This window comes from Pseudorasbora parva, chromosome 4 (assembly GCF_024679245.1).
Source record: "Pseudorasbora parva isolate DD20220531a chromosome 4, ASM2467924v1, whole genome shotgun sequence".
NCBI lineage: Eukaryota > Metazoa > Chordata > Actinopteri > Cypriniformes > Gobionidae > Pseudorasbora > Pseudorasbora parva.
This window is the reverse complement of record NC_090175.1, coordinates 27445223-27589401: the sequence shown is the minus strand read 5'-3', so window position 1 is coordinate 27589401 and position 144179 is coordinate 27445223. Positions and strand designations below refer to the sequence as shown.

General features: G+C 38.7%; 1 protein-coding gene across 1 annotated transcript; it reads left to right on the top strand.

The window, feature by feature from the left end:
- Window positions 1-54605: 54605 nt before the first annotated feature.
- pudp (pseudouridine 5'-phosphatase) lies at window positions 54606-105750 on the top strand. The gene is made up of 4 exons (XM_067442711.1): window positions 54606-54845; window positions 55151-55369; window positions 55859-56088; window positions 104025-105750. The coding sequence occupies exons 1-4, from the start codon at window positions 54791-54793 to the stop codon at window positions 104199-104201; spliced, it is 681 nt and encodes a 226-aa protein (XP_067298812.1). The 5' UTR covers window positions 54606-54790; the 3' UTR covers window positions 104202-105750.
- The last annotated feature ends 38429 nt before the right edge of the window (window positions 105751-144179 follow it).

Genomic DNA, 144179 nt, shown 5'->3' with positions numbered 1-144179 from the left:
CACAGACAGTACACAATAATTGAATTCTCTATCATGCTTGAACAAACTACACAATTATGCCAACTTGTCAGTTTTGTCAAGTATAATAGCAGTCTTAAATTACTTAGAGTCTTAAATTTATCTAAAGAGTCATGTTTAATATGAAATGCTGGGGGTGAAATGCTGTTTCATGCATTCTGAGCTTTTTACACTGTTAAAGACTTGGATTCCCATCCTAAACACAGACAAAGTTTTAAAAACTAATGTTGGACGTTTGATTTATGTGTCAAAAATACTCCTTCCGGTTTCTAATAAGTTTCGGAGAGTTTTTTTTCGAGTATGGGTCGGCTTGACGTCGACAGAGCAGAAGGTCCTTGTATGGGCCGAAAGGGCTCTTCTCCCAGAAGAGTGCGCACGTGAGTGACTAGAGGCGAGAGAGCAAATGCACGCCCATAAACACTCTCTCAGCTGCAGATCCACTCGTCCGTGAACACTTATGTCCTTATAGTCCGCGCCTCGCTCCACTTTATTCCTATGGGTGACATCAAGCGACTTCAACGCTTCATCACAGCATTCCGGGAAGGCAGCGCAGCATTTGAACCGATTTGAACGCAGAAATGACGGGAAGCTTCACAACATCGCGGATCTCCATGGTCACTGCTGTCACAGGACTTCACCAAATCATACCAAAGAAGTGTGTTTTTGACGGAGCGGTCCCAACGATAAAGGTTCAGTCCTGCTTTGGAAGCAGGCAGTGAGTAAAACTGCTTCAAATGTCTATGTTGTTGGCTATCGTCGCGTGAGTAAACATCAGTAAACGACACGATCGTGCATAGTTAATTTATCAATAGAGCATGCGATCTATGGTGTGTGTTTAAATACATTCTCCTGTTCAATTTATTTCAGCCTCTGAATCTGATTCTGGATCATATATGTATTAGTTGAATCTGATTTAGGGTAGAGTTTCCTTCTGCACGCTTGAGGACGTCACCGCTTTGTGTGCACTCGTCATTCTTTAGCTCCGTCCACACGATACGCCTCCAGCCGCTCGTTTTTTTCCGGAAAGACTCGGTACAGCCTATATTTCTTTTATAAATATAATAAAAATAAAGACTTTTCGGAGATATAAAGGATGCAATACTACTCTTTAGGTACTCAAGATTGACATGAGATTGACTGAACCTGTTTCACCCCCCCACACCCTTAAGTTCACTTAAATTAATAGTTGTTATATTTTTTGAAGCATAATAAATGTTAAAATATATATTGCTTTCAATTACACTGTAATGTTGAATGGCTTCAATTGATGTATACAATTGGAGAACAAATAGGTTCAATTAGCAGTATTAGTAACAGCGATACCGGCCTTTATCCATTAAAAGATGCCATGAAACAAGTATTTAAAATATACTGTCTTTGTGTTTTTTCTACATTCATTTGAAGATCTGACATTTTTACATTATAAAACATATTAAAAACATTTAAAAAAAATTAAGTGTGTGTTTAACCACAATTAATCATGATTAATTACAGATTTGAATCTAGTTTTTTTTTTCTTTCTAATGAATCAATTGACAGCACTATATAAACATTATATATCATGAAGAAATACAATAAAACAATTTAAAAAATTCTTCAAATAATTGCATCATGCATTGGATAATGAAGACTACAGCTCCAATTGACTTTCCCAAAGAAATGTGTGTGGTTTAATGATCAAAACCTTTTCTGTGAATGCAAATTAATGTCTATTGGAGGGACTTTAAAGGAGCTGAATATCCCTAGTTGCAAGGCACCCTGTTGCTTTTTGCATCCTTTTCAGGACACTTCAGTTCTCTGACTTAGCTGTTTATTAATGACAGACATGTTTATTTTTTGTGGTTATTGCCCCAAGTGTAAACTGAACAGAATTGTGGGTATATGTCCAGACTCATTAATGTGGGTCTTTTGAGTGCAAATCATTGAAATTTGAATACAGAATTAGTATTAGACAGGATATATTTATGAGTTAAAGCCAGAGAAGAAAATCTAGAACAAAAAAAAAAAAAAAAAAATGGAATTCCATACTTTAGGTTAAAAAATCAACTGAATTAAATAATAATAATACTATTTTATTTATAAATTATTATTATTATTATTATTATTATTATTATTATTATTTTATCATTTATAGTATGTACTAAAACACTTGATGATTCATGGAAGTTCACAATCATCATATCCTTTTTCCCATGTACTTTCATCAACAAAATGTCACTCTTCTCACAGTCCATTTAATTAAAAAGCATTACCCACATCCAATCCCACAAGACACCCCTCCATATACGACCACCATCAGAGCTCTGATGGAGAGCACATCCAAAGTCAATGCACACATGATCAATCAAATCCAGAGAACAAAGGCTAAAATTCATTGATCCACAGCACGGCATGTAGCATGGCATCTCCAACGAGCATAAATTAATTGGGCTTCATAAGTAAATGGAGCTCAAGTCAATTAATGTTATAGCTTCACTGAGGACTTACGCCGCTATAAAATGATGGGTTGGGGCCATAAGGTGACTTGTGATGCTGTTGCATTTCTGCTTTGATTCACATGTGTCTGGGAAGAGGGATAGTGATTATGGCAGCTTAAGATGTGCTTGTCAAAGCTAATCTGCAGTGACAAGTGTTATAGTGACACTGATGATACTTGGATTTCAGTGTGATTACGGAATAAGATCCTTCTTGTTACAATAAGAGATATTTATAAAATGTGGGAGTCTTTACTGTCAACTTTGATCAATTGAATGCATCTTTGCTGAATACGTCTTAGTTTCTTAATTTTGCGAGTATAAAAACAAATACACAACATCAAATAAATCAGTAATTTAAAAGAAAACCACAATCAAAACTTCCGTGTTATTCGCCATTGGATTGCCATCTATATAAAGTAAATCCACTTCTATTGTGGCTCCAGTGTGTCTATGTTTGTCAGTGACTGCCTCTGAGACCTCAAGTGACTGACCACCATTGAGACCATTATCTCATATGCAGTTCTGAAGCCTTATTCATATGCCTGGGTATGAGAGCATGTGTGTGTGCGTACCTGTAAGAGCATGAGGACTTAATTGGGCTGAGGCGAAAGCAACAGAGACCAATTACCCATACTCCTATGGTGCTCCAGAGGCCTGTCAAACCTTTTGTCTATCGTGTTTTACGGTTTGCTGAGGCCAGAGCTGCTCTTTTGTGCATTGTCACAATCTTCAGCCGAATGACTTTGCATTTAAATGAAGCCATCACTGAGCTCTACGCAAAAGTAATCTGGCTTGAGGTATCAGAGTGTGAAGGCTGTGTTATTAATCAGTTCAGTTTCACATGGAAGACAAAAATATTTTCTTACATGTATAACCAGCAGAGTAGATACAAGCAAATCTATTAGAGCGCATGGATGTGTAGAGCATTTGTTAATATGTATGTATGTGGGTGTAAATCTTGAATCTGTCAGTGAAGTGCTAAACTGTTACACTTCTAATGCACGTCTAATTAAAGACTAAAGATTTTAATTGGCAGTCAGAAGTTACATACAGGAATGCTAAAATTACCTGGACAGTTAACCCACAGTTAAAAACCTATTTAAAAAAAGAAAATATCAAATAAATGCACATGCACAGTTAAAAACGAAGAAAAATAAAGTAAAAACTTAATTGCCTAATTTTGGTTGTCAATAGTTAATGCGCTAAAGGGTGCTTGAGGGTGTCAGGTTGAGATGAAGGCAAGCGGAGACTCAAAGATGCAGAGTAATATGGGCTTGTATTATTCAAAAAAAAAAAAAAAAAAAAAAAACTGCCCCGTGGGGGAAAACAAACTGGCAAGGCAAAGCCAAAGCAAGGAAAAAGCAAAGGGCAAAGCTCATACAAATACATGTGTCGGGATCCTGTCACCGACATAAGAACAAGACCAATCAAGGTGGCAGGACCCTGACAAGGGGAAACTGGATTCATATACTCTACAAAAAATTGCTATATACAAGTGAAGTTAGTTCTGAGAAAAGATCTCGCATATAACTTGCCCTTGGCTTCATATAACTTGACCTTAAATGAATACTCTGTAGGCTGTCCAATATGTTTGGCTGTGTTATAGTGAAGTCTGACACCATAATGACTGCAACAAAAAAATGTGGCTCGTGCTGGGCACACAGTTTACTGTAACCTCTGTTGTGTCTCTGTTCCCTATTAAAGTCAATATGGAGGAAACCAGATCCTGTATGGTAAGTGAGCTCTCTTTCTCTCTCAAGGTTGATGGGCTTTTACAAACATTTAATGTGAAATGTATGCAATTCTATGGAGTGTGTATGGGTGTACGTTAACAAGAAAAAAAAGAATATAAGAGATAAAAATAAGAGATATGTGATTACATGATGTAATTACACAAATACTCATACTTTTATTTTTTCATCTTTTTTATTTTATTTACACATCTTTTCTCATGTTAAATTCCTGTTAAATTGTTATGAATTAAATTATTTTAAATTGTGTTTAACCCTTAAATGCATGACTGTTTCTCCAATCATTCGTACATATTTGCGTCTTTAGCAACTCGGATCTATCTCTAACATGCATAGATCTCTACCTGTCGTCATAATATAAAACTATCCTAAAATTGGTGTAACAATGACAGAAAATTTTTATTAAATATATTTTGTTACCTTTTGGAGCGTGGAAGGGTTCCGTTTGAGTAGCTGTTTTATACCATCATCACTGTCCTCGTCATAGCTCATTTCCCAGTACATTCAGCATCTGCCTCATATTTGCGATCTTAAACATTCTCAAAACGTCTCAGGTTACGTATGTAACCCTAGTTCCCTGAGGGAACGAGACGCTGCGTCGAAACGCTGTGAGAACGCCTCTGCGTTAATGCGTCGTGAAGCGCCTGTAGAACCATTCCATCGGAAAAAAGATCGATCGTCGACGTGATGACGTCATCGACCGGAAGCTATAAAGCGTCCGTGAAAACAAACAGGAACTAACTTCTGATAAAGCCTGAAGTAAGTGATCACGGACACGCCGGGAGTATGGCAGAGCGACGCAGCGTCTCGTTCCCTCAGGGAACTAGGGTTACATACGTAACCTGAGACGTTCCCTTTCGGGGAACTCGAGCTGCGTCGAAACGCTGTGAGAACGCTTATACCCACATCGCCATAGGACCAAGTGTCTCGTATGTGTGAAGCCGAAGCGCACACGGTTACGAGAGTACCTGTGCCCCAACTGTAGATGCCAGGTCTAGTTCATAGAACCTGACGAAGGTTAAAGGAGACGACCATCCGGCCGCGTTACAAATATCGTGGAGGGAAGCCCCCGACAAGAGTGCTTTTGAAGCAGCCATACCCCTGGTTGAATGCGCCCGGACAGCCAGTGGAGACGGCTGCCCGGCCGCTTCATAAGCAAGTGAGATGGCCTCGACCACCCACTTGCTCATCCTCTGCTTAGATACTGGGGCCCCTTTCTTAGGGGGCCCGAAACAGACAAACAGCTGATCAGTTTTTCTCCACAGGGCAGCTCTGTGGACATAAGTATCTAGCGCCCTGACAGGGCACAGCAGATTCAATCTTTCCTGGTCTGACGTCGTGAAAGGAGGAGGACAGAACGCCTGAAGAGTGATGGGGCCCCGTGGGCTCGTAGGAACCTTGGGGACATAACCCGGCCTGGGATGCAGAAATGCTTTCACCATCCCAGGCGCAAACTCTAAACATGAGGGCCCTACAGACAGGGACTGAATATCTCCTATTCTCTTTAGAGATGAAATAGCCAAAAGGAATACCGTCTTGAGGGTAAGGAACTTATCCGAAACCTCCTCCAAGGGTTCGAATGGAGGTTCGGACAAGCCCCGTAAAACAATGGCTAAGTCCCATGCTGGGACCCTCGAGTGCATCACAGGCCTCAACCTTAAAGTGCCACGGAGGAAACGTGTAATCAGAGGGTGTCTTCCCAAAGACACTCCACCCAAAGGGACGAGCCACGTACACCTTTATTGTGGAGGGGGTCAACCCTGCCGAGAACCTTGCCTGCAGAAACTCCAGCACTGTACCAACCGGGCAGTTAACTGGGTCCCACTGGCGTTCTCTGCACCATGCTGAGAAAAGTTTCCATTTCAGAGCGTACAGTTTCCTCGTGGACGGAGCTCTGGAGTGAAGGATGGTCTCTACGACCTCGGCCGAGAGACCTTCCTCTATGAGCCTAGCCCCCTCAGAGGACAGGCCCACAGTTTCCACATCTCTGGGCGTGGGTGCAGGAATCTCCCGCCCGCCTGAGAGAGTAGATCCCTCCTGGTCGGAATCTCCATCGGAGAGCCTTCCAGGAGAGATATTAGGTCCGAAAACCATACTCGGGTCGGCCAGTACGGAGCCACTAGAAGTACCTGGGCCCCGTCCCGGCGTACCCTCTCCAGAACTCCTGGAAGCAGGACAATCGGGGGGAAGGCGTACAGAGGTAGCCTCGGCCACTCCTGTACCATGGCATCCAACCCCAGCGGGGCTGGATGGGTCAGAGAAAACCACTGCGGGCAGTGGGAATTCTCTGCCGAAGCAAATAGGTCTATTTCCGCTTTCCCATAAACCTTCCATAGGAGCTCCACCACCTCTGGGTGGAGTCTCCATTCCCCGGGCCTCGGCCCCTGTCTCGACAGGCTGTCTGCTTCCTGATTTAGGACCCCGGGGATATATACTGCCCTGATTGACAGCAATTTCCCCTGGGCCCACAGGAGGATCCGATGTGCCAATTTGTCCAACGGACGAGACCTCAGACCCCCCTGATGATTTATGTAGGCGACCACCGATGTGTTGTCTGTCCTGACTAACACATGGTGGCCCCTGAGGTCCGGCAGGAACTGTTTCAATGCAAGAAACACTGCGAGCATCTCTAGCCGATTTATGTGCCAGTGCCGCTGATGTTCCTGCCATAGACCCTGGGACGAGCGACCACTCATGGTCGCCCCCCAGCCCGTGAGAGAGGCGTCTGTCGTTAGCGTTACGCGACGAACATGAGCCCCCAACACGGGACCCTGAGATAAAAACCCCGGGTTTTTCCACATGACCAGAGCACGTAGGCATCGCCGCGTGACTTTGATCGTGCGGAGCGGATTTCCCCTCGGGGAGAACCCTTTCGTTTTGAGCCACCACTGCAGTGGCCTCATGTACAGTAGGCCAAAAGGTATCATGTTGGACGCTGCTGCCATGAGACCTAACAGTTTCTGGAACTGTTTCACAGTGACGGCCCGGCCTAGCCTCTGTTCTTTGACGGCTGCCAGGACCGATGCTATGCGTGTTGGCGATAATTGCGCCCGCATAATTACCGAATCCCAGTTCACACCTAGAAAAGTGGTTCTCTGAGCCGGAGAAAGCACACTCTTCTTGGCGTTCAGCCTCAACCCCAGCTTCGACATGTGGGCGAGAACAGCATCTCGATGCTGAACCGCCATCTGCTCTGTATTCGCTAGAATCAGCCAGTCGTCGATATAGTTCAGAATGCGGATGCCCTGCAGACGCAGCGGCGCCAGAGCTGCATCCACACACTTGGTGAACGTGCGGGGTGACAGTGCTAGAACGAAGGGAAGTACACGATATTGGTATGCCTCTCCCCCGAAGGCAAACCTCAGGAACTTCCTGTGATGTGGAAGGATGGAGACATGAAAATACGCATCTTTGAGGTCTATGGTGACAAACCAATCCTCCGACTTGACCTGCGCTACAATCTGTCTGAGTGTAAGCATCTTGAATTTGAGCTTGGCCACCGAGCGATTCAATAGCCGCAGATCTAATATCGGGCGTAAGCCCCCATCCTTCTTCGGCACGATGAAGTAACGGCTGTAAAAGCCAGACTCCCTGCTGGGAGGGGGAACCCTCTCTATAGCCCCTTTTTGCAGGAGTGTCTCTACTTCCTGTGCCATTACCAGAGCCTGCTCCGGGCCCACCTCTGTAGGTAGGACACCGCAGAAAGGAGGTGGCCGACTTCTGAATTGAATGGCGTACCCCTTTTCTATTATCTGCAGGACCCAACGAGATATATTTGATAGACGTTTCCACTCGTCTAGAAAATCTACTAAGGGAACCAGCCTCTCGAGGCTGGCCTCTGGTGTATTTTGAGCAACAAGCACAGTGCCCTGAAGCGGCGGACCGGCAGGGAACGACTGACTTGACTGCTCGGGGGCCCCCCGAAGGAGGTGCGGACCACCCTCGGGTGGCCAGCGGAGACCGACTGCGCCCCGGCATTGCGGCGGGGTTGGCAGCACGGCCCCCCGAGGGTGCCGTAGGGAAACGGGTACCGTTGGCAGGGGTAAACACCGTTTCCCTACGGGGGGAACCACCCTCAGCGTCCTGACGCTTCTGGCGTCAGGAACGCTTCGACGAGGCCTTCTTGGCGATCAGGACTGTCCGCAGATCAGCCCTGCCCCTCGAAGGCCTCGCCTGAGAGCGCCGCCCCTCGTCCCCGCGCTGAGGGGGAGCTCGAGCGGCGACGCTCTGCTTCTGTTGCGCCCTGTGAGCGGAGCTCGTACTCGGCTTGGGCTGCCTGATGTCAGCGGCAGCCCCAGGGACCTGGTCCCGGAGAGGGAGAAACTGCTTTAGCGCCGCAGCTTGCTTCTTTGACTCCTGGAACCTCTCGGTGACAGTGTGTACTGCGTCACCGAAGAGGCCGCCAGGAGACAGCGGCGCGTCGAGCAGGAAGCTTTTCTCCCTCTCCTTGATTTCAGTGGGGTTGAGCCACAGATGCCTCTCCGTAGCCACCAAGGCTGCCATAGAGCGGCCAACACATCTGGCCGTCTCCTTGGTGGCCCGGAGAGCAAGATCAGCAGATGTTCTTAGCTCATTGATTATATCACCCCCCACTTCATCACGTCCATCTAGGTCCCTAAGCAGGTCAGCCTGATAAGCCTGCATTATTGCCATAGTATGCAGGCATGCAGCAGCCTGACCTGCCGCCGAGTACGCTTTGCCCACCAGTGCCGACGTTGTTTTTAATGGTCTGGTGGGCAAAGTCGGGGCCTTCAGGGACGATGCCGAGGAAGGCAAGAGATGGCTTGCGAGCGTCTCTTCTACCTTTGGCATCGCCCCATAACCGTAGTGCTTCAGCCCCATGATGTTGCTATAGACCGAAGTCTGAGGGCTGAACACACGGTATGATGCCGGTCTCCTCCATGACTTTGCCACCTCGGTGTGCAAATCATGGAAGAATGGCAGGCCCCGTCGCTGAGGTTCTGAAGCGCGAGCGGGCAGGAATCTTTCATCTAATTTACTAGACTTTCTTCTTCCTGCCTCAGATCTCTCTATGGGCCAGTCAATATTTAGTCTGGCCACAGCTCGCGTCAAAACCTCAACGAGCTCCTCACTCGCAGGGGACTGAAGTGGCGAATCTTCAGTCGCGATGCTCTCAACGTCCACCTCCTCGGAGCTGGATAGTTGGAGCACCGGCGACTCTCTCGGGGGGGAAGAAACCGCCATGCGTGCTTCCATGCCCCGAGAAGAGCCGCTGGATGGAGCAGGTGAGGGCAGAGATAAGGCAGCGCCCGTCTCTAACCCCTCTGCAACATCCAATTGTGATCCCCACGACTGCAGCCTTCGCTCCGCCTCGGCGGAAGCGGGACCAGAGCCGCGGGGAACACGAGCCGAGGCACCCTCCTCGAAGAGTGCCCGGCGGGAGCGCAGCGTTCTCAGTGGCATACGCTCACAGTGCTCGCAAGCAGCCCCCTCGAGGGCTGCCTGGGCATGCTGCGCTCCCAAGCAGGCTACAAAAAGAGAGTGTGTATCCCCGCTCGTGATGTAGCGTGGGCAGGGATGAACACACTTCTTAAAGATGCTTTCACTCGCCATTCTATCTATTTTATTTTCACTTTGTTGGTTAATACTGCAATATTTAACAAAAGGGTGGAAAATCTCTGGATATAGACAGACAAAAACACCAAATAGACAGACAGGTTCACACAGATCGCTTGCTGAAGGCTCAGAAGCTAGTTCCTGTTTGTTTTCACGGACGCTTTATAGCTTCCGGTCGATGACGTCATCACGCCGACGATCGATCTTTTTTCCGATGGAATGGTTCTACAGGCGCTTCACGACGCATTAACGCAGAGGCGTTCTCACAGCGTTTCGACGCAGCTCGAGTTCCCCGAAAGGGAACTATCATTTCCAACATCTTCAAAATCATGATTTTGATAGCTGAAAGCTTCTTCAGCAGATTCATCATCAAGTGACAGTGACAGTAATATTGGATGGTGTTCAGTACTTGCTGAGCCATTTCAAGTTTTGCAGATTATACTTATTATTGGTTAGTTTTCAGTCTGCAGTAACTATGAGAGAAACGTCCCTTCATCATTGTGTATCAGATATTGCTACCTGGAATAAAGGTTGAATTGCACTAATTAAAGATTCAATTATTGTTGTTCAAAAAAAAATAATATAATACACACACACACACACACACACACACACACACACACACACATGCACACACCTTGGGACGTTAGCGACCCTGTTTAACAAAACAAAACAAAAACAAAATAATTAAAAAACAGTCGTTCCTATATAATGGTATTATTTTTTTTCCCCTGTTATATTGTTTATAATTAAATGACTGAGGTGTGCTGAAGGTGTGGTGTAGTATCTTGCACCAAGATGTTAGAAGCAAATCCTTTTCTGGCCTCCATTTGTTTAGAACATCCCATAAATGCTTGATTGGATTGAGATCTTGGAGGCCAAGTCCAGAACTTAAGCTCGTTGTTGGGCTCCTCCAACCATTCCTGAACCACTTTTGCTTTGTGGCAGGGTGCATTATCTAGCTGAAAGAGGCCACAGCCACCAGGGAATACTGTTTCCATGAAAAGGTGTACATGGGCTGCAGAAATGCTTAGGTAGATGGTACATGTCAAAGTAACATCCACATGGATGGTAGGACCCAAGGTTTCCCAGCAAAACAATGCCCAAAGCATCACACTGCCTCCGCCAGCTTGTCCTCTTCCTATAGTGCATCCTGGTGCCATGTGTTCCCCAGGTAAGTAATATGCACACAATGTAAAAGAAAATGTGATTTATCAGACAAGGCCATCTTCTTCCATGGGGAGGAAGATGGATACATTAAATAAGCTATTCGTTATTCGAGGATGATTCGGATCGCCAATGTCACGTGATTTCAGCAGTTTGGATCACGTGACAAACTGCCAAACTGCTGAAATCACGTGACATTGGCGATCTGGATCATTGATCGATTCACTGATTCATGGCCGTTTGAATCTTTATTTTAGGTTTAACAAACACGGAAGAGAAGACTGATGCTGAATAAAATTGTAGTTTTTTTTATTTTTGGACCAAAATGTATTTTCGATGCTTCAAGAGATTGTAATCAACCAACTGATGTGACATATGGACTACTTTGATTATGTTTTTATTAGCTTTCTGGACATGGACAGTAAAGTGTGCATAGACTGCGTATGTTCTGGGACTAAAATATAAAATATCTTAAACTGTGTTCTGAAGATGAATAGAGGTCTTACGGGTGTGGGACGAAATTAGGGTGAGTCATAAATGACATCAATTTCATTTTTGGGTGAACTAACGGGGCCTTCTCGTTGCAGAACTAAACATCAGTAAACAACACGATCGTTTGTAGTTAATTTATCAATGAAGCATGCGATATATGGTGTGTGTTTAAATACATTTGTTTAGCTGACCAATATAGGTGTCAGTTTATTTATTGTAAATCTAACCCAAATATAAACCTAAACGTTCACACAAAGCGTGCTTCTTCATTCAAATGCTCTACTCCATTGTTGTTCTATGTATAACGTTACACTAGTCTGACGTGCAAAACTGTTTTGCTTGCTACTGCTAAGGTTTAGTCGTTCATGTCCTCATAAACCACGAGTAAACCAACACAAATGTTCACAGGCCACTAAATACAGTACACACCACAGAGACGGACGTCCTGCTGTTGCTGCTTCTCCTATTCAATTTATTTCAGCCTCCAGATCTGATTCTGGATTATATATGTATTAGTTGAATCTGATTGATAGCCATGGTTTATTAGGGTAATGTTTTCTTCTCCACGCTTGAGGATGTCACAGCTTTCAGATGCTCTCAATGCAATAGCTGCGCGCACCCGCAATTCTTTAGCTCCGCCCACACGATACGCCTCCATATGCTCGTTGTTGTTGTTTTTTTTCCGGAAAGACTCTGTACAGCCTATCTTACTTTTATAAATATAATAAAACTAAAGACTTTTCGGAGATATGAATGATGCAATACTACTCTATAAGTACTCAAGATTGACATGAGATTGACTGAAACTCAGTGTTTCACCCCCCTTTCACCCCCCTAAACTCAGTGTATCACCCCCCTTTAGTTTTTTTGCCTCAGCACATTCACGTTCGATTATTAACGTTACTGTAGTATGAAGCAGAGCAGCCCCGAGTGTTGTGGAGCTGAGCAAGGCTCCTGGAGTGATTATTACACAAACACATAGTTCTTGAGCAGCGGGACTTTTATTATGACGGGACACAGTCGCCGGCGCCATTTCCGCTTTTCCGGTCATGAGTATGAGGTACCGCAGCTCTGTTTATCATAGTAGATACATTTAAGTGTGTTTAAAATGTTATGACGTTACTCTCTGCATTTGCTCAGCGGCTGCTGTGACAATTGTTCACACTGTTAAGAGTTTCTGCCAAATAAAACCAGAAACCGAGGGTAACGCAGATATGATGCCATTGACAGGCAACTCCCTCAAACATCCCGATTCCTTGGTTAAAATGGCAATTTTCTCACAATTTACAAATAGTTGGAAACATTTAGGATACTGTTAAAACTCAATTGAACAAAATATATAACACTGGCCTGGTATTATTTTGATATTTTACTGTAAAAATCATACATAGTGCTAGCCTGGATGCCAGCCGAAGTCAGCCCCGCCCACAACATTTGAGCTCGGCAGTCTCGGGCAGTTCGGTCTGGACTTGATCCAATGAGGAGTAATTATGCCCAAACAGAAACTGTTCGGACCAATCAAATTGTCATGGCGGGCTTTAGGCGATGATGGACAGATGATAAACAATAACGTAATAATCCATGTCATCAAAGGTGCTTGGTTGAATTTGTTCAAATCCTAAACGGAGAGCTTGTTTGTATATTCATTCACCTTCACTATTTATCTCTGAAATGATGATCATGTTGGTAAGTAAATGTGTATCCTTAATTAATTTTTTTACAACACTGGCAAAGATTGTTTATTCCAGCGTGCGTGCAGACAGGGTTGCCCAACAAAATGCGGCAACTACAGCTCAAAACAATAGCTTCTCGGGAGGGTTCTCCGGAAAAAAAATGGTGTTCTGGAGGTAAAATGTGTGTTATTTTCGCATGGTTGCCTGCTAAAATTTGCATACCTGGGTCTATATATCACATAATTGAATGGAAAACAACCTGCGAAAAAAAAGGCAGACTTGGCAACACAGTGCAGTTACATTTACATTTAATCATTTAGCAGACGCTTTTATCCAAAGCGACTTACAAAAAAGGAATAGAAGCATATTATAGCAATAGCAATAGCAATAGAAGCAACGAAACAAACAAGGCCAACAACCTGTAAGAGCTGTAAGAAGTCTCAGTTTTTTTGTTTGTTTTTTTGGCACAAACAAACAAAAATTAATGGATAGTTAAATGCTATTCTTTATTGGTCACGTGCAATTGGAAGAGATGTGTCTTAAGATATTTTTTAAAAATGGCAACAGACTCATGGCTACACGCAGCACGAATTGAGATCGGCAGGTCATTCCACCAGGTGGGAATGGTCCAAGAAAATGTCTGTGAGAGCGATTTCATGCCTCTTTGGGATGGAACCACGAGGCGTTGCTCATTCGCAGAACTCAAGCTTCTGGAGGGTGTGTAAGTCTGTACAAGCGAGTTTAGGTATATTGGTGCAGAGCCAGTGGTTGTTATGTAGGTGAGAACTAGTGCCTTGAATTTGATGCGAGCAGCCATTGGCAACCAGTGCAGTCTGATGAAGAGAGGCTACATGAGCTCTCTTCGGCTCATTAAAGACCACTCTTGCCGCTGCATTCTGGATCGAAGAGAGAAGGATGGAAGCGTGTTCATGTTAGTTGTTAAGATGTGCGTGTCAGTTTGTGGTGAGGAGAACTGGTTGCTGATGAGAGATGGTTTGTTTGTGAAAAATGATGCAAAGTCATCAGCTGTAAGAGTTGATGAAGGAGGGGGAGGAGGAGGACAAAGGAGAGAGGAGAATGTTTTAAAGAGTGTGCGAGAGTCAGAGCAATTGTTGATTTTGTTGTGGTAGTATGTTGTTTTAGCAGTGGAGACATTTGTAGAGAAAGAAGAGAGAAGAGACTGATACAAGGTAAGGTCAGTATAGTTTTTAGATTTCCGCCATTTCCTCTCTGCCGCCCTGAGTCCAGAGCGATGTTCACGGAGAACATCAGACAGCCAGGGGGCAGATGGGGTGGGGCGGGCTGGTCCGGATGAAAGGGGGCAAAAACTGTCTAAGGAGGATGTTAGAGTGGAGCAAAGAGTGTCAGTAGCACTGTTAGTGTCCGGTGCTGAGAACTGAGCAGGTGGAGGGAGTGAAGATGAAACCATAGTGGATAGGCGAGAGGGAGAGAGTGAGCGTAGATTACGCCAAAAGCTAATCTGTGTAGGAGTTTGTGTTGTATCAGGAGTCAGAATAAAGTTAAGAGTGATGAAAAGGTGACCTGGAGAACGATAGACCACTACCACATGGATTTTAACAGGGTGAGCAATAGTGATTGAGTGTGATTCAAATGAACTGGCCGAAACCAGTACCCCCACCCCTCCCAATAGGCCGAGGGGTGTGTGAAAAAGTTAAATTGGTTGAGAGGGCTGCAGGAATGGCAGTGTCCTCTGGTTTGATCCAGGTCTCAGTTAGGGCCATGAGGCTGAGCTGAGAATGAGTCCCAATAGATGAAATAAAGTCTGCTTTGTTTACAGCAGACTGGCAATTCCAGAGACCAATTGGTGTAGACAGTAAAGTAGTAGAGGATTTTTGTAGACTGCGCAAATTATTAGCATTGCGGCGTCTCGCACGTACAGAGCGTGATTTACGAGTGCTAGTAGTAATAGTTGAGATTTGAAAGCACATGGTTAATACAGAGCAGAGAAAAGGCCAGTGTGATAAAGTTCGTTTGTGTAAGGAAGGAAGAGGACAAGGGGGTCGGTTTGACTGCTGACGCTTCTCTTTATTAGAACAAAAACTCAGTCTCTTCACACGGCTATTGCCCGTGTGTATTTCTCTCAGTCACTTCCGGGTTCCGGTTAAACGTTCCGCTTCCGGGTCAACGTGTCTCACAACTCAATGTCCGTGAGTGTGTGTGTGTGTCGCGTCAGCAGTCCCTCTCTCTCTCCTGGATCTCCGGTTCCACCTAGGTTTTATCCCCTCTCCGCGCTCATTACTGGAACGAGAGACAGGTGTTATTAATCTGCTTCCAACCCACTCACTTACCGCTCGTCCCGCGGCTCTCTCTCCCGCTGCAGACCTCGCTGAACCACGCCCCCCTTGCCACATACCCCCACCGCCCGACTCAGGCCGGGGAGCCGTCCGGCCTGCAGCCCCCCCCCCCCCCATTTCTGGAGAGGAAATCGGCCACAGCCATCTGAGCACCCGGCCTGTGGACCACCTTGAATTTAAACGGCTGAAGAGCTAGATACCAACGGGTGATCCGCGCGTTGGTATCCTTCATGCGGTGGAGCCATTGGAGAGGAGCGTGGTCCGAACAGAGGGTGAACTCCCGCCCCAGGAGGTAATAGCGGAGAGTGAGAACGGCCCATCTGATGGCCAAACACTCCTTCTCTATGGTGCTGTACTTAGCTTCCCTCTTGGAGAGCTTACGGCTAATGTACAGCACCGGCCGCTCTCCCCCCTCCACCTCCTGGGCCAGGACTGCGCCCAGCCCCCTGTCCGACGCGTCAGTCTGCAACAAGAAAGGGAGAGAAAAGTCAGGGGAGTGTAAAAGCGGCCCGCCACATAGAGCAGCCTTCACTTGGGTAAAAGCCTGTTGACACGGCTCCGTCCACTGGACCGTATCTGGTAGCCCCTTTCTAGTAAGATCAGTCAAAGGGCTGGTGAGGTCCGAATAATTTGGTATAAACCGTCTATAATATCCCGCCAGCCCCAAAAACTGTCTTACCTCCTTTTTGGTCTTGGGCCTCGGACAGGTTGCAATTGCGGCAGTCTTATCAATTTGGGGACGCACCTGACCATGACCCAAGTGGAAGCCCAGATACCTTACTTCCACCCGCCCAATCGCACACTTCTTTGGGTTGGCCGTGAGCCCCGCTCCCCTCAGCGACCTCAGGACCGCCCTCACATGCTGCATATGCCGCTGCCAATCGTGACTATAAATCACTATGTCATCCAGGTACGCAGCAGCATACGCAGCATGGGGGCGCAAAATCCTATCCATGAGTCGCTGGAAGGTTGCGGGCGCCCCGAACAAGCCGAAAGGAAGCGTGACAAATTGGTGTAATCCAAACGGCGTGGTGAAAGCTGTCTTTTCTTTGGACAATGGAGACAAGGGGATCTGCCAATAGCCCTTTGTTAAGTCCAGTGTCGAATAAAATCGAGCCGTGCCTAACCGATCAAGCAACTCGTCAACCCGCGGCATTGGATACGCGTCGAATTTCGACACAGCGTTCACCTTGCGGTAGTCCACACAGAACCTGACCGAGCCGTCTGTTTTGGGGACCAAAACTATCGGGCTCGCCCAGTCACTGTTGGACTCCTCGATTACTCCCATGTCGAGCATTGCGCCTAATTCTTCCTGAACTACTTTTTTGTTGTGTTCAGGCAAGCGATACGGCCGGCTGCGAACTACCACGCCCGGCTCGGTCTCGATATGGTGCTGAATCAAGTCGGTACGTCCCGGTAGGGGCGAGAACACGTCAGCGAACTCCGCCTGCAATTTTGATAAATCAGAGAGTTGTAACGGTGAGAGGTGATCTCCCCCAGGGGCCAGCGCGACTGATTGCGCTTTAATGCTCGCCTCTGGCCCGAGATCATCCTCTCCCCCGATCACCGTTGCCAACAACACTGATTCCACCTCATTCCATTTTTTTAGCAGGTTGAGGTGGTATATTTGACGTGCCCCGTTCCTATCGGATCGTATCACTTCATAATCGAGCTCTCCTATCTGTCGTGCGACCTCAAACGGCCCCTGCCACTTTGACATTAATTTTGAGCTCGACGTAGGGAGTAGAACGAGCACTTTCTCTCCCGGTGTGAACTTGCGTAGTTTTGTACCCCTGTTATATGACCGGCTCTGGCGGTCCTGGGCTTGCAACAAATTCTCCCTAGATAGCCGCCCCAAGGTGTGGAGTTTTGTTCGCAAGTCCATGACGTACTGAATTTCGTTTTTGGCCAAAGAAGGTCCCTCCTCCCAAGTTTCTCGTAGGACGTCCAGCACCCCCCGTGGCTGTCGTCCGTAGAGAAGCTCGAAGGGGGAAAACCCCGTGGAGGCTTGTGGAACCTCCCGCACGGCAAATAAGAGGGGTTCTAACCACCGATCCCAATTTTTGGCGTCTTCCTGTACGAACTTACGGATCATGGATTTAAGAGTGCGATTAAATCGTTCGACCAAGCCGTCCGTTTGTGGGTGATAGACGCTTGTTCGAATGGATTTAATGCCCAATAATCCGTAGAGTTCGCTCATCGTGCGTGACATAAACGCCGTGCCTTGATCAGTGAGGATTTCTTTCGGAATCCCCACTCGGGAGATCAGACGAAACAGTGCGTCCGCAACACTCTTCGCGGAGATGTTGCGGAGAGCCACTGCCTCCGGATATCGTGTTGCGTAGTCCACGATGACTAACGCAAAACGATGTCCGCGTGTGGATCGCTCCAATGGCCCGATGAGGTCCATCGCAATTCTCTCGAAGGGGACCTGCATTAATGGAAGGGGGCGCAATGGCGCTTTTGGGGCGGCCAGTGGATTCACCAACTGACATTCAGGGCAAGACGCGCACCACCTGCGCACATTGTCATGAATGCCTGGCCAAAAAAATCGGGTCATTAAGCGATTCAGTGTGGCCGCCTGCCCCAGGTGGCCCGCCATCGGGTTCGAGTGAGCCGCCTGGAAAAGCATTTCCCGGCGGCTCTTTGGTACTAATAACTGGGTTGTATCCACTTTTGTCTGAGTGTCTTGGGTCACTCGATACAACCGATCCTTAATTATGGCAAAATAAGGATACGTGACGGGCAACGCGGGTTGGAGAGACTGACCGTCGATAGAGCGGACCTGCTGAAATGCATGTTTTAGGGTCTCATCTTGAGACTGCTCCAGAGGGAAGTCATCGCGGTCCGAGAGAATCAGTCTCTCGACCCCGCTCGGTTCCTCTGAAGCTGTTCCCAAGGGTCCCGTATCAGTCTCGCCAACCTGCACTCGCACCGCCCCGTTCCTAGCCTTGTTTTCCCAAGCGGCATCCGCGCATAACGACCCCAATAATGCCGAAAAGGCGGGCCAATTCGTCCCCAGAATTAGCGGATGCCGGAGGTGGGGACTAACCGCCACCTCAACACTATGCTTTTTCCCCCTAAACTGTATCGTGACTGGGACAACCGGATATTCCACCACATCCCCGTGCACACACCGCACCTTAACCATGCGGCTTGTATCCAATGCCCCAGGCTGCATCAGGCTTTGATGGATCGAGGTTTGGTTACATCCTGAATCCACCAAGGCCTGATATGTACCCCCCTTGATACTTACAGGAATTTGGTACTCTCCTGCTTGATCGGGGGTGGTCCGCTGGACGTCCGGGATCCGGATCATTGTCCCGATGTCCATCCTCGGACATCGGTCCACAAAATGATCCGGATCACCGCACCGCCAGCAGGCCAGCCCAGGCTTACCCGCCACCCCTGCGGCGGGGAGTGGGTTGGAAAATGAGCGCGGGGAGGGTGTGCAACCGGAGCCATTGTCACCACCCGCCCCCAGCGGCCCCGCCCCCCTGGGCGGAGCCCGCGAACTCCCGGACGGTCCTGGGCCCATCCCACCCCGACCTCTGGGGGGAACGCGAGGAGGGCCTGGAGGACGGGACCTGGGGAGAGGGACAGGGCGAGAGGGAGAGACAGAGGGGGGAGAGAGAGAGTGAGAAGTTAGTGAGGGCTCGCCGACCCCCGGGCACGCCACCAGGTGGTCCTCCGCCAGCTGGATGGCCGTCTCCAGCGACGTGGGCCGGTGGCACTGGACCCACTCGGCGGTCTTTCTTGGGAGCCGAGTGATGAATTGCTCCAGCAGCACCAGATCGATGGTATGGTCCACGTCGCTTCCGCCGGCCAAGAGCCATCTGCGGCACGAGTCCCGGAGCTGTTGGGCCATAGCGAAGGGTCGGCCGGCCTCGCCCCATTCCAGGGAGCGGAACCTCTGGCGGTGTTGCTCCGGGGTCCGACCGACCCTCTGTAGGATGGCCCTTTTTAGATCCTCGTACTTCAGGAGGTTCGCTACCGGCAGATGTTGGGCGGCCGCCTGGGCTTCCCCTGTTAGTAATGGAATGAGGCGCACCGGCCACTGTGCCCGGGGCCAGCCGGAGGCCTCCGCGGTCTTCTGGAAGAGGTCTATGAAGGCCTCCGGATCGTCCTCTGGCCCCATCTTGTGGAGGGGCATGTGGACCGATGCGCTAGCCCGCCCGGCGGCTTCGGCGCGAACCTCCCGATCCATCCAGCTCCGGAACCGCTCGCGGTCCTCTTGCTGGCCGCGGACAATCGCCTCGAAGCGGCGCTCCTGGTCCGCCCGCAGGTCCAGCATTGCCTGATGTTGGTCTTGGTGGAGGACCGCGAGGGAGGTGATGATGTCCGCAAATGGCGAGGCGGAGGGCGTTGTCATGGCGGCGGCGCTGTCCTACTTCCTTCCCGGGTTTCGGCACCAGTGTGATAAAGTTCGTTTGTGTAAGGAAGGAAGAGGACAAGGGGGTCGGTTTGACTGCTGACGCTTCTCTTTATTAGAACAAAAACTCAGTCTCTTCACACGGCTATTGCCCGTGTGTATTTCTCTCAGTCACTTCCGGGTTCCGGTTAAACGTTCCGCTTCCGGGTCAACGTGTCTCACAACTCAATGTCCGTGAGTGTGTGTGTGTGTCGCGTCAGCAGTCCCTCTCTCTCTCCTGGATCTCCGGTTCCACCTAGGTTTTATCCCCTCTCCGCGCTCATTACTGGAACGAGAGACAGGTGTTATTAATCTGCTTCCAACCCACTCACTTACCGCTCGTCCCGCGGCTCTCTCTCCCGCTGCAGACCTCGCTGAACCACGCCCCCCTTGCCACAGCCAGATAGAATTAAGAAAACTGAAAAGGAAAATGATACTCAAGTGCCTTGTCAGGGTCCTTGCTCGGGAGGAGTTGCACAGGGAAGAGTTTTAAGTCTTTACACTCGTTGGTCTTGCACAGGGAAGAGTTGAAGTCTTTACACTCGTCTGTCTTCACACACGGAGGGCTTCACACTGCCACTTCCGCTGCCGCAGACTATCACGCTATTTACACTCACCTGAGTATCGTTATTAAAAGCAGCTGAGAAAACTTACAAACACTTATAGAGTTGTTGTCTATCAGTCAATTGATGCTTCACCTCTAGCCAAATGCTACAAAGACACAAGGCTTTTAATACCTCGCTGGCCACGCCCCCAACAAATGCTCACTCACAACGTGGCAATGACCAAACAAATGTTAACTCCTCCACACACACACCGCAAGAATACACCAAAATTAATAATACACACCACTGCACTACACAGACACACTTATCCAACAACAAATGAACAAACAATCAAATGAGAAAAGTTACAAATACATACAGAGTTGTTGTCTATCAGTCAATCGATGCTTCACCTCAGTTGAGTTCTGTTGACATTTGACAGCAAGCGTTATGCGTTGCTTAGTTGCTCTGATTGGTTGCAGGTCTATCCAATGTAGGTCTATCCAATTGAGGTCTTTCCTGGTTCGGTTGAAACAGGCCCCATAATCACAGCCCAGTGGAGCAGTATCAGACTCACATTCAGACTAGAATTGAGTATGACCACATCAGGCTAACATAGTGCACCTTTAACTAACATGATTATCAAAAATAAACCACTTAGCATTGAGCTGGTCATGCGATTTCAAAATGGTGGCTCCATGTAAAATTTTGATCCATGTAAAAATCAGCTTTTATTCATCTACTTGGATTCCATCTCATGATTAAAAAAAAATCAGGAGTACTAATGTTTTATGGGGATATTTTGTTTTTACTGTGGGGAAAAAGTGTACCTTTAAATCCTGTCACTTGTGTGCTTTTTTCTTCTAAAATCTAGGCAGTAATGTTAGTGCACTTGTTTTTATGTGAGTTCATGTCCTGTAACATGCCCTCCGAGATCCCAGAACCTTACACTCCTTCCCAGTGCTGTTTAACACAGCTCACACTTTGCCTTATTCCCCTCCATGTTGTTTAATCGGGAAGAGAGTCTGTAATTAAAAATCAAGAGAAGCCACAGTCAAGAGTCATAATCACCATTATTATCATTAGCGTAGAGTTGAAAGTACTCTTAAATTTCAAGTGCCGCAGACCTCCGTCTGTTCAATTAGTTTGAAGGAGTGTGTATGCATGTACATGAGGTTTGTGTATTCATGTGTGTTAGCAACATTTCTGGCATGTGTACGATTGAACAGACATACCTGTTAAAATCCAATCTCATCTTTGTAATCCGTGTGTTTATGGGATTCAGTGTCTATACGTTTGTGTGCACAAACTACGCAAAAACTGACATTTCCTGGAACATCTTACTGCATCTCTAATCTGTCGCAGTGAGAGATGACTGTTAAATGCACCAGCAATTTTTAATATGTGTAGGTCACGTGTCATTTGCCCTCTGTGTTCTCTCATATACTGAATTAAGGCCTAACTCCACACATCTTTATGATTTCACTCTCTTCTGGATGTGGTATGAGGCATATCTGACATGCCTGTGATTTCCCATGTGCCCAGTGCTGTTTGTTTCCTGTCACACTCCCTTTCTGCTTATCGGTCCGTGTGAAATGGTGGCTTCTTGAACAGCTGTATTACAAGCAAGAGGTTATGCATGTAAAAAAAAAAAAAAAAAAAAAAAATCTGATTATGACTATTTCATTTTCTCAAAATGAAATGTTCTGTCGGTGAATGAAACATCAAGTTATGACACATTTAAATTGTAAGTCGGTCTTACTTTTCTGTTTTCCCATATGCCGGGGAAATGTATGTCTTCATCCAGGGAAATGTCAGGTAAAATAGGCCAGATAAGGTTTGGAATGTCACATCACAGTTATTTACGATTCAATATCTAATCACGGGAAACTACTTTTAAAGGGAGTTTTAAGACACATTTTTAAGGTTGCTTTACTTTAAATTTCACGATAATATTAAAATAATATTAAAATAATTTTATTTTATTGTGTACACAAATGTTGAGGTCAGTAAAATGTTAGAAATAAATTAATGGATGCATTAAATGGATAAACAAAGTGACAGTAAAGATGTACGGTTATAGTAACACTTTCTATAATGCGTTATAAGTGTAATGCATTATAGATGGCAAATACATAAGACACCCTTCTCCGCTCCTCAAATGCATCAAATATTAGCCTTTACACATATTGTATTTTGAATAAAGAAAAACACTATTTAAAGTATCAGTTTTTATTAAGCCCTGCACTGCAAACAAGCAGAGTCCATTAAATGTGTGAAGCACATCATTCACGATTGAGGCGGATGAAGCTTCTTTATGAGGCTTTATGACAGCTTGAAAGAGAGTTACAAATGTAAGTCACAAGCTCATAGTATAAAGTTCAATGGTACAGCTTGAGTTTAATATATATATATATATATATATATATATATATATATATATATATATATATATATATATATATATATACATATATATAATAAAAAAAAAACTATTAACCCGTTTTTTTTTCTCAACGATAATAATGAATGATAATGTTACAGAAAGAACCCATGAACAGAAGCATTAAAATACTGATTATGCTCAGTAAACCGATGGATTTTTATTTATTTTTTCGTTTATACTGTAAGCCCTGCCAAAAATCTTACACACACAATTAAATACAATCATGTTATAAAATTTTACTTCTTTACTGATACAATTTATTATTATTATTTTATTTTTTTTCACTGAATTTGCTACACAAATTAAATGGGGCCCATTTTAGCATTGTTGACATGGAAGGAGACTTCTGATATCTTTTTTTTAAAGGTCCCGTTCTTCACAATTCCATCTTTCAAACTTTAGTTAGTGTGTAATGTTGCTGTTAGAGCATAAATAATACCTGTAAAACTATAAAGCTCAAAGTTAATTGCCAAGCGAGATATTTTATTTAACCGAAGTTCCATTTCAAAGCCTACAGCGAACTGCCGGTTTGGACTACAGCAGGAAGTGCAGGGATGTAATGACGTCACTAGAACCGTTTGTTGACTAACCCTCCGCCCACAAGAACACGCAAAAAAGGGGGCATGGTCTTGTTGCTCTCCCACCTGGAGAAGAGCGCGCATTCAGTGCTTGCATCTCCCCGTTATGGTAAGAGGCGGGACCTTTCCAGCCAAAGTGCGCTAAGCTGCTATCCAATCACAACACGGGAAGCGCTGGCCCAATCAGAACTCGTTACGTGTTTCTGAAGGAGGGACTTCATAGAACAAGGAAATCATCAGGCCGTTTTTAGGACAGAGAAAACAGCGGTGTACAGATAAGTAAATTGTGTGAAGAATACTGTTTTTTTACACGCGAAACATGAACTCATGTTATATTGCACACTGTAAACATAATCAAAGCTTCGAAAACACGCAAAGAACGGGACCTCCCATACGGAAATGTAATATATGTACATATATGTCCCTATATCCGAGTAGTGATGTCATATATGTTTCATATAAGGCAATACATTATTAGCACATATATCCATTCTCATGATATATGAAGATATAGGTTTATACCATGTATGAAATACCCATAGAAGAATTATTATATATACATATATTAAAATTATTTATATGTTGACTTTTTATATGGTACTGTATGTTAACGCCATATATGCAAACAATATATGTTGAATTTATATATATATAAGTTTATTTAAACATAATGTATGCAAACATTCAGTATGCTTGTATAGGATTTTATAAGGATTTATATAGTGGTGTTTGAATCCTGGCATTTCATTCTAATTTAGTTTTGGTTCAGGCTTCGGACATTAAAAGCTCCATGTGTGTTTTTCTCCCCGTGTACAGTTTGAGCATTCACTTGGTCTCGTGAGCATCTAGTTTTGCTTGGACAGTATATACTCTTTTGTCCATGTGTTTAGGGTTGTTTGTTTAGCATGCGGCTTGTGCTCATCATTAGCCATGGCGTGTACACTCATGACATTTTTCATCCTGTCCTCTAGAGGGCAACAAAGGGAGGAAGGGGTTTTAAGGTTACGAGTAGCATAGAGGAGAGGCATAGCAATGGAGCATGGGTGAAAATGCCTGGAATCACATTGTGTTTGAGAGTTAAGTGAATTGTACATTCTAATGCTTTACAATCTTATTCAAATGCACATTTTGATGTACCCATAAAAATGTTAATTCATAGTGTTTGGAAGTTTGCAGAGAAGCTAGCAGAGGACTCTGTTATGGGGCTTGAGTGCACTGATACCTACTTCTGACCTGTGTTGGATTGTGCCAGTGCCTAATCTAGGATTTAATATTGTATATCTTCATTGCCTGCTTGGACTGGGCCTTCTACAACACTCATATAAGAGACTTGCATTGCAGACTGTATATCCTTTTCCCTCTACGGCATTTTGAATTGTTTGGTACTGTTTTTTTTGTTTGTGTATCACTAGTATTTTGAGTTTGGAATTGATGTACTGTTGTTGTTTTTTTTACTTATAGTGTTAAGCTTCGATATTCACAATGCTGTCTTGGATTTCTGTCCATATGCTAATTGTTACTATGTTATCTAATTCAGTGGTTAAATAGATACAATTTATTTCCACTCCCACATTTAGAATCTTACAGTTAGTTTGAACACAAACTATTGGCAAAAGTGAATTCCCGTTTTTTTAGGCTTTCTTGTTGTATAAAAAACTAAGGAGAGCCAGTTACAAGCATGACAGGGTTTCTTTGTTTCGATTGTTTATTTTTGAAGTCTAATAAAAAGCCCATTAACCTCTGCACCCTTGAGTCCTTCATCTCTTGCCTCACCTGACAATAAGTAACATTATAAATATTTTATATTTTAAATGTCATTTGTTTTATACATAGTATATATTTTAAGACCCTACAACATTTGACATTGATAGTGATTTGTCACACATATAATTTAAACATATGTTGACTAAAGATATATGTCAATATATGGAATTTCTGATGCTGTGCATATATGTGCATTTATGTTTTTACTCTATATGAGCATATTAGGATATTTCATATATGAGACCTATATGTCAAAATATGTATTATACATTCATAAACATATATAATATATGGTATACATTTATATGTCAATATATGGAATTGTTCCAATTTCTAATATGTTTCATATATGTTTTTACTTTATATATCACATATATCACATATATTGATATTTCATATATACACATATATTGCATTTCCGTATGGGCTTTAATGGTGGGTATTTGCCTGTTTGTTTTGTTTTCCTGAACCAAGCCTGTTTCTGCACTCTGGACTGGTGGTGCATTCAAGTCATGTCTTAAAGATCGTATTTGCGAACAAATGAAGGCCACCACGAAGTTGTAAATAAAACTGGGAAGTTTGGGATTTTCTTTAATGCTGCCTTCACGTGCTATCGGAATTATCGTAAATACGAGTTTCCGAGGTAAAATTGCACATGAACGCTCTCTGATGTCGTGTTTACCACTGGGAAGTTCTGGAATAATTTTGATATCCAAGTTCCCGAGATAGGCGTGCCATAACCGTTAAAAATGGCGGATGGGAGACGAATTTCTTGTTTTATTAGATTTTTTTTGAAACAGTTTCATTGTCTTGTCTTGTCGTTAAAGTAGTACATATTTACATAAATTAACAATCATTTGAAGCATATTGTGTATTTGAAGCATATTGAAGCATGAAAATCACATACAGTTGACCATAATTCCAGAATCTAGATAGTGTGGTAAAAGTAGATATACACAATAGGATCATGTATGACGGAAAACCATTGCCATTTCAGTCTAAACGGCCACGGCTACGATTGGATAAGATTTGCATATTTAATGAGCTTAAGCTCCCCTGTCAGTTCACATGAGGGAGAGGAGAGATTAAGGGGAAAAGCGGCAACCGGAATAATTTTCTCGATCACAGGGCTCGTAAACGTCTTTATCAAACAAACACAATGATTTATTTCTCATCCACCCACGATTGATTGGACTATTATTTTTATATTACACATAGCCTGCACGATCGGTCGATATAAGCGCGAACCACACGCACACACACACACATGCGGGCGCCGCCCTTCAAATGTCAAGTCAAGAGAGAGAGAATAGCAGAACAAGAAAGGAATATTATGCGATTCTTTGGCCTGCTGATGGGCTTACACTTTGGTACCCCCGTCTGAGAAACACACAGCCCCGGGATGTTGGGCTTTGCGAGCACTGGCCCATACATGTCTGAGTCCAGCATGCTAAAGGTATGTTCTGTTAGACACATACGCATAAGCAAAATGATCTATAACAATGCAATACTATTACATATAAAAAAAATGTTTTACTCACATAATTGTGTTGTACCATTCCTGTCGGATCAAATAGAACAAACAACATTGTGTTTCATCGCGCGTTTACGTAAAGATGCGCACACAATCTGGGCCTGGTGTCTATAAAAGCTTTTCTTTGACTAACAAGGACATTTTCAGCTCTGAAACTTACAGGATATTTTTATATTACCATGACCTTTTGTATATCAAAAGCTCAAGGGAAAGTTGAATTCTCAATTCATCACCCCTATAAGATCCCAGGCCAGCCCTGGAGTGTCCATCCACTAGCTCTGCTTAGAACCTCCAGACCCATAACTCCCCCTCAGCCTTTCAAACAATTGGCTTCGCATTAGCTCCTCGCTCCCTTGGCTCCATCTGGGACCATCGTCCTTCTGGCTTTGCCTTGGTCAGTCATCGCTCTACCTGCGGCATGAAGTGTACATATGAAGTAGACTCGCTCACTCGGTCAAAATCGTGGGAGCAAGGATCTGTCCATACAAACTTCCCTTGTCCACTTCACGAAGTGGAACGGAATTCAAAATGGAGGCAGGGATTCCCCCAAGGGGAAGTGCTTAGGGAAGTTTGCAAGTGCGTGTCTTAAAGTGGAGTGAAACGCAGCACAGCTCAATCTTGGTAAGTCCTCCCCTGGTTCCAACTGCTAAGCCTCTAGCATGGCTCCTCCCCTCCCTTGACTCAGCTGTGGGCCTGCCTCCTGGCTCTCCTGATAAGGGTTCAGCCCTGACTCCTCCCGCCTTTGTCTTTGCCCTAGCCCTGCCTAGCCTGTGTTCCTGCTCTGCGTCCCCTGCTTAAGCTCCGTCCCACCCTTCTCTGTATCTATGTGTTCTTTGTCTGTTTGGGTGTGTTTTCAGTAGCTTAGTTCAGTTACCTGTGTTTTCATTTTCTTATCTTTTTTGTTTGTTTGTTTGTTTTTACTTGTCTGATTATTGTTTGCACCTGATGTTCACCTGGTTAGTTATTTAAGTTCTTTGTCAGTTCTCGCTGTATATACAGCTGTTGTTCTATTTAACTCTACTTGTGCTATAAAGGACACAGTGTCTTTCTTTAGTTGATCAAATTAGAGTAAGTTCTCTTTTCACCCTCTAGTCTGTATTTTTCAGTAGAGGTTGAGTACAAAAAAACAAACAAACAAAACAAAAACAATATGTAGTGTAATTTTATGTATTGTATTGACCCTGCTTTGTTAAATATTTTTGGCACAATCTGGGATTTGAATTTTAAGGATTTTTGCTGCCCAGATCTTGCCAATTAACAAAAAAGAAGACCTTTACAAACCTAGATCCTATAATTGAGAATCCTCTCAGTTCATTTCAATGCACTCGATGGGTATCAAAGTGTCTTATGCACTTCAGGCTTTTACATTTTTTACTGAGACTAATAGCAAAGACCCCTGATCAGGTATGTAACAGTTGTAGCAGTGATAAGACACTGTTGCATAAGACACAGTAAATCTGAACTTGTGGATCATCTGTTGAAAAAAAAAAAAAAGTTCTAATTTAAAGACTTGAGAGAAGTTTTATGAACTGCTTAACCTGCCTGGTCCAGTTTCGCACACTAGATTTTAGAGACTGTTCACAAAGATCTTTTTATAGTGTTTGTATACACACTCACACATGGATATCCCCTTCAAAAAGGACTCACTGGTATTTGCCATGTTTTTGCAAAGTCTCCTGACTTTGATTCTTTGTATTGATTGTGTCTGCTGAATTAGCATTTCCCCTCACTTTTTTCTCCACAGAGATTACGATTGCCAATACCTCTCAGAGGTCTAGAAACAACTGCTGAAGTAGCGATACAAATCAGCTTCTCAAATTAATGAGCACATTTGCATTATGCAAATAGTTCAGGTGTTAATTGCCTTCTGTTTTATGGAAATGTTATGCAAGGGAGAATATCTTCTCATTTTATAAAATCAGAAAGGAAATATATATATATATATATATATATATATATATATATATATATATATATATATATATATATATATATATATATATATATATATATATTACAATTATGTTCAGTTTTGTCTTCACCTGTGCTTGTTTGTCTCTGATTACTTCGCCACATCTCTACCTGTGGCTTATAAGTTCCCTCCTTCACCCTGTTTATTTATACTCCCTGTTCTGGAGAGTATTCTGGAAAGCAAGGTTAACTTACCGTCACATATATCCTGAACTTTTGGTTGATTAACCCAAACCTTGCATATGCTGGGTACACACCAAAATATTTTTGTACATCTTATAAGACTTTCAAAATGTGATAGACCACAAACATGAGGACAAATAATCCTGATGTAACTGTTTTGACATCACACCACACACGAACAGATTTTCAACCAGAATCCCGACTGTAAGCACAGGAAATCTTGCAAAATATTGCGAGACTTCAGGCCGGCGACACTGCAAGTGTGGTGTGAGCATCTCGGTTGTTAAAGCTTGCACATTGCCTGCGTAACACGCACATGCTATGAATAGAACCGACGGCTATTTATCACACGGCATGCAAGCGGGTTGGAAGCGTTTCCAGGCAAAATAGAATAGGAGATGTTTAGATTTTCAAATTTTGCATGTCAATACAGAACAAAATATTCTGCAGCCTATTTTGCCATCAATATCATGGATATGTATGGTCAATCCTGCCGAGTGCCGACGTTGTCTTTGCTGTATCAGTAGGCTATATATTTATGTTTAACATGAAGTATACATGAAGTATAGGCCTTCCCTGTGCTGTACGTCAACTAGCAGCAGCGGCACCGCGGCAGACACGCTCCTGGTGTGCAAAGGCATAGAAAACCATGGAAAACGTCACACAGCCGCCCTATGGCTGACACGCAACAGAAACGCCATGCTCACAGTGTGTGCCTCAGTGTTTAGCTCCGATAAAGCATGGCAGATGATATGCGGGAAGAAATTGCGATGATAGTGTTTTTTTAAATATATAGTTGTTGTTCTCAGAAATCATTTTCTGGAGGGAACCCAGAGGACAAACATGCTTACACTGACGTGAAACTAAATAATATCCAATCAGAAAGCAGGCTACGGTATCAACAATTATTTAAAGTGTATTTAATAAGGCAATTTCAAAGAGAATAATATGTATTTTCCAAGAGACACCTGAGAACAACAATTATAAAAAATAAAATAAAATAAAAAACATAGCTGTTAGCAATCGCACTCGCGATCAGAGGCATAATGGCCCTCATTTATCAATCTTGCGTAGAAACTGGTGTACATGTTGGCGTAAGATTATGCTTACACTCCTCTCATCGCCTGATTTATGAAGCTGTGCGCACCTATGCAATCCAGGTGTACACAAAACCTGCCCTTGATAAATGTGGCGGCTGAAAACGATCGTCATTAGAATAACACGCCCCTATATATTCAAGTCTCCGCCTCCCCCACGCCCTCATTTTACGCCATGGACAAACAGAAGACGGCAAAGAAGCGAAACTTCTCAGACGTGGAGATCGGGCGCGCTCAATCATCTCACTTGTCCACTAGTCAGGGCACTGATTAGGACATAAGTCAATGGGCTGACTCCCTGATCAGTGCTCTGACTACTGAACTAGTGAGATGATTGAGACGCGCCCAGCGAGACCATCACCAGGGAAGTGGAAAAACCCCCAAAATTGTTTTATTTGGGAGTTTAAAGAGTGGGATTAAAGACACCTACAAAAACAAAATATGGACCCAAATTACGAGTAGCTACTCTTAATAGAGTGGAGGTTGAGAAGCGCACCCCAGCAGTTTAAAGCTGTTTGGATGATAAATTACCATCACTGCATTATTTTACAGCACGTTTTGAAACAATTAGCATTTAATTTCGTATCATGGCACATGTATTGGGGTACAATAGTGATGATGATGGGATGTGGAGTAAGATTCATTCACATTAATAATTACATGACAATTTGTAAGATTCTTATTATTAGGGGCCAAGCACCGAAGGTGCGGAGGCACCTATTGAAATCGTTAGTGTTCCTATTATTATTATTCTGCTTCTTCTTCTTCTTCTTCTTCCGCCATAGGAGTCTCTGGCAGCCCATAGAACCGTATGGTAAAAAGTTGTGAAATTTGGCACACTCATAGAGGCCAGTCTGAGCTGTCACTATAGCAAATTTGGTGCCTCTAACTCAATCCCTCTAGCGCCACCACCTGTCCAAAGTTTCACTCATATTTATGCTTATAACTTTTGACCCCTAAGGGCTAGAAACAAAATTCTTTTTTCATCGGATTCCTTGGCTCAAGCCGATTCGATTTCACCCTATGATGTCATTTTCCGGTATGCAAATTTTCCCGCCATTTTGAATTTTCTGAAAAACCTACTTTTTCGAACTCCTCCTAGGCCGTTGCTCCGATTTTCACGAAAATTGAAACAGATCATCTTCAGAGCATGTTGACAAAAAGTTATGGAATTCAAGTTGATTCGTCCAATCGTTTTCAATAAACGCACAAACAAATTTTACGTGGAGGTTGCAAAAACACACTAAAGGCTATATCTCCGCAACGCTTTATCGTATTCAAACCAACCTTGGTACATGTCATCACAAGCATGACTTGAAGCAACATGCAGCGTTTCGGCGCAGCGCCACCTACCTGTCCGGAGATACGAAAAATGCCTATTTTGGCTTATAACTTCTGAACCGTTTATCCAAAAATCATAAAATTGGTCTCATTAGATTCAGGGCGTCATGCCGAGTCGACTGATATCCAATTTTACCATGTCGGCCATTTTGGATGTCGGCCATTTTGAATTATGTGCAAAAATGCTGTATTTTATGAACGCATGAACAGATTGTTATGAAACTTGGTATGGGTCATCACCACGATGCCCTGAAGTAGCCTGAGAAGTTTCGAAACAGCGCCACCTAGTGGAGAATTTTTTTTTTCAAACGCTTATAACTTTGGGTGTGGTTGACATATTTTGATGGGAGTGTGTTTTTTGGTCTCCTGAATCCTTGCCGACTCCAACGATACCAGACTTGCCAGGTTTCGGCATATGGTTTGCGCAGAGTTGTAATTTAGTGCTTAAAAAACATTTGCTGATATCTTCGAAACCGCTAGTCCGATCGAGACGAAACCAGCCTCAGAAGTTCGGAAACATAGGTCGATAGCTATACGCTAATGCCCAAATCTCAAAATATTGATAGTAAGGGGTAGTAAAATCCAATCAAAGTCAGGTGTCAGTCATTTTTTACGTGTTTTTTCATATAAATGTCTATAACTCCAAAACAAAATGAAATATTTTCACCAAACTTGACACACATATGTATGGGCTCACTACGAGGACACATAAAAAAATTGGTGGGATTGTGCCTCTTGGTGGCGCTATAATAAAACAAAACATGAAATTCCCATTGACTTCAATGCAGTATTACGGTTTAAAATGCTAATGCTATAATTTAAGAATGCACTAGTGTATCATTACAAAACTCGGTATGTGTCTTCCGCTCTATGTCCCGAAGATATTCAAAAAGTTTCGGGGCAGCGCCACCTTGTGGTCAAAAGTTGTAATAAAATGTACAAAAATGCTAATAACTTTTGATTAAATTAGCCTATTGTAATGAGACTGGTCATAATACATTCATTGGCTCATGCCGAGAAGATAGATACCAATTTTGCCATATTTTGCAAACATATCTGTGCTCCATCTTGTTATTTGTTAAAAATCTACTTTTTCAAACTCATCCTAGACCGTTTGTCCGATTTTCACCAAAATTGATCCGTATCGTCTTCAGACCATGCTGACAAATACTTATGGATTTCGGATTGATAGACAAAACAGTTTTCATATACCACTGCAACAGAGTTGAGCCATGATGCAAAAATTACTCTTGAGGCTGTATCTCTGCAATGCTTTGACATATTGACACCAAACTTTGCATGTGTCATTGTCATCTCAATCTGACTAAACCACATCAGTTTCGTAACAGTGACACCTATTGGTCGAAAGTGATAAACCATTAAACCATTATTATTGACTGTATTTAAAATTTGACTGCTATTTTGCCTAAAATCAACTTAATAGGTCCTTAATGGCTCATTGTTGCAGTTGGCTTGAGACTTCCAGCCATGCTGGCATGTCTTGTCTTCTTCTTTGCGCTTGGCCCCGATAATGGCTGCTTGCAGCTATATTTAGGGGCCAAGCACCGAAGGTGCGGAGGCACCTATTGAAATCGTTAGTGTTCCTATTATTATTCTTCTTCTTCTTTTTCCGCCATAGGAGTCTCTGGCAGCCCATAGAACCGTATGGTAAAAAGTTGTGAAATTTGGCACACTCATAGAGGCCAGTCTGAGCTGTCACTATAGCAAATTTGGTGCCTCTAACTCAATCTCTCTAGCGCCACCACCTGTCCAAAGTTTCACTCATATTTATGCTTATAACTTTTGACCCCTAAGGGCTAGAAACAAAATTCTTTTTTCATCGGATTCCTTGGCTCAAGCCGATTCGATTTCACCCTATGATGTCATTTTCCGGTATGCAAATTTTCCCGCCATTTTGAATTTTCTGAAAAACCTACTTTTTCGAACTCCTCCTAGGCCGTTGCTCCGATTTTCACAAAAATTGAAACAGATCATCTTCAGAGCATGTTGACAAAAAGTTATGGAATTCAAGTTGATTCGTCCAATCGTTTTCAATAAACGCACAAACAAATTTTACGTGGAGGTTGCAAAAACACACTAAAGGCTATATCTCCGCAACGCTTTATCGTATTCAAACCAACCTTGGTACATGTCATCACAAGCATGACTTGAAGCAACATGCAGCGTTTCGGCGCAGCGCCACCTACCTGTCCGGAGATACGAAAAATGCCTATTTTGGCTTATAACTTCTGAACCGTTTATCCAAAAATCATAAAATTGGTCTCATTAGATTCAGGGCGTCATGCCGAGTCGACTGATATCCAATTTTACCATGTCGGCCATTTTGGATGTCGGCCATTTTGAATTATGTGCAAAAATGCTGTATTTTATGAACGCATGAACAGATTGTTATGAAACTTGGTATGGGTCATCACCACGATGCCCTGAAGTAGCCTGAGAAGTTTCGAAACAGCGCCACCTAGTGGAGAATTTTTTTTTTCAAACGCTTATAACTTTGGGTGTGGTTGACATATTTTGATGGGAGTGTGTTTTTTGGTCTCCTGAATCCTTGCCGACTCCAACGATACCAGACTTGCCAGGTTTCGGCATATGGTTTGCGCAGAGTTGTAATTTAGTGCTTAAAAAACATTTGCTGATATCTTCGAAACCGCTAGTCCGATCGAGACGAAACCAGCCTCAGAAGTTCGGAAACATAGGTCGATAGCTATACGCTAATGCCCAAATCTCAAAATATTGATAGTAAGGGGTAGTAAAATCCAATCAAAGTCAGGTGTCAGTCATTTTTTACGTGTTTTTTCATATAAATGTCTATAACTCCAAAACAAAATGAAATATTTTCACCAAACTTGACACACATATGTATGGGCTCACTACGAGGACACATAAAAAAATTGGTGGGATTGTGCCTCTTGGTGGCGCTATAATAAAACAAAACATGAAATTCCCATTGACTTCAATGCAGTATTACGGTTTAAAATGCTAATGCTATAATTTAAGAATGCACTAGTGTATCATTACAAAACTCGGTATGTGTCTTCCGCTCTATGTCCCGAAGATATTCAAAAAGTTTCGGGGCAGCGCCACCTTGTGGTCAAAAGTTGTAATAAAATGTACAAAAATGCTAATAACTTTTGATTAAATTAGCCTATTGTAATGAGACTGGTCATAATACATTCATTGGCTCATGCCGAGAAGATAGATACCAATTTTGCCATATTTTGCAAACATATCTGTGCTCCGTCTTGTTATTTGTTAAAAATCTACTTTTTCAAACTCATCCTAGACCGTTTGTCCGATTTTCACCAAAATTGATCCGTATCGTCTTCAGACCATGCTGACAAATACTTATGGATTTCGGATTGATAGACAAAACAGTTTTCATATACCACTGCAACAGAGTTGAGCCATGATGCAAAAATTACTCTTGAGGCTGTATCTCTGCAATGCTTTGACATATTGACACCAAACTTTGCATGTGTCATTGTCATCTCAATCTGACTAAACCACATCAGTTTCGTAACAGTGACACCTATTGGTCGAAAGTGATAAACCATTAAACCATTATTATTGACTGTATTTAAAATTTTACTGCTATTTTGCCTAAAATCAACTTAATAGGTCCTTAATGGCTCATTGTTGCAGTTGGCTTGAGACTTCCAGCCATGCTGGCATGTCTTGTCTTCTTCTTTGCGCTTGGCCCCGATAATGGCTGCTTGTTATTATTCTGCTTCTTCTTCCGCCATAGGAGTCTCTGGCAGCCCATAGAACCGTATGGTAAAAAGTTGTGAAATTTGGCACACTCATAGAGGCCAGTCTGAGCTGTCACTATAGCAAATTTGGTGCCTCTAACTCAATCCCTCTAGCGCCACCACCTGTCCAAAGTTTCACTCATATTTATGCTTATAACTTTTGACCCCTAAGGGCTAGAAACAAAATTCTTTTTTCATCGGATTCCTTGGCTCAAGCCGATTCGATTTCACCCTATGATGTCATTTTCCGGTATGCAAATTTTCCCGCCATTTTGAATTTTCTGAAAAACCTACTTTTTCGAACTCCTCCTAGGCCGTTGCTCCGATTTTCACGAAAATTGAAACAGATCATCTTCAGAGCATGTTGACAAAAAGTTATGGAATTCAAGTTGATTCGTCCAATCGTTTTCAATAAACGCACAAACAAATTTTACGTGGAGGTTGCAAAAACACACTAAAGGCTATATCTCCGCAACGCTTTATCGTATTCAAACCAACCTTGGTACATGTCATCACAAGCATGACTTGAAGCAACATGCAGCGTTTCGGCGCAGCGCCACCTACCTGTCCGGAGATACGAAAAATGCCTATTTTGGCTTATAACTTCTGAACCGTTTATCCAAAAATCATAAAATTGGTCTCATTAGATTCAGGGCGTCATGCCGAGTCGACTGATATCCAATTTTACCATGTCGGCCATTTTGGATGTCGGCCATTTTGAATTATGTGCAAAAATGCTGTATTTTATGAACGCATGAACAGATTGTTATGAAACTTGGTATGGGTCATCACCACGATGCCCTGAAGTAGCCTGAGAAGTTTCGAAACAGCGCCACCTAGTGGAGAATTTTTTTTTTCAAACGCTTATAACTTTGGGTGTGGTTGACATATTTTGATGGGAGTGTGTTTTTTGGTCTCCTGAATCCTTGCCGACTCCAACGATACCAGACTTGCCAGGTTTCGGCATATGGTTTGCGCAGAGTTGTAATTTAGTGCTTAAAAAACATTTGCTGATATCTTCGAAACCGCTAGTCCGATCGAGACGAAACCAGCCTCAGAAGTTCGGAAACATAGGTCGATAGCTAAACGCTAATGCCCAAATCTCAAAATATTGATAGTAAGGGGTAGTAAAATCCAATCAAAGTCAGGTGTCAGTCCTTTTTTACGTGTTTTTTCATATAAATGTCTATAACTCCAAAACAAAATGAAATATTTTCACCAAACTTGACACACATATGTATGGGCTCACTACGAGGACACATAAAAAAATTGGTGGGATTGTGCCTCTTGGTGGCGCTATAATAAAACAAAACATGAAATTCCCATTGACTTCAATGCAGTATTACGGTTTAAAATGCTAATGCTATAATTTAAGAATGCACTAGTGTATCATTACAAAACTCGGTATGTGTCTTCCGCTCTATGTCCCGAAGATATTCAAAAAGTTTCGGGGCAGCGCCACCTTGTGTTCAAAAGTTGTAATAAAATGTACAAAAATGCTAATAACTTTTGATTAAATTAGCCTATTGTAATGAGACTGGTCATAATACATTCATTGGCTCATGCCGAGAAGATAGATACCAATTTTGCCATATTTTGCAAACATATCTGTGCTCCATCTTGTTATTTGTTAAAAATCTACTTTTTCAAACTCATCCTAGACCGTTTGTCCGATTTTCACCAAAATTGATCCGTATCGTCTTCAGACCATGCTGACAAATACTTATGGATTTCGGATTGATAGACAAAACAGTTTTCATATACCACTGCAACAGAGTTGAGCCATGATGCAAAAATTACTCTTGAGGCTGTATCTCTGCAATGCTTTGACATATTGACACCAAACTTTGCATGTGTCATTGTCATCTCAATCTGACTAAACCACATCAGTTTCGTAACAGTGACACCTATTGGTCGAAAGTGATAAACCATTAAACCATTATTATTGACTGTATTTAAAATTTGACTGCTATTTTGCCTAAAATCAACTTAATAGGTCCTTAATGGCTCATTGTTGCAGTTGGCTTGAGACTTCCAGCCATGCTGGCATGTCTTGTCTTCTTCTTTGCGCTTGGCCCCGATAATGGCTGCTTGCAGCTATATTTATTAGGGGCCAAGCACCGAAGGTGCGGAGGCACCTATTGAAATCGTTAGTGTTCCTATTATTATTATTCTGCTTCTTCTTCTTCTTCTTCTTCTTCTTCTTCTTCTTCTTCTTCCGCCATAGGAGTCTCTGGCAGCCCATAGAACCGTATGGTAAAAAGTTGTGAAATTTGGCACACTCATAGAGGCCAGTCTGAGCTGTCACTATAGCAAATTTGGTGCCTCTAACTCAATCCCTCTAGCGCCACCACCTGTCCAAAGTTTCACTCATATTTATGCTTATAACTTTTGACCCCTAAGGGCTAGAAACAAAATTCTTTTTTCATCGGATTCCTTGGCTCAAGCCGATTCGATTTCACCCTATGATGTCATTTTCCGGTATGCAAATTTTCCCGCCATTTTGAATTTTCTGAAAAACCTACTTTTTCGAACTCCTCCTAGGCCGTTGCTCCGATTTTCACGAAAATTGAAACAGATCATCTTCAGAGCATGTTGACAAAAAGTTATGGAATTCAAGTTGATTCGTCCAATCGTTTTCAATAAACGCACAAACAAATTTTACGTGGAGGTTGCAAAAACACACTAAAGGCTATATCTCCGCAACGCTTTATCGTATTCAAACCAACCTTGGTACATGTCATCACAAGCATGACTTGAAGCAACATGCAGCGTTTCGGCGCAGCGCCACCTACCTGTCCGGAGATACGAAAAATGCCTATTTTGGCTTATAACTTCTGAACCGTTTATCCAAAAATCATAAAATTGGTCTCATTAGATTCAGGGCGTCATGCCGAGTCGACTGATATCCAATTTTACCATGTCGGCCATTTTGGATGTCGGCCATTTTGAATTATGTGCAAAAATGCTGTATTTTATGAACGCATGAACAGATTGTTATGAAACTTGGTATGGGTCATCACCACGATGCCCTGAAGTAGCCTGAGAAGTTTCGAAACAGCGCCACCTAGTGGAGAATTTTTTTTTTCAAACGCTTATAACTTTGGGTGTGGTTGACATATTTTGATGGGAGTGTGTTTTTTGGTCTCCTGAATCCTTGCCGACTCCAACGATACCAGACTTGCCAGGTTTCGGCATATGGTTTGCGCAGAGTTGTAATTTAGTGCTTAAAAAACATTTGCTGATATCTTCGAAACCGCTAGTCCGATCGAGACGAAACCAGCCTCAGAAGTTCGGAAACATAGGTCGATAGCTATACGCTAATGCCCAAATCTCAAAATATTGATAGTAAGGGGTAGTAAAATCCAATCAAAGTCAGGTGTCAGTCCTTTTTTACGTGTTTTTTCATATAAATGTCTATAACTCCAAAACAAAATGAGATATTTTCACCAAACTTGACACACATATGTATGGGCTCACTATGAGGACACATAAAAAAATTGGTGGGATTGTGCCTCTTGGTGGCGCTATAATAAAACAAAACATGAAATTCCCATTGACTTCAATGCAGTATTATGGTTTAAAATGCTAATGCTATAATTTAAGAATGCATTAGCGTATCGTTACAAAACTCGGTATGTGTCTTCCGCTCCATGTCCTGAAGATACTCAAAAAGTTTCGGGGTAGCGCCACCTTGTGGTCAAAAGTTGTAATAAAATGTACAGAAATGCTAATAACTTTTGATTAAATTAACCCATTGTAATGAGACTGGTCATAATACAGTCAATGGCTCATGCCGAGAACATGGATACCAATTGTGCCATATTTTGCAAACCAATCTGTCCTCCGTCTTGTTATTTGTTAAAAACCTACTTTTTCAAACTCATCCTAGACCGTTTGTCCGATTTTCACCAAAATTGATCCGTATCGTCTTCAGACCATGCTGACAAATAGTTATGGATTTCGGATTGATAGACAAAACAGTTTTCATATACCACTGCAACAGAGTTGAGCCATGATGCAAAAATTACTCTTGAGGCTGTATCTCTGCAATGCTTTGACATATTGACACCAAACTGTGCATGTGTCATTGTCATCTCAATCTGACTAAACCACATCAGTTTCGTAACAGTGACACCTATTGGTCGAAAGTGATAAACCATTAAACCATTATTATTGACTGTATTTAAAATTTGACTGCTATTTTGCCTAAAATCAACTTAATAGGTCCTTAATGGCTCATTGTTGCAGTTGGCTTGAGACTTCCAGCCATGCTGGCATGTCTTGTCTTCTTCTTTGCGCTTGGCCCCGATAATGGCTGCTTGCAGCTATATTTATTATTATGATTATTATTCTTAATGACGCTTGTTATTTAGAAGAAGATTATTATTATTATTATTATTATTTAAAAGAAGAAGGTCATTTTTATTATTTTGTCAGTCTGAATTATTTTAGTCCCAGTTTGTGCGCAGCTGCCGGGCCAGGCGGGCCGGTAAAGCGCACAGGCTCGCGACTGGAAGAATACATATGCCTACAAATCAAACGCTTTGGTAAAGTCACACAAATTAAACATTGACGTTCATGTTGCACAAAAATAAACACTGAATGTTGTTGTTGTGGTTTTTAACAGTGGGTCATAATATAGCATATCTTGTCAGAGTGTTTTGTGGTGTTAGGAATTGTTTTTCTGCGCATTTTCACACTAACTCAAACGTGCGTACACCACCTCCTGAGCTGGCGTAGGATTTGAGCGTGCCGTACGCCAACGTCCATATTGATAAATCTCAAAGTCACCATGGGTCTGGGTGTACGCAAGGTGTACGCTGGAAATTTGGTGTACGCACTTTTGATAAATGAGGGCCAATAAGACCACGGTGACAGGAATCCCAGTTGAGGTGAATTTATTGTGCAGACAGTGCAAATCCCACAGCGAAGTCAAAACAAAGAACTATGTACAAACATAAAAAAAAAGGAAAATAACAAAATAACTGTTGGAAAACTACAAGTCCTTTGTTGGCAAGTTGCAAGTAGTATTTTTTGAGTAACAAATGTTGTTGAGCAGAAGCTTTTTTTTTTCTACTTTGCGTCAACTCCACTCAACCCAAACTGATCCTCTGGACTCAACTTCACTCTGCCCTCCATGTACAAACTCCAGCAGCCAATAGGCTTGTTTGAGATGCGCCTTGCCTCGCCTGAAATAAAGGCGAGACTAGGCGGCTGCAGTGAGGGGAGGAGTGAAAAAAGTGCAAGCAATTCGGACAGTTCTCTCTTCTCGTAGTGGATCAGACACCTGCGAGATCAGTTGCGGATATCGCGGGATTCACACTCGTGCGCTCTGTTGCTGGTAAACTGGATGTAATTTAAGTTCTGTTGCTTTTATATAAAAATAAATATTATGAACAAGACACCCAAAGTTTTTGTTATTTATTTCCATTCCAAAGACCTGTTTATCAAGCATTTTTACTTTAATTACATACATGTTTTTATATATTTTTATCAATATGACAACAATCACATAACCAACAGAGAGATTGCACTCTCCGTGAGTTTGAAAATATTCACACATAATTTATACACATAAAAACATGATATCAGAGTTTTAAAATCAAATATTTAAAAAAAGAACCATACATCACGATTGTTTAAACCAATAAGCATTAAGCTGTGTCGTCAGCAAGTAATTTCCCATCATGCTTTTGCTCAGCGCAGTCGGTGGAGAGCAACTGCGCTCGACTGCAGAATCCGACACATCCGCCTCGCCATCGCGAGAGATTTTTGACATAAGTCAGCATGACATCAGAGCAAGGCGGAACGCCCTCGGTAGTGATGTTACGCCTGATACCGAGGCTTCGAACCGTGTGTCGGGAACGTCAGGCACCTCTCATCGGAGCTCCTTATCGAGGCTTGTATTGTTTGACGTGACGTCACCGATGACGTTTGAAGCCTCGTTTGAGTGCAGCGCTTCGAGAAAGGGTTCACTTTTGGAGGGATTGTCGGTACACGATCCGTTCCACCTGCACGATCCGTTCTACGCATGCGTAGTAGACTCTTTAGAAAATGCGCATGCGCAAATGAAAATACTGTTTTGCAACGATTTACGACACTGCACGATCTGTTCCACGCATGCGCATATTTATACCACAAGACTTTCATTCACTCACAGCAAAAGAAAAGAGAAGCGTCTGGCTGCAGACTATGGGCGATTTTTTTTTATTTTTTATGTTTATTATTATTGTTGTTAATTACAAAGTATGACTATGGGCGAGTGGAGCATGTATGAGTATGAGCTCGGTGGGAGGGTTTGGGGTCAAATCATTGAAAATCATTGGCCAGAGGTTACCATCTTGTCATCATGTGCCTTGGAGATATCTTCTGATTGGCTGATTGGACTGCTGTCAAGTTTAATACCACTGCCCCCCTTCTTACGCAGATCATCCACTCAGCAACAACTCGGCAACAAAGTAAGCCTATTTCCAGAGGTGAGTAACTTTTTATTTTTGCACAAACTGTTTAAATATTATAACTAACTTCACGACTAAAAAAAAATTCTAATAAAAATAAAGTGATAAGGCCTAGATGACACTGACAACAGAGGTTACATTGATTAACGTTACATGATTTTATAAAGTTGTGAAGGAATGACAGTAGCATGTAATAATTTCTGACAGGATTTGGTGTCAGAGAAGGGTTTCTGACAGAAATTTGTTTTTTTAAAGTAATTGTTCACCTTATTTCAAATTGCATACATGCTTTTTATAAAGTTTTGAAGGAATGACAGTAGCATGTAATATTTTCTGACAGGATTTGGTGTCAGAGAAGGGTTTCTGACAGAAATTTGTTTTTTTTTAAAGTAATTGTTCACCTTATTTCATATTGCATACATGATTTTTATAAAGTTGTGAAGAAATGACAGTAGCATGTAATATTTTCTGACAGGATTTGGAGTCAGAGAAGGGTTTCTGACAGAAAAAAATATTTTTTCTTATAGAATGAAAATGGAGTTCAGAGGAAAAACAGTTTGCCCTTTACGATGCCGTTCAGCGATATTTGGTTTACGGGCTAATGGATGCGGCGTTGAAGAAGGTCTCACGCATGGCTAAAAATTTTGCTATAAGAGGTAAGTGAGTGGAGACGGGTAGCAGCAGCTAGGAGTAATGGGCGGAATAGTAATTTTAGGAATATCTATTTTAAAGTCAGTCCAAAATGAAATAGAAAAAGGGCAATACAAAAAATAAATGTTTAATATCTTCAAGTGATGTGTTACAAAAAGTGCATTCATTTTGTAAAAACATTGTTTGTCTATCACAGAAAGTCATTATTTTTCTCTTTAACAGTATGCCCTCTGCATCTGTACTGGTGCCATGTTTCACTTTTTGGATGTAAGTTGTAGTTCATGTAATGTATGTATCCAAGAATGTTAAAAATACTGATACTGAGGAATTTCATGTGTTCACCTTGATAATAAAACATTAATGATGTGTGCGTGTGTAATTATTTCTTTAGACAAGGACAGAAGATCAGACCAGCTTTAAAAAGCTGGAAACCATCACAGAAATTCTATTGGTTTCTATTAAAATACCAATAGGAACCGTTGGCTTTTACAATTTAAACCACTACAGATTTTTTTTTTCTTTGTGTGTGGGACATATTCCATTAGGATCTGATGCCCCCACCAATAGAACCCAACATATATCAGAAGAGACCCGCAGAGACCACAATAATTCCCATTACAACCAATAAAATTCCCATGAAAACCATTAAATGCAATAGAATTTCAGTAAAAGTGTTTTTTATTTATTTATTTTTTGTTTTATTTATTTAAATATTTTTTAGCATGGCAGTATCATGTGTGAAAGCACATAAGAAATACAGCCGGCAGGTTTCAAACCTGTCAACACTGATTGGGCTGTGATAGCAGTCAGGTGGTTCACTGCAGGAGTGAAGCAGTTTGTTTGCTTCAGAATGCATTTTCACGTGACTAGTGACGTAATGATACAAGCTCCGAAGCAGTGGTTCATTTCAAGGACCGTTCGAGTTTGAAGCAAGCTTCGGAGCATCGGTGTCAGACGTAACATCACTAGATATCAGTGTCAAAAACCAGACTGTGTTAATGCTGCAACAACCTAGGCCTATGTGTGTTAGATATTGGTATGTGCATGCACATGCAGTCCATCCATGATCACAGGATTTTCTCCCCCTTCACTTTGACACCCCCTGTGGTGCTCTAGAGAGAAAATCAGCCGCACAGTTCTCAGGACCACTCCGATATACCACCTCAAAGTCAAAGGGTTGTATAGCTAAAAACCAGCGTGTAATACAGGCATTAGTGTCCTTCATGTGGCCCAACCAAGTTAAAGCCCAACGATCAGTCTCTAGGATGAACTTGCTACCCAACAGGTAATATCTAAAGGAATCCAAAGCCCATTTCACAGCTAAACATTATTTTTCTACCACTGAGTATCTCGATTCTCTTAGAAGAAGTTTCCTGCTAATATAGGCAATGGGTTGCAACTCACCAGGTTGTCCTTGCAGAAGTACAGCTGCCAGGCCGAACTCTGAAGCATCAATCTATACTGTAAATGCCTGATCAAAGTTTGGGCTCCGTAAAACAGGTTCTTCGCACAACGCATCTTTCAAATCCTTGAAAGCACTTTCACACTCTGCAGTCCAAACAATCTTATTGGGTTTATCCTTCTTTGTAAGGTTAGTAAGAGCTACAGCTCTGGCAGAGAAGTGAGGGATGAAACGACTGTACCATCCAAAGGCCCAGGAAGGATCGTACCTGCTTCTTTGAAGAAGGTTGCTCGGCAAGCTTGATAGCTTTAATCTTCCCGACTTGAGGACGAATAACTCCATGTCCTAGTTTATATCCCATGTACATAGTTTCGCAGACAACAAACATATCGACCCATTTGAATTCTGCACAGAATGCTGCATTTCAAAGCGATATGGAGGAGATTATGATGGTTAACAGTGTTAGAGGAAACTGGCTTTACCAAACAGAGAAAGGTCCGCTCTTGCGCTCTATTCAAACTGTATATTAACGAAACGCTATTGGCTGTCTCAAAAAAGGGAAGGAGCTGCTATAAGCTGAAGCCATTTCAGAGGAAATTACGTCAACACATTGAATAATGCGGCGCGTTTCAAGGCACTTCAGTGGGTCTTTAACCTGATTCCACTAAATGGCATTGAAATAACCCTAAATAACAAAAACAACAACTTAAGTTTACTGAAATAAACAATGTTGATTACATTAAATTCAATTTATTACCCAGTTACATGGAACCAATTGACGTACCTATTGACCAATTGATGTACCTATTGAGTAGTATTGCATCCTTCATATCGCCGAAAAGTCTTTAGTTTTATTATATTTATAAAAGAAAGATAAGCTGTACCGAGTCTTTCCGAAAAAAAAAGAAAAAAAAACGAGCGGATGGAGGAGCATCATGTGGGCGGAGCTAAAGAATCACAAGCGCGCGCAGCTATTGCATGAGAGCGTCTGCAAGCTGTGACATCCTCAAGCGTGGAGAAAAAAAACATTACACTAATAAACCATGGCTATCAATCAGATTCAACTAATACATATAAAATCCAGAATCAGATCTGGAGGCTGAAATAAATTGAACAGGAGAAGCAACAACAGCAGGATGTCCATCTCTGTGATGTGCACTGTATTTGCTTGTCAACATTTGTGTGGGTTTACTCATGTTTTATGATGACATGATTTGGTTTATGGACTATTGTATGCGACTAAATCTTAGCAGTAGCAAGCGAAACAGTTTTGCACATCAGACTGTACAAAGGAGTAGCGCATTTGAATGAAGAAGCACGCTTTGTGAGAACGTCCCCTAAGTTTATGTTTGGGTGGTTTTACAATAAACAAACTGACACCTATATTGGTCAGCTAAACAAATGTATTTAAACACACACCATAGATCGCATGCTCCAGTGATAAATTAACTATACACGATCGTGTTGTTTACTGATGTTTACTTACGTGACGATAGCCAACAACATAGACATTTGAAGCAGTTTTACCCACCGCCTGTTTCCAAAGCACGACCGTGAACCTTTATCGCTGGGACCGCTCCGTCAAAAAAGACACTTCTTTGGTAACATTGTTGATTTTGTGAAGTCCTGTGACAGCAGTGACCGTAGAGATCCACTCGCGACACAACTGAAGCGTGATGTTGTGACGTTTCCCGTCATTTCTGCATACAAATCGGTTTAAGTGCAGCGCTGCCTTCCCGCAATGCTATGCAGGCGCGTAAAAGACGCTTGACGTCACCCATTCAATAGTATTATAATAAAGTGGAGCGCGGTGCGACAGAGGTGTTGCATGGACAAATGGATCTGCACCTTGAGAACAGTGTTTATGGGCGTGCATTTGCTCTCTCGCTCTGGTCACGCACGCGAACACCCTTCCGGGAAAGGAGCCCGTACGGCCCATACAAGGACATTCCGCCCTGTTGACATCAAGCGGACCCATACTCGAAAAAAAAAAACTCTCCGAAACTTGTGAGAAACCAGAAGGAGTGTTTTTGACACAGAAATACTCCATCAAACGTCCAACTTAGTTTTTGAAACTTTGTCCATGTTTAGGATGGGAATCATTTCACCCTGCCTTTAAGTAAATCCAACGTATATTTTTTTTTACCGTCTGTACCGTTTTTTTGCTGTGTATTTGATTAAATAAATTCATACCTTGGTGAGCATTAAAAAATGTATTGTTTCAACAATTTTGAAAGGTATATAGACACAAAACGTTTTCTGCATGGTGTATAGTTAGATCAAGGTCAGCTCAGGAGGTGCAATCTGTGTAAATTCATCAGGTTGGTAATTTCATCAAACCAACCCAAATAATTTGTGCTTAATCTGTTTGCTGTAGACCCATCTTTCATTAATCCCTCTTCAAGAACATCCACACCTTCATACATGATTTGACTCACTCATGATTGCTTTTCAAACATTACACTGAACCGGTCAAACTGACCTGGCTAAACCCCTTTTAATGAATGGATTTACTCAACTTTTTCACAGTGAGGCAGGACGCATTTTGTGAGTTATAATTGAGAAAAGGCTGAGAAAAACTGACTCTGAGATCAGTATCATAGGGGCCAGCGTCTGGTGCTTCAGAAACATAGCATGGCAGAGTCGAGTTTCTATAGGTAACCCGAGAGTGTGACACAGCCTCAGCTGAAGGAGTAGCGGTTTATAAATATTGTGTGTGCACTTGGTGTCAAAACAATACGTCATCACGTGGGATGCTACTTACAGCAATGCATTTTATTGCAGTCAGAGTGCTCTTTAAATTATAATTATTAAAAGAAACCTCTTAAATAAAGACCACATTTCTGCTTTATGGTATCATAATATAGACTTTATGATTCTGATTTGCTATGAAATTGTCTTGAGCCATCAACTAAAGCAGGCATGATGGAATTTTTTTTTTATTGCAAACCAACATTGTTATACATATAACATAAGAACTGAGTAACAGCAGTATGACATCAGCTATTGTAATACACTGGAGACAGCCCCGTGTTATTTCCAGCTGTAGTTACATGCAATTAGCAGCCATGACTGGTCTATCGCCTACCTCTTTCTGAAAGTTTTCAGGTAAGCTGTTTCGAGAAAATTGCATTAGCAATGTCTGTAATCTGTTTTGCAAAGGTACATCTCTGTGTATATCCATATTCTTTAGAGTGGCAATACGGTGTAGAACTCCTGGAACAGACAAAAGTTAATTGCAACTTGTGACATAATTTGTTGTCAAGGGGAATATGGAATATGAACATGAGGGGAATATGAACAGCGGGTCAATTGGAGCAGAGTCTCTGTTCAGTGTTTCAGCAAGACCAAGGTGGGAAAAAAAGTCCATTGTCAATTATTTTTATTTCATGTGTTTTTGTATCCTTTTGGATTGATAGAACAGCAAAGAACAGGAATTTTCTTCCTTAAACAAAGCTAGGCAAACAACCCGAGTCCAACTTTTTTTTGTAATTTGGACATTGCAATCTGCACACAGCAATTTGTGTTGTTCTTATTACTGTGATTATCTCGTAACACACCCTGCAATTTTGTACCTGCTTATTTTTGCACATATGACTACTTCTATTTTCTATGACTATTTTACTATTATTCTGTATATCTGTGTATAACAAACACATAAATCTTGAATCTTGAATATCATATTCATATTTTCTGAAAACCAGTAGGTTCAGTATAAATATACGAGTAGCTATTTATTCCACCAATCAGGATTGATGCCCCACATGTCCACTTGCTTATCTTGTTCAAAAGGAAAGAAAAAAAAAACATTGTTGCCTTTTTGCCATATTGGATGACATAACGCTTATTGCTCTGTGACTCACGTCTGCTTTTACCTCCCTCAGGTTTTTATTCTGCTCCATTAATGGCACATCTATATTTGATCGCTGCATTGACTTGTCCCTTCATTAGTCTCTTCTGTAAACTCCTTTTCCTACCAACACAAAACTTTGAATTTGCATGAGCCACTACCTGAGAAGAAACTCCCATACAGTGTCTGTTGTAATCTCTGTATATGACTAATGGATAAGGCTGTATGTCACTTCTGACCTTTACACGCAAATACTCATTAGCACCAAATACTGATGTGTCAAGCAGAGTCTTATAAAAAGTTTACTTTAAATGTCAACTACTCATAACTCTCACAAATATATAATATGTATGGTAACAAACAGAACACTAAAGTGTGGCAAAGAACTACAATATATCTCATTCCAGAGGAGTTTATCTAAAAATAGAACTGAGTATATCTGCACAGTCTAGTATGTCACAGACTGGCAGCACAGTTTTTCAACACGATGGAGTGCTGTAGATTAAATCTATGCTGTTTGTTTATCCAAAGACTGATGGCCCTGTAATCATTTAGGGCTATGTCAATTTCACACATCATGTTAGTGTAATGTGTAAGCTTACCAATATTGATAAGCAGCCAATAAAAAGAAGCTTGAAGGATGTATAATAGCTCACACTATGTGAATAATCTACAGCATGCAATGTGAAAGAAGAAAGATAAAGAAGAGTAAATGACATGCGAGTGCTTATGATAAAAAAAAGCTCCAAATGAGTAACGTCTGTCCATTTATTCTCATGTTTTGCAGATATACATGTTATCATAAAATGGTCAGTACTCTGTGCAGGCCAGTCAATTAAGTTTCCTACACACCCAAGTCGCTCATCAATGTCTTTATGGACCTTGCTTTGTGCACTGGTGCGCAGTCGTGTTGGAACAGGAAGGAGCCACCCCCAAAATGTCTTGGTATGCTGAAGCATTAAGAGTTCCTTTCTTTGGAACTTAGGGGTCAAGGCCGACACACACACACACACACACACACACACACACACACACACACACACACAAACACACCCACACACACACACACACACACACACACACACACACACACACACACACACACACACACACACACACACACACACACACACACACACACACACACACACACACACACACACACACACACACAACACAACACAACACCATAATCCCCCCTCCACCAAACTTTACAAGGTTGTGTTTGTGGGATACTCAGATATTTCAACATAGTATCGTTATCATGTCAGTGTAGATGACGGACCAAAATAATCTATTAAAATATCAAGTAAATAAGTATACTGATACTTGTCCAAAAAAATATTGCTATACTACAATACTCAATATGTTGTAATTTTTCCATGATGTTGCACCAACAAAGATTTGAAGGGTTCCTGCCAAATCCCACTTTAACCACTGTATGTAATAATAGAAAAATATTGAGTTTTATGTAGCCGTGCCCTACAATAAATAATTTTTGCCTGGATGTGGAATGTCATCTCTTTTATTCAATAGGATCCACCTTGTTAGAGAATATTTGTATTAAAATAAATACAAATACAACCCGTAGACTGCCGTTTCACAATACAGCTCTCTTGTAAAGCCCAATGCACCCCTACGGACCTGCAATCTCATTCTGTCTATGCATGAAGTGCACATCTTGTCTGGCTGGGCATTCAATGTGACTGTGACAACAGGCAGCCAGTACAATAGACCTAAGCCAGAGTTGAAAGTGGGGCTACTTTCTGTTACACCCAATTAAATCTGGAATCCATAGCCTCATTAGATGCCCCATGCTGGAGGAAACCCCCTCTCCCTAAACATGCCTCTGCTCCTAATGAGGCTCTCTCACTTTACATCGCACTTCCAATTACCTTGTGATATGTGGATGGAGTGCAGGACTGGCAAGTGTGTCTGTTTCTGAGTGATGACCCTCAATGATGTTGGTGTGTGGATTTTAGCCAAAGCAAAAACTAAGCTGAAATACAACTATTGTATATGGTATTGTCTTTGGTTTAACATGGTTTTGTTCCTCTGAGTTTCTCCCTGGATTTATTATTGAAGACTGTTTATTTATTTTTCTAATCTCATGTTGTGCGCATCATAACATCCAAACGTGACAGCTGCTCTCTTTAAACAACAGGAAACTTTAACAGTGAATGTGCATTGAAAAGAAAAACCCATCTCACTGACAAGTATGCCTATAGTAGTTAGCTGGAGATAATAAGCTATAATTATTTAATGATGTTAATTAGTCTTACGATTTGCACAAGGTATTCATGAAAAAAAGAAGAAAAAAAGAAGAAGAAAGAAACACTGTCAAATCACATACTCACTTAAAAATGTTGGGTTAAAAATAACCCAACACGTAACCCAACTGTGGGTTGATATAGCACCTACCCAATGTTGGGTTATTTTAACCCAATGCATTGGGTTAAAAAACAGTTGGGTTAAAAGTAACCCAACAGTTGAGTTAAATTTTTATTTTTATTCATGCCATTATTTTAATAAATAAAATACCCATTGTTTTCAAATACAGATTTTTTATTTGTATAAAACAATAAATGTGCTTTAAAATATATATTGTAAATGTCAAACTAAATATTGGGGAGTAAATATTTATTGTAAATATACATAAATGTGTAAATATTAAATTCAAAATACACAGCACACATAATACACAAAAATGTACATAAGGTAAACATACATAAAAGGTGTGCATACAAAACAAAAATTAAAAATGAACACAACAAATATTAAATTAAAAACCTATACAAATATGGACAGAATACACAAATTCATAATATTAAAGTCTTCCAGAAATAAACAACTTTATTTAAAAAATCTACATTGTACACTGTATGCCTTGATGTGTTGTAAACATATGTAGCAAAACAAATACAAATTATGATAATCAAAGTTTTTAATGAGGCAGCAAAATATATATTCAAGTTTGCATGCTACAAAATCTCCCAAATGGGGCAGAGGTCTTTGGATAGTTCATGTCATAAATAAATAAAAAATCTGAAACATACAGCCAGTGCTTGAAATAAGGTCTTCTGTTCAACTGCCTCCACAGTGAAAATGAAAAAAATCAGCGAGGTCTCTTTGTCCCCAAGCATCGTCATGTGGATCCTGGCTTGTCTCACGGTTCAGCTAATGCACCATGTTAGTTCCAACCTTAAAAGAATAAAAAAAAAGTTCAGTTTGCTTGCACTGTGACAACATCAGCAGTGTTAAATTACGTAAAAGTTACAATGAAGCAGGGTTGTACTGAATTAAACAAATTGTCACTAATTAGTCATTACATCTGCTGTTAATTTTTCACCAATCAACATACTAATCCTCATGCCGTTTCAAACCCGTAAGACTTTGGTTCATCTTCGGAACACAGAAAGGCAGTAAAGACATTAAAGTAATCCATGTGACTCCAGTAATTCAACCTCAGTTTTATAAAGTGACAAGCGTATATTGTATCCCTTAACCATAATTTACCACTTTATTTACAAAACATTAATCTCAACACATGTTCACGAGAGCCCCTAGACGCATGCGTGTTGTGTTGAAAAGAGAGCAAATGTTGTTGTGTTATGGTTTTTTTTTGTGTGTTGTTGTTGCAAAAAGCACTCGTGTCGCTTCATAAAACTGAGGTTAAACCACTTGAATCCCATGGATTACTTTAAAGCTGTCTGTTCTGGGTCTTAAAGTGGTAGTTGCGTAGGTCGTCAATGGAGGGACAGAAACCTTGCAGATTTCTTTAACATTTGTGTTTTAAAGAACAACGAAAGTCTTACAACGACACGAGGGTAATTCATGAGATAGTTTACCCAAAAATGAAAATGATTCCGTGATTTACTCACCCTCAAGCCAACCTAGGTGTGTATGACATTTTTCTTTCAGACAAATACAATGTGAGTTATATTAATAAATATCCTGGCTCTTCAAAGCTTTATAATGGAAGCCCATAATTTGAAGGCCAAAAATGCATCCATCCATTATAAAAGTGCTTCACATGGCTCTGGAGATTAATAAGAACCCATTGAAGTGAATTGATGGGATTGTGTAAGAAAAATATCCATATTTAACACGTTATAAAGTAAAATATCTAGCTTCCAATGGACCGCATTAAGTATTCAACTTCTGAAAAAAGCGTAACTGCTGTGAGAATAACGTCGGACGTAGCGTAAAAAAACGTAAATGTCGAGACGATTAAGTTGGACGTAGCGTAACCGTTTTGATTTGCGAGAGGCATTACACTTTCTTTGTAAGTTGAATAAGGAAGGCTGTCTGTCGAAAATTTGTTATTTTAGTCTATAAAGTTTTAAATATGGATATTTTTCTACAAAAACCCATCGGTTCACTTCAGAAGGCCCTTATTAACCTCATGGAGCCGTATGGATTACTTTCATAATGGATCGATGCACTTTTTTTGGGCTTCAAATTTTGACCATTATAATGCTGGGATTAGTCAGGACATTTATTAATAACTGATTGTGTTCGTCTGAAAGAAGAATGTCATATACACCTAGGATGACTTGAGGGTGAGTACATTATGGGATATTTTTTGGGTGAACTATTGGATAATCTATTAACAAGCAAAATCACTAAAGCAAATAATAAATGGATGCATATGAGCAGTGCACTTTATCAAAGCTAATTTGATAGTGTTGCTTTTACTTACAGGCTGATGGGTGAATGTAATTAAGCTTCTCTTCATTTCAGCATATGTTGGACACACCATGTTGTCCATTTGTGAGTTATGGCGATGATGGCAGGATGGCAGGAAGGGTTTTAAAGGCAATTTCTCCATGATCATCTTTGAAAGACAAGTTTACAGAAAAAGAGAAAAAAACAGTTTTCACCTATACCAAATGTGTGGACCTGATTTCATATGCACTTAGACACAACCAAAACAACTTATTGAAATCCATTGGTCTAAAACACAGGTATATAACACATTTAGTACAACATATTTAAAATAAAGGCAAAAACTGTCATAGCTTCATAAGAAAACGTACTATGGTTGTATGATTTAGCTACTCCTGTAATACGTTTAATAGTAACATGCATAATATATATTCATATGACAACATTCATTATGAATATGGGCCTGCCACATTTCTGCCAAATTATCATAGTTGCAGTTTGTGTTAACTTACTACGGTAAAACTAGGTAATTTGTGGGTTGGAAAACATTCTAACTGTTGTGAACTAACGTTAAAATTGTTAGCACAATATTTCAGTTTTCTGCGTCAATGCTGTTGTGAATATCTGCACTCATTCATCTCACAACAGATATTTAGAGTAGTAAGTTATACAGTTGGATATTTCGGCGACTTCAAACGCTTCTCCCTGGATCTCACAGCGCTGCTGTGGTGTCGTGTGACCGGGTCTGAGCTCGCGCTGCACGGGTGAAGCTGATAATGCTCCGCGCGGCTTTAGATAGTGATTTCAGACTAGGCATTAGTTACTTACTTTCTGTATCACCGTATTAAGTTTCTAAATAGGTACACTAGAATAATGTTTTTACTTTATTACTGCTAGCGAGCTAACTGGGATAGCTATGGTTTATTTCCAATCTATCTCATTTTTCCAGGGAGCATTAAAGGGATTTTTTTTTAAATAAGATTCAGTTTTCGACTATATTCAACGTTTCAGTACACAATACATAATGTTATAAGAGTTGTATTCATAAAAAAATGGCATGTCTTACCTTTCATTTCATAATCAGGCTGCAGCAGCGTCTTCTGTTGGCAGTAACTGGACGGTTAAAATTTGAACCGTCACTGGGGAAACCGTATGTAACCCAACGGCCGGGTTATTACTTTAACGATGTTAAAATAACCCAACATTTTGCAAAATAACCCAACATATTGACCCAATATGTGTAACCCAACGGTTGGGTACAAAAAATAACCCAACGTTTTTTAGTGTGTAGGAATAGGCCTACATAATATGACCTACTGCACTTGCAATTAAACAAGATTATATAATGGAACTTAGTCAATGTGACCAGTTGTTGTATCATCACAGGTACTTCACAGACTTCTTCTATATATATTTTTTTTATTTAATTATTTACCCTTTTTTAAAAAGAAGAAGAAGAAGAAGAAGAAGAAGAAGAAGAAGAAGAAGAAGAAGAAGAAAAAGAAGAAAGTAATAACATATAGAATATTTAAAAGGTGATAAACTTGAGGAAACCCCTTCTTAAAATAAATGTGGCTGCCCATTTTTATGTAGCTATATAAACAGCTTTATTATTCTGATTATAATTATAGCATAGAGGATGACATCACTTGCAAAATCATAATCATAATCAAAACTGTCCAAAACTATAGCTATATTACATAAAACCAATAGTTTCTAAATATGCCCTCTTTATATTGTATTGTTCTCTTAATGTTCCTTATTTCGCTTATATTGAAATATGGATGCTTACATCACAAACACAAAACCTATTTTATTTGACAAAAAAAGCCATAATTATTCACCGTATAATGAACCAACAAACTCAATATTCTGTAAATTTAAAGTAATACAATTTCCCAATCTAGTCAGTCTGAATACTGTTGTCTTCATGTTCAAAGTCAATAGGAAAATATTGCTTGCGAACATATGATTGTTTGAAAACAGGGAACAGAAGTATAACCTAAGAGGAGAGCTTTAAAAACAAATGGTCAGAACAAACTTTAAAATGAACACTATTTCAGTAAAAGGGGTTGACTTGTGGAATGCTCTCACCGATGATCTTAAGACGAGCAACTCCATTATTGTATACAAAAAAAAAAAATAATAATTATAAAAACAGTTAAAAAACCTAATTGTTGACAAATATAGGAATGCTTAATACATAAATAAATAAATAATTGTTTAAGTTTATGTATAATTGTTGAGCATGAATTGAAACAACACAAACAACAAACAAATATTTGTAAATGTAAGCGCTAGACCATAGACAGTAAAATAAACTACATTTCCCATACACCTTTGCAACAAGAATGGCGAGTTAAAAAGTTACCCTGAGTGATTAGCAAACGCAAAAGTGCATCTCATATAGAAAAAGGGGCGAGATAGAAACCAATTTTTTTTTTTTTTCATCAAAGCACATCATTTTGACTTATCGTTCAAATATAAAGAGAAAGCTATGAACTGCAGTACTACTTAATTTGGAGTTTGCTTTCTGGGTCTTGGTGTTGTTGTTTTATGTAATGATCGTCCATCAGTTTTAATGTCTCCCTCCTGAGTCAATGAAGTTTCGTGTACCCGCACAGTAGAGCAAACGTATCGATTAAAACATGTCATATGAACCAGTAACACACGTGCTTTTTGATATGGACGGATTATTATTAGGTGAGACTATTTCCTTCTTCTTCCGCGTACAATCCGCGTACCGCGTTCATCAAGTAGCCTATATGTTTCTAATAACAGTTTAAAACATGTAAAGTTTTTATGTAATTAAAAACTCCTTTAATGTCAGCTTGCACATTTATAATATAACATTTCATTTAGGAGGTTACCACACTTAAGCAAAGGATATAGCAAATACTTATCAGTTTCTTTATTAATAAGTCAATAATAATGCCATTTTGTCCCGTTGCATCAATTTGCACTGCTATTGCATTTATTTATTTTATTTTTTATACTATCTCTTGCAGATACTGAGAGGTTGTACACATTGGCATACCAGGAAGTCTGTGACAGGTTCAGTAAGCAGTATACCTGGGAAGTGAAGTCCTCAGTGATGGGAAAGAAGGCTTTGGAGGCTGCCAGGATCATAAGAGACAAAATTGAACTTCCCATGACCCCCGAAGAGCTCCTGGAGGAGACTAGAAAAATTGAGGAGCGGTTATTCCCAACAGCTTCTCTGTTGCCAGGTAAGATTGGAGCTCGAAGTTAATTTTGAAACAAAAGATGACGGAGAGATATCATTTAGAGCACATGTTTTCCTCAAAGTCGCCAGATGAATAAGAGAAGATGGTTTAAAGTTGCACTGCTTGGTTATTCATTTTGGGCTGTGTTCACAGTTGTAGTTCTGTTTACTTGGCCCTCTGGTCCAGACCAAAAAGAGAAAATGTTCCATTAAGTTCTGGTTCAGTTAGCATCATTTACTTGGCTTTTATGATTTAACAGAACTAACCAAGTGACAGAACTAACCAAAGATGTCTTTGGTCTGTGTTGCGTTTTCAGCTGAACTGCGCTGAGTTTGTTGTTCGGTGTGCACCAGGGTTTGAAATTAAATGGCAGCTTTTGCATTTTTTCAAATGAACCGCACTAACATTAACATAGCAACCACAATGTATCCTTATCTATGCTATCCTACCAAGTGTGAACACCCTAGTGACCATTTTCTGATGTTGTTTCAGGTGTAGCAAAGCTTGTCAGTCATCTACACAAGCATGGCATTCCAATTGCTGTTGGCACAAGCTCAGCAGGTCTGACCTTTGAGATGAAGACTAGCCGTCATAAAGAGTTCTTCAACCTCTTCAGTCACATTGTCATTGGAGATGATCCCGAAGTAAAAAATGGCAAGCCACACCCTGACATTTTTGTGGTCTGTGCCAAGAGATTCTCTCCCCCAGCCATGCCTGAAAAGGTAGGGGTAACTTTTCTGTTCTATTCTTGTTTTACCAAGCAGTATACCATCACATTTATTCACATATTTGGTCATTCAGCAGAGTGAAGCTGCATTAGTGAGTTTGCATGTTGGCTGTCACCTCTTTTTTGACGGTATATAATCAAGTACAAACAGGAGCGGCTGTTGAAAAGGTAATTCCTTAGCCAGAGTAGATTTAAACATCAAGAGCATACCTAAACAGTTTGCTGGCATTCTGAAATATGATGATATGCATAATTGAAGGCTCAGGTTTTCCAACAAGGTCTTTCGTTAAAGGAATTGTAAAGAATGTTTGCTTGCTGTAGATTTGTTTAGAGCTGGCACAATATATATTATTACTACGGCTACTACTACTACTAAGCAATAATATTAATGCTATACAATGCTGTTACACATTTTGCAATGTTGCTTTTCTGTTGTACAATTTAGTTCTTCTCTGGGGTAGGACCCACCCACATGTTTTTTTTTTTTTTTTGTTGCTTCCAATGCCCATGATTTCGTGTACTGCCCTTATCCAAGCTATTCTGTGTATTATGTGGGTTTTGAAACTGTATACACTTATATACACTTATTCACACTTATACAATACACTGCAAGGACACATACAAGTGACTTTAAAGACATTTATAATGATTTCTATAATAAATGCTATTATTTTGAAATTTCTGTTAATCAAAGAATCTTTTCAAGGTTTCCACAAAAAAAAAAAAAAAAAAAAAAATACAGCTGTTGTCAACATTGAAAATAAAAAGCAATGTTTTTGAGCACCAAATCAGCATATTATAATTATTTCTGAAGGATCTAAATTACTAAACTAAATTACTAATATTTCCCAATATCATTTTTTTAAAATTGTAATTTCAATCAAATATGTGAAGCCTTGATCGATAGTTTAATTGTCTTTATTGTCAGTTATGATCAAGTGGCTGAAAAACCCTAGAAGCAATATGTAAGCACGAGTGCTTCTATATCAGCACTGCTTGGCCACGGGTCATCACATCAGTGCTGATATTTAGAACACCACCACCAAGTATTATATTGCATTTATGAACTATAAAGAAGTTTATATCAAGTAACTTGCATTTTAAACTAAATGTAGCCAGTTACTGTCTCCGCAAGGCAATAAAAAGGCAATTTGCATGGCCACTCAACCAATCAAATTAGAGGATAAACATCTATACATAATGTAATACTGTTACATAATGTTAGTAAAGTAGTCAAATTCCATTTACAAAATTAATTTAAAAAGTAGTCAAATTTGTTGGCCTTTTTGACATTTCCCCAAGCTGTGTATTTTAAATCAAGGGAAACTTATTTCGACCATTTACATTTTCAGTTGTTTAAAACCAGTTGATTATCTCCTGTAAATCAGCAACTAATTGCATATAAGACATAAAACCCAACTGTGATATGAGAGAGTAAGTAAACCATTGAACCTCCAGTTTTATTCTATAGTCATGTACACATACCAAAGTGCTGGAAATTGGTGAACACTATGAAACTGAATGTTTGAGTTCTCCATGCCTTGTAGATGGTAGTATTACAATGCAAATTATAGTGTCATTAATTCATTTTGAAATCTGTATGATGAGATGAACTGTTTAAAGCCACTTGTTTGTTCGGTAAGTGGCAAGCTGTTCATTTTCTTCTTTAATTATCTCACTTGCTAACAAAGTCTAGGAAATAATCAACCACACATGCGGATTAACTAGATGCATGTTTCATTTTGTACTGCCATGGAACCATTCCTTGTACAACTGTAAAAAATAAGCATTGAAAGGTGCCAGGATGGAGATACAGGACTATGAATTGACTTGTTTCTTTTGTCCTTGAGGGACTGATATTTGCTCCTTTAGGAAGGATATTTTTTTCTTCTGTTTTGTTCTAACTCTAGCAATCCTCTAGCACAATAATGTCCTTAATAAGGAAGTGTGTGAGAACCTGAGCTCAAAAGGGAAAACACAGAGGGCGTACTTGACAACTATTTATATCTTTTTTTATTTATTATTTATTTATTTTTTTGTATATGCTACAGCAGAAGTATTCAGTTTATGTTGTTCTGTGATATTCATGTATACAAGCACAAAGGGACACATTTTTATATATAAAAATAGCAACTTATCAGCTATTTAAAGAGATTTAATATGAGTCTCAATTCTCAAATGTATTACTTCCCCATCCTAACCACCAATCCTCACAAAATATTAAGCACTACAGAAAGTTGAGCAATAACACAAACATTAAAAGTAACACTTTTTTTTTCTTTGAACAAATGTAATGGTTTTCTTTTGGAACTGGTTGGTTTGGTTCAAGTTTTTTTGTTGTTTGATTTGGAACAAGTTTCTTTATTGAAGAATTAAAAAAAAAAGCTTTTGTTGTTCCAGTGGTGTAAATACATTGGAAAACACATACATCAGTGTTTTACTCTGTCATACCACTTTCCATGGTTTTCCTGATATAATTTATTCACAATTCAGGAATTTTCTATGGTACTCCTGGCTATTTGAAGAGGAAGTGGATGTGAGTTTGGAAAGTACTGATATATATATATATATATATATATATATATATATATATATATATATATATATATATATATATATATATATAAACAACTTTAACAATACGCCATTGTTGAGTTAAATGCACACAGTTCATTAAAGGGAATTTAAAAAAGAGGAGTTTGTAAGGCACAACCCAATGTAAATTCAAATTAACCTTGCAATATTGCAGCAAGCCTAACTCATCCATCCATCCATCCATCCATCCATCCATCCATCCATCCATCCATCCATAACTTTCTTTTTACACAGTTAACTTGATGATTCAAAATAGCATATGAGTGAGCAGCGCTGAGTAATTCTTTTTGTTCACTTTGTGATGAAAAGCAGCTTTGTGACTTGTGCGCACACAATCTGAATTAGAATGTCTACAATAGGTGAAACAATGCTATTAAATGCTTAAGAGTTTCTTGGATCAAGTGGCAAAGATAATGTAGAAGAATTTACAAAGAACTGAAGTTCACGCTGACAGAAACTGATTTAATGCAGAGGACATTGTGGAAGTCATGGTCTCCATAGATATCCCCATTGATCACAGATAGCTGTTCTTCTTCACAAATCACAGTAGTAGAAATCCTAGCTACTTTTGTGATGTGTGTAAAGAGACAGCTAGGCTTATCTGTGATCAAACTTCTTCCAGCTTAAATTACGAAAATATCTTGAGCCGTGTTAGGATAAAACAGACGTAGCACTAGAAATTAAGATTACGATTGTCAGTGAAGATGATGCATGTTCTGGATAAAGGTAAGATCTAAGTTTGAACAGTCTTTAAATCCTTTGTTTTATGAAGTCATAACACTAAATTAAACATAATAACAGCATATCATATATTACATATGGTACGTGGAGCATTATAATAATAATAATTTTTAAATACAAATAATAATATTAAAATAATGTGTTAGCATTTGCATTAATGCTTTAAAGATAACTTTTCCCTAATTTTCCAGTAAAAGTTTATCTTAGCAAAATTGACTTCTTGATGTCACAGTTGCTGTTTTGAACACTCACAAAGACAAAGGAGTAGAATTCCGTGAGTATTTATTTAAAATCCAAGAAGTCACAGGAGAAAACAATACCACAAAATAACTAAAATGACTAACACCAGAAAAGCCATATTCGGACGGTAATTGTTTCTCATGTGGACGTCTCTAAATATACATTTGCATGCTACCTCAGTGATAAAACTTGTGCATTCCTTCAGTGATAAAACTTGTGCATTCGGATGGTGATTTATTCACGGTGGAGGAACAAGTTTTGTGATCCGCCTCACCTGGGAACAGGCTGCTCACGTGGTCATTAATATGATTTTATGCTGTAAATAAAATGTCATATGCTTGGTATAATAATAATTTATGTATATTTTAATTAATAATAGGAAAACAATATCCTAGTATTTAATGATTTAAATCTGTTTAAAATAGGAAGATATATAGATGTAATTTATAATGATCTTGTATTTTATCTCAAAATAAAGGATGTCATTTAATTCCACATGGAAATGAGAGGAAATAAGTTAAAGGGGTACTTCAGCGCTGGAAAGATGAAGCTGTATTTAAACTGGGTAATTATTGTTGTAGAAATGTGAAATTATTTTTGAATTTGGTGCCTTCTAGACTGAGAAAAGACAGAAAATGTATTTTTGTCCCATGGGGATGAAAGACTACAATTCCCAGAATGCTTCGCTGCCCTGTGAGGCCATTGGAGAACAGACACTACAATTAAATACTGAACGTGTCTGTTCAATATAATGATCGGGTCGCCGCGTGAGTCTCACAGCACAACGCTGCAGGAGTCGGATTACATTTAACGTCATAAATGAGCTGATGAGCTCTCGTGATGAGACCTGAGATAATTGCGACTACACTCGCGGCATACATTTACAACGCATGTTCAGTCTGGCACATTTTCATTTCATGTCTTTGGAAGCTTAACTTTCATAGGAATTAATTTGAGAAGTTAAAACACTTACATTGCTCTCAGCATAGGTCAGTTTAAATCAATCCCTGAAGCTGCGAGCTGAGCTGTGAGTGCAATCTCCATCCCCCATGTGCGAGTTGAAAACATGGAACACGGAAATTGCTCCCTCTGCTGGCTGTAGTCTTTAGCCTTTGGCCAAACATTCCAAAGATGACGCAAATATCGTCAATTTGCGTCATGGGAGGAATTTTTCCAGAAATAAAATGCATAAATCTCTTGTCTCATGGGGATATGAGTGGGGGAAGCACAATCATTTGAATATACTCCAGGGTTTCTACTGATACAAAGCCATATGCTAATCGCTGAAGTAACCCTTTAATGCAACATAATCTTTAAAGGGGGGTGAAATGCTGTTTCATGCATACTGAGCTTTTTACACCTTTAAATACTTGGATTCCCATCCTAAACATAGACAAAGTTTCAAAAACTAATGTTGGACGTTTGATGAGTATTTCTCTGTTAAAAATACTCCTTCCGGTTTCTCACAAGTTTCGGCGAGTTTTTTTCGAGTATGGGTCTACTTGACGTTAAATAGATCGGAAGGTCCTTGTATGGGCCGTACGTGCTCTTATCCCGGTAGGGTGCGCGCGCGTAACTAGAGGGAGAGAGAGGAAATGCACGGCGTAAACAGTCTCTCAGGTGCAGATCCAGTCGTCCGTGAACACTTATGTCGCGCGCCGCGCTCCACTTTATTCCTATGGGTGACGTCGAGCGACTTCAACGCTTCAGCACAGCATTCCGGGAAGGCAGCGCTGCATTTGAACCGATTTGAACGCAGAAATGAGGGGAAGCTTCAAGGCATCGCTTCAGTCGCGTCGCAAAGTGGATTCCACGGTCACTGCTGTCACAGGACTTCACCAAATCATACCAAAGAAGTGTGTTTCTGACGGAGCGGTCCCAGCGATAAAGGTTCGGTCCTTGGAAGCAGCCGGTGAGTAAATCAACATCAAATGTCTCTGCTATTGGCTACCGTCGCATGAGTAAACATCAGTAAACGATACGATCGCGTGCTTCGTCATTCAAATGCGCTAACGGTTACTCCATTGTTGTTCTGTTACACTGACTCTGATGTGCAAAACCGTTTTGCTTGCTACCTCTAAGGTCTAACGTTAGTCACATACAATAGTCCATAAACCAAATCATGTCCTCATAAACTGCGTGTAAAGACACACAAAGGCCCCTAAATACAGTACATACCACAGAGACGGACATCCTGATGTTGCCGTTTCTCCTGTTCAATTTATTTCAGCCTCAGATTTGATTGTGGATCATTATCTGTATTAGCTGAGATAGCATGGGTTTCTCCACGCTTGAGGACGTCACCGCTTTGCGCGCTTGTCATTCTTTAGCTCCGCCCACACGATACGCCTCCAGGCGCTCGGTTTTTTCCGGAAAGACTCGGTACAGCCCATATTTCTTTTATAAATATGATAAAACTAAAGACTTTTCGGAGATATGAAGGACGCAATACTACTCTATAGGTACTCAAGATTGACATGAGATTGACTGAAACTGAGTGTTTCACTCCCCCTTTAAATCTTTAAAATGCATTCAAATTACGCGAAGCGCAACCGTACGGTGCTCTGCAGTGGTCAAAAAGAATATAAACAGTGAATTTTGAAGTGATATTCTTGAAAACTCAGAGATGTGGATTCAGACGGCAATTGAATTACCACACGACCTTGGTGTTTGTCAAAAAGCAGTAGGTTATTTGGTCTTGGATTTTTACGTGGGTGGTAGGAGAAAAACTGACATCCTGGATTTGGACGGCAATAAAATACCTGACTAGCCTCTGTTAATAATGAGAATAACTTACAACTCCACGAGAAAAAAATAAATAAAAATACTGTACGAATAGGGCTAAAGAGTAAACCAAAACTGAGAGTATAGAGAGCAAACACATAAACAAACAAGGACAGGCAAATAAACAAGGAACACCAGAACTGAATAAATCAAACAATGTGTAGCTATGGGAGCAAACAGGCAGTGAACAGATAAAACAGAACTACATATTAACATAATAGAAAACAAACTATGAAATTCAGGTATGAATAGAACAGAAAAACATGACACAAACGAACTCATAATGTGACTGTGGAAATGGTGTTTGGGGGGTAAAATGTGTTATTTTGGCAAGGTTGCCTGTTAAAATTCACACTCATGGGTCTATATATCACATAATAGTTGCTTCAACCCGCGGGAAAAAACGCGTACTTGGCAACACAGCGCAGTTGAGCTCTGTTGACATTTGACAATGCTTCGCTTCGTTGCTCTGATTGGTTGTAGGTCTATGCAATCAAGGTCTTTCCTGGTTCGGTTGAAACACGCCCCATAATCACAGTCCAATGGAGCAGTTTCAGACTCTTATTCTGACTAGAATTGAGTATGACCACATCAGGCTAGCGGTGTTGTATTATGGATTCTAATTTGGTGGTCATACGTTTTGTTTGCATTAGTATACTTGTATACCTTTAGTGTTAAAGGGGCAGCTCACACAAATATTAACATTCTGTAATTATTTTTCTAGTGGTGGGCATTTTTCAAAAATATAGCATTTTAATCTTTGGGCACAAAATAATAATAATAATATTAGTTTATTTAAGTGAAGTTTAATGAGAAACAGACATTTTTTAATCATTATGTTTTTGAAACCATTTCTTATCAAGCTATGATTAGGCAATATACACAACAAGCTTACATATTGATGTTTTCTTTTAGTTTAAACAAAACATATATTTATATATATACATATATCAGAGCAGACAACAATAAAAAGCGTTGGCATATGGTTATCATGTTTATATTGTTTCACATGTTCATGTTGAGAAAAACAAGAATATCCAAATGCTTGGTTAAAAAGCTGGCTCTTCAGTCTGATAACAATAAAGTCGGCTGCAGAGGAAATGAGTTCCACCGACACAGACAAATTAGGGACACAAAGATAACAGTGTGCTAAGTGAAGATTCTTACAGCACTTTGTGTATAAATACCTTAAAAGTCACCCCCCCCCATTCTCTCTGGTTGTAGGATTGGTCTTGCTTTAAAGAAGAAATTTGGCAGATTAGTAGAAGTCAAGTCAACTTTTTTATATATAGTGCTTTTTACAATTCCATTTATTTCAAAGCAGCTTCACAGTTTTAATGGGAAAATAAAGCAATAATTTGATTCGGCTGTACAGCGACTCTGGAGGAAACGGTGATGTCATCCAGCTAATTTCAAATGTCATATAATGTCAATACGGGAAGCTCAGTAATACAGCTGAAATGTAAGTGTCCCCAAGTGAAATAAATAAGGTTAAACAAAGTTATAGAAGTTTGAGTTATGTTCAATGTAAAATATATAATTATTAATATTTATATATATTTTACAAAACATGCACTCTAAAATTGCAAGAAAATCAAAGCCAAGAGTGTCAAAGTGATGTTCAATTTCCATAAATGTCTTGAGTGATCTGACCCATATATTTCATACAAATTATGAAGTTGACATCCTATTCAGAAGTAGTATGGGCAATTTGGCAGTATTTGCACATATTAGTATTTGCCTCTAATAAGCACATACAACGAATGTTATTGCTCACTGCCACTTGGAGAATCTATCATTTTTTTCTTCAATTTGCACACCTTTTTTCTTATAAAATTGAATGTATGTTATCTTTTGAACTCCTGGCATGAAAACAAACTGAGGTTTGTACAAATCTTTCATGGTTTATCATGTTCATTGCTATTTTTTAAATAAAGGTAAATAAGTGACTGTTCCTCTGTAATATATTTTGAACATCAGTCACCAAATATGAAAACTAGAGATTGTAAGCTTATAATATATAGTTTTTCAAGATTAGTTTAGGTTTAGTATAGGACATTACTAGACTGGGTAAACCCAGCCTGATCTGCCCGTGAACTGAACTGAACTGAACTGAACGTGATTTTGCCCTACAACTCAGTCTAGAAACCTGTACAACCTGGCGCGCCATTGGCTGGTTTAACAGGATGATGGATAGAGAAGTGATGGCTCGTTGCTCGTTGGTCACACCTCTTGTGGTCTGTTTGGTTGAAAGACTAGCCAATTCCATAAAGTCTTGTCTTAAAAAAAAAGCTTTGCATAAAAGCTGTCTTTGGTCATTTGGCTGGTCAATAATGATGGTTTGCTGTTTGGCTTTGATTTCTCATTGTGGTGGGGATGTTTTAAAAAATAATTTTAACCCGACAATGTTTGCGCACAGCATGTTGATTTATTTGATCAAAAGCAATTCCATTTTGTATCATTTAGTAAGATCATTTTGATCAAAGTATTTCCAAACGTTTCTGAGACTGGAGGCAGAGGACAACATTTTGTGATCAAATACAGTCTTGTTTACATTTAGGATTCATTACGGATTCACAGCAGTTACAGCAAAAGAACATGTAGAACATTTTGAAAAATATTTTTCTTTTTGTAATAATTCTTACAGATTGAATATTCATGTTCAAACCTGATTCCAAAAAAGTTGGGACACTATACAAATCTTGAATAATAGGAATCCAGTACTTTACAAATCTCATAAAGTGTATATGTTATTCACCATAGAATATAGATAAAATATCAAAAAAATTCCATAAAAAATGACCATGGAAGATTTGGTTTCAAAGCGAAAGTAAAAAATGCCTATTTAAGTGCGTTTGTCATCGTACTGTTCTGTTGTTGTGTTTTTCATTGAGAATTGTAGGCTAATGAACCCACCATTCAAGTAACTTGTCCTTGAATTGGCACTAATTCTAAACCGAAAGCAAAATGGGCACAGCCGCACTGTCATCTTCCATTGGAATTTATTTGAAAACACTCGCTTTGCTCGGCTCCATTATGATTGCCTGAGCGGCAGTGCACATTTTATTTTCGGTTTATAATCAGATTTTTAAAAGACCCCACCGATGTTACCGGTATTATCAGTCTTGTCACGCATCGTGGTGGGAGTGGTTTTGGATCTAATCTCTCTTCTGGAGAAACCTCACCAAAAAAATTTGGCCATGAAAGACCATCTCTCTCAGGATGGGGCTTGTAATAGCACCACTGTCCAGGGATTTGGAGACTCTGAACCTCTGAATTCTCAATGGCCACTTTGATGGATACAGGCCTTTCGTCTGATATCGCTGAGACTGCATCTTGAATTCTCCTCTATGAGGCATCTCTGTGCTTTGAAGTGGTGTTTATGTTGGTGTACACAATGCAGAGAGGATCTTGTTTTTTTTTAATGTTGTCTGTGAGCCCTTGATGTTTGGATTTTGCTCCTGGTCTAGTTAAGTTTTTGCTTGGCTATCTTCCCATGGTGTCTTTTCTTTGTTTCAGTTGCAGGTTGTTGTTTTGTTGTCTTTCTCTCTTTCTCCCTTTAAATGCAAGATAAAGAGAGTTTATGTTAGAGCTTTAAGAATTTACATTGACTGGACGAGCCAGTGGTGACCAGTAAATCTAAACAGTTTAACTTTTTGCGTGTTTGCTGTGTTACTTACAAAGCATTTTCTTGTCCCCTAACTCGAAAGAAAAGTTACGAAAGTAGGTGGTAACAAGTGACTAATTTAATAATAATTTTATCATATAAATAAATAAATAAACAAATAAACAAACAAATAAATAAACATCAGTACTGTGTGCTGCTCAAATAGGTGGAACTGTTGATTTATTTTCTTTTGATTGAGGGTGCGTTCACACTTGTAGTTCGGTTCGTTTGGTTCTTTTGGTCCTTTTGGTCCGGACCAAAAAACAAAAACAAACATAATAGTCCTGGTCCGCTTAGCGTTCACACGGGCATTTTTAACAGCGAACCTAAAGTTACCGAACCAAAGGCACAGGGAGACGCTCACAACCTGATTGGTCGGCTTATATGACGTAGGAGCTTGTTTACCGAACATTCAAAACAATGCTGTGTGCTGGATTACACGCGCGGGCATTTTATGCGTGTACATGGTATTATTTTTTACCAGAGAACTCATGAAGAGCTCATGAAATGTTCAAAACATTCAAAACAACGCTGTGTGCTGGATTAAACGCGATCATTTTATGCGTGTAACACATTTGGCATTATTTCTTACCAGAGAACTCATGAAGAGCTCATGAAATGTTCAAAACAACGCTGTGTGCTGGATTAAACGCGATCATTTTATGCGTGTACATGTGGCATTATTTTTACCCGCTGAGAACTCATGAAGAGCTCATAAAATGTTCAAAACATTCAAAACAGCAGCAGGATTTCCTCCGTTGTGCAGAACAGAGACGGCCGCTGTCGTCTGCACCTGCTAATAATGGGCAACACAGGAACTTTGATGAGAAGAGCCAGGTATGCTTTTTGTGTGTTTTTTCTAGCATTTTCGAAACATGCTCGTCTGACCAAATATTGATTAGGCACTTCCTCGTTGCTCTACGTTTGCCCTCTAATGTTAAAGTTACTCATTTTGGATACACCGATCTTTCCCCGTCGTCAAATCAGCTGCATTATGCGTCGCATCTTGTGACATTACGTCCGGTTTTTGGTCCGTTTACATGTCTTTGGTCCGTGTTGCGTTCATATATCAATCGAACCGCACCAGAGTTCGTTTGGAAGCGGACCGAGACCCATCTTTTTAGCGGTCTCGGTCCGCTTGTTTGGTGCGCACCAGGGTTCGGATGGCAGCGTTCACATATGTTCAAATGAACCGCACTAACCGAGCAACCGCACCAGGGTTCGTTTTAATCGAACCAAACATGACAAGTGTGAACGCACCCTAAAGCAACTTTTGCAAAACTGAAATGAAATATCTAAATCTGAATATCAGGAAAGGATATTATGATTACCTGTGTCAACATGCCTACAGCCTAATCACACCATGCTGACATTCTGAACAAGAAAACTCTTGCTTGTGTGGAATTGGCCTGCAGTGCCCATATTATACTTTTCTTCCTGGCATCAGTAAAGACAAAATCAAATTGCTCTAGATTGCTTGAAAAAAAAATCCCAATTATCTAACATTATATTCCCTATCTTTCATCCAGCTCTTTCATCCAAGTTTATCTGGGGCCGATGAAGCTTTTCTACCAGAGAAGAGCTTCATCGTGCCTCATTGCTCCGAGAAATATTTAAAGGAACACTCCACCTTTATTTATCAAATAATAAAGCTGTTGATATCAGCAATTTAGTTAAAGGGACATTCCACCATTTTTAGAAATAGGGCTTATCCGACTTCTTTCTTACATTTAAATATGTGGGCAAATGCATTTTTGTCTCGGTGCATGCATTGTTTTAGTTTGGCAGGGTCGCCGCTAGCTTAGCTTAGCATTATGAATGGAATACTATGTTGCTAGCTAGCATGTCCTGAGTAAAAGTGATTAACAAAATAACAACTCCTAATTACTTCTTGTTTCCTGCGTATTCACAACGAGTATAAATAGCGATGCAGATTAAGACTAGGCGATTTCCTAGGCAGATATTGACATGGGACTATATTATGGGGAAGCACAGGCTATTTGTACTCGTTGTGAATTTTACTCGAGACATGCTAGCTGGCAACATAGGATTCCATTGCTAAGCTAAGCTAGGGGCGACCCTGCCAAACTAAAACAATGCATGCACTGAGACAAAAATGCATTTGCCCACTTATCTAAATGGAGGAAAGAAGTTGAATAAGCCCTATTTCTAAAAAAGGTGGAGTGTTCCTTTAACTGAATTACTGATATCAACAGATTTATTATTCGATAGGTTATTGTGTGATTTTCCCAAACACAGGGAGGAGAGAAGCCCATTTGCTGAGAAATGGCTAGCATGCCACCCCTTCTTGTGAGAGAAAGGAACTTTTCTGAAAGGTTCATCGTCCAGTCAGCTGGGTTTTAAATTGATTTAAACCATCATCTCTCCCGATAAGATATGAAAGTGGCGCTGAGAGGGAATCGACAGAGTGATCAAGGGAATAACAAATGATGCTGCATCACACACCTGCTTTGAAGTGAACTGTGTGCTCCAACTTTCGGCCTGTTTGTGTGCATACATAGAAGAGAGAGAGAGGAGATTAAATAACAGTGGAAGAAGATAGACATTGAGAATAAGGAATGATCCAAGAGACTGAGAAAAGGACAAAGAAAAAGAGGCAGAGTGACCATTCAGCACTTGGTATGTTTGCAGCATCACTGCTTCTTTAGTATGCACCATGAATTTCTTATCCTTTTTAAAATGGATAGAAAAATATATATTAATATATTGCAGAAGTGGCTTCTTTTATTTTTGTCTCTTTTTCCAAATCCCCAAATTTCCCACGGTACATGTATATTAAAGAGATCCCTTATTCATCATTTATTCACTTTCATGTCATTACAAATATATATAATTTGCTTTAATCTGTAGATCACAAAAGATGTCAGGTCAACTTTATACACCGTTTTTATTATATATATATATATATATATATATATATATATATATATATATATATATATATATATATATATATATATATAATAAAAACGGTGTATAAAGTTGACAAACGGTATATATATATATATATATATATATATATATATATATATATATATATATATATATATATATATATATATATATATATGTGTATATATATATATATATATATATATATATATATATATATATATATATATATATATATATATATATATATATATTAGACATGTGCCGATCTTCGATAATGCGATTTATCACGATAATGAATATGCACGATATTGTTATCGTGGGCACTTTAAAATATCGTAAATAATAATTTATTTACAAATTATAATTTTTTTATAATGCACTCAAGAATACTTTGCCCATCAACCGTATAAATGCTCAACACTGCTGTATGCTGCGTCAAAGGGACGCGCGCTCAGATATAAACAAGCCCAACGTGCGTTTGCACATGACTGAACCATAGGGACTGAACCGGTGAAGGAGACGCGCTGCTGAAGTGCCGTTCAGTAACAGCAGAGGGCGCTGATGAACTGCAGAATGCAGCCGGTTACCCCGGAAACCAACAAACAAACAGCCATTCGTTTTTGTAATCTATCTCAATGTTGTTCATCACAGCACCAAATACTTAATACTTAAAGACTTAATAGCCTATTTATTTTCAAACTTAAACATTTTTATGTTTTATATGTTCTGGACTACAACATGCCCTAATAATTAGAACTGTTCTGATTATTTGTTATTGTTCAGTATAACTTTGAGATACGACTTCATTAGTTAACATGTTAATTCATTATTACCAAACTGACAATGACAAATACTTATAAAGAATTAATCATTCTATGTTAATTTCTTAGTTACTGTTTAATAACATTAAAATCAAAATAACTTTTTAATGGACCTAAGATAAAACTAACAATGATCAGTATTTCTTAACTAACAAAAACATTATACTTTCTGTACCAAATGTAGCTATTGCTCAATCTTAGTTAATGCATTAAATAATGAGACCTTATTGTAATTTGTAAGCCTACCTGTTGTTCTTTATAGCCTAATTCTTTTGCAATTTAATCTGTTTGAAAATTGTACTTTTACAGCTCTGAAAAATATCAGGAGACCCCATAACATTGATTTCTCAATGAGGGGTCTCTTAATTTTTTTCACAGAGCTGTATATATTTTTGGTGCATTATTGTATTTAAACATTCAGTTATTTTTGTTCTTACAAAAATAGTTCTTAAAGCTGTTATGCTATGGCAACACTTTTTTTTTGCAACTTATTTCAATATCGTGATAATATCGTATATCGTGATAAAACTTCTTTAATTAATCGCAACATGAAAAATTGATATCGGCACATGCCTAATATATATATATATATATATATATATATTCGTTTCTCATTCTTGATTTTCTTGTTAAAGATTTAAAGGTGTCAAAGAACATTTAATAAATATAGATGTCATGTAATACAGATAATATTGTAACTAATCGAGCTCCAGTAACTGGTTGACACTCTATTTCCACGGTAATAGATATTTAGCTCACGATACAATATATATCTAGCCTGACGTGGTCATACTCAATTCTAGTCAGAATATGAGTCTGAAACTGCTCCATTGGGCTTTGATTATGGGGCGTGTTTCAACCGAACCAGGAAAGGGGTTTCGGAGAAATAATTACTCCTCTATGGATCGAGTCCAGACTAGGGATGTCAACGATTAATTGATGATCCATTAATTGTTGATAAGACATTTGATCGATAAGACTTATCGATCACCGATTTAAGCACGGTCTGTGCGTGCGGCTCAACTGCGAAACGGGAGGAAAAATTAAGCGAGCGTGCCTGAGTTCTATTTGGGACCATTTTACAGCTGGAGTTAAACCTTCATCATGACTGCTAGTTTGCATGTGCATTCACAGCCTTTTGTTTTGTGCAAATGTAAGTTGTAATATTGTGTTTATTTTGTGCAGGCCTATCTATAGCTGATTTATCTCATAAGGATGCATTTGGTTAATAATTAACGTTAGAGGCCAGCAGTAAAAGCGGGGCGGTGATCAGCTTCAGCTTCAGCTCCAAAAGCAATGCACAACTAATAATGACTATGATTGGGACTGTCATATTACACAACATTAATGAGAACACTATTGTAATAAAACATTGTGATTGTTCAGTATTTGGGTTTATTTGCCGTGTGTTTCATTGCGTTGATCCAGGAAGAGCGCATGCACAACATGAGTCACGCATTCTGACTCGTGCATAACTAGTTCAAGTTCACTTCTGCATTCGCATCAGATTGTGCTGAAGTAATTTGTAAAATTACATTTATTTTGTAACCTTATATGTAGGGCTGCACGTTTTCAAGTTTTTGATTAACCGTTAACCGAGGCCCTTAGCGGTTAATACTCGGTTAACCATAGTGTGCGTCAGGGTTATTTTTAGCTTATTAATTTGACGACCACCATCTCCGTAGTGAACGTGCCTATATAGAGAGAAATGCACATCATGGATTACATAATCAGAGAGTAGCCTATTTCTTTTCGTTTTAAATTGTTAAAAGACATTTCAAGTTTCTTAAGATCTATTTCATGTCTGCGAGGCGTACGCTGAGTTTCGTTAAATTAGGATGAGATGCGCTCCAGTTCACGAGCAATGCGAGTGGCCGCGAGGGCGCCTGCACGATTCGAGCATGTAACGTTAGTAAAATATGCAGCCGAGAATGATTCACAGGCTGAGCCTCTCCCGGCAGAGAGTTCAAGCATCTGTGGACTCGTCCCTTCAGCTCTGGCCATCTTGCTTTCAGTCCGCGATCAGCTTTTGTGTTTTCTTCATTACAGTTAAAGTAACGTCTGCTTTTTTCTAGTCATTCACAAGTTTCTCACTTCAAACTTTCTTTCTTCTGATCCGTTATGTACAGCGCGCGCGGCTCCCGCTCTGCTTCTGCCCTAATGCGACTTATAGTCCAGTGCGACGTAAGTTATTTTCCTCCTCATGACGCATATTTTGACTGATGCGACTCATACTCCGGAGCAACTTATAGCCTGAAAAATGCGGTAAGCACTGCATTGCAATACTTGCATTTCGCCCCGTCACTCTCATTTTTAAAGTGCTCCCACGCTTTGCCCGCTTAGAAAGCTGGTCATGACTTCTTCTTGTGGATACTACCCTAACCCTATGGATACTACAAATGTCTGGGAGCGCTCTGGCGGTCTATAGGGGTGCAAACATATATTACAACTAAATTCAAGGCACGTCATTGACGCCACTTAACCGAGCAAAATGTTTCACTCGGTTACGCAATTTTTAACGGTTAATCGGTCAATCGGTTAACCATGGACACCCCTAGTTATTATGCATTGCTCTGTATGCGCTAAAGCCGAAGCACTGAATGAAAACCGGTAGCCATCACTGACTGAAGCCACTTGCTAATGCGTTTTGTTTCACTAAAAGAAACGCATCCTTTATGATTGATCACATATAAGTAGGGGTGTCCATGGTTAACCGATTGACCGATTAACCGTTAAAAATTGCGTAACCGAGTGAAACATTTTGCTCGGTTAAGTGGCGTCAATGACGTGCCTTGAATTTAGTTGTAATATATTTTTGCACCCCTATAGACCGCCAGAGCGCTCCCAGACATTTGTAGTATCCATAGGGTTAGGGTAGTATCCACAAGAAGAAGTCATGACCAGCTTTCTAAGCGGGCAAAGCGTGGGAGCACTTTAAAAATGAGAGTGACGGGGCGAAATGCAAGTATTGCAATGCAGTGCTTACCGCATTTTTCAGGCTATAAGTTGCTCCAGAGTATGAGTCGCATCAGTCAAAATATGCGTCATGAAGAGGAAAATAACTTACGTCGCACTGGACTAAAAGTCGCATTAGGGCAGAAGCAGAGCGGGAGCCGCGCGCGCTGTACATAACGGATCAGAAGAAAGAAAGTTTGAAGTGAGAAACTTGTGAATGACTAGAAAAAAGCAGACGTTACTTTAACTGTAATGAAGAAAACACAAAAGCTGATCGCGGACTGAAAGCAAGATGGCCAGAGCTGAAGGGACGAGTCCACAGATGCTTGAACTCTCTGCCGGGAGAGGCTCAGCCTGTGAATCATTCTCGGCTGCATATTTTACTAACGTTACATGCTCGAATCGTGCAGGCGCCCTCGCGGCCACTCGCATTGCTCGTGAACTGGAGCGCATCTCATCCTAATTTAACGAAACTCAGCGTACGCCTCGCAGACATGAAATAGATCTTAAGAAACTTGAAATGTCTTTTAACAATTTAAAACGAAAAGAAATAGGCTACTCTCTGATTATGTAATCCATGATGTGCATTTCTCTCTATATAGGCACGTTCACTACGGAGATGGTGGTCGTCAAATTGATAAGCTAAAAATAACCCTGACGCACACTATGGTTAACCGAGTATTAACCGCTAAGGGCCTCGGTTAACGGTTAATGAAAAACTTGAAAACGTGCAGCCCTAATAATAACTATGATTGGGACGATCATATTATATAACAGAAATGAGAACACTATTTTAATAAATGGTTGTAAATTAATTGGGTTTAGGTGCCGTGTTCAGAGCGTTGTTCCAGGACGAGCGCGTGTACGCATCTCCCATTCTGAATATGAATATCAGCAACTCAATTCAAGTTCACTTGTGCATTCGTATCATTTTGTGAATATATAATTTGTAATATTTTGTTAACTTTATATAAATATTATTAATCTCATATAGGAAGTTTTTTGTTGAGTTAAATAATGCGCTAGCAAAGAGCTTGAGTGTAACTTCCCAGCGTTGATTCAGCGCATCAGCTTCAGCTCACGCAGTTCAAACAGCAACGCACGACTAATAATAACTATGATTGGGACTGTCACATTACATAACATTAATGAAAACAATATTTTAATAAATCGTTTTGAATTAATTGGGTTTAGGTGACGTTTCAGCTAGTTGTTCTTGGAAGAGCGTCCACACATTCTGAATAACAGATCTGAGGCGGCGTTCGTGTTGTATTACAGGTTATATTTGGTTATTAAATAAGTCATTTAATTAAATTATAAATCGCATCGACAAATTTTACAATCCCATAGCCCTTTGTTTAGATTAAAAAAATCCTTCTCATTCATTTGGTGAAGAACATGCTTTTTGAGCAGCATTGCACATCCTGCCATGCTGTCGGCTATAAGCCACTGCTGTAGACGCATATTTCAGTATTAAGGTTAACGATTAATCGATTAATTCATCGTTAATTTAAACGATTATCGATCATGGGAATTTGTGAAAATTGACATCCCTAGTCCAGACCGAACCGCCCGAGCTCAAATGATGTGGGTGGGGCTGAGTTCGGCTAGCATCCAGGCTAATATATATCATGATATTCAGCCAATGATACGATTCGATATAATTCAATACACTTACATAATTTTCTGAAAGATTTAAAGGGGACAATGTGATTTTGGTGTGATCTTATGAGTGTTCCATTTACTTGGATTTGATTCATTGAACTGAGAACTAAAAACATAAATTACAGAACATATGTCTCTGACTGGGCAGAGCGTCTACAGCTTGTAAATGCTGGACAAAATGAATCAAAGTAAAGATGTGTTGAGAAAATTAGTTCCATTTATTGAAACTTAGCCTATAAGCCTTACAAAAAGAAAATAAAGTACAGTACACCAATGGAATTTTAAAAGCTGCAGCAAGTGGCCTGTTCTGAACAGTTTCTTTGACAGCTTTTTTTAGCTTGACACTTCTAGACACTTCTAGCTTGAGGTATTCTAGCCACCAGGTAAGTAATCATATAGGGCTGGGTATTCAAATTTCACAATTCGATTCTATTTCAAATCACAAGCTTTCAATTTGATTCAATTCAGTATCAATTATTTTGCGTATATATCAGGTACAATACATGGCAAATTTTCGCAAGGAAAACAATCTCTGAACTAATATGGTTTATGGGAGTCAATTAGCCTACTATAATATTGAAGGTAAAAATGAAATGATTTGTGTAAAAACACTTAAATTATACTAAATGTATACTACATTTATTTTTTAAATAATAATAAAGTTATAATATTAACTTTACAATTACATAATCATATTTCTACTCCAATTCATTTTTTTTAAGTATAAACTTTTAAATGGTGGCTTTCAAAACTTGCCAGATTTATACATGCATTAAATATTGAAGAACATTAAAAATGACAATGAATAGCCTATGTAATGTGGTGTATATAATAAGCAAAATGCTCCTCCCTAGAATATTTTTTTCTGACTAACGAGTGCATGCAAGTTTTTCTGACTACTTATGGACGTCCGGTGTGCGACCCCCCTTTAGGCACAATTGGCTTAAGAACAGGCATGTAAATGCACTCAAAGTGTTCTTTTCCTCTCTAGGCAGGTATTTTTTTAGGTTTATTGATCAAAATGTCTTTTTATATATTTGTGTTATATTCTGTATTTCAATTGCGGCTTTAAAATGTTATGAGAAAACGTTTTACGAATGTTTGTCCATGACATTACCTTTTATTTAAACTTAAATAAGCAAGCCATTGTCAGTTCGTCTGTCAGTTGCAGGCAGTTTTGGTCGCTTTATGAAAAGTTGTTGTTGTGTGCAGTGTGTAAAGGAAAATAAAAATAATTTTACCCTCCTGCTGACTCTTCGTGCTCCTCCCAACCCATTCACACACACACAGATGATTCGACTATAGAAAGATTCAACAATTCTGATTCAAATGTGTAAATCCTTAGTCTGGGACACCCCATATGTATATGTATGTATGTATGTATGTATGTGTGTGTGTGTGTGTGTGTGTGTGTGTGTGTGTGTGTGTGTGTGTGTGTGTGTGTGTGTGTGTGTGTGTGTATATATATATATATATAGTCTTATTGGTCTTATTGGCAGCACATGGTCATTTTTGAAACATGGAAGCCTTTGGTTATCATTCATTTGAACTGTATAGAAAAGAACAGCATGCATATTCTCCCAAGATCATACAGGTTTGAATAAAATGCGGCTAAGTAAATCATACTTTTTTTTGTTTTTGGATTAACTACCAATTTAATTATCTTATTATGCATTTACAAGACAACTGATTCACTATGTGCTATGTATTTTCAGACAATATAAAATGTCCTTGGGGCAAAGTGAAAAAGCTTAAGACGATATGCCAAAGTGGCAACTCTTCGTTAAGGCAATTTCTGGTGATAATGTAGCTGTCGTTTCATAGAGGTCAGCAGTTCAGGAGTAGCTCTTGAATTATCTTTCAACCTTTAAAACCTGTGAAAAGACATTGAAATTCAAAGAACTAGCATCATTACTTTGTGCTATCATCTTACATGGAAGCTTGGAAAGGTGAAAACCCTCTGAAACATTCTTCTGATTTAAAACACTATATCTGTGATCAAAGCTCAAGGGCATAACACGTAACTAAAGTTACCAGAACCAAACCAATGTGATTCATGCCATTTCAGAACACTGACATCTCAAAGAAGGTCTGTGTATCAATGAGCAAAATATTCCAAGCATGGATGTCTGTCTGTGATTGCAGACTGTTCATCAGCCTGCACCAGAATACTTCAATAATATATGTGGGTTCCTGCTCTTCAAAGGGAACCTCAGATCAAAAATTAATCCCTCTCCATTGTGCATGCATTGGCCTTGGACATGGTCAATGTATAGTTTCCCTTTGAAAAAAAAAAAAAAAAAAAAAAAAAAACATGATTTTTTTTAGTGTTTAGATTTTTTTTTTTTTTTTTTTTTATGAGCACATGGAAAGGCATGTATTTCTCATAGAAAGAAGATTGGGCCCAAATATCACCACATGATAAGGGCCATTAATCAGCTGAACCTTTTAAGGTTCATCCTAGCTAAGAGCAGATTAGCATTATATGGCGATTTTAAAGATGACTTTCTGATCTCCATCCATTGCATCCATAGTGATGTGAGGAAGGCCAGCATGACATGAATACTGAGTAGTCTTTCCAGAGGCATGGAAGCCCTCTCATGCATGTGAGTAATGTATGTATGCCCAGTCATCTGTCTCCATTGTGACCAAAGGCAAAGAAGGGGACTACCTCTTTCTAGAAGAGTCAGGCATTTTGCATCCCTCAGTGCTGAGCTGTGCACTGAAGGGAGTGGAGCTTTATAAAAGGTGGGTTGAGTCCCATGGCTTAGACTAATGAAACATAGAGGAACTGAAGTTCACATTCTGGTGTAAACTTGGGGGGAAATCACATTCTGCCATCATCTATCCTAATGACAGAAAGAGGAAATTGTAAAAAAAAAGTTGTAAAACCTACTATACACTGACTTTTTGAAGCATTTAAAGGGTTATGCTAATAGTTAGCATATATGGATAGCATCATGAATGCTATTTCATGAATTCAGACTTATTTACACTGTTAAAAAGTTGGATTCTCCTGCTAAATATGGGCAACATTTAAGTCTTCCCAGAGGCATGTATTTATGTGCCAAATACACTCCTTCAGGATTCAAATATGTTTCGAAAAGTCGTTTTTTTCCTGAGTATGGCCCAGTATGGTGTCATAAAGGGCGTAAGTCTTTGTATGGGCACTTCTCCCGGATGAGCACGTGTGCACATCAACCAGAGCGAAGAGCAAGAGCATCAATGAGCTTCGTTCAGTTATGGAAGCTGTCAGCAGCGCTGGCATTTTGTTTCTAGAACATAAAATCAACAATGTCACTAAAGAAGTGTGTTTTGGTTGTGAAGGAAAGATAACCTTGTTTAGCGTCCCAAATAACCCGGGGTTAAGGAAACACTGGATGAAGTTTGTTTTTCCAAAGCAGCAATGGAGTTCTGCAAGTGTGTTTGTTTGTTCGCTGTCATGAGTCGAAACTGCAGATGGTGAGTGAAACTTCATTAAATGTCTGTTTTTTTGACAATTGGCGTGCAAGTGCATATAATGTAAACAATATGTAAATATAATGTATCTAGGGATAATGCCATGGTGTATTTTGTGTGCATGCTAGTGTCTCTTTAGCTCCACCCACTTTTCGGAAATAATCGTTACATAGTTACCTGTCTTTTATAAATATTATATATACATACATACATACATACATACATACATACTGTATAATAAATAGCTTTGACTTTTCCATTTGTTGACATTATATAGCTAGATTCAATTGGTCAATATCATATTCAAATCAAATTAGGTGTCCTCATTATAATCACCATATTTATAATGAAACCTTCATATTTATATCATATCATATAATTAAAATATTATGTTTTTACCTTTTCATTTGGGTATAAAATAGAAATGTGATGTGATTGTCAATATGAATTATCATATAAACTCACAAATGAGCACAAAGACTCAATTATTGGAGAAACCCTGAATTGGAATCCCCTGGGTAATGTTTGCATGCAAGCAAGCAAAGGAAGAAAGCAAGCAAGTAAGTAATTGAATTATATGCTAGAAGAACAAGTGATGATTCCAAAACTTACTGAAGATCCTTACAGAATATCTCAGTCCAATGCCCAGAAATAATAGTCTGAGCAACCCTCCTATTAAATGTACCCAAAATATGCAAAAGTCAGATGAAATGTATAAATGAAATGTCCATTTTTAAATGAATATGCTTATCATGATTCATATCTGATTTATATCTATATAATATAATTCATATTAAGATTTAAAGGTACAGTAAGTGATTTCTGAGAAACTCAGAATATTTTAAATATTTGAAATCAGCAAAACAAGCACACCCTTAGGCCGGAGACACACTGCAAGCGTGACGTGAACGTGGCGTTTCTGTTGCGTATCAGCCGCGAGGCGGCTGCGTGGCGTTTTCTCTTTCTTTGCCCACCAGTAGCGTGTCTGACGCGGCGCTGCTGCTGGTATTGATGTACAGGGAAGCCCTATACTTCATGTTAAATATAAATATATTGCCTATTGATACAGCAAAGACAACGTTGGCAGTAGCCTATTGATCCTACATATTATGTTATGATAATTATTTAGTTTTTTATTATTACAATTATAGGCCTATATCTGCATTTATGTTAACCTACAGACTTGAAAATGTCATTTATTAATATGTATTCGTGTCAAAATGACATATAAACATCTTTTCCTATTCTATTTTGCCTGGAAACGCTTCCAACACACTCGCATGACGTGTGAAAAATAGGCATCTCTTCTATTTCAAGCATGCATGCTGAGTGTCACGCAGGCAGTGGGCAAGCTCTAACCAGTTAACATGGGAGCTGAAATAAAAACGGACACGCCATGCAGCCGAGATGCTCACGGCACGCTTGCCATGTGTCCCCAGCCTTATACCTCTTGATAGTGCTGCTCTCAAAATGTACTATGGAACACAGGCACTCCCCCCTCATGTCCATTACTGCTGATTGGCTACAAGTGTATTTTGGTGCTTGGTACGATCCACTTTCAACAGAGTTTCTCAGAAATTGCTTAATGCACCTTTAATAAACTTAAGAAATGACTGCTAATCCCTTAATACTCTTCAGACTACATAATTCCCATACAAATCACGGGGATAAAAAAAAAAAAGAAAACAGGAAATTGCTGTATTTTTCAAGCCAGTGGCACACTTAAAGGAACTGTATGTAAGAAATGTATTTCAATCAACCATAAAATGGCCCCGATATGAAGAAAGACATTAATAAATCATGTACCTTGCCCTCAACTGATGTTGATGTTGTCATGTTGTGTTGTTTAACATTAGTGTGTTTTTACATTGGCAGTTTAGTTATGGGTGCGCACCGGAGGAGGTGGTCTGAGTTTGGTTGCACTCGAACTGTGGCGTTGAATGTGAAAAGAACACTAGTGTGCACTTGTTTAGGAAGTAAAAAGTAACCTACATGTGTTTTATTTAGCGGTTTATGATGTAGGGCCTTTTTAGTTCAATAAAACACATGCAAGTAACGATGATTTAGCCTGTAAATAAGTGAGATCTACATTTAAATAGTCTATTGAATAAAATAAAATAATCACAAACATTAAATTGTAAATAAAATAATTATACATACTAATTATATCTAATATATTTGAGGAAATATGATGAGGAAATACAGTTCCTTCAATATCTCTGCAGCTCTTCTGTCAAATGTTTTGTCAGTCGCATTTAATAGTTTTGGGAGCGTTGTACATTTACTTGTAAATTTACTTAAAATTAAAATATACAAATAACATTTTGAAATATAGCTGCAAGCAGCAATTCCAGGTCCAAGCGCAAAGAAGAAAATGAGACATGCTAACATGGCTGGGAGTGACCAGATGCAACAAAGAACCATTAAAGACCTATTAACATAAGCTGAGACAAAATAGATATACCATTATACTTAAAGAAAAAAAAAAAAAAAAAAAATATATATATATATATATATATATATATATATATATATATATATATATATATATATATATATATATATATATATATATATATATATATTTAATAATGTATCACTTTTGACCAATTGGTGGCACTGTGACCAAATGAATGTAGCGTGGTCAGAGTGAGGGGAAAATGACATATGCACAGTTTGGTGTCAGTATGTCAAAAAATTCCAGATACTTATCCTCAAGTATTGTATTACCCCTTACTATCAAAATGTTCACATTTGGGCTCACGTAGGTGACTAACAACCTATGTTTCCTAACTTCTAACAGTGGTTTCATCTCGAGCGGACTAGCGGTTTCGAAGATATCGGCTATTTGATAAGAGCTAAATTACAACAGTGCACAAACCATACGCAAAATTTGGCAAGTGTAGTATCGTTGGACGCGGCAACGATTCAGTGCCCGGTTGCATAAAACACCTTAAAGGGGGGGTGAAATGCTGTTTCATGCATACTGATCTTTTTACACTGTTAAAGACATGGAATCCCATACTAAACATGGACAAAGTTTCAAAAGTTAAGGTGGACGTTTGATGGGAGTATTTCTTTGTCAAAAATACTACTTCCGGTTAGTCATAAGTTTCGGCAAGTTTTTTGAGATCATGCGTCCCCATTGACGTTAGTGGGGGCGGAATTTCCTTGTATGGGCCGTACGGACAATTCTACCGGAAGAGCGTGAGAGAGAGAGAGGGGGAGAGAGAGAGGGAGAGAGCGAAAGCAACAGGCTATGCCCATCAAAGCGCTCGTAGGCTGCGCTGCACAGGTAATGTGCACAATTAACAATGACATCAAAAAGTGCGTTTTTGGTTGCCAGACCAAGACAGTCCTGCACAGATTCCCCCAAAACCCCGCGGTAAGGCAACAGTGGATGGAATTTGCTTTTCCGGATCAGCAACTGAGTTGCGCGAATGTTTATATCTGTTCGCTGCATTTCGGTGCCGACTGTTTCATAAACAAGGCCCAGCTTGACGCCGGATTTTCAAATCGCCTAATGCTGAAGGATGGAGCAGTCCCAACGTTAGAACCGCGGGCGGTGAGTTAGACTGCTTCAAATGTCTGTGTCTATGCTCATCAAGTAGCCCAAACATGATCACGTATAGTTACTATATGTATTACTATATATAGAAATTGATCAATGGAGCATGCGATGTGTAGTGCGTGTACATTTGTTTAGCTGGCCACTATATGTGTAACTTTATGTTTGTGTATTGTAAAAGCACTCAACAATACACAAAGAGGGGGGAAATATGTTGAACTAAATAAGCACGCTTCTTCATTCAAATGCGCTACTATTCCGTGTCTTTCTATTTAAACACTAACTTAACCTGTCTACACAAACCACGCGTAAACACACAAACACACGTGCACAACTGCACTTCCCACATGTACACCTTCAAAGACAAAAATACGACGATATAATTCAAGTATAAATATGTAAATAACACAAGCCGCTAAGCATATTATATAGTTAGTGTATATCATATCGTACCACATAGAGACGTCCTGCTCTAGTCGTTTTTGCTGCTGCTCCTGTTCAACTGCAGCCTCTGGGTCTGATTCCGGATCATAGATGTATGGCTGTATCTGATTAAAAGCCATATTTTTATTTTGAATAAAGTTTTTTTCCCGCTGTTAGGGATGACAGCTTTACGACGCACTCTCAACTCAACACAATAGCAGCGCGCTGCTGCACACGTCATTATTTAGCTCCGCTCACACGACACGCCCCCACCCGCTCGGCTTTTTTCGGAAAGACTCGGAACAGCGCATCTTTCTTATATAATTATAAAAAAAATAAAGACTTTTCGGAGATATGCAGGATGCAATGCTACTCTATAGGTACTCAAGATTGACATGACACTGACTGAAACTGAGTGTTTCACCCCCCCTTTAAGTTTTTCCCTTAAGTATGATACTTAAGGCGTGATTTCCCCTTATCTAAGGGAATGATTTAAGGGTGTTGCATATAATCCCTTGAACGGTTCTCTTAGGTAAGGGACGCCGCTAAGTGTTTCACGACTGTGACCCAGGTTTTACCGTTATAAAATTCTATTGTTGCCATAGACACGCTACGCTGGCGGGTTAGAGAGTGAAGCTGAGATTCAACAAGAGGAATACACGGAGTGAGAGAAAATTATTGTCTTAAATCAAATAAAAATGATCACTGCTGAGGATAAACGATTTGAAGATCACGACAAAATAAAATATGCTTGGTAACGTTATTTGTTTCACACGTTAGACCTTCTCAGCAAAAATCAGCTTCAACACCGGCAGAGTGCCAGCAGCACCAGCACGCCAAATCATGCAGCAAAGTGAGGTTTTATTGCTTCTTTGTTAACAATTATTTTAGTCTATTGTTAATTTTACTTAGGACAGCCTCGATGTAATTTTTAGATTTTTTTCATTATTCCTTCAAAACACTTGTGAATTGCAGAAAGACGCAAATATCCTCTCCAGCCGCGACAAGAGAAAAAGTGCTAGAACTGCAAAGAGACATTAACCTACAGAAGACAAAACTGCAATTAGAGATCGAAAAACTTAAAAAGGAGAAGGAAAATCAAGACCTTTACAACTTCATTCTTAATAACAAACTAATGCAGCTACAAAGTGAAGGAAAAATAAAATGCACATCAATTGACGAATATTTTTTTATGACAGATCTGACAGGTTTTGTATTTATTTATTTATGATTTATTTATTTATATTTCATTTATTTATATTTATGACTATTGTCCATAGGCTACTAGCTAAACTAATTAAAGAATGCATTTACGATGGCATCTCTGACAACAAATCCAGCCCGTTGAAAATCTTGTTGATTTTCTTCATGTGCCTCTTCTGCTTCTGCTTCTTGAGCCTCTTCTTTGACATCATCTCCCTCTTCACAATACATCTTTGACATGTTAAAAAGAACAACGCTGGCGACAATAATTCTGCAGACGCGCAGCTCGTTGTGGAGACTGTGAAATCTGCGTTTGAGCTGTCCGATCATCCTCTCAATTATAGACCGTGTGTGTGTCAACGCATTGTTGTATCTTTCATAGGATCAAACGATGACCATAATTATCAACAAGTCAAAATACATTTTAATACATTGATAAAATATTTCATTTCTAATTCTGCACACATGGTCACACTAGCTGCACATTAACAGAATGGTAATTTTTTCTGTTAACATACTGATCTTCATGCGTGCGGGGAGCCTGAATTCTGACGTGTGCCATCGATTACACCACTTATTCGAGGAAACCCCGCTTTCCGAAAAAAAGAGGTTTGAATGGCATCCAGTTCAACACGCGATGGAAATGTCACAGTTTGGCTTAAATGATGGCAGAGAGCCTCTGCAACCCGGTGAATAACTCTACTAACTGACGATTTATGAACATGGAAAACATCTCCCAGACGGGAAACTCCCAGTTGCAAAGAACCGAAGTGCTATAAGCAACTGTAACACAGAGGGTAGTGAGTGGTTGCGCTGAGTAACATGATCAAGATCGCCTTCCAGTTTGTTAGCGATCTCATATATCCCGCGGCGATCAAATCTATATTCGCGAAGCAGTTTTTCATCGCTAAGATGGTCCAGAGGATTCTCTCTATCGCGAAAAATTAACTTTGGCACATTTACATCTTCAACAGGATCAATAAACTCAGCTATTTTTTTCTCATTAATGTTCGTCAACTCTTAAGGTAAACTTTTCCTAACCTTAAACTATACTTAGGAAAATGACAGTTAAGGGGCTTTATGCAACGCTTAACGGTTTTTAAGGGATTACTTAAGTGAAAAATAGACATTTGAGGATAATTCTAAGGGTTTATGACGTTTCAGTTTAATAAACCCTTAAGTGATACTTAAGGGTTATTTTATGCAACACCCTTAAGTTTAAGGGAAACCTAAGGGCGATCTTAAGGGAAATTTTCACTTAAGGTGTTTTATGCAACCGGGCACAGGAGTCTAAGGAGATGAGTCTGGTGAAAATAAGTAAACCAAACGCAAAGTTATGAGCACATTTACAAAAAAAAAATCTCCACTAGGTGGAACTGTTTCGAAACTTCTCAGGCTACTTCAGGGTATCGTGGTGATGACCCATACCGAGTTTTGTAATAATCTGTTCATGCGTTCATAATTGAGCATTTTGGCACATAATTCAAGATGGCTGACAGCCAAAATGGCCGATATGGTAAAACTTGATATCAGTTGACTCGGCATGACGTCCCAAATCTGACGAGACAACTTTAATGATTTTTGGACAAACAGTTCAGCAAAAAAAGCAAATATAGCTATTTTCCCCATCTCCGGAACAGTTGGTGGCGCTGCACAACACTGCATGCTGCCTCAAGACATGCTTGTGCCAAAATCAGGGATGGATTTTTTTTTTTTGTCCACTATATCTAATGCATATATGCTATTTTAAATACTGTACTGTATTCCAGATATAAATAGCCTACATTTTACAATAATAAACGCACAAACATCCATTTCATAAGCATGTGTGTTTATTTTCCATCATTGAAACAACACATAGCCTACAGCCTGTAAAATATTTAAATGATTATAAGTAAATAATGGTAATCTTACAAATATAAGAAAATTAAATATTTGTTTAAAAAAATATTTGTTTTATAGCCTATTGCCCCGCAAAAATGTGTCCTATGCCGGTCTGCGCTTTGAGATGAATGTGGGACACGAGCTGGATATAGACACCGTCTCGAATATCTTCGTCTTTGTGTTTTCTCCTAATTTTGCAAAGCAAAACTTGTCATAAAATGTCTGAAGAGTGAATTTTAGTGATCGCAGGCATCACGTGACCTCGGTATTACGGTAAAATGGTAACCGTCCCAGTCCTATCTACAACACTTAAGCAGTTTATTTAATCTCAAGTCTCAATGAAATACTGACATTTTCTCTTTCTCTCTTATACACACACAAACCATGAACTGATATACATTTCATTAAATTAGTAGGGCTCTGCGCGCTCTTTTTTTTTTTTTTTTTACCTGGATGTGGCATTTGGATGATTCTTGGTCTTTTATGGCTTCCAGTTTTAGGTTTTTAGACCCAACAATGAAACTATTAGTTTTGGCATCTTCTGAAGCGTGTTGACAACATACCGAGCAGTACATTGTCAGTAGGGATGCACCGAAATAAAAATTCTTGGCCGAAACCAAAACTCCAAAAGAAATTATGCCAATTATTAGTACCATTGCATTTATGGCTAATGCTGTGACTGTGTAGCTTTACTAAAAATCAAGGCATTGCAATTGCATAAATTAATATTAAAGTTTCAAATAATAAATCATTTACAAATTATGCAAATATTGATTTAGCTCATTGCAACAATCCACAGTATAAAATAAAATTCAAACTAAAATGTTTAACTTGACCTCACTCATGTGTATATTAAATAATAATGTACAGGCCTACTGGCCTGCAGCAATGTACAGGAATTTAATAAAGTAATCAAATGTAAAATAACTGCATATTTAACTGTTTAAATGAAAGATTAATCCTTATTAAACTTACAAAAGCTATTCAATCAAGAGCAGTAAGTGATGTTCTTTTGTTTGACATTAAACAGAGCAGTAAAGGCTACTGCCCCTTTAAGACCTAGTGCAGGGATATGCTCTTTCTCGACTTTATACAGTTTACTTGAGGCATATACAGACTATGTCTGCTTGGATATTCATCAAGATGGACGTGTTGACATACTTTTTGTGTGAGTTTGTCCGTTTGAGCGCAAGACTTAAAAGAGAACTCAATATTTGCGCGCTGTGAGACGTGTGCGCGCTTTCGGATCCCCAGTGCACAGTGACGGATCTTCTCTCAGCGCACGCAAATTCGTATTCGCGTCTTCTGGCACTACATCCGGGTAATGGCGGCGAAAACGACTGGTTATATTCGGGCATACAGCCGCAGTCGCATGCATTGAACAAAGTTTACAAAGAGGTGAAACAGTATGCTATTTTTATTTACCCGCCACGGTGGCCGTGAACTCAAAATCACCCGCATTTGACTGGTGGCGGGTGCTAGTTTCCATCTCTGGCCAAAATGTACCAAGTTTGGTCCGAATACGATGAAGTGTTGCGGAGATACAGCCTTACGTCTGTTTTCGCAAGCACTACGTAAAATTTGTTTGCGCATTTATCGTAAACGTTTTGAAAAAAACGGCTTGAATTCCATTACTTTTTATTGGCACTGGCTGAAGATGATCTGGTTAAATTTTTGTGCAAATCAGACAAGTTCGCAAAAGTAGGTTTTTGGGGAAATTAAAAATGGCAGGAAATATATAGTGACGGAGATGACGTCATAGTGTGTTATCAGATTGGCAGGAGCTCAGAAATCAAAGGAAAAAAATAATTTTGTTTCTAGCCCTTAAGGTTTAAAAGTTATTAGCATAAACATGAGTGCAACTTTGGACAGATGGTGGCACTAGAGGGATTGAGTTAGAGACACCAAAATTGGTGTATTTAATGTTGGGACTGTTCTTTGTCAGAATGTCAAATCGTTACAACTTAAAAACAGTTATATGGGCGACAAATAGACTTCAATGGTGGAAGAACAAGAATACGGGAATGGATACAATAGGTGCCGCTGCACCTTCGGTGCTAAGGACATCTGTTTTTGGTAAAACGGAATTAAAAAATGCTTTAATGAACAGTTTGTTTTTAATTCCTAATTTGATAATAACAGTCTACATTATTGCTTGATTTATAGGTTTAAAAAAATAGCACTAGAAAAGCAATAACGGCAAAAAGAAAACTTAAAATGTATTCTTTATTTAACGTTTCATAAATAAAACCACTAGTGTTGGCAGAGGTTTTTCCAGTGATTTTTTCTTCTTTTTTTCTTGCTCAAATTCCATTGCAAATAAGTAGCGGCAGCTGCTGACATCCAAGTTTGTTTCAGTACAAGATCATGCACAGTTGTTCAGCAGAATGTCCCGTTGGGACTCACTAATCGTTTAGTATGTTGTGTAGTGGCCTGACTCAGTCGTGACCTTTGTGCTCTTCTCTGACTGTAAGAGATTAATATCTGCTCCACTCCAGTCGAAAGGAAACCTTCTCTAAGGTTTTTCAGTTCATTCTCAGAATGTTTCGGCTCTATTTGTTAAGTGTGTCCCAGGCTTCAAAACAGAACCATCATACAGCAGCTGAGAACATTTTAACTGTGTCTTTTTAACGTGAACCAAGTAAAAAAAAAAAACTGTACACAAAAGGATCTGCCATCACTCATACCACTCTTGCAGAGCAAATCAAGGGGAAATAAACAGTATAAGCTTTTGGCACTAAATACTGACATCTATTTGACAAATCTTATCAAAATGTCTTAATGATGAGTTGCACAAAGTATTCAGTGTGACTTGCTCCATGATGGAAATAGAAAGCAGTCTTTAAGAGAAGCATCAACCTGTCACATATAAGTATAATTCAAGCAGTAAAATATTTTATTCATTTATTTATTTATTTATTTATGACAATAATACATCAAAACATTGAATGGATTCCAAAGCATGCATGATCAGACCAAAACAGAACAAAACAAGACCAACTTATAACTAAAATATGACACTTTTCAAATAAAGTAGGCAGCTTACAGGGATACTTCTATTCTCCTTCTACGTGTCATCATTAGGATCTCTCATTCAGAAAAAATGGCTTTTCTAATAACTGCTATGTTCATGACACTCGACTCTACTTTTCCTTTCAGCTAGGCGATCCTAAACTTGGTTTTTGTATTGCTGCCTGTCTGACAGACATTTCTGGCTGGATGAAGAATCATCACCTTCAACTCAACCTTGCAAAGACAGAGCTGCTTGTGGTCTCAACCAATCTAGCACTTCATCTCAATTTCTCCTTCCAGAACAGCCAGGAACCTTGGAGTTGTGATTGATGATCAGTTAAACTTCACTGGCCACATTACTGCAACATCCCAGTCCTGCAGATTTGCGTTATACAGCATTAGGATGATTAGACCCATTCTATCAGAGCAGGCCACACAACTTCTAGTCCAAGTTCTTGTATTCTCCAAACTGTACTACTGTAATAAGAGTAGTCTTAACGCACAGAGTAGCAAAAAGACACTGTCTGGTTCACCTGAGGATTTGTCTTAAGGCACTGGGTAGCAAAAGGCACTGTCTGGTTCACCTACAGCGTCATCTTGAGGCACAGAGTAGCAAAAGGCACTGTCTGGTTCACCTACAGCGTCATCTTGAGGCACGGAGTAGCAAAAGGCACTGTCTGGTTCACCTGCAGTGTCGTCTTGAGGCACTGAGTAACAAAAGGCACTGTCTGGTTCACCTGTGGAGTCGTCTTGATGCACTGAGTAGCAAAAGGCACTGTCTGGTTCACCTGCAGCATCATCTTGATGCACTGAATAGCCAAAGGCACTGTCTGGTTCACTTGCGGAATTGTCTTGAGATCCTAAGTAGCAAAAGGCACTGTCTTATTCACCTTCAGAGTCGTCTTGTGGCACCCGAGTAGCAAATGGCACTGTCTGGTTTAACTGTGGATTAGTCTCAATGCACTGAGTAGCAAATAGCACTGTCTGGTTCACCTGCAGCGTCGTTTTGGTGCACTGAGTAGCCAAAGGCAATGTCTGGTTCACCTGCAGAGTCGTCTTGAGGCACTGAGTAGCCAAAAGCACTGTCTGGTTCACTTAAGAAGTAGTCTCAATGCACTGAATAGCCAAACTGTACTGGCTGGTTCACCTGTGGCATCGTCTCGATGCACTGAGTAGCAAAAGGCACTGTCTGGTTTAACTGCGGAGCAGAATGTCTGCATAGTCATGTGCTTGATGAAAACTACTTTTGATGAGTAAAGGCACTGTCTGGTTCAACTGCAGCGTCATATTGAGGCACTGAGTATCAAAAGACACTGTCTGGTTCACCTCAGAAGTCGTCTTGAAGCACTGAATAGCCAAAATGCACTGGCTGGTTCACCTGTGGTATCGTCTCGATGCACTGAGTAGCAAAAGGCACTGTCTGGTTTAACTGCGGAGCAGAATGTCTGCATAGTCATGTGCTTGATGAGAACTGCTTTATTAATTATTGTTTGGGTCAATGACAGCTGTGATGATGCTTGTTTTACCTGCACTCCAAGTGAATGTCAAAGGTTATAAAATCTATAGGAATCATAAACAACAGACATTTGTTGCTGTTTGGCGTGAGTTTCAAATGTTAACATAAAACGAGCAGCTCCCGCCATCCCTGTGGTGCCCGTTTCCGGCGTGATTCAACGCCTTCCTCAGGTATTCGGCACTTACCTGACGAAGATGTGGTATCACTCTCCTGCAGGAACCTTGACGTTACGGCCGGCCTATAGACTTAGACTGCAGAGCTGGTGTGGCTGCCCCAGGTAAATGCACCATAGAAGTGAGGGTGGAAAAGCTTGTGAAGTTGGACCTGGAAGTAAAAGTTGCCTTCTATGACTTTGTGAGCTCTTAATGTATATCCAGTTAAAAAGGCGCTGGGGTACGGCGCGGCTGTGAGTCATGCTCCGAGCCCTGATACCAATCATCCAATATTTTGCATAGCAGAAATTACTCTTACTAGCCAGAAAAGTCGCAAACACAAAGTTGCCATGGCCAGGGTTCTTGGAATAACAACAGGAAACATCCATGAACGCTTCTTCCACGTGGGTCCAACCCAAACACGAAAAGGCAGAGATCATGGCCATTTTCTATGCACTAAAATTGCTTCACTACATTCAATGGTCTGACAATTCTACCAAGTGTCTGAAAAGGACAATACATGTGCAACTTCTTTGCAGATAGCTTCACAGCAGTGTACATTTATTTCCTCTCTAAAATGATTTACTCATTCACCTGTTGTCCATCAATTAGCTCATTAGTTCTTTTGTTAGTTCCATGTACTTATACCCTGTGTTCTCCATCATTCCTTGTCTGACCCTGTTTATGTTATGTCATGTGAAGGTAGGAATTTTCCCTATTCTATTTGTCATTAGTTTTGTCATCAAAAGACAATTATCGTGATTCTCCTATGTCTTTGCAATGCTTATACATGCACCTCCTAACACTGCTGGTTTTGTCTTAAAGTGAACATAAAACAGTGGAAAAATAAGTGTGTCCATGTATTGTAAATTTTCAACTGGTCATTAAGTGAAAGCAGCTTAATATTCCTGCTGCCATCTGTGTCATTAATGTTAATCAAACAAGAAAAGACAAAAATAAATTCACTCATTGCTGTTTAGTTGATTTAGTAGGACTATTCTAAATTTATTTTATATAATGACTATACAGTGCTGTTTTAAATTACATTATGTTTATAAAGACTGTAATATTTCACAGGAATTCCATATTTGTTAAGCTCCAAGCTGTTTCTAATAACCTCTACACTATTACTAGTCAGACATTGAGATCCATCAGTAATATAGCGTGTGTGTGTGTGTGTGTGTGTGTTTGTGTTTATTTGCTTATGCCTGTGTGTCAGACTGATACTGGGATCTTCCTTAACCAAGCAGTGCTTCACAATCCCTCTTAGCACTTTATCAACCCACAGCTTTGTGCAGAGAGGAGACTGTGCCAAGTTCAAGACCTCATGAAGAGTGTGAGTGGGCTGAAGAAGTGGAGTGTGTGTGACTTTATTGAGGTGCTTTGCTGTATCGATCACCCGCCCAAGTCCCTCTGAAGAACATGCCAACTGGGTGTTGAGAAATGCATTTTAAGATTAGGCCAAATATATCATCTCACGACGGGCCCCAGTTGTTCGTCGAATCCCTTGAAATATGTAGAGATATGTCTGTGGAGAAATTAAGTTAGTGCTTTTTGAATAGACTTTGTCATCAAGCACAGAACTTGTGAAAGCCTATTTAAACTGCCGTCTATATAAAAACAAAAATGCTGACCAAGATGTCTTTCCAACCTCTGAGGCTTCTATTAAAAATGAATTTTCATATTCGGTAGAACAGGCCATTTGAGTCAGAGGCAGTGATGGGTGAAGATTTCATTTGCCCAATGATGTTCAAGTTTTACATTGAAACAGTTGCCATAGTATTTTGGTCGTCTTGACCAAATAAAGTGCTCTTTGTCTAGCGTGGGTGTTATCAGTCTGCTTTCTCTCCATTACACGTCATCTCGATTCGGGCCTGCCACAGGCCCACTAATCATTTAGAAGATGCTTTCACCAATCTGTCAAAGTCTCTAAAGAACTTTAACAACGTTTACTGGCACATGTTCACAAGTACCTACAGTCACGTGGCATTTGTACAGTCATCAGACTCACATGCTCAGCCGCTTGATGAGCACACACTTCTCTCTCCTGTTCTTGTCATCTCTGCCTTGTCATGTCTGAGGTTTGGCTGTGTATCAGAGCAGATGGACTTGGGCTAATGACCACAGCATTATGAAACTAGCGCCAAGCCATTACATTTTGTTTACTTGCGATGTGTGTTGTTTAGAATGACATTTGGGCATACTGCAGTATAGCCCCTCCTGTCCAGACCGAGGGGGACAAACATTGCCCCCCCCCCCCCCCATCATAGAATTCAATTAAGTAAACACATTTAGTGATGGACTGACTGACAATGTAAAAACTCTTTACTAAGAAAAAGCTACACCCGCAAGGCCAGGGTATTGATACAGATTTCCTAATTCTTAGATTCTGATTCACATGCTCTTTATTTTTAATTATAGTTTTGCACCCATTCATATATCTCAAATGTGTTTTGTTTTTTCCCTAATACAAGTTGGCCACAATTATTGGTATTCCTAGAACAATTTACGAGTAAAATATCTCTGTATTGTTCCAAATATAAGATTGCTTTTTTGTTTTTTTTTGTAAATACATCTTATGGAATGGAATCGTCTTACACGTTTTACATGTCATAATAATACACCCGCAACAATAGGTAGAGCCAAATACGAGTAAAATGAGTGATCCGCCCAAGGCTGATGTCACCTAGCAGAGTCATTAAACAACTCTCATTAAGCAGCAATGAATATTGTTTGTCACAGTGCAATGTTAGAAGATGCCAAGACAATAAAGACGAGTCTTAAAAATGTTAAGAGTCAAATAAAAAACCTACCTAAAACCTAGTCAAAGAAAAAAAAAATACTTAAAAGGGTTAAATGGTCCTAAAAGCGACCACTTCGAAGTAACTGACAGGCAAGTATATCAGTACGTACCCTAAAAAAGAAATTACGGCACTGCCCATAACCAGAGACGTTGTCCAGGATGTTTTGGATATCGCCAAAGGTCTGAAAATAAGAATCAGTGAGTTCCGTGAATTCTTATTTCGTCTACATACTAATGCACTTACCTGTCAAAATACTCAAAGCAGCCGCTTTGATGCGGCATAAGAATGATGCAGCATAATAGATTAGCACTTGTGCTTCGCCTTCAGGAAGAAACTGCTGTCTTTTCAGTGCCATGTGATCGGCCTAAGAAAAATACATTCATACCCACTTGGATTATATAGGTAAGGCTGATAAAACACCTGTGTTGTTTGGCATGCCAGCATCTGCCACTGTACATCAGTACTGAAATATACTAAACGAGAACTTCAGGTATAATGAATCATTGTTGAATCATTGCCATGTAGAATTATGGCAGTTCTGAAGGCGGCGAAATGGGGTCAAACAAAGTATTAGTATATATATATATATATATATATATATATATATATATATATATATATATATATATATATATATATATATATATATATATATATATATATACATACATACATACATACATACATACATACATACATACATACATACATACATACATACATACATACATACATACATACATACATACATACATACATACATACATACATACATACATATATATATATATATATATATATATATATATATATATATATATATATATATATACAGTATATACCACACCACCACCAGCCTGCACAGTGGTAACAAGGCATGATGGATCCATGTCCTCATTCTGTTTAAGCCAAATTCTGACAATGGCTCAACAGTCTAACTGACCATCTGAATGTCTCAACAGAAATCGAGACTCATCAGACAAGGCAACAATTTTCCAATCTTCAACTGTCCAATTTTGGTGAGCTTGTGCAAATTGTAGCCTCTTTTTCCTATTTGTAGTGGAGATGAGTGGTACCCGGTGGGGTCTTCTGCTGTTGTAGCCCATCCGCCTCAAGGTTGTGCTTGTTGTGGCTTCACAAATGCTTTGCTGCATACCCCAGTTGTAACGAGTGGTTATTTCAGTCAAAGTTGCTCTTCTATCAGCTTGAATCAGTCGGCCCATTCTCCTCTGAGCATCTCCTCTAGCATCAACAAGGCATTTTTGCCCACAGGACTGCTGCATACGGGAGGTTTTTACCTTTTCACACCATTCTTTGTAAACCCTAGAAATGGTTGTGTGTGAAAATCCCAGTAACTGAGCAGATTGTGAAATACTCAGACCAGCCGGTCTGTCACCAACAACCATGCCACGCTCAAAATTGCTTCAATCAACTTTTTTCCCATTCTGACATTCAGTTTGAAGTTCAGGCGATTGTCTTTACAAGGACTGCACCCCTTAATGCATTGAAGCAACTGCCATGTGATTGGTTGATTAGATACTTGCATTAATGAGAAATGGAACAGGTGTTCCTAATAATCCTTTAGGTGTGTGTGTGTGTGTGTGTGTGTGTGTGTGTGTGTGTGTGTGTGTGTGTGTGTGTGTGTGTGTGTGTGTGTGCTTGCGTGCGTGCGTGCGTGCGTGTGTGTGTGTATGATGCACAGCGAGGAGGATCGTTTTTAGTGGCCAAAGAGTCTCCAAGGATCACAGCTGGAGAATTGCACATAATAGTTGAGTTTTGGAAGAAAAAAAATCAAGTTGCTTGGGAGGATTTCAAGAAAAATCCTCTGCTCTCATGACAAAGATAAAAGAGATTTCTTGTCAGGTGTCCACATCAGGCATTATAGAAGAAGACTCACTATCTTGGCAAAAGGAGGTTTGCAAAATGTATTGGAACAACATTCCACAGGCCACAATCAACAACCTAATCAACTCTGTGATGGAGACCCCCAAAAAGCATAGAAAACTATTAGATCTTTGAGTTCAGCTCATGAAAAATAGGGCAACAACAAAAGTGTTGCGTTCATAATTTTGTTCAGTGTGTTGCTGTCAAATGATTAATTGTGATATATAAAAGTTTGTTTACATGAGAAATATATATATATATATATATATATATATATATATATATATATATATATATATATATATATATATATATATATATATATATATATATATATATATATTAGACGTGCTGATTTCCGGTAATGCGATATATCACGATAATTAATATGCACGATATTGTTATCCTGGGCCCTTCAAAATATTGTAAATAATAATGTATTAACAATTATTACTTTTTTTTTTATAATGCACTCAAGAATACTTTGCCCAGCAACCGTGTTAGTGCTCAACACCGATGTATTCTGCGTCAAAGGGACATGCTCAGAGTCGGATGTAAATGAGAAGCACATGAACGAGTGAAGGAGACACGCTAATGAAGTGCCGCTCAATGACAGTTGATGAACTGCAGAATTCAGCGCTTACCCCGGAAACCCCGCAAACAAAAGCAACCGTGCTAGAGAAGTTTTTAAAACAGCCATTTGTTTTTTGTAGTCTCAATGTTGTTCATTACAGCACCAAATACCAAATGCTTAAAGACTTAATAGGCTATTTATTTTCTAAACATTGGTATGTTTTAATCTGGACTACAACATGCCCTAATTATTAGATTTTTTTATTATTTGTTATTGTTCAGTAAAACTTTGAGACATACAACTTCATTAGTTAACATGTTAATTAATTATTTTACCAAAATGAAAAATACTTATAAATAATTCATTATTTTAAGTAATGTTAATTTCTTAGTTACTCTTTAATAACATTAAAATCAAAATCAAAATAACTTTTTTAATGGACCTAAAATAAAACTAACAATGATCAGTATTTCTCAACTAACATTACCAAAAACATTATACTTTCTGTAACAAATGTAGCTATTGCTCAATCTTAGTTAATGCATTAAATAATGAGACCTTATTGTGATTTGTTACCCGTTGTTTTTATACATACATACATACATACATACATACATACATACATACATACATACATACAGTATATGCATAATGTATTCCTGTTTAATGTAGCACGTGGTGTTTTGTTAATTTGGGCCATGTGCTACCGTCTCTGTCTAGATCCCACCCCTTTTGTTATCTCGTTATTGGTTTAATTTGCCCCACCCGTTTCCCTCACTTCCTGCTTGATTTGTCTCCTTTATAAGCTCATTGTGTTTGTTAGTCTTTATGGACCAACGGATCGTTGTCATGTCTACGTCTCCCATTTTCCCGTGATTCCTTTTAGTTATGTTTGAGTTGTTTTGTGTAATTTCTGATTATGCAACCCCCCCCCCCCCACCTTATGTTTATTTTTATTTTTTAAATACACTCCTTCTGCACTTGAGTCCTCACTTCACTTTTACCCTGAACACAACGTAACAAATTAGACTTGTAAAAAGCACTATATAAATAAAGATTGTTTGATTTCATTTTAAATTAAATACGTATCAGTCTGGCGGGTAAACAACAAAAAATTAGAATAATACTAGCCAATGGCGATCATGTTGCCAAGGTGTGCATAGAGGATTGCAAGAATAGGTAATTTAATAAGACTTTTTATAGTCTGTCAGTTTAATTTAAATCTGATCTGTGCGTGTGTTAGCTTGTGAGCTGGACACATCAGTTATGTGTCTTCCCTATATAACGTGATGTTAGTCACTGTGATGTTACTTAGCTGAGATGGTCATCTTGCCCCTGACATTTCCCAGAGCACTGGACCGTAGATGGACTCCACTGTGTCAGGTCATCTTTGCATCATCCTAGAATTCATGTTTCGTCATTAAGTGTGGCACGTTTGTGTATGCGTGCTAGAGATTTTTGGCCATCCTGTAGAAGTGCTAAATATGATGACTTATGTCATCCTTACCACCATGTTTCTGAATCTGAAGTAACATCTGCCTGCTGGGATAACTTGGTTTATTAATCCATTTAAATTTTTGTTATTTATAATTTGTTATCTGTGGGAGGTAACTATTATTATCAATAGCTTTGCTGTGAAAGGACCGCTCACAGTCCTTCCCCATCAATGTCCGTTGGTGTAATAACTCTTTTTGATGGTGAGTACAACGTCAACTCGCATTAAACACAATGAGATGTGAGTTGGCTGGCATGTGCTGAGAGAGATCCAACAGTCCATAGTACAACAGGTGTTTATAAATTATTGCCTTAGACATTTTAGAGATTAAAAAAAAAAAATGTAAATGTATACAACAGCAGACATCAGTGTATGCTAAAAAGTTTTTTATTTGTTTTCTTTTTGTATATTGTACCTGGGTTAAAACCCTGATTTCTGTTTTGTGCTTCTGCATTTGTTGCTGTACACAAGCTTGCAATCAAAAAAAGCAGAACACATAAAAAAGCAAATGTAAAAATGTAAGAAACTTTCCAGTTCTTGTGTGGACCATTAATCTTTTGCAAAAAGTCCCAGGTAGGACTACCACCTGACCAACTCATCAGTCACAAATCACATATTTGCATATTTTAGATTCCAAACGGTAAATTTGTCGCACTGATACTATTTTACCTACAAAAACATGTTTACCTACATCTTTATGATGAAAGGTAAAATTTTAATTGTTGTTGTTTATTGAACTGCTTATATGGATATGGATGAACACACACACTAACTGTTTTCATACATTGTGGTTGAGTGTGAGTTATCCAAACCAGGGTGGAATTAACACAACTGAATGATTCAGCCAAGATTCTGATTTCTGACTCCTGTGATTAGTAAAGTGTGATTCACTAATCTGTTTGACTGAATCATTAAAACAAGCCACACAAAGCAAGCAATATATTTGCCAGTTGGACTGTGCATTTTGAGGACATTTGTAATACAATGTTGCCTAGTTAAATTTAAAGGGGCCCTAAATTATGCCCTTTTAAAAAGTCTTGAATTTGTTTTGGGGTGTATTAGAATACTTTCATGCTCGGTTTAAAAAACAAAAAAACAAAAAAAAACATACTTTTTCACATATTTTAGATCATTATAGCACCTCTCTGGTCCAGTCTGGCCTGTTTTTTTTAGGGTTTCGATGAAACCCCTCCTTTCCAAAATACGAAATCCGCTGTGATTGGTTAGCTGGCCCAATCTGTTGCGATTGGCACCGCTTAGTGCGTTCAGTTCAGGAAATGTCCCGCCCTGTTGGCTAGCAGGGGAGCAGAGGCAATGATTAAAAAAAAAAAAGACATACTTGTAAGTTGTGATCCACAAACAGCAGATTGTCCTGATAAAGTGGCAACAGCTTCATTACAGGATACACTTTTGAATGTAGCCTGAATTCTGGCTTAGTGAATTCTGTTAAAGCTACACTGTGTAACTTTTTTAGTTTATTCTTAGCTAAAAACACTTAGTTCTTAAAAAAATATATGTGCTCATTAATGTATATTTACTTCTTTCAAGTAATAAAGTATTTTCATAAGATTATAATATGCCATTGAAAATACATACGGGTGAGGGTTCGAATGCCAGTCGCCATGTTGCCCCTCCATCTTGAAAGTACATTAGCCAAAGAGGGACATACCCGTAAATTCAAGCTTCGCTTTTCACATTTTAACATTCGATGGCAGTCATGAACGAGGTCGAACTGGAAGCCATGTTAATCTTGGACTAAATCGGCCACCGTAGGAGTTAAAACGAAATCGGAATTGAGACGAACCTAAACTAATATTCACTGGATTGTCATATACCTTTACAACGCTAGATGGGGGAAAATATCACAGTGTAGCTTTTTTTTTTACTTTGAGCTTTGTAACCGTGCATATATTTGTATGCTCAAACAGCAACATTACACTAAAGATGAAAAATTAAAAAAAGCATAATAGGACCTCTTTAATACATATTGCATGTTTTTTGTGGCGCTGCTTCACTCCTGAATCTCTCTGCTCTGGTAGTAGAGAGATTTGTGGAAGTGATTTATAGCAGAAAGAGTGTATCATATATGCCGTCACTCTTTCTGTTCTTTTTTATTGTCAAGCATTTTCTCAGTCAGTTTGGCTTATTTTTTATTATTTGTTTTTATTTATTTTTTCTTCTTCTGAGGTTAATGTTATACAGCATGTATTCCTAAAAGCAGAATTTCAAATAAGATTGGTAACAAAACAACAACAACAAAAAACCCTACATTCTAACATTCCCCATGGTCTGAGGTAAGAAGCAAATCCGACTGTAAAATGCTTATTCACTCTCTTAATTAGAGGTGTTTGAGACAGTCGTCTCACCCTCTCATCCCCAGCTGTCTGCTCAAGTGTCGTGTGAATCTTAAGCCTTCTCATACACTAGCTATGACTAATTACTGAATCTCTCTTGTGTTAGATGTCCTGGACCGTTTCTAATCCAACAAGATGCTCACTTTAAATTGCTGACAGAGAAAAAGCCAGCATTTGTGCTACGGTTAGCTTTTGTCCTCCAGCTTTTACATGTTTTTTTTTTTATTTCCTTTATGTTCACAAAAATGCATGCTTGGTAATTATGGGTCATTTGCTGGGCTCTTTGCGTAATTAGAAGTTTTAATTGTGCCTCGGTACAAGGGAATTAGCTAAGCTTTACTCTCCAAAGTGAGCCCCATGCTTCCGCTGGTCTTTGTGAGGCACTTCCACTCATCATACAACTGGCTTAGTGACATCAGACAATTAGGGCCATTCATGAAATCTCAAGTGGCTTTTTTTGTTATTTGTTCATCTATATGATGTGTGGAGAAAAATGTGGAGTCCTGCTCCTAAGGGTCAATTATATGTACTTGGTGGCTCCCTATCAAACATTCTGACTCTGTGATGGCTTTATCATTCTAGCTAGTAGGGAAGGGATTCACAAAAATTTCAGCAGCAGAAAATTGCATTTTTGTTTTTTGGTCGAAAGAGAAAAACAACCAAACATATGAGCCGAAAATACACTGTATTGCCAAAAGTTGTAGGATGTTTGCCTTTACATGCATATGAAATTTAATGACATCCCATTCTTAATCTGTAGGGTTTAATATGGAGTTGGCCCACCCTTTACAGCTTTAACAGCTTCAACTCTTCTGGGAAGAATTTCCACAAGGAGGATTTTTTTTTTTTTTTTTTACCATTCTTTTAGAAGCGCATTTGTGAGGTCAGGCACTGATGTTGGATGAGAAAGCATAGCTCTATCTCCACTCTAATTCTTCCCAAATGTGTTATCAGGTTGAGGTCAGGACTCTGTGCAGGCCAGTCACTTATGCATGTCTTTATGGACTTTGCTTTGTGCACTGGTGCACTGTCATGGACATCCCTACACTGTTATCACAAAGTTGGGAGCATTTAATTGTCCAACATGTCTTTGTGCACTGAAGCATTGTGTTCGTTTCTCTGGAACTAAGGGTCCAAACCCAACCCCTAAAAAACAACCCCGCATCATAATCCTCCTGTCATAAAACTTTACATTTGGTACAGTGCACTCTGGCAAGTACTGTTCTCCTGGCAACCGCCAAACCCAGACCCGTCAATCAGATTTTTCAGAAAGAGAGGTGTGATTTGTCACTCCAGAAAACAAATCGTGACGTCGTGCCTTACACCACTGCATCTGGTGCTGTGCATTGCAAGGCTTGGATGCAGATGCTCTGCCATGGAATCCCATTCCATGAAGCTCTCTATGCACTGTTCTTAAGCTAATCTGAAGGCTACACAAAGTTCTGAGGTCTATAGCTATTGACTCTGCAGAAAATTGGTGACTTCTGCCCACTGTGCACCTCAGCATGCGCTTACCCCGCTCTGTGATTTTTAAGGGGCATACCACTTCATGGCTGAGTTGATGTTGTTACCAGTTGCTTCTACTTTTTATAATACCACTAATAGTTAACTGTGGAATATTTTGTAATGAGGAAATTTTACGAATGGATTGCACAGGTGGCAACCTATCAAGGTACCAAGCCTGAGCTTTTGATAGTGGACAGTTCTTTCACAAATGTTTGTAGAAGCAGTCTGCATGCCTAGGTGCCCGATTTTATACACATGTGGCCATTGAATTGATTGGAAAACGGATTCAATGATTTTGAGGGGTGTCCCAATACTTTGATGTTGTATAAAATTGTCTTTACGCGTATAAGAAAAACATTTTCAAGGTGCCCAAGAATGATTTGAAACAATATTTTAAATTGTTCTCTGATATCTAAATAGAGGGTATGTGGCATATTTAAGGTCAAAAATTGTCCAGATATGATTTACTATATTGTATGTATTATACTTATATATATATATATATATATTACCTATATATATATATATATATATATATATATATATATATATATATATATATATATATATATATATATATATATATATATATATATATATATATATTAGGGCTGTCCTTGACTAAGGATTTAGACAATCGAATCAGAATTGTCGAATTTCTCTATGGTCAATTGATAGTCGAATCATCTGTGTGTTTTTTATGGTCTATGGTGTGAATGGGTCGGGAGAGGCACGACACTGTCAGCAGAAGGGTAAAACTATTTTTATTTTCTTTTACACACTGCACACAGCAACAACGTTTAATAAAGCGACCAAAACTTCCTGCCAACTGACAGACAAACTGACAATGGCTTTCTTATTTAGGTTTAAATAGCCTAAAAGGTAATGTTGGTGGATAAACATTAATAAACCGTTTTCTCATAACATGTTAAAGCCGTGATCTAAATACAGAACATCACACAAATATATAAAAGAACATTTTGATAAATAATACAAAAAAAAATTACCTGCCTAGAGAGGAAAAGAACACTTTGAGTGCGTTTACATGCACGTTCTGAAGCCGATTGTGCCTAAAGCGGGTGAAGACGTACGCGATGCTCAGCCCTGCGCGCCTCAGGATCTCACTCACACCGTCACCTGACGCGCACATTATATACACGCGAGCTCAATTTTGAATTGACTGACAGATGAGCTGCACAAAAGCGCTCTGTGGTGCGGCAGGATTTTAAACAACTTCCTGAGTGGCCGCGGACAGGCGCTGAATGCTGCCGCCGGTGTGTGTACACTCATTGAACGTGTTCTAATCTTAAAGGCACGGTGTGATGCTCAGCGCCCTTAAAGGGGTCGCACACCGATGCTCAGCTCAGCTCAGCGCCGCGACACGTCTTTAAAATATATATATATATATATATATATATATATATATATATATATATATATATATATATATATATATATATATATATATATATATATATATATATATATATATATAAAATACGTTTTTTTCTGTAAGCAAACATTGTGCATTTAAAGATTGTGCTATTGTGTGTACATCTCATTTTCTAGCACTAATTTGTACTAGTTATCACCATTCAATCAATTATTAGCCACCTAGCATTCTGGATATCAGCATCTGACCTGGCCAACCACTAATTCTAACCATGAAAATGTTGAAATACAGATATTAACAGTATAAGAGAGAGAAAAAAACTTGCTCACTGTGTATCTGACCTTTATGAATATATTTTGATTGGTCTCAAGATTTTAAAGGTCACCTGTTGGTCTAGCAGTAAAATAAAAAATTTGCATTATGTACATCAGTGCATGTATATCAGTAGCAAGAACACATTTGTTTGCATTATGTTTAATGATACCATGAAAACTGATAGCAAGCCAGAAAAGCAATAGAGAATTGTATTGTAGAGAATATGATGGAGCCGTTTGCATGATCCATGACTGATAACAAACACAAAGACTGCTCAACAAAACTATAACAATTTACAGCACCATTATAATATAAAGTTTGAATGTGAGACATTACTATTATAAGAAGTGTCATATTGTGGTGTTTACAAATTGTCAATGGTAAATGGTGCCTATGGCAGATTGTTTTGTGTGACATTGTAGGCTGATATTTGCCTACTTTTGTCCCACGATGTGGTTCATTGTTCTTGGTTTTGTTGTGGTTTTGTTGAACTTGGATGCAATGAATGAATGACTGAGAGAACCAAAGGGAGAGATCTAGATCAAGAGACAGATTGCCTGACATTTAAACTTCTGAAATGCACTTGACAGCAGCTGTCAAACTCTTTAACAAATCACTAAAGGTTTTATTCAAACCTTAACCCTGATACCTATACTTTGTTCTGTATAAAATTGTCTTTACACGTATAAGAAAAACATTTTTAAGGTGCCCAAGAATTTGAAACAATATTTTATATTGTTCTCTGATATCTAAATAGAGGGTATGTGGCATATTTAAGGTCAAAAAATGTCCAGATATGGTTTTACAAGTCCATTTACAACCCTAGAAATTGTCCCTAGGATGTAATGCTCTGTTTTGCCTTATTTGGAAGGGTCATGAATATTAATGCAGAGTTCTGCTCTGATTGGCTGTTTCACCACACAGCTAACACATATACTGTAAAACATCCGTCATGGCAATGCTTTTACAATGATGGCTTCTTAACTTTGAATCACTAACTGAACTGGGTAGCATGTAAATATGTCGTTTGTACAGCAACGTTACAGTTTGACCGTAAAGTACTAATTTAGAAGTTGATTTATTTACAAAATTACAAATTTGATTCATTTACCAAACAAAGTAATGTAAAAGCCACTCAAAATAGTCAGTGTCATGTTTACTACTCACCCACTGCAAAATAATATATAATATTTATTTAACAAATTGTCTAGAAGCCTTGTCAAATGACTATCGTTTCAACTTAGATGGTGAAGGTGACGTTAGCTACAAGGACTGAGTGAGCGATCTGTAAGCAACTATACAGTAGTAGTAAACGTAGTTAGCTTCTGAGTTGTGTTAATGATGAAATATAGGCTTATTTAGATTTCAAGCCATCAAAAGGGATCGACATACGTATCTACTGTTGTATTTTATGACAACACTGGCAGGAAATAATATTAACCTTTGTCATTTGACAAACTGTTATGTGTGCTACTTGGAGTTTCCAATAATGGATCTTGCGTTAGATCTAGACAACACAGGGATGCTATCATTAATGTTGTCTTACTAAGAAACGTTCAATTTAATCAGAAATGGGTTCGACAGTCAAGAAGTGGATACAATCACTACTTACTGCTTGCAGGAATATGGTTGGAATCTTTCCTTTCTTCAGTTTTAGATGCTGAGCGAATCCTTCTTGATTTTGTACAAGGTTAGAAAAACTCTCTGTGGTGAAATGGGCCCAGCAAACTAACAACTTTGAATTCAATTTTTGCAGTATCCGATTGTAAATAAACATCAATTCTACCCCATTTTACCGTTATAAATAAAATATATTATTATTATTATTATTATTATTATTATTATTATTATTACCCTGGTGCACTATTGTATTTCCAGTACTGGATGTCCATCTTCTGCTTTTGAATGTTCTCTCTACACATTTATTATCATTATTCTGAGTTCAAATCTCTTTGAACATTTGTGTGTTTTAATTGATTAGTCTGCTCTGCTCCTGCTTTCACAGTGTCTGGTTTTTGAAGACGCTCCAAATGGAGTAAAGGCGGGTCTGGCAGCTGGAATGCAGGTGGTGATGATCCCAGATGATAACCTGGACCGCAGCCTCACACAGGAGGCCACCTTGCTGCTCAGAAGCATGGAAGAGTTCAGACCAGAACTCTTCGGTCTTCCAGCCTACCCGTAAGGACAGTAAACACAGCAGTAATTTAAGTTCCACTATGTTATATCCTGTCAATAAAAAAAATAAACCTATTTAAATCAGGCTGCAGTGTAGCTCCTGCAATCAAAAACAGGGAAAACTAATCTCTACCATTATTTCTGTTAGCCATGGATTTGCTGTTCGAATTAGAGCACCGAATTGCACCGAATTAGAGATTTATATACAGACACAAACACTCAAAACAACTGCATTCGAAAGAAAGAAAGAAAGAATATAGGAAAGAAAGAATATAGGAAAGAAAGAAAGAAAGAAAGAAAGAAAGAAAGAAAGAAAGAAAGAAAGAAAGAAAGAAAGAAAGAAAGAAAGAAAGAAAAAAAGAAAGAAAGAAAGAAAGAAAGAAAGAAAGAGAATGCAGTTGTTTCGAGTGTTTGTGTCTGTATATAAATCTCTAATTCGGTGCAAGCTCACAACTTTCCTGTCATGGTTTAAATTTACAGTAAGTGACTCTTTTACAATCCCACTTGACCAGTCGTGTTTTCTATTAGCGTTACCTTTCCTCCTTGCAGAAGTCTATTAAAATACCAAAGAGATTTTTGAGTTTGAACTATGTGGCGTAATCCAATAAAGGGGATCCGAGAGCGCAGTCGTCTTTCATCTTCTTCCGATGTCCGCCCTCACAGAGCTGGAGTTAGCATGTTCACTCACTTCAGCGCTGTCCAACATCTCAGAGAGTTCAAGCCTTTTTTCTTTTTTAGCCTTCCCCTCTGGTAAGAAGAAAAGGGTTTTTTGCCAGCATCCGCATATGCCATGTCTTTTCATCCATAAAGATGGGGTAATCTGGAAAGCTTTTCCTTCTTTAGGACTTTTCTCTCCATGACATTTACATGTCATTTCACACCTGAAGGATCTAAGGGTCAGGGTGTGAGCATCTGGGGCATGTGTTAGTGTATATACAACAATGTTAGAAATTCACTTATTTTTTATTAAGGAGCAATATTTCCTTGGGTGATTTTTTTTTTTTTTTTTTCAGATTTGTCATGGGCATTTTTACCTCTATATAGGCTTTTTATCATATAAAACAAAACAAGTATTTCCCATTTATTAAATAGTTCACCTGAATTAAACCTGGCATCCATTTGCTAGAAATAAATTATCAATCTTAACAAGAAACACTGCCACAAATGTTAATAGGCAGGTCAGTATCTAAAAATGGGGCACTTTTACCCCAGATCCCTGGTTAATTTCTTACCCTGGTATGTGCATTTCTGTGTACTGGAAGTAATTATTTTACTTCACTGTGTATTTCTTTTAAATGTGTTTCCATGGAGAATATTTGTATGGCATATCAATAAATCCATTATGTTGGAGATTGTTTGATTGAATGAGATTTAATGAATATGAAGTATGTCTAGTGCCATTTGTGAGCACACTGTGTGTGGATACATATTTCTGTGTATTGTATTTCCTTTGTAATGAAGCATATGCTATTTGTATAAAGGACACTTTGTGTTTTTTTTTCCCTCCCTCTTTTGTAAACATCTAGCTGAACAAATTAAATTACTTGTTTATCTCATTGGTCCCTTGAGATTTGAATAACATATCACTCATGCACATTGGAGTATGACATGCAACTTATAAATCTGAGCTAAAAGAAAAAAATAAACTTACAGCAGTATTTCCTTTTATTTACATGCATTATTTAATAAAATCATAGGTTTTCTATTTTTTTTAATCGTCCTTAAGGCTCGGACACTAAAATTATGATCCAAATTATTCAACTAAATATACAAATAAAATTAATTAATTAGGTCTTATTTAATTCTATAAACTATATTACTGATCTGCCAACATTGTCACTATATGATAAATTAAAATAAGCGGATAACATCACAGTTTTCTCCGGAACGACTGTACAGCCAAATCAAATTTTGTTGCAGTATTTTCCTGTTTAACACTGTGAAGCTGCTTTGAAACAATCATCATTGTAAAAGTGCTATATAAATAAAGTTGATTGATTGATTGATTGATTGATTGATTGATTAAGATTTGCAAACCAGCAAGTGCATTTCTCATAACCATTCATACAAACTGCACCACACAATGGATTTCCTGCAAAGGCCTGTAATTTGCTCAACATCCTTAGTTCGTTTCTCAAAAGTAGCATTATATTGCAATGAACATATATATATATATATATATATATATATATATATATATATATATATATATATATATATATATATATATATGTATATGTGTGGCATTAGAACGAAAAGATCTTGTGCCATTGTAAACTACATTTTGATGACAATAATTGAAAATGCATAAGACTGCACTTGATCTGAATGGGATAAATCAACTTAAACTACAAGTTTACAAAAGACTATATGTGGGATATTGATTGCAAGAGGCTGAACAGGAGTCAGTTACACTTTCACTGTTGGTCTGTCAACAAATTACAGTACAATATAATTGCAGTGTAAAAACAGACACGACTATATATATATATATATATATATATATATATATATATATATATATATATATATATATATATATATATATATATATATATAAGGCCAAACAGGCCTTACTTTGTGATGATAGATAAAGTGAATAACACTGATTAGCTCTTCATCACGGCACCTATTAGTGGGTGGGATAAATAAGGCAGCAAGTTAACATTTTGTCCTCAAATTTTAGAAGCAGGAAAAATGGGCAAGTGTAAGATTTTAGTGGGTTTGTCTATAGGGCCAAATTGTGATGGTAGATGACTGGGTCGGAGCATCTCCAAAACTGCAGCTCTTGTCGGGTTTTCCTGGTCTGCAGTGGCCTACATCTATCGAAAGTGGCCCAAGGAAGGAACAGTGGTGAACTGGAGTCTGTGTCATGGATGGCTCATTGATGCACGTGGGGAGCGAAGGCTGGCCTGTGTAGTCTGATCAAATAAATGAGTTACTGTAGCTCAAATTGCTCAAGAAATAATGCTGGTTCTGATAGAAAGGTGTCAGAATACACAGTACATTACAGTTTTTTGCGAATTAAGGCTGCATAGCGACAGACCAATCAGGGTGCCCATGCTTACCTCTGTCCACCACCAAAAGTGGCCAACAGTGGTCATGTGTGTATCAGAACTGGACCACGGAGCAGTGGAAAAATGTGGCCTGGTCTGATGCATCACATTTTCTTTTATATCACGTGGCTGGCCGGATGTGTTGCTTACCAGGGGAACACATGGCACCAGGATGCACTATGGGAAGAAGGTAAGCCAGTGGATGCAGTGTTCTGCTGGGAAACCTTAGATCCTGTTATCCATGTGGATGTTACTTTGACATGTACCACCTACCTAACTATTGTTGCAGACCACGTAAACCATTTCATGGAAACGGTATTCTGTGGTGGCTGTGACCGCTTTCAGAATAATATGTCCTGCCACAAAGCAAAAATGGTTTAAGGAGCACAAAGAGTTTGAGGTGTTGACTTGGCCTCCAAAATCTTTAGGTCTCAATCCAATCTAGCATTTGTGGGATGTGCAAGATGTTTTAAAAGATAGGACTATTAAACAGGAAACCATATGATATATTTTGATTAACATGACATATAATATAGGAAACAGCAGAGAATTGCACATAATCAGTTGCATAAATGTATACCAAAGCATTTGCAATTTGTTCAAAAGAATGAAAAATCGATTAAATATTACAGTACAGTCCATTTGACCAAGTCAGTAAGTGTGTGATGCAACAAAATATATCCGTTTGGTGTTTTATGTTGGTAAACATTGCTTTGTAATGATATAGTATATTGACACAATTGAATGGCCTCAAGGAAACGTGTGGTACATCTGATTAAACCCTGAAGTGTCACTAAGCAGTTTTCCACATAAAAAAAAAAACATTTTTATTAATATGAATTTTTAGTGTATGCACACTTTAAGTTCAAATCTGTGTGTACGCACATTTTATAAATGAGACTCCACATTAGTGCTTGAAACCGTTTCCCTCACTGTAAAAAATTATTTAGAAAAAAAGTTACTGGTTGCCTTAAAATGTTGAGTTTATTTAAAATTAAAAATTTTGAGTTAATAAAATGAACATTTTTTTGAGATTTGACAACCTTTATTAAAATATTATTAAAAGATTTTGTAAGCATAATGGGTAATTGTGTGTGTTTTATTTCTGATGACGCATAAAACACGTCATCATGTTTCATTATTGAAACATACCAAATAATGCTATTTTCATGATTTATCAATTTTTATGTGGTTCAGATACAATAATTTTGAGTTTCTATTTATTAAAAAAATTTCCTTCATTGAATCAACTCAAATTTTTTATTTCAATAAACTAACAATTTTAAGGCAACCAGGTTACTTACTTTTTAAGTTAAACCAACAAAAAACAACATCTATATTTCTTATAATTTCTTACTGTGCAAATGTAATATTGATTTTTAGTTCTCATTCATTTTGGATTTAAATGTCCTAAACACATAGACAGTAAAATAAATGAACACAGCGATCCCATAGACTTCAACGACGACAATTGAAGTCAATTAGAAGCACTCACTTCCTGATGGCCTCAGACTGAGCTTGACGACGGAGATGTGATGTAAGCAACCTGTCGGACAGCTGTAGGTCTTCTAGTAGTTGTGGAAAGTGAAATCTGAATCACGTTGTTTAAATGTTTTGTCCAGTTGCTTTTGGCTCACTATCGGCTTCTCCCCATTCTTCTTCTTTGACTTTATCGGACTTTATGTCTCCATGTCCCCCCGACTGTCTGATAGACAGTAAAAGATTGCCTGCGAGCTTCTCCTTCTGTCTATACGGTAATTTCTCTACTGTGCGACAGTTGGTTATGACGCAAGCGTTTTTACAAAAACAGATTCTACGGGCCGATAATGTAAGATACAAGGTAATGGAGACTTTTATACATTGTTGTGTTTCTTTTGAAATAAACAATGGACAAATTGAGTTGTTAAACGCCTCAGATGTAAAGTTATTCACTGTCAAAGTGACTCAAAAATGAATGGAGGTCAATGGGATGCTAACAGCAGGTGATGGCTTGGTTAGCAATGGCCGCCCCTATGGGTGGAACGCTTTCCGAGAGCTAGATTACCCCCTTCCCTGAACATTCTTACAGTCTTCCCTTAAAGGGTCATGAAACCCTAAACTAAATTTTCAAGATTTTAACAGAAGTGTGTTGAACATCATGGAAGACAGTGTTACTATCTGTTAGTTTTGAATGTGGGAGAAAACTAGTTAATTTTAAAGCATTTTGCTCTATTTTCAACTTCCTGGTTTAAATTTCGGATGTGACATTTTCTTGTACTATAGTATGACTCATCAGTGTCTCATAATTATAAGACTGCGTGTCTTTATCCTATGAGAAGACGCATTGCTTAATTCATGACAACACGTGCTTAATTATTCATGACAGCACGCGTTGATAGGCATCTTCCTCTGACTGGCACTTCAAACAGTCAGATCGCATACAGTAAGTGAGAGATGTAACGAGTGTTTTCCCCCGCTTTGTATGAGTGTCTGCATTGCTAACGTTCTCTTCAATAGATCTTGAGTCTTTACACAAACGTGATTCATCCACACTTTGAGTGTAACCACTCTTCACGGCCATTTAACAGACCAAACGGCATACAAAACTCCACAAAATAAACATCAAAAGTTATCAAAGTATCAACAGCATGTTCATATATATTTTCAATGCAGAGAACACATTGTGAATGGCTGTGCATAATTGTGCTTTGAATCAAAGCTGTTACAGGATATATGTGTTTGTGTAACAGTGAGCTTACAAAACCAAGTGTAGGCCTATATTGTGTTGCGTGTAACTTCATTTGCAGCATGCATTTGTGGGAAGCTTTGATGCTTTTAATGAGAGTGAAATAAAACTGAGTCTGAATCAGAAGTCGTTGATGTGCTGTCGGTCTCCCCTCGTCCCCCTCCACTCTGCCGCTAAACCAAGGCCACTTTTATAGCATTTTTCAAAACTGGTGAGAACTGACGGCTGCTGAAACAGAAGGTTTCATGACCCTTTAAACATTCATGGCATTCATCTGTGATTAGAAAAACGAAAGAAATACAAAAAGACCTGTACATACGTTTCTGTACAGTGTTTCTTCATGTGCAGACTTGACCTCGCAGGCTTTATACATTTACATATACATTTATTCATTTTTCAGACTCTGATGTCAGTGCTGAGCCAATCCAAACCGGGACAGACTCACCTGGGATGAGCATTCTTGAGTGACCTATTAAATCTTACACATATACACAAATGCATGGACCTTGTTAAGACTGATCCCCATGCAATTTTGCATAATGTAATTTAAGTTATAGGCTAGCGTTTTTCATATGAAAAAGAAAAAAAAAAAGTCAGTGCTTCGAGGAGCTCATTTATGTCTGGACCTTGAAATGAAAATCAAAAATCTTCATATTACATAATAACATAAATCCATAGTGCCACTGTGCACTGGTGTAGAAGTTGTTGCGTTTGTCTATGCACAGCATAACAGACGGAGAGGGGGAGATGCCTTAAGCTGGCCACTGGCCATATCCTCAGTTTATGTAAAAATGAGCCACCTCTGCCTGACCAGAGCACTGAAAATCCATCCTGGGAACACTTTGATTGGTCAGGAATGTGGCTGTCACCTGACCGCCAGTAGGCATAGTATAATATGCAGGTCTGTAGGGAGGTCAGTCTGCGTTATTTGTGGCTGGTTTAAATGGCCAGGGAGACGAGGGGTCAAAGCGAAATGACAGAGTTGGAGAGAGAGAGAGAGAGAGAGAGAGAGAGAGAGAGAGAGAGAGAGAGAGAGAGAGAGAGAGAGAGAGAGGGAGAGAGAGAGAGAGAGAGACGGAAAATACATGGTTATTAAAGATATGCGGAAAGAAAGCTGAAAGAGAAGATGGCAAAAGCAGGGGGATAAGGAACGGAAGGAGGGAATGGAGTGAGAAAGAATGCAGGAGAGGTGACAGTGATATATAGGAAACAGAGCAGGGAGCAGAAACCAGGAGAGATGTCTCTTTTCACACGTTCTCTTCATCTATTCACTGCGATGCCGGAGGGGCAGAGTGCGTGGACTACATTCATCCACAATGTCAGTCTTTGTCAGGATTTTATCAACACTCAGGGAACCAGCTCTTCCAAGAGACTCTTGGTATAGATGACCTTATTGCAAACATAAAAGCCTTTTTTATCCTCTTAGAAACTGTCAAGCCCTATTGGACAAGTGATTCTACAATAAATTCTACAAAAAAAAAAAAAAAACTAACAAAAAAAAATCCTAATCTGATAAATCTGAGCCTTTCATGTTTTAAAACCGGAGTTCAGAAATCAAGTCACCTTTATAGTTCTTTTTACAATACAGATTGTTTCAAAGCAGCTTTACAGTGAGAATAGGATCGTTTTGGCTGTACAGCAGCACTAGAAGAAAGCCATTGTCCAGCTCAAATACGTTTTAGTTTGATACTTTTCTCTTGCTCAGTTGGACACTACATCAGCTATATTACTGATCTGCCTGTATTGACACTATATTATAATTGAAATAAGCTACATGACATCACCATTTTCTCAAGAGCGAATCAATTTTCTCTATACAGCCGAATCAAATTCTGTTGCATTATTTTCCTGTTAAAGGAATAGTTCACCCAAAAATGAAAATGTGATGTTTATCTGCTTATTCACAGGGCATCCAAGATGTAGTTGTGTTTGTTTCATCAGTAGAACACATTTTTAACTCCAAACGTTGCTCGTATAATGCATGTCAATGGGGTGTATTTCTATGAGAGTCAGTATGATATAAAAAAAACACAGCTATACGAATCCATATTAAACCATGTTTTTCATGGTGACACATTGACACATATTTTTGCGACAAACCGATCAGTATTTGTGTTCTTTTTTTGACCTCATATCAGGCGAATCTCATCTAATATTCCCAATGCCATTACTTTCTTCGAAGAAAGTCAATGATCATAGATATATAGATTAGGGATGCACCGATCAGATACTCGGGATCGGTATCGGCTCCGATCTGCCATTATTTGCCGGATCGGGTATCGGACAGACAGGACCGATCCAAATTCGATACTGTGTGCATAATATTCTGTGTTATTGTTAAGCCCCAGTGCCCCACAAAAGGCACAAAAACCTTATAAAGCATCAACGATTCGTGCACTATATTATAAGTGTTCTGAAGCCATTCCATCGTTTAATGCAAGTACAGATTAGTTCACGTCAATGCTTCCCTCCACTGCGGCTGTCAGTCACTCTCCATTCAGCTTTAAACTGTCGCGTTCGGTTACGACACTCAACACGATGAAACTTTCCAAGATTATTTATTGTTTCTGTTATTATGCTTGATCTGTAGATAACGCTCTAACGTTATGGTTTCTCAAAAAAATGGCTATCTGCTGGCGTTTATTGATGTTAACCGTGTTACTTTCTACCGGGTGTCAGTTAGATCACAACACTGGACTAGTTATTATATTGTTTTTCACACACAGTAACTGAAATGTTAAACTGTTAAAATAAACGGCTTATAAGAATACTGCATAGATATACTACAAAAATAACAAAAAAATACGACTTTATTCAACATTTTCTTCTCTCCGTGTTCCTCAAATAAAGATTCAAACGGTCATGAATCATGATTCGGATCACGTGTCTAACTGGCAGACTGCTGAATTCATGTGACATTGGCGATACGAATCACGAATCAATCTGCTGATTCATGACCGATTGAATCTTTATTTGAGATTGATTGATTGATTGATTGATTGATTGATTGATTGATTGATTGATTGATTGATTGATTGATTGATTGATTGATTGATTGATTGATTGATTGATTTAACACTGTGAAGCTGCTTTGAAACAATTGCATTGTAAAACGTGTTATATAAATAAAAGTGACTTGACTTGACTTGACTTGATGTTGTAAAAATCATTAGTTTTTAAGTTAGGGGACGCTTTCACGACAACATTTTCAATTGAAAACATAACTTTGAATGTATTCTGTAAAGACAGTTAGCATGTAGAAATTACTTTAATTTATCAATATAAAAATTGTGTGAAATATAATTTTTTAATGCATCAACAATAATAGTGTATGATGAATATTAAATATATATCCCTCTATGGTACGGTGTTGCCTCCAGGCAACATAGTCTATTTTAGATTATTTTTAATCAAATGAAGCACCAATTTATTGTTCAAACCTATCCCCGGGAAGAAGAACTCAAATACGAATCAATAAAAGTGCAAAAAAAATGGTCACATGACCCACAGGGGTCCATTTTGTGTCCTGCTTCAGTCATGTGCACAGGTCACGTGGCTCCATATTTTCTCCAAAGAAAACTGCCTTTTTCACTAATTTCCTGTCCAGATAATCACCCACAAAAATATGAGTCACCTTCACTGGTTAGTAAAGAAGTATTTTCAAGAACTTTACGTTTACGAGTAAAGAACAAAAAACTGTTGTTGCCTAAAGCCAACATTGTACCATAATGGACGTAATCGCATAATGCCATAGCAGACACAATAGGTTGGATACAAATACAGCATATTTGTAAGGAAAAGAGTTAGAATTCTCTAAATATCTGCATTTTTGCACAATATTGTAATGCATGTATAAAAATAGTAATACACATACTATAACTGCATATATTATGATCTGCACATTTTCTATAGCACTCAAAAAAGGTATAAAACACAACTAATGAGGGTGAGGATGAGGTGTCATGTGATGAGGAAGATGAGGTCATACTGACAATCCGGCAGGGAGAGAGTGAGGGTGAGATTGAAGATGGAGATGAGGATGAAGATATATATGATAATTTGATATGATAACTTGATGTTATAACTTGATGTAATAACTTGATGTGATGGCTTGATGTAATGGTTTGGTAATACTTGCGTTCCACGATGGTAGAATGTTGCCTGAAAGCAACAGCTGAATTCGAAATATTACTTTTTATTAAATATGAAATTTGTAATACATTGTAAACTGGATAAATGTGTTTGTTCAGGTGTCTAATTAAAGAAATTGATGTTTTCAATAAGAATATTTATTCTTTCTACATAAAAATGTAATATATGTAATATATGTAATATATATATATATATATATAAATAATATAATATAATAATATAATATATATATATTACATTTTTATACTGTATTGTATATATTACAATATATACTAATGTATTAATAATAATACTTACAATTTGTTTTATCTTAAAACAGTGAACATTTTTTTTTTTTCACATTTAAATTACACTTTGAATCCTAGATTTTCGCTGTGGTCTCCAACCCACTTGGAATAATTATCCAATAGGAACAATGACATATACTTACACAAGCTTCCTTCCTATCTCTCATAAACAGACCTGGATACGGAAGATTGCAAGCCAAAACTTGAGATCACGAAGATTGGATTGCAACAACTCTCAACTGATCAGATTTTTTGGTCCCATAACATTGTGTCTTAAGTGGAAAGCAAAGCATCCTGTAATATATTGAAGGAAAAGAAATGCACACAGGCTTTGGATGATCTCCCTTTTGTTTATGAAGAAAAATAAAGATATTGCTCTGCAATTTTTCTGGAAGTGAAAAGCAGACCGAGAAATCAGACTTGAGGTTGCAGCATCCTTTATTCATACAGGCTTGATGAGAGAATGAATTCTATTATAAATTCTATTACAACTGCAGGTGGTGGAGCAGAAATGATGGGGGGAGAGAAAAAAGACGCATTTAGATATGAAGGGAAGATTTCAGCAACAGTCCTGCTGCCTAAGATTGAACTACATTGTTTCTAGTCAATTAGTTATTTCTCCTACAAGGAGAATCTCTATGTAGGATAAGATCGGTATTATGAAGTTAGGTTTGCAAATGAAGTGTTAGTTTAACATTAAAATAAAGGTGGTCACACTGTTATTTATATTCAGAGTTGTTGCTGTTTCTTCACCATTCCATTGCTGGTGTCACTGTTGATGCATTTTAATGTATTTTAGGTTTGTGCTTCTAATGCTATTAAAGGTGGGGTAAGTGTTATTTCAAAACCGTTTCAGAAAAAGAACTCGGGAATAACAAACTTGTAGCCAATCAGCAGGTAAGGGGCGTGTCTACTATTGATAGTGAGAAGAGAGAAGAGAGGCTCAGTGCACGTCATTATTCAAAACACACGAATCACACAGGACCGACATTAGTCAAGAAAGAACTAACATATGCTGGCTTTTGCTTGAATATATTCGAGTGTCATGTTCACTTGTTTGTCTATTTGCAATCGTATTGTGTCTCACTTCTGCGATGATAAAGACCCGTTCATTTCCACACCGTATGGAGCATCTAAATCCCCTCAGTGTTTCAAGGTTTCAAGCGTCAGCTCACAAAATGTGTCCGACAGGTAAGATACTATACTCCTAATATATGTTTGTTTCCTCTTTTCATCTATATAACCAATCCAGTCATAATTGTAATATATGGCTAGCTGGACTATCGAGCTTGTGTACTAACGTTATCGAGTTGTTCATGAGAACTGTTTGTGTTTTTGTGATCGCTATAACTCTAATCTGGTCATAATTATAATATGTCGTTAGCTGGACTGTCATGGTTTGTGTTTTTCTGATGGAAGGGGTGACTTTTTCATTGAATATTGGACCTGGATTAGTTACACACAGATTCTGCCATAGTCGTTGCCTGGGTTACGCATGTATGGGGCGGAGCTATCAAAATAGGGCCGAGACCCTTTTTGGGGGTAGGGGCGTGTTTGTTTTGGTGATTTGAAATATCAACAACGGTTACAGTTGCAGATAGCACTTACCACAGCTTTAAGTAGGCCTATATATGGAATGTGCCAAATATAGCAACATGCATGTGGTTATAAGCATAGTTAATTACTTTCCATGTTTTTCTTTCACATATCACATCGTCTTGCTGCCTATGTCTCCATTGCTCTTTTACACTACATGCCATAAAAGCTAAAAAAACTCTCTCTCTGTCACCAGTAAGACTGTCTAGGAGATGACACTTTAGCAGGAATGAAATCCCAAAAAAGAGAATTGAGAAAAAATAAAATGGTGGTGCTGTTAAAAATATAGATGTACATTTGAGTCACCAAGCCTTCTTTCCTTCTCTTACTATACATGTGAGCAGGTCAGAACCCTGCTCTACTGGTTTGTGCTTCATATTTATACTCATTTTTTAAGGGCTGTATGATAACACAGTCAAGCCAAACGCTAATCATATCAATTACCATTATACACCATCAGGCATAACATTATGTCTGCCAAAATAGCCCTGACCTGTCAAGGCATGGACTCCACTAGACCCCTGACGGTGCGCTGTGGTATCAGGCACCAATATGTTATCAGCAGATTCTTTAAGTTCTTTAAGCTGCGAGGTGGGGCCTCCATGGTTTAGACTTTTTTGTTCACCATATCCCGCGGTTGCAGCCCAATACGCAACAAACGCTGAGATGTGCTGTGTACTCTGACACATTTCTATCAGTACCAGCATTAACCTTCTGAGCAATCTGAGCTTCAGTAGCTCGTCTGTTTGATTGCACCACACGGACCAGCCTTCGCTCCCCACGTGCATCAATGAGCCTTGGCCGCCACGGCCCTGTTGCCAGTTCACCACTGTTCCTTTCTTAAACCACTTTTGATAGATACTGATCAGTGTAGATCAGGAACACCCCAGAATATCTGCAGTTTTGGAGATGCTCTGACCCAGTTGTCAGGCCATCACAATTTGGCCCTTGTCAGACTCGCTTAAATCCTTACACCCATTTTCCCTGCTTCTGACACATCAACTTTGAGGACAAAATGCTTACCTGCTGCCTAATATAGCCCACCCACTAACAGGTGCTGAGATGTTATGACTGATCGGTGTATGTCCGACATTGTGGAGAGCGACAAAACACATTACCATTCTGATATATAGACTTGTAGATGACCTTGTATATTTTTCTTATCCTTTTCCATTTTTGGTTCAAACTGATATGGATGAATTCAACCAATATTTCCCTTTGATGTGTGTAGCATTTGCTACAGTTGACCAAGAGGATAAGGTAGTCCGAGCTATTGTGACTGAGTGGAGGCGGGGCTAATTTGCATATCCATGGCTCCACATATTAGTTTTATTTGTACAGCATATGAACATTTAGTTCATATGAGTTCATATAATGAATTATTTTGTGAATTTATTTTGTGAATTTATTTTCAATTTATACATTTTAAGACTTTTGTTTAGATTTACCAATCCAACATACGTCTAGAGTCTAGAATGTATCCATATCCTAAGCATATCCTATTCATTTTATATATAAATATATATTGTGATTTGTGAACAATAGAATTTGTTTTTGAACAAACTATTATGTGCACCACCAAGGCTTTATTTATTAAATACAAAAGTACAACTGTAATATTGTAAAATATTATTACATAAACAACTGTTTAAACAACTGTTTTATTTTTTAATATTTATTTTATTACAGTGTCGCAAAGCTGAATTTTCAGCATCATTACTCCAGTCCATAGTATGGTCGCGTGATCCTTGATGAAACATTCGTTATTATCACACTTGAAAACAGTTGAGCTGCTTTATATTTTGGCAACACTTAGAATGAACAATACTTCCACAGTATACTAATCTTACTAAATGTTAATTTCAACATTTACTAATACAGTATTTAAATCAAAAGTGTGTTGAGATCACCCTAAGATGTGGCTGGTATTTGCCTTTTGGCAGAAATATCTTCTTGCAGGCATTTCTTATAATTGTCAGCAGAAGAATGTCCCAGCGGGATGAATCTTTGGCCTTTCCTCCATGTCCACTCCTCCACCCTTTAACTTTGAAAATCCTTAAGCACTTTTTCTTTAACAATGTTACTATCCATGGATACATGCATTCTCTTTTCTTTATTCTCTTCCCAGCAGTGTTCATCTTCCAGTAAAAGTATGCCCAAATGGCTTAGTACTTTCCCCTGTGTCTATTCAAAAAGTATTTCTTCCTCTCCATCCATGTTTGTTTTCCTCGTCCCGTTGCCTCCTGTCTCAGGAGGGGGTAGGGGTGGGTCGATTGCTTTGTTGCTGTTGGGTCTTGTTGCATGCTGAGATATCAATAGATTGTCGACCATGGGAGAGTTGTTGAACAGGGTTGGCAAACTGTCTAGGCTTTTAAAACAATGGCCCTTCTTGCTGACAGCCACTTTGTGTGTGTGTTTCTTTGTGTTTGTGTGTGTGCAACCTGCTGCTATCAAACGGATATTGAACTGAGCCTATTCATGCGATACACTTATTTATACTTTTCAGTTAATAGCACTGATAAAGCACATTAGTATCTTGGATTGGAATCAATTTTTTGCTGTCATCAAAGCCACGGTACACACTGTGTCTCTCAAAGGGAATATCTTGATGAAGGGCATTTGTTTTCCATGCAGAATATTTTATTTGAAAACGGTTGTCTTCAAAACGCCAGGCTTTATTGAGTTTTCCATATGATTGTTCGTATGCGAGCAAGGGTGATGTCAAGGCTAATCAGCGAGGGTGTTTACAACGGGGTGTGTTACGAATATATATCAGCACTCATGCTTGAGAAATGAATTTAAACTAGTCTGTTAATCAATGCCATGAAGAAGAAAGCAGGAAACGGATGTGGTGGAACCGATGATGGACGAACTCACCGACACGCATACCTGCACTCAGTCAAATAATTAATGGATGCCATTCAGGGTTCAGAAGCATACAGTTTTTATTTTGCACACTCATAAGTTATTGTGCCTGCAAACATTATGTGTAATTAAAGTTTGTTTCAGATGCAACATTTACAGGGAGAATTTGTCTGTCAATCACATATATGCACACAGACATCAACAAAGCATAATGTTAAAATTATTCTGAATTTCTGGAAACATTTGCATCTCTGTTTACGAAATATCACACATAGCCAAGCAAGCCCAAGGCTACAATTACACCCCATTTAGATGTGGCGTTTGCCATGTAAATGCTTCAAATTGACTGGAATAAATGAGTAAAAAAGGTTAAACCGGACAATTTACCCTTTACTACGGAAGATGGTAACCAATTTATAAATCTTTAATAAAAACAAGAAAAATTATATAATCTAATGGAGGCATTGGACTGTCTGTTGAGTTGAGTCACTGTCCGAGGTGCTGAAACAGCACATTGTGAATGATGGTCTTCTGACTCTGTCCAAATGCTGATCAAACGAACACTGCGCTTGTAGCCTTGGTCTGTGTAGTTTCAAATTAATCTTTAACTCATACAAGTGTAGGGAAGTAAAGAGAGAGTTTGTAACCATAACTATATAAAATGAAAAATGAAAATTCTATCATTAATTACCCTAATATCTTTCGACACCCATAAGACCTCCGTTCATCTTCGGAACACAAATGAAGATATTTTTGTGAAAATCCCATGGCTCAGACAGGCCTTCATTGACACCAATGTAATTTCCTCTCTCAAGACCCATAAATGGCACTAAAGATGTCGTTACAAAGTTTTTACTATAATTTTATGAAGCGACTGCACAGTTTTTGTGCGCAAAAAACAACAACAATGAAATAACGACTTGTATAGTGAAGGGCCAATTTCGAAACAAAGATTCGAATGGTTATGAATCAGGGTATTGATTCAGGACTCAGATCGCATGTCATGTGATTTCAGCAGTTTGGCACGCGATCCGAATCATGAATCGGTACACTGATTTCATAACTGTTCAAATCTTTGTTTTGAAATCGGCCCATCACTTTATAAGTTGTTATTCTCGCTTTATTTGCACTAAAAAACTATTCTCGTCGCTTTATAAAATTATTGTTTAAAACTAACTTTTTAAATGGTCTCTTAATTTTTTCCAGAGCTATATAGTGGGTGAAAAAAATATGTCTAAATTCATGGTGGTCATAAAAGAGTAGGCAAAAAGTATCCGGATGACCTACTACTTTGGAAGTGTGCATACGATGAACACTTTACTATCTCATGAGGCCATGGGAGAGGAATGGCTGTAAAGTGACACAACTGATGCTGGTAGGTCACACGAGAATGACAACATGGTGAATGTAGTCAATCCCAATTACACTCATATTATATAGAACATACATTTTAACTGCCACAACGTAATTATTTATTCAATATCAGTATTCAATTTCTGTTTTTTACTCTTCTTTTTTTATCATAGGTGGTAATCAACATTAAGGTTCTATACCACCACCTACTATGCTAGTGTCAATCAGCTGTTGGTGGGATAGCACCTTAATGTTGATTAACACCTATGATAAAAAAAGAAGAGTAAAAAACAGAAAAAAATATTACACTGTAAAAAATTATATGTTCAATAAGTTATGACAACATATGTGTTTACATTGTTTTAACTCATCAAAACCTAAATTATGTTGAACTTTTTTATATTATTTATACAAGATGTAACTAATTTTTTAAGTCAGTTTAACATAATTTAAGTTGAAATAACTTAAACATCCAAGTCGATTGTACTGCTGTCATAACTTATTGAACATATAATTTTTTACAGTGTACCTGAGCATTGTTTCTGACCATGTCCATCCCTTTATGACCACCATGTACCCATCTTCTTTGCTGTGGCACCCCGAAAGCGATTGGGGATTAAGTGCCTTAAGTGCTTAAGGTTTTCTTCAAGCAGATAAGAGATTACTGTAATATAAAGTAAAAAAAAATGTAGTTCATTGTGCCAAGAGTAAAGTTTGGTGAAGGGATGATGTGTTTTTTTTTTTTTTCAGGTGTTGGACTCAGCCCCTTAGGTCCAGTGAAAGGAACTCTTAAAGAGGTGTTAAAACATGATTTCACTTTTCTAACTTTAGCTAGTGTGTAATGTTTCTGTTTGAGCATAAACAACGTCTGCAAAATTACAATGTTCTGAGTTTAAAGCAAAGGTAAATATTTGCTTTTAAAGAAATCAATTTCTAAAGACTACAGCAAACGGCCGGTAGGAAACTACAGCCTTTCCCTCCAGGGTTGGTGACATCACCAGCTCCAATATTTACATAAACTCCTCCTCAGGGAATATTAAATAAGGGGGGCGAGGCCATTTTTTTTATTGCTGTGGAATAGAAGGCTGGAATGCTGTCGGTCGTGCGATGCTGACGAAACATTGTTATTTTTCTACAGCCTGTGCCACAACCTGTAAGCATGATTTATTTTTCGTCTTTGTGTTTTCCTGTAGCGTTATTAGCTCGTAAAAGGCCGTTGATCTGGCGCTGAGCCAGAGACTTTTAATGTTTATTTGAAGTTTCATATACTTAAAATTACATTACACAGTCACAAAAATGTCCCATATCAGAAGAAGTGGATGAAAATAGGTTGTAAATCCAGCATGCCACATCTCCGCCTCAATATATATATATATATATATATATATATATATATATATATATATATATATATATATATATATATATATATATATATATATATATATATATATATATATATATATATGTGGCGCGGACGTCCACAGCTCGTGATAACTTTACAGATCAACTAACACAACCATTTTCCACCTAGCCTGACAAGCCAGACCCACATCAAGATGTTTGGTCTGGAAACTCACATTGACAGGGTTCAATCCGAGGGGCGGGATAAACGGAAGTGGATAATCTTGTGTTGTAAATGCAGCAGGCTCCGTCAGGGTTATCAACATATAATGGCGGTGCGGACACCCACAGCCCATGATAATTTACAGATCAAACAAACATGTGCACTAGGCGGTTAGCGAATCAGAACACAGCTGAGCCAGCTGACCAATCTGATGCCCATTGCGTATTTTTGAGAGACCGGCTTCATAGAACCTGGAAACCATCAGACCGTTTTTACAAGGAGGAACGGAGCAGTGTAGAATAAAAGTAAAATATATGAAAAAATAATGGCATAAAAAAAAAAAAAAAAAAACCATGGACACATACTACAGTGCACCCCGCAAACACAATCAAGCCTTCGAAAGAATGTGTTTTACCACCCCTTTAATGCTCCCAACTTTGTGGGATCAATTTGGGGATGGCCCCTTCCTGTTCCAACATGAGGCTTGGCCTTGTTCTAGGCTTAAGCCTTGTCTATGAAGCTGGGGGATAAAGCCGTTTTGTGAGATTTAGGGCCAGATTTAATAAATGGCAAATTAGTGTGAGAGTCCAATTCCAGATGAGGGTGAAACGTTCTACACATGATCTTTTGACAACGTGCAAATAAAAGAAAACAGATGCAGCCGGATATTAGCATCTGTTTTAAGACATCTTTAAGGAAACTCCTACAAATGCATATGCAATAAGTTCAGCTGCAAAAATAACCCTGTCCAACAATTTGTTCACTGCGTGTCTTCAGTAAATCCTGACACTAGTTTTTTAACAGCAAAAGAGGTCTGTGCTGGCGCAAGCTGTTAGTAAATCTGGTCCACAATGTCACATTAATGAGATACTTAGCCGCTTTGTGAGTAATAAAGTCGCATTTGCGAGATATATAAAGTCATATAGCCAGATATAAAGCCACAACTGGCAGATATATAGTGGTAAGGCAACATATAGTCACATTGGACACATAAAGCCACAATTACGAGATATAAGGTGAGACCGTGGATTGTGTGAAGTCAAAATGATTGTACCTTTATATTATCCGAAACTGACTTCCACAGGAAGTAGATAATAGATCAAAGCAAGTATTACTTCAATGCTCTACAAGCATGTCATATCATCCATTATTGACACACCATTTTGAAATCCTTAGAACCTGTGTTTTCACTGCACTGGAGAACCTCTCAGAAATCCAATGAGCTGTTCTACAAAATAGCTTTTTCAGTGTTTGCTGAGTGTGCAAACAAATAAAATAAATAATCCCTCCAAAACCTCCTAGTTTTGTTGTCAAGAGTGAGGTGAAATTTGCATTAGTGTAAGTGGGAATGCATCTCTTTCTGGCTATTTTTGTCCTATCTTTTCTATTTACACCTGCAAAACTCATGTAATAACTGTTATTTATCAGCCAGCACAAATGAGCGGATAAACAAAGGAGAAGAAATAGAGGTTGGAAGAAAACTTTGGGGAGACAAAGAGGGAGACCACCTCTATTGTGTTTGTTTTGTTGAGAGTTATTGCTTTGCTTTTGTGCACACACAGTCCTCTTGTGAAAGCATTTTAGCAAGCGGCCTTACATTTTTGCAGGATAAAAGAATCAATTTCATTAGGAGCACAGAAGCAAACAAATGCATCTACGAGCTATTGATAAACACAGAGTTGAGAATACACGAAGGTGGAAATATTAAGTGCTTCTTATGGGATGAATGCAGAAAGGAAGTGGGAAATGTGAGGGGGCACAGACAGAAAAAGCAGCTCTGCCATGACTAGCTTCTACATGCATGAGTCACAATTAAGCTCTGCCATGTCACAGTCAACCCAAGCTTCTGGTGAGAAACATATTTTAACAGTTATCTAAACAAAGCCGTAAATCCTTTCATTCCACCTACAGTATGTCGACTGACTCTAATTCAGCAGCAACAATCACTGTTTCAACATTTACCAGGGTAGAGACACACTTTTAATCCATTTCAAATAAATGAAGGGTGAAGCGACAAACGCTGAAAAGAATATTGTCACTGACACAGAGGTTTGTTTGATTCATGGGCCAATGTCAATGAAATTGAATCAAAAATATATTAACAATGCAATTAATAAACGCAATGACTTAAACACATGATGAATAATTTCTGAATTTTAATTTATTTATTTTTTTGTGGTGTCAAGGTAATACTTGAGTGAAATTCTTGAAAATTAAACCGTATTAAGAAGTTGTGCAATCTTTTATTATGTCTTAGGTGAAAAAAACAAGAAGAAGAAGAAGTAGTGACTTGAAAATGACCTCTGTTTGATAAATCCTTGTCATATGGTGTGACCAGGAAAAAAGTGCAAAGTGGTGCAAAAAATAAATAAAAATTAAAAGTCCCTTTAGTCCCTTACAATCTTACAATGTCAGGTAATATATATATTATCACATTTTAAGCTGTCATTTTGGCCATGTCACAATGTGCCCCTCACATGTTACAATAATGTTGTTCCCATTCTTTCGGGGTAAATCAAGAAAAAAGTATACACTGTATTAATGAAACAAAACCACATAATTGTACTAGACATGTGTGCAAATAATGTGGGAAAAAATGGATCCCAAATGGATTTACATAAACGGAGACAATCAAAAGCGTGTTTTGAGCATTTTGTGTGTGTGTGTGTGTGTGTGTGTGTGTGTGTGTGTGTGTGTGTGTTCAAAAGCCTTTTTGCTTAGTTTCATGTTTTTTTTAGTTATCTGATGTAAAATACAAATAAATAAATAAATGTGACCATGCAATAATAGTGATATAGCTTAGTGCGATTATTAAATCAAAGGCTACAATTAAATGTAATAGTCGGAAGGGATCCACTTTTGAGTGAAGTATGCAGTGCATTTCATAAGAATTATCTATACACTCACCTAAAGGATTTAAAGGATCCACCCTTTCGCCTTCAGAACTGCCTTAATTCTTCCTGGTGATTTGGGTTCTTCTTTGCCTCTCTCACCAAGGCTCTTTTTCCCCGATCAGTTTGGCCAGCAACCAGCTCTAGGAAGTGATATGATCATCCCAAGAGTCTCTCATTTAAGTATTATGGAGACCACTGTGCTCTTAGGAACCTTAAATGCAGCAGAATTGTTTTGTAACCTTGGCCAGATCTGTGCCCTGCCACAATTCTGTCTTTGAGCTCTTCAGGCAGTTCCTTTGACCTCATGATTCTCATTTGCTCTGACATGAACTGTGAGCTGTAAGGTCTTATATTGACAGGTGTGTGGCTTTCCTAATCAAGTCCAATCAGTATACTCAAACTGAGCTGGACTCAAATGAAGGTGTAGAACCATCTCAACGATGATACAAAGAAATGAACAGCAAGAAAACGCAGAGTTAAATGTATGCGTGTCACAGCACAGGGTCTGATTACTTAGGACCATGTGATATTTCAGTTTTTCTTTTTTAATACATCTGCAAACATGTCAACAATTCTGTGTTTTTCTGTCAGTATGGGGTGCTGCGTGTACATTAATGAGAAAAACAATAAACTTAACTGAATACTTTCTGTACTTACTCATCTTAAGAATTATTAAGAACCTATTCAATTTCTCATTAATGCAATTATCTAATCAACCAATCACATGGCAGTTGCTTCAATGCATTTAGGGCTGTGGTCCTGATCAAGACAATCTCCTGAACTCCAAACTGAATGTCAAAATGGGAAAGAAAGGTGATTTAAGCAATTTTGAGCGTGGCATGGTCTGCATGGTGCCAGACAGGCCTGTCTGAGTATTTCACAATCTGCTCAGTTACTGGGATATTCACGCACAACCATTTTTAGGGTTTACAAAGAATGGTGTGAAAAGGGAAAAACATTTTGGGCGAAAGTTGTGCTGCCGACTTGTGTCCCTGGTTTCCGTGACGTGTCACATTTGTGAAGCCACAACACACACAACCTTGAGGCAGATGGGCTACAACAGCAGAAGACCCCACCGGGTACCACTCATCTCCACTACAAATAGGAAAAAGAGTCTGCAATTTGCACGAGCTCACCAAAATTGGACAGCCTGGTCTGATGAGTCTCGATTTCTGTTGAGACATTCAGATGTAGAGTCAGAATTTGGTGTAAACAGAATGAGAACATGAATCCATCATGCCTTGTAACCACTGTGCAGGCTGGTGGTGGTGGTGTAATGGTGTGGGGGATGTTTTCTTGGCACACTTTAGGCCCCTTAGTGCCAATTGGGCGTCGTTTAAATGCCACGGCCTACCTGAGCATTATTTCTGACCATGTCCATCCCTTTATCCTCTGATGGCTACTTCCAACAGGATAATGCACCATGTCACAAAGCTTGAATCATTTCATATTGGTTTCTTGCTTTCACTGTACTAAAGTGGCCCCCACAGTCACCAGATCTCAACCCAATAGAGCATCTTTGGGATGTGGTGGAACGGGAGCTTCGTGCCCTGAATGTGCATCACACAAATCTCCATCAACTGCAAGATGCTATCCTATCAATATGAGGCAACGTTTCTAAAGAACGCTTTCAGCACCTTGTTGAATCAATGCCAACTTGGGTTCAGTGAAGGTACACAAGTACTTTCTATTTTATCACAGAGCATTTTGTTAAAGCAGGAAAACAATTCTTGTTTGGTTTGTCAGAATTAAAAACTAGGTCAGAGATGTATCGCCTGTGCTAAAAGATGAACTGTTTAAGCAGGTAACAGTAAGGCTTTGGTAAATAAATGCATGCTGAGTCTCCAAAGACTGTCCCTCAAGTTGTTAGTCGTATAGTGATTTGAAGGAACAAAAACACACGGAAAGTACTTTGAAAGTCTCAGAGGAAGCTGAGCACCATTGATGTTGTTCCATTCTTGACCTCACAGCTTCCAGATCCGGTGCGGGAGCCCTCGCAGGGACCCAGACAAAACGGAACTATCACAGGGATAAATTAGCGATGTCCCATGTGGCTCGAGACAAAAAAGAGTGGCATTTTTACAGAGACCCTTTGTTCTGCAGAAAGTCAAAAGAAGCCATTTGGATCCTCTCCCCTTCATTTCCCCCATCAGAATACATGTGCATGCTGTGAACAAGGGATGAGGAGGAGGGGAGGGAGATTAGAGACTATCCACGCTGATTCTCTCTTTTCCCAGCAGGAGCAGCTATCGAATCACAGGCCATGGACAGAATGGTTTTTAATGAGCCATCAGACATATTAAGACTGATAAAAAAAAGAGCCATATCCTTTAATTTCCCTTCATTAATTAGACGGAAGCCAGACTCCTCAAAGGCAGTCAGGCAGCCTCCTCGCGGTGGGAACGGTGAAATGGGGAAAGAGAAGATTTGGTTCCAGGGTGCTTCAAAATTCCCCCTGGGACATATTCTATTCCCCACACACGAGCAAAGAGGGAGAGACAGGAGAAGGAAGAGCTGTGGATGGACAGACAGATTGTGAATGCTTGAGGCTGGATGTAATAGCATTCAGTTACATCTCCAGGAGATATTCTTAAAAATAGAATTTCCTCTGAGCTTATATAATGCACCAAATAAAGAGGCCAATATTCTTATAAAAAATGAACAGGTAATGAAATATGTCTACGAAGTCTATAGATTATTTGACATTTCTGTATGTTATAAAATATAGAATAGTATCAGATGCACATTTCTTTTTTTAGTTTTGGGGCAGGTGACACACTTTCGAACAGGCGTGCCAGGTTTCATGCTCTCACAGGGCTGATGAAATAGGACATTGTTGTTTTGTTTTATCTACTGTGGCAAGTGTTGTAGAAGCAGGACATCAGGAAACTGAAGCCCTTCTTTGAGTGTGAATAACTTCTGGCATGTCTTGAAAGGGAACACGGGTTATGACAGGAAAGGACCCTATCATAAAAAAGGAAAGAAAAAAGGAAAGGCCTTTTGAACATCTAGCATGCGCCAAACTCTTTGTATTCATGTTGGTTTCATATAGTTAAAAGGTTTTTTTTTTCTTTTTTTTCCTTTTTTTAAGAAAAGCTCAAATTGAATTAAATATTTCCTTGTACCTTGAACACGTGTGATCTTCCTGTCTATTTAAATGATTATTTTCAACATGTTTTAAATATGTTTGCAAGGTTAAATGTATGTATATCATACATATTATTGTTTTTGAGGAGTCAAACCACATGACATTTTACAACTTGGACTAATCTTGCCTTATTATAAAAAGGTTAAATGATCTAATTCATTGAGAAACTAACGAGCTTTAACACAGTTATTAGGCTCTGCAAAAAAAAATTGTGGTTATTATTGCACACTGTTTTATGGTGTACTGAAATAATATATAAATATAAAATAAATGATGATGATGACAATTTATCCTGTTTTTGGTTGCACCACATGACGTATTTTTCAAAAAGCATTTAATCAGTTTTGTTAAAATATCTCATTTTAATAAAATGATGATACCCTAATTAATGAGATTTTCATGTTTTCATGTTTCTTTTTTAAATCTATTCATCATCAGGATAGTTTTATCATCCTAATATTTTTGATATCCACCAAAAATATCAAATTGAATTTTAATTCTGAAATTTAAAACAAAGACCTGCTCAATATTAAAGAGATGGATTTAACTTCTTGTGTTTATGTATTTCTTTTCATATTTTTGTATAAATAAATTGCAGGATTTGGTAGTTTTCCAAAAGGATCTGCTGGGTTTGTGAGTAATAAAAATAAAATGTAAAAATAAAATAAATGAATAAAAACAAACAAAAATCACTTAAAGGTATAGTTCACTTTAAAATGAAAATTCTGTCATCCTTTACTCACCCTCAAGTTTGTCAAACCTGTATGAATTTCTTTCTTCAGCTGAACATAAGGGAAGATATTTTGAAAAATGTCAGTAACCAAACAGTTAACTGGAGCCATTGACTTCCATAGTATTTTTTTTTCCTACTATGGAATTCAATGGCTCCAGTTAACTGTTTGGTTACTGACATTCTTCAAAATATCTTCACTTGTGTTCAGCTGAAGAAAGAAATTCATACAGGTTTGAAACAACTTGAAGGTGAGTAAAGGATGACAGAATTTTCATTTTAAAGTGAACTATCCCTTTAAAAATATTTTCTTTGTTTAGCTGCATGTCATATAGCCATTAACCAACATTAATGTGAATAATATGTGATCCTGTAATCAATAAACAAGTAACTGTAATCTACTTATGAGCATTAAAAAACATACAATAATCTAATTACAAGTACTTAATTTTGGGAATCTGATTACATAATGCAGATTATGATCAGTTACTACCCAGCACTATGGAATTGAACTTCTTATGGAAGAAAATATTGCTTGGGATTCACAAATTGTAAATGAAGACTTGACAATTTACAGCTGCACTCTTTAACATCCATAAAAGGACCTTTATAATGGAAATTCTTTATAATGGAAAAGTAATTTTCACAACTAAGGGGACAAATGGTTCTTTTAAGAACTGATCGCTGAAAGTTTGGAGCAACCAAACAATGTTTTTATATGGCATTAATGTGAAAAACCTTTTGGAATCTTTATCTTTAAGAGTGTAATGCAGTTCTTTATTGGATGGATGTTTAGACGATTACAACACTGGCAGAAATGTTTATGCCACATTTTTGATGCCACTGTGAAAATGAAATTTAGCAACAAAAAAAAAAAAAAAAAAACTCAAGTGCTCCGTTAAGGCTAGACTGAATAAGAGTGATCGAAGATTTAACAAGAAGACACTAGATTTAGATTAGAATGAGGCAAAAGAAAGATCTGCTATTGCAACACTGCCTTGGGTCAGATGTCTGTTAGGAACAACACAATCTCATGGTAATGCGTATCAATAGTACGAGTGTGAAATCTCATGGAATGGATACGGCAAAATTGTGGCTAGTTTTGGCGTACAAATGCTACGCACTTTTTTCGCGTGCATATGACACACTGTTACAGGCTGCGAGTGTATCGGATGTTGGTAGGTTTTTTTTTTATCTGCCTTTCTTCTCTCTGGTTGTGCTGTCTTGCTCTCAGGTCTCTGCTGATTGGAGGAAGCGACTGTCACTCTTCATCAAGTCTTTGCAGCCAATCAAGTGCCGCCCTGGTGGATAAAGTCTTCCAGCGTGTCCTGATTAAAGGGTTACTTCAGTGATAAGCATTTGGCTTTGTATCAGTAGAAACCCTGGAGTATATTCAAATGATTGTGCTTCCCCCCCTCATATCCCCCTGAGACAAGAGATTTATGCATTTTATTTCTGGAAAAATTCCTCCCATGATGCAAATATCGTCAATTTGCGCCATTGGAGGAATTGTTGGCCAGAGGCTAAAGACTACAGCCAGCAGAGGGAGCTTTTTCCGTATGTTTTCAACTCGCGCGTTGGGGATGGGAGATCACACTCAGCTCGCAGCTGCAGCCTCAGACATTCATGTTTAATGGTGCGGTCAGCGGAGCAGTCTTTCAACTTCTCTAAGTAAGTCCTATGAAAGTTAAGCTTCCAAAGGCATGAACTGAAAATGCAGCAGACTGAACATGCGCTGTGAATCTATGCCGCGAGTGCCGTCGCGTTTACCTCAGCTCTCATCACGAGCTCATCCATGACTGTCAATGTGACTCCTGCAGCGTTTTGGGCTGTGAGTGAGACTCCCTCAGTGGCTAAATCACATATTGAACACACATGTTCAGTTTTTAATTGTAGTGTCTGTTCTCTAACTGAACTGATTATATGAAGATAATATGAAAATGATCACAGTCACGGTGGGATAGTGATCAGTGATTCAGTAATCCAGTAGCGTGGCTTTGGGAATGGCCTCGTAGGGCAGCAAAGCATTCTGGGAATTGTTGTCTTTCATCCCCATGAGACAAAAATACATTATCTGCCTTTTCTAAGTCTAGAAAGCACCAAATTAAAAAATAATTTCAAATTTCGACAACATTAATGACCCAGTTTAAATACAGACTCATCTTCCCTGCGCTGAAGTACTCCTTTAAGCAATGTGTGTGTTTGTGTGTGTGTGTGTGTGTGTGTGTGTGTGTGTGTGTGTGTGTCAGGGGTTTCAGTTGGAGGTTGTCATTGTGAATATTTCGTTATCTTGTGTTAACTTCACACTTGATTTTGTACTGTGAGTTGTTGAGAGTTAAGAGTAACTTTGTACCCTACTTTCTGGGGAAATACACTCAATAAAATTACTCTTTGAATGAACATAAAAAAAATCATGGAAAGTATTTCCACACGATTAACTTGCTTTATTTCAGCATTATACAATTCTGTTATTCCAATTTAATGTACTTATGTTGAGTCAACTTAATTTATTAAGGTTGATTCAACTTATTTACTATGGGTGGGGACAGTTTAATTTAATAGTGTCAGCTCAACTACACAAATGTGTTGTAATCTTGTTGTATTAGCTTACAATCATTTAGTCAAAACTACAAAAAAAAATCATGTCATTCCAACTAGATAAAGTAGGATAGAGAGGGATAAAACTGATGGCCATATTTATTCTATGGGAACTGTAAAATGACATTTAATTTAAAAAAACTAAAGATTTGTGTTGTTTCAGCTTATTTTATTTAAATAAACTGAGCAAACAGCTAGAATCATTTTTTTGAGTGTAGAGAACAGGTAAGCAGGTTGCGCGATATACAGTACATCTTGCCCGCAGTTATCAAAGGTTAAACACATCAGATAAGAGGTGAGCGCCTCTTTGTATTTCTTTGTTCTTATTTAGTGTAGGTTTAGTTATGGCGTCGGATACGCAGAAGATTTCGTTTTTTCTTTTCACATTTTCCTTTGGTTAGGAAGGTTAGAGGGTTTTGGGGAATTTAGTTTAGGAACTATTTCTGTTTTATTCTTTTCTTTAAGTAAGGGATAATGTACACCCAGCCGGTTGTTATCGCAGAATATCTTGCATCACTTTGAAGGGGTTTATTCTGCGATAACAACCGGCTGGGTGTACATTATCCCGCTTATTACATGGCTACTAGTCTCAAATAAATTAGACACAAAATATTGTCTTGAGCTTAAATATTTTATTAGCTCTTACGCAAAGCTTCCACGAAGAAAAACAGTTCCAACCTGCTTTAAGCCTTTATCTATTGCTGAAGATTTGCCATATGCACTTGCTAAATGTTGAAAATGAATGCTGAAAGGGTTAGTTAACCCAAAAATGAAACCAAGCCTATGATTTACTCACCCTCAAGTTATCATAGGTGTATATGATATTCTTCTTTTAGACAAATACAATCGGAGTTATATTTAAAAAGTCCAGGCTAACGTTAATCCAAGCAGTAGTTGTAGTTGTTTTTGAAGTACATAAAAAAGCAGCTGTTCGTCAAATAACGTGCTCCACACGACTCCGATGGGTTAATAGGGTTGTGGGTAAATGGGTTAATAATCTATCCCTTTAACAGCGTTTGTGTAAGAAGAATATCCATATTTAAAACTTTATAAAGGAAACCTGCCTTGAAGTCTTCCATTGTAATCCATGGCTGTTTAAGCCACAATATGGCGCCAACGTTAAGCATAGAAGTAGTACCGGTCAAAATAACTCGTAGTACCCGTATGAGCGGGTGTTATCTGGGAATAAACGTACCCCTGGAATGCGCAATTGACCAATCAGAATCAAGTATTTCACAGAGCCGTGTAAAAATTTGATTTAATTTAAACACGTTCCTTTTTCCCCATTAGTTTATTGTATTTCTTCTTTTTATATTTCCTTAAATGCATTGTAATATAGCACATACATACTGATTAGTGGCTTTGGCTTTAAGTATTAATAAATTAATTGGCCTTATCAACTTCTGTGTCTGGTCTTTTCTGCTGCTCGCTTCATTACAGCAATTTTAACATCTAAATGTTATGTTCTGACCCTAGACCTTTAAAAGTTCGTAACACATGCACATGTTTGTACGTATAATACGCCATAAAGTGCATATCATATGCATGTGAAAAACTGCATACCATATGAACGCCAAAACTCATACATTCCACGTGATTGCCCACTCTATTTATATGCATTTTCGTGAGATATGGCTCGTTAGGAAATACAGTTGTGAGACTTAAGCCTAGTTCACACTGCCCGATTTTTTCCCCGATTTTGAGTCTCTGACAGGTTTTGTAAAATCGCAGACAAATGCCCGAGATCATGGGCAAATCGGTGCTTGTGTACGCGAGTGACAATCACGCAGTGTGAATAATCAAAGACGCGATCAGAGAGAATCTCCGACGATTCGCCAACGCCGGTGAGATATTTGCCATGCTAAATATCTGGACCTGTCGGCGATTGAAACTCCTGCTGTGTGAACTGCGTTCTGACTGAAAATTACATCGGTGATGACCGACAGCCAATGAAAGAGTGAGATACAGGGCAGCGGGATGTTCAGGGAGGAATTATAGAGCATAATATAAGTATTTTAATAGATATATTTACAATTCTATCAAACAGAAACAAAGGCCAAACATTTGCACATCCAGCCACAGCAGCAGCGCATTACAAAATTGTTTATTTACCTCAAACTCTCTTTGCAGAACACAATCCTGGCTCCCGCTGTCTCTCCAACAATTTCTTCCGCCATAATATTTGTTCTTTTTCTCCACAAATCAGCGCACATACAATTTGAAGCAAACTTTGTGCAGTTTATCATTTTTAATAACAATTCAAAGTCTTGCGCGAGAACTCCGGTCTGACGCACGTGTGATCTTGCGTTGTTTACTTGTCACATCGCACATGTAGTTAGGAAACGTAGTTTGTGCACCGGAGAGAGAGAGAGTTGTCGGCGATTCTTCCTCTTGTTCAGTCATGCAGTGTGAACTCCTCTGTCGTCAAACCATCGTGCAGTGTGAACACAGCAGTGACTGAATGATACCGCAGATAGTCATGCAGTGTGAAAAGAGCAGTGACCCGACGAGTTTGAAAATCGTGCAGTCTGAACTAGGCTTTAGAATAGAGTCCGTCCTTCTAAATAGCTACCTCTTCCCAATAAATAAATAAATAAATAATATATACAAAAATAATAATAATAATAATAATAATAATAATACTTTGTCTCAATACAGAAAAAAATAATCTCCAAGTGCCATTCCAGCTGTGTGTGAATATATCTGTCCCCTTTAACTTTTGTGGGAATGGAACCAAAACCGACACACACCAGCAGGCTTCTATTGCATCTGCATGAATTAGCGCTTTCATTTGTCAGGCAGGTAAAACACACGCAGAAGAGCGCGAGCAGAAGAGCAAGAGACAGGCCTTGTTGACTTGCTGAAATATGTTGCCAACCTTTCCTCATGAATTCTAAATCAGCATGAATTAATTCATGTCCAAAGCGCACCACAAATAGATATTCCTCAGCAGGAGTAAGAGCTCTCTCAGCCCCTGTACGGGAGGTATTTTTCAATGTCGGCTCACCTCTGCAGGCCATGTTGAAAATATTGTTTTGGAGTATTTATTTTGGAGTAAATATTGCTGTACAGCTATATTTAGGCACAGAGTACGACTGTGTCTATACATATTTAGCATCAGGGGTCTTATAGGTTCAGCTTTCCTCTGTCTATTTTAATCACAATCAGCTAAACATAAATGGCATACATTACAATATATTAAAAACCATCTGGGGGCTTGATTGTAACATATGCTAAAGCTGGCCTTCTAGACTAAAAAGGAAATTGGATAGCTTTGTGATGAGTGAGTGAATGAATGAATGAATGAATGAATGAATGAATGAATGAATGAATGAATGAATGAATGAATGAATGAATGATATGAATGTGGATCAAATGTAAGTTCATCATATAAAGTGATCAAGTGTCTTCAGAACATTTTGATTAAACTGCTCAATTCATATAGTTTTACGATCTCTTTATGAACTTTTTTGAAGTGTTAATAGTTTGGCTGTCAATGGAAAGTGCAGAAAGCGCTCATATTTCATCAAAAAGATCTTCATTTGTGTTCTGAAGATGAACAGAAGTCTTACGGGTTTGGGGCAGCATAAGGGTGAGTAAATAATGACATAAATTGCATTCTTGGATGAACTATAGTGTTGCAACAAACTCCTTAGTAACTATTAAGCCCTAAAAATAAAGTCAGCGGCTATTTGCCCTAAGTGAACATAGCAATAGATGCTATTTACACTAAGTGTAAGTAGCAACTAGATTCTATTTACACTAAATGAAAACAGCATATTTTCTTAGCGATAAATTATATTTACACAGAGCATACACAGAGAAGTCCAAGACACAAAACGAGCGGTTTATGTGAGAAAACGAACAGTATTTATATCGTTTTTACCTCTTGTACACCACTACGTCCGACTGATCCGAGGGTGTGCGAGCGTGTTTCTTGTGGTGTGCAAGAGGTAAAACCGATATAAATACTGTTTGTTTTCTCACACAAACCGCTCGTTTCGTGTCTTAGGCTATCAGTGTGTACTTACGATGGGGGATTGTTTAATTTGGACTTCTCTGTGTATGCTCTTTGAGGTGGTGACCATAGACCTGCATTATGTGAGGCACAGACAAGAACGGTTTGACCTAAAATGATCAAAATTGACACTACTGGGGAAACAAATACTCCTACATCCCGGATGGCCATGAGGTAAGATAAAACATATCAAAATTTAGTGAACTATCCCTTTAAAGGAGCAATACAATCCCTCCCTACACCGACTTTAACTCTACCCAATAAATGCTTTTATTGTTATTAAAATAATATTAAATAGGAAATATTATTATTTATTTTTTTTTTAAAGTAAATGCCTTTCCTATGTGATTTGTGATGAGAAAAGAGAGAAGATCGAGCTCTGCAAAAGGCGGATCCGAACCCGAGTTGATCTCTTCAAAACAAAGATCCATTGGACATATGCCGATTGCACCACCGAAGATGTTTTATTTATTTGTTTATTTATTTGTTTATTTATTTATTTATTTATTTATTTATTTATTTATTTATTTATTTATTTATTTATTTGTTTGTTTGTTTGTTTGTTTATTTAATCTAGTTTGGAACAGCCAGGTATTGTTAAGCAGAGCTAGTGTGAATAGCACTTGCCAACAAGGCACACTATTTGCACTTGGTGTGAATAAACTCTCTGAAAAAAAGAAGGAATTAAGTGACCAAAACAGGTCTCTTAAGTCATCTGCTGAACACACACGGAATGATATTTTGTGTTATACCAAAGACTTCATATATCTAATTAGTTTATTGTAATCACAATCAGTTGAACATAAATTGCACACATTACATCATCCAACAGTTTTACAGTAATGAGTTACTTAAGAAGCATGACCAAACATTAGTTGGGTTGGTTATATAAATGATGGTGTGTCTTTCACATTTTGGAATAAATATTGCTGTACAGCTATATTTGAGCACAGAGTATGACTGTGTCTATACATATATTTAGCTTCAGGGGTCTAATCTAGGTTTATGATTGCCTTATGTAGGTTGTTCATATTCATATTCAGGCTCAAAGATGGTGATGTTATGGCACATTCAAAAACATGAAGACTTAGTCTTAATGATTATGGGAATTTTATTTACCCAATTAAGCCCAAAGGCAGAAGCAAAAATGTTTTTCTAAACAGAAAACAAAACTGACATGAGAGTAAAAAAACAAAACAAAAAAACAGCAGCAACTTTCAGAATTACAATATTTCAAATTGTCTTCTTGATAACCAGCAACCATATACCACATAAATGGCCAAGATCATTCACAGATGTTTTCTTTTTCTTCCTCAAAACACTACACAGTTACATCCTGCAAAATCACAAATTAGGTGTTTGTATGGGAGGATAGTATTTGGGGGGGGGGGGGGGGGCAATGTTTCATGCATACTGAGCTTTTTACACTGTTAAAGACTTGTATTCCCATCCTAAACATAGACAAAGTTTCAAAAACTAATGTTGGACGTTTGATGGAGTATTTCTGTGTTAAAAAATACTCCTTCCGGTTTCTCACAAGTTTCGGAGAGTTTTTTTCGAGTATGGGAAGGTCCTTGTATGGGCCGTACGGGCTCTTCTCCCGGTAGGGTGCGCGCGCGCGCGTGACTAGAGCGAGAGAGGAAATGCACTGCCGTAAACACTGCTCTCAGCTGCAGATCCAGTCGTCCGTGAACACTAATGTCGGTTATAGTCCATGCCGCGCTCCACTTCATTCCTCCACTTTGACATTACGTGACTTCAACGCTTCAGCACAGCATTCCGGGAAGGCAGCGCTGCATTTGAACCGATTTGAACGCAGAAATGCTTCAGTCGCATCGCAAAGTGGATCTCCACACTCCAAGAAGTGTGTTTTTGACGGAGCCGTCCCAGCGATAAAGGTTCGGCCCTGCTTTGGAAGCAGCCGGTGAGTAACGTTAAAACTGCTTCAAATGTCTGTGCTGTTGCTTATCGTCGCGTATGTAAACATCAGTAAACGACACGATCGCGTGCTTTGTCATTCAAATGCGCTAACGGACTTCATTGCTGTTCTATGTAACGTTATAACGTTACACTAGTCTGACGTGCAAAACCGTTTTGCTTGCTACTAAGGTTTGGTCGTATACAATAGTCCATAAACCGAATCATGTCCTCATAAACTGAGAGTAAAGACAAATGTTGACAGGCCACTAAATACAGTACATACCACAGAGACGGACGTCCTGTTGTTGCTGTTTCTATTTCAGCCTCCGAATTAGATTCTGGATCAATAGATCATATCTATTAGCTGAGATCGATAGCAAGGGTTTCTCCACGCTTGAGGACGTCACCGCTTTGCGCATTCGTCATTCTTTAGCTCCGCCCACACGATAGGCTTTCAGGCACTCGTTTTTTTCCGGAAAGACTCGGTACAGCCCATATTTCTTTTACAAATATAATAAAACGAAAGACTTTTCGGAGATATGAAGGCTGCAATACTACTCTATAGGTACTCAAGATTGACATGAGATTGACTGAAACTGAGTGTTTCACCTCCCCTTTAAATTAAAGGTGCACTATGCAACTTTCCGTCCACTGGAGGGCACCTATTCAAAACAAAGGCGTAGTTTGATGACGGCATGTTTGAGCGTAGTATCTTGGGGCAAGTGGTCTTCACCTTGGGCAGAAAATAGGACTGTAGAGTGTTGTGGAGCTGAACACGGCCGCTGGAACGATTGTTACACACACGCGGCTCGCGAGCACCGGGGCTTTTATTATGATGGGACACAGTCGCTGGGCGCCTGCACTACTTCCGCTTTTCCGGTCATGAGGTAAAGCAGCTCTGTTTATAATGTTAAATACATTTAAGTGTGTTTAAAATGATGTCATGACGTTACTCTGTGTGTTCGCTCGGTGCTGCTGTGACTTGTTCACACTGCTAAGAGAAAAGCGCTTCTGCCAAATAAAACCGAGGGAAACGCAGATATGACACAATTGACAGGCGACTCCCTCAAACGCTATGCTGAAACGTCCCGGGTCCTTGGTTAAAATATCAATTTTTTCACAATTTACAAATAGTTGGAAACATTTGTGATATTATACGTACACAACTGAACAACATATATAACACTGGCTTAGTGGTTTTTGGATATTTTACTGCAAAAATAATACATAGTGCACCTTTAAACATGCAAGGTAATTTACTAAGGTTTGCAGTAGTCGCTTTACTGGTATTTGCACCATTATTAAACACATAAAAAAGCATGTCTTAAAGGAACTGAATGTATAAAATGTATTTCAATTAACCATAAAATGGCCCTGATATGCCACTAGACATTAAGAAATCATGATCATTTCGAATACTTGATACCACTGACAACAGTAGTCCGGTCAGGATATTGTCATTTAAAAGTTGTTGTTGCAGCCCTCAACTGATGTTGAAGTTGTAATGTTGTGTTTTGGCCTGAAGCTCCGCCCTCCACCTATCTACCAATCACAAAGTCAGTAGTGTTTCTTCATCCGGGTTGCCAGATCTGCTCTAGTTACCACAGCTGCAGCTACAAATGTTCCTGCTGGATCCTGCAGCCTATCTGGCAACCTTGAGTCAGGGGTGAGGGGGAGAGGGGATACACCGCAGTCATTTGAAAGTGATTGGAGTACCAGTTTTGGACACAATCTTAGATACACTTCCTTTAAACCAGATGCTAATTTGCACTGCTCTTGGTAGATTGTGTTGGTCAAAATGAAAATGATCCGGCTGTGTCTATGTTTTTTAATTTGTACTTCGTCAGTAGATCACGCACATAACTTTGCACGCTAATTTACCATTTCGAAAAAATGGCCCATAGAGTGACACTTACACATGTATCATCTTCAATAAGCACATAATTACAGCATAGAACAACAACTCTTATTCATATCTCATTAACTCCTTAGCGATTATAAGGTAATCGGATCCATTCTGGCTCCAGTAGGTCTCCTGCAATATTTGCGGCGACTGTGGTGTAATTCAACAGAAGATTCATCTGAAAAATCCACCTTCTGCCACTTTTCCAGCGTCCATCCTTTTAGCAGGCTGTGGGCCTTGGCAAATGCCACACGTTTTTTCAATTGTCTTTTGTTTAGTGCTGGCTTCTGGGCACTGATTCGACCATGGAGGCCATTTCGAGACAGAATCCGACAAACTGTTCTGTTCAGGTGACCAGGTCTCGTGGAGCTCTGCTGCAGTGGAAAATGGGCTGGCCTTGGATTTTCAAGCCAACAAACGGTCCTCTCGAGCAGTTGTCTTGTGGGGTCTGCCTGACCTGGGCTTGTCAAAAACGTCTCCAATCTCTTCAAATCTTTTTTTTATCCTCTGTACTTGACGCTGAGACACATTGAAGGTGTCTGCCACATCAGCAGTGGATCTGGTCTTCAGCCTCTTGATATTCAAAACTTTAGTCTCAGGGTGAATCTTAGGCATGTTTGCAGAGGTCTAGTTGCAGTGGATTTGAAGGTCTAGTGTACTGGGATTCTTTTTATACACACTCGAGACCTAATTGATCCATTATTAGTCACATATGAAGCTCATATGACAAGGTGACAACACTTATGTCTTTGCAAAAATTGACTCAATGGGCTTTACCAAGCTGTGAATATTAGAATACTTTTTGAAAGTTTAGTTTTTCACTGAAACATTATCACAAAAGCTGGTGGGATTAAAATGAGCCATTTCTTGTAAAAAAAAATTCAGCGGCACTTTAGGTCAATTTGTACACAAGCGACAAGACTTTTGTCAGGGACTGTATATATATATATATATATATATATATATATATATATATATATATATATATATATATATATATATATATATATATATTGTCTGTTCATAATATTTTTTGCGAATTAATCCTTTTTTATTATATTATTATTGTTTTTACAAGGAAACTGCTGTAATGACACTTGGAGTGCCTGCACAACCTTTTTTTTTTTTTTTCCTCTGGTGAGAAATTTTTGTGTAATTGCTTATGGCACTGAAATACTGTCACAATCATGAAATTATGTTTCTTTGATAGGGCACAGTGAGAGAGCTTTAAATGGTTTTGGGCTAATTAAAATGACTAATTGTTGCAGTGACCTGGCAGCCCTTTCATATTGTATATGGGTGCATAGCCACCAGATTGTCAAACCAAACTTAGAGAAGGGCGGGGTGTGGATGGAGGGAAAATGGTTATTGCTAAGTTTTTTTTGTTTTTTTTTCTCTCAAAAAGTTAAACTTAAACTCCAAGTTCCAAAAACACTCCTGTTTCTGAAGGACAGTGCAAAAATGCAGGTAGAGAGGTTTGCGAATGTATACCAGTTTATGTCAGAAAGATGGTATATTTGAGAATTCTTATTTTTGGGAAAAATTAAGAGACAGAAATATTCAGAATACTCATAAAACTGTTATATTCAGTTGTGAAATAACTATAAATAAATACTATTAAAGTTTATATTTTACCCAAAGCAATTTACAGATGAGGACAACAATAGAACCAGTCAAATTAACAATAGGGCAACAATAAGTGAGTGCTGTGACTGGTGCCATTTAGTCTAGCACAGTACTAGCACAGCAAGTTTTTTTATTTTTATTTAATAAATAAAAATTAAAAAATATACGAATAGAATAGAATAGAATAGAATAGAATAGAATAGAATAGAATAGAATAGAATAGAATAGAATAGAATAGAATGTGTCAAGTGGATAGATTGGGTCAAGTGTTGTAAAAGATGCGTATTAAAGGGATAGTTCAATCAAAAATGACAATTAGCCCATGATTTACTCACCCTCAAGTCATTCTAGGTGTAGATGACATTCTTTTTTCAGACGAATACATTCGGAGTTGTATTAAAAAAGTCCTGGCCAATCCAAGCTTTTTAATGGCAGTGATTGTGGGGCTTTTTGAAGTCCATAAAAAATTCATCTGTCCATTAAATAACGTGTTCCATATGGATCCAAGGGTTAATAAAGGCCTTCTGAAGTGAAGTGATGCCCTTGTGTAAGAAAATATCCATATTTAATACTTTATAAGTAAATTATCTAGCTTCCGGCCGATCGCCTTCCGTATTGAACTTATGGAAAAAGTGTAGTACCTCCCGCAGTGCTAAATGATAATCTAGAAGATAATGATAATTGTTCCCACATTTTGGGAACAATATTTTCAGTTTCAAACAAGACCAAATCAGAACCATTGTAATACCTAACAACACACAGTAGTGATATTTCGTTCCTGAATTATTGTATTTTTAGTGAGTTAATTATTCAATAACTCCTTCATAAAAACAGTAATATATTCCGTTCCTGCATGAAACAGAGTAATTTAAATTTTAAACATGTATTTTGAATGAATGATTCAATGACTCATTGCTCATTACATTGGTTCAGAAATTACATTAATCAACATAAAAACACAAAAAATAAATATAAAAAATGTATATTATCCATCCTAAATTTGGATAATACTTCCGAAGTTTGTGAGATTATAATAAGTGTCACAAAGCGTATGTTAAAAAGCAGCTCGTCACATATTGATGCTGGGTCAGGACTTGTGTTGTCAAAACTGACCGGGATCCCAAAATCGTTACTGACATTTAAAAAATGTGATGCTTTGAGTGCTGTTGAGCTTTAATCGTTAACACCTCAAAAGCATGTTTGTGAAGTGCTGATCATTGTAGCCAATCACAGACATATTTGATGAGAGTGTGAGCACAATGGCCAGTCAGAGGGGTTTATGATTCCGCTCAAAGCATCACATTTTTAACATTTCAGTACTGATTTTATATATTGAGGTCAGTACTTTTGACAACAGTAGTCAGGACCCCTTTAGTGTAATTTTTCAAATAAATATTTATAGGCTACTTTTATATTATTGGGCAACTAACCCACTCCTACCCCAATAAATTGTGTCTGCAGTCATATCTGCCTTTATATCATACGTTTTATATCATATAATACACAAATTGGTAGGTTTAGATATGGGGTTCGGTTACGTGTTCAAACGTGCCTAAATTGCATAAATAAAAATAAAATAAAATGATTTTGTAAATGAAAGTATGGTGGCTGGTTAAATTAGGAACCACATTGAATCATATGGCAAACACATTCATAAATCAAGCACTCTGTGTTAGTTCAGGCAGGCCACATAGTCAGGCTCCGCTATCAGATGGTTGGAAAAATTCCAACCCCACCCATATCAGCTGATCTGATTTCTATGCACTCAATTTGGCAGCTCTCAAACACGGTGCCTTGAGCGTAGCTTCAGTTCAATCTGCTGATTGCCTGATTCTGCTGCATGCTGCTTTGCATCCCACCTCCTCCCCAGCTCCTCCTTAAACTGTGTTTAACTTAATCAATGTCATTCTGTTGTTATTGATGAATACTCTGTTCTAAATGGGGATTTGCTGCCCAGTTAAAAAAAAAAAAAAAACATTCAGGCTACCCATGATAGGAAAAACAGTTTAGCACCTATCAGAGCTCGACGACCTGTCTGTCATGATCCAAGAAGTCGATTGGCATGGAGGATATTAAACCTGTAAAAATGACTTCCAGGGAAAATGAAGGCGCACCAGTAAGTTTGCTGTTTATGTAAAATCGGACTCAGGGCTCGACAGAACAGAAGTATGTTGTTGCTAATTATGTTTGGAAGACATAGATATGGTATGTGTGAATCATCTCACACATGGTTTGTGTAAAAAATATTCATCCAAATTCAGGTTTTGAGAGGTATATTTGAAATGTTTCCAACGTAAAATAAAACTAAGTATTCCGTGGCTGTTAAATTTCTAATATTTATGTCTCTTTTTTGCTTCCATACACAACCCACTGCGCTTTGGAGGTAGAAGTTTAGTATTACAAACATGAGAAAAATGTTGCAGACACAAACATTGCAGATGGGTCTTAGTGACTAATAATAAGCCTTTAACCTGATCAAAAAATATTAGTTTAATGTTATCTGTGTTATATTAAATCTGCAACAATGTGAACAATCTGTTTGGCCATTCACTTTTAAATGAATCTTTATCCAAAAATATGAGAGTTTTCACCATGATAGACCCATGACTGGCAGATCAACATGCTACTTATTTTTTCTTAAATAATTGGTAGGAAATTAAATGAAATGTGGAGGATACACTCTAAAAAAATGCTGGGTTAAAAACAACCCAAGTTGGGTTGAAAATGCACCAACCCAACAATTGGGTTGTTTTAACCCAATGGTTGAGTTGTTCTTACCCAGCAATTGGGTTGTCTTAAGCAACATTTAACCCAACCACTGGGTTAAAACAACCCAATTGTTGGGTTGGTGCATTTTCAACCCAACTTGGGTTGTTTTTAACCCAGCATTTTTTAGAGTGTAGTGTCACAGAAACGCCAGGCTCCAACGTCACGGTATCCCAGCACACACCCTCACCTGAATACTAATCACCTCCACCTGCACCTCATCAGCACGAGCACTTAAGCACCACAGTCACTAGCTGTGTCTAATTTCGTTAAAATTCGTAGGCTGCGTCCTCCGAAGGACACGTCCTGTGTAGGATGCAGTATACGGAGTGTCCTCAATCAGAATTAAACGAGACATCCTTCGTAGGACACACAGGCAGGAAGTATCACGTTGCTATGCCAACAAGTTCAGCCACGTTGCGCTCTCACGCCAGTTATATGAATGAAAATTATTTATAACTTGAAAATGACTATGAAATGTTTCTTGTCTTGACAGCAATGTACTGTTCTAAACGTTTAAAATGCACTACAGTTGTAATCCTGTTTACCACAACTATCTGTTTGAGGTAATAGAGCTTAAAAAACAACAACAAAAAAAGCTTGAACTACTTAATTTAAACACCATACCTATGCTTGCATGTATATCTGGCGGTGGTGCCGTTTTTTCATATAATATTTAAAAAAAATGACGGTTGTTAACGGAGACGCAAAGAATTGTGGGTTATCTCCAGCCGTGAAGGCTACACCTCAGCACACTCTGAATTCCTGTGAAAGAAGGACG

Excerpts from the sequence above, each read along its gene's own strand:
- pudp (XM_067442711.1), top strand. The coding sequence starts at position 54,791 with ATGTCATATGAACCAGTAACACACGTGCTTTTTGATATGGACGGATTA. Across the intron at positions 54,846-55,150 it reads TATGGACGGATTATTATTAG|ATACTGAGAGGTTGTACACA; the intron begins GTGAGACTATTT and ends TATCTCTTGCAG. Across the intron at positions 56,089-104,024 it reads CCCCAGCCATGCCTGAAAAG|TGTCTGGTTTTTGAAGACGC; the intron begins GTAGGGGTAACT and ends CTGCTTTCACAG.